This window comes from Thermobia domestica, chromosome 1 (genome assembly GCF_964235325.1).
Source record: "Thermobia domestica chromosome 1, izTheDome1.hap1.1, whole genome shotgun sequence".
Classification (NCBI taxonomy): domain Eukaryota; kingdom Metazoa; phylum Arthropoda; class Insecta; order Zygentoma; family Lepismatidae; genus Thermobia; species Thermobia domestica.
The window spans coordinates 54165477-54309655 of NC_137454.1; positions in this window are offsets into that span (position 1 = coordinate 54165477).

A 144179-nucleotide genomic window follows, 5' to 3' on the forward strand; every position below is an offset into this window, starting at 1 on the left:
GGTCTCATCATTTTATCTTGCAGAGACATATTTTACGACGCTACGAGAGAAGTTATATGTCGTATGTTTACAGATTTTTCTCTTGGTTGAAGAAAAAATGGTACGATATGTTCAGGGAACATACGTGTATTTTACTGGATTTTAAAGTATTGGTGTTTCAGTTATGTATAGAAAAATGTATAAGTGCCTATGGTTGCAGGCATATTCAGGTTTCTAGTTTTCCATCGTAGGAGGCGATTCCATTTTGTGTGTATGTGTATTACACATTCTCCCACCTAAGGTTTTGGTCAATCCATGGCGTAATGACCGTTAGTTTCAGGAATATTTAGACTTGGGAGTCAACTTCTTGATTCAGATCTTCAACGTTTTATTAATAAACATTTTGCAGATAATACCCATAAATTATGGTAACCCTAAAATATTTACATTTTTCGGAAGTAAATAACAACTATTATTCTAGGCCTAAGCTAATAATAATTTTGTTTCAGAAAGATATCGCGTGTTATATTTTGCATTTTTGAATTAAGTCTCTATTTTCACATGGCGAGCAGATGTCAATTTGATCTTATACCATACATACATTTAAACGAAATCAACATTTTATATTTGATATGCAGATTTATGCTTGTTTGTTGGAATCACTTTGAACGTCAGTTTTCACCCTTAAGCTTATTTTTTTATTGTTGGAAAAACGATTTTTAGATCTTTTTCTGTAAACAACACAAAGCACTAAAAAAGGGAGGTACAGTTGAAAACATTATTTTGTTTGTATATGCTTTCTCCCCTCAACAACTCAACGTCAAAACAACGCGGGAGGCATGCCTTAGGAAGAGAAAATTGACTTTTATTTACAAAGATAATAGGAGACAAGGAAACCCAACTGTACCAGTCATTCAAGAAGATCTTGTTACTTCATGGAACACTTGGACTGGACAATGCTCGTGCAGAAACCTCAGCATATTTTCTTGCAGTTAACAACAAGTTATCTCACTATTTTAAATAGCCATTCTTAAAGTGAAAAACCATTGAACGTTTATGCACGTAAGTCTCACACCATATCGCAGTGTTGCCAACTAACGGATTTTAAATTTTGGTGAGAAACGTAGCTTTGTTCCAATCTCATGAAACGGCCAGGGTTTTCAAACTCTCTACTTAGGCACTTGACAAGTCCGTCATCTTTCCGAACACCAATCTATAACCATCACCAGGATATAGAAGCATTTCTTCTGGAAGCTTTGTATATTTTGGAAAGACATTAACGTTTTCGATTTATACTATATTCAGCGACGTCAATAAGTTCTTTTCTCGATATATATTGTTTTCTTCTCAGGCAACAGGACAAAGAAGTCTTTCATCGTCTGTTCGTATATATATTTAAAACATTGCTTTGTGGTGAGAACATTTCAATGAGCAACGAAACTCCTTAGTGTGTGTCCCTGACTTATTAATATGTACAGCATATAATCTACAGTTATTTGGATCTTAATTACGTGCTTTCGTTAATCGTTTATTGAAATGTTGCAGTAGATTAGAGCAGATAAGAGAAGACCAGGTGTCCAAGCATCAAAGCGTCGCCAGCCACATTGCTATACCAGTTTGTTATCTAAACATTCTCACAGTGAAGTTATCGCAATGTCATGTGGGTCGTGGCTAGTACACTAAAATAACTTCAACTCCTTTTATATTCTATTTACATTTCCATACAGGTGATTTAACCTGAGTGCTTTCGAGAATGAACTGAAAACATTGATAAGTGGACCAATGCAGTTCTTATCTCGAACCGCTGAGTTCGGGGAGTGATACTCCATGTTTCGAGGCATCAACCACTCACATCGTATCGAAAATCAAGTATAACGTTGTGCTAAGGGGCACAAGCTAATAGCCGGTGAAGAACGTTTTCTTACGGCTAGCCCCAAACAGTAAACCCCAGGTTCACACTCCTTTTATATATATGGTGACAAAGGGCTAAAGTATAGCGAGAAAGTAAAGTGTGATTTTATCAAGGAAATAATTATGCATATTCACTGTCAGAGTTAAGTGTTGTGATCGTTTTTCTTCGGCATTTTTAAAATAGTATTTTCATAAATAAGCATAGTGTCACCTAATCCAGTGCATTTTTGTTGTGTGTATCAATAATGTTTCTGTGCGTTGTGGTCTGTGTGACCGTCTGATCGTCCGTGAGGTTTTTGAGACGAGACATCCGAGACTGGTGGGCAATTCGGAGAAAATTTAGTAATCCTATTTCGGGGATATCCTTCAACGTGCTATCCACGTAATTACAGGTCTCCGGATCATACTAATTGGATGGAATTCGGAAGACAGACTTCGGAAAGCGGTTACATTTCCTATGGTCATGGCTACGTGGCTCTCGGGAGTTTTCAACATGATGCATATTAGCCCATAACTTACTATGAACTTCAAGAATTCAAAATGTGTTATATGTGTTATTATTTTCAAACTTCGACGTTTTCTTTTCAAAAACCTCACACGAAATAGTATTTCTGAGCACTCGGACATACTTACAATTTTTCTCCCATAGGATCTGAGTGTGAGTAGTGTTTGCTATATGATATAACATAGCTGGGATTAATTCCCACACGTTTCTTTTTGCTAGGAAGCTATTTATATAGAAGTCGTGGGTCATGGGTGTGGCCACGAGAGTCCTTCGGAGCCGGGCCCTCCCAAATGTTTCCTGGACCTCAAAATTATCTGCTTTTTAAAAAATCACCGTAAGATTACCTCGCTTCAGTCACTTAAAAGTAACAAAGTTAACATATAATTAATAATTTACGGTAAATTATTTAGCGATTGTTATCGTTCGATAAATAGTATGATATATATCTTCCGTGTAATGAATGACCAAATGCACAGCTTGCTGCCACAACTTCTACGATCCATATGATCTAGTTCTCCTGCGAGGATCATGTTACGTGAAAATATGAAACATGAAACATGAAACAATATGAAACACGAAACATGAAAATATTTTTTATATGGCTATTGTAAAATAATCTGTAAAAACACGATAATTTGTATCGTTCACAGAAGCATGACCACTTACGTTACTTGGCAACTGTGGATTTTCAGTAATCCACGTCGAAAAGTTTATTTACAGAATCTTGTGCACTGAAAAATGTGAGCATATGTTTAACAAAGTATGCTAAGAAAGCAAGCACGAAAAGCAGCTCAGAAGATAGTACTGTTGTTGTGAGAAGGGAACAAAAATGCAAGATTTTAGAAGTAAAAGAATAACAATAATTTAGAGATGCAGTATCCTAGTGAGATTAGAAAAACCCATACATCCAATAATGTAGTGTTATCACTTTTCAGTTTTCAGTATTCAGTTTTTCAGTTATGAATTCATTAGCTTTTTTTCTATTTGGTATCAAACAGGGAGTGAGATATATCTGTTAATAAAATAATCATGGCGTTTTATAGTCACGAATGATAAACAAATAAATAATTTTCAGAGGAAAGTTTAAAGAAATTAAGTGCAATTTTAAAGAAAATCCATTTTTTATAGATAGAGTCTATGTACAGCGTCTTAAATTGAAATATTTATGCAGAAAGTTATAAAGTTTGGTCCACAACAGTACTTCTTGGTTAAGAATACTTAGTACATAATATTTATGGATAAAAGGAAGCTAAGAAAGATAATTTTTAGTTTCCGGACAAAATCCGAAATTTCAGTTTCTTTCATGCCTCAAAATCACTAGTTGTAACACATTTTTTGGACATTGTAGCAAGTTCTCCGTCACAAACGATGCGGACCTCTACTAGCTAAACCTGCTGGCTACACCCTTGCCTGCTGACAATCCTTACTTATTACTACGAGGAGATGGATTTGGTATTGGTTTGGTTCCCACTTGCTTCCTATGGGAAATTATCTTTTAAGGAAACACTGTTTATCCCTGTCTGTCCGTACAAGGAGATATCATTTTTTACAATATCATATTTACCAACTATGTGCCCCGGGGATTCCAATCCTACTACCGTAAGATAAACCATCTATTATTCAAGGTTCGGTACAAAAATTAAGTCAATGGGAAAATGTATTTTCATTCACCGGGGATTTTTATACTAGAGAAAAATTAACACATTACGTGAAAGAAATAGGAGGGAACAAAACACCATCGTTCGGTCTCGAGTTCGATTCCTCATTTCCGTAAAAAGCCTAGAGATACAAGAGGAACTGTACTACATTATAATTTTGATAACTGCAGAAGAACATTTGTAATTATTGTATCATACTATGCACGTAAAATATAATTTCAACAGCACTTCATTAGCACTGAATATTTCTTACATAGAACAACTATAACGTAAAATATTCAAGTGATTTTTAGAAAAACTCTGAATCACACACACACACACATTCACACAATATATATATATATATATATATATATATATATATATATATATATATATATATATATATATATATATTATTCATTATTTCTTAAACAGAAACAAATGACACTACACTTTAACAATTAAACAAATTGACTCAGAGTTCTTAAAGTGAGGTCCAATTTCGACAGTAGAATATATTCGAAAAACGATACGCGGTAAGAGGAAAAGTTTACGTTCAAGATCACTTACGGGAAGAATTCATTATATCAATGGAATGCAAATCTTCAGGCAGTATGAAGAAAAATATAAAACATAAATTCACTGTTCATAAGCTAGCTTAATATTGTAGTTAGCAACAGACGAAATAACACCCTTTTCCTTGTCTTAAAGATCATAGTTTTACTTGTTTTGTTAAGCTTGCTTACGTCAAGACACGAGTTGTTTCTCGCATCATTTGTGTTGTACCTAGAGAAGATGGAATAATACAATTGCAACATTGAATTTAGTTCTTATGAAATGTTACTAACATGTTAATGGCGTTCCATTTGGCACAAAAATATTATTGTTTATTTCAGCACAACACATATACCTTTTTGGAAATGATATGCCTCCACCAGTATTTTATTTTAGTGATAATATGAAAATTATACAATAAGATTTCAGATCATAGCAAGGTGATACGTATATAACATGATCTGTGGATGACGGGTGATGATTATACAGTAGGAAAATTTGTTTTCAAACTTGGCTTGCTCTTGAGAACAGAATAAAACCCAGGAAGAGAAAGACGTGTTTTGGGTTGGGGTTTAGCAAAATAAAGTAAACTGTTTAACAGAATTAAAAACGATGAATAAAAACTTTTATATAACTGGTCGATCCAGTTATAACGCTAGTACACTTGTAAAAGATTCGATCGGGAAAGTGTTGCGTTTTATACGTTTTCTGAGGTCCATAAAAAATAAAAATAAAATAAACAATAACGGCAAACATTTGAAAAGTTAAGTCGCTTTTAGGTTTCGTTACTCTAGCTTGATTTTCTTTATATTGCTCTCTCTGCAACAGAGTATTGTATTTATTTCTCTTCATGGCATATATATAATTGGTCATCTCTCTGAGGCTACAGGGCACATTCAGGGGAGATAAAACTAGAAACTTGTTTCAATATCAGCCAATTTAACTAGTTCGTTATTATTATTATTTATTAGCATATCTGATTATTTAGTCAATCTGTGAATTTTCACTTGCAAGAATATAATAATTAGTGATTGTGTTCCATTGGCTAAAAACTTCCTACACAGACCATAATTCAATGAGCTGTAAATTTACAAAGTAACAAAATGCTATAAAATTCAGTCTACAGAGTAATTGTACTTATACAATGGAAATGCACAATTTCGAGAATCGTAACAAACGAGAAATGTTTACAATAATTTTCGTCTCGTCTCGATTCTAATCTCTAAAGCGACATGATAATTTGAACTACCCTTATCCAGTCTCGAATGTAAAATGTTAATTCTTATGTTATTTTGTTTGTTTTAGAAACAAGATGAGAAATTTCTCTTCTCGGGGGCAAAATTAAACGAAACAGAAATATTATTGCCAAATGTCACGTTTTTGCTTGTAACGGTATGACCGGAGCGATAATTAGCTCCTAGGTTTTAATCTTCTACGATATAATAATAATAATAATGATTAATATTATTATCCCTGAAGATTTGATAGTTCAAGTATTGAAACATCAGCGTATTCAAATATCTGAATTTAATAAAACGTGTTTCATTGTCGATCTATCGCCATCAAATTCCTAAAGTAAAAAAATGCCCGACACGTATTCGAACCACGAACGTCCAGATTACTGGTGCAGCGCTTTGACCACTCAACCACGATCACTACGCCGTAAATGATTCGTCTTTAGTCTTGTTACGTTAGGTTTCTTTGCCTCCGCTTGCAAAGTTGTGTGTTATATTTCTTCGTTTCAGAACGTCTTTCGTATTTCTTTTATGATGATATAATTCAATAATCTCCGGCGAAGTTTATATTAACAAGTTGAGTTGTTCTTAAACCTTTGGTTCACAAGTTTGTTTTTTTTTCACATAAAACTACAGACATGACAAATTTAATTCTCATATTTTGCATTTGCTTCCAAAGCAGTCACCATTAACTGGTAAAGCAATTTCCTCCGTCACGATTAATGAATTTTGTGACAAAACACGTCAAGAAATGAGTTAAATGAATAATGGGAGAGTCTATATTAAAGTTGAGTACTGTAAGCTAATGAAAAGCATGTAATAACGTCTCGTATTTGAAAATAATGTCAGCTACTTTTAATTCACTAACTGGTATTAAATATGGTTCAAGCTTGAAGATCTAGAATGCACAAACTCAGTATAGCTAAAAGAAACACGCAAACAGAATGGAAGAGACTTGAACGTAGGAAAACCAGTAGAAAACCCGTTCATTAACGCCTCATCTATCAAGTGAACACGTTTCGTAAGTTATAAACTTGCATGCAAATGATACCATTATACGTTTGTGCTATCAATGTTTTGCTCTTTTTCTCTTCAAAAACGTAACATGTATACGATGATTCGTTTCCTTTTCCATTCGAGCTTTTCAAGACATGATTTGTGTTTGAGTATAGGATCTTACTTAAAAAAAGGCAATACATTGATACCGAAAAGGTAGTTAACGAATTCCTCTCCGAAAAAGATCACCTGTACAGTTATTTTTCAAATGGTAATTTATAATTGTACTTACGTTGGTTGAAATTTCTCCATAGTTATGGGGGCGAGACACTGAAACCACCCGTACCAAGTGGTGAAGATGACATGTAAAACACGTCAAATACGAACGATATTAGAATCGAGTTCATGTTCAGATGAATAGTGACACTGTGGAAGCTGCGTAAGTCCAAATTAAGCCTTGGTTGGCATGGAGTTGAGAATGGGAGAGTGACAGGCAAAACGAATCGAAAATATCCTATATTTGTGTCGAATGGAAAGTTTTCTAGATTTTTGACATAACAGGTGATATTTCAGATGTGGATATGTCCAAGGTTGACCCTATTGGCATGAGGTCATAGGGTGAACCAGTGAAGACTTCAGAACAGTTCCTTTTTAGTACGTTTCAATATACTGAGTGTGAAAAGTGATAATGCACAAATACTGATATCACACTCGGAATTATCGAAGATATAACTTCTGGGGAAACATTACTAACTGCTCACTCTCTAAAATTTTCACTGCTTTGCAGAGGCTAAAACAAGGTTTTTTAATTGTATGTTTTAATAAAATGTCTATCATCATCTCTAAAATTAGATATAATTTACAGAAAAGTAGTGATTTCGTGGGGCAAGAGCTCTGGATTGCCAAGACTTGCATTCTGTGTATGTCCCTTCTGTTCTGAATTGTCATAAGCTCTTCTTCAAATGTAAGACGTAAAATGTAAATAGGAACGTATAACATAGAACACAATATATATAGAAAATGTGTTATTATAGGTAAGAAATACAGTAGAAAATAATTATAAAACATAATGTTAAATCACAAGCTTCTTTTCAAAAACAATGATACTTGAATGTAAAATATACATTTAAAACAATTTTCCATTTATCCAAGGCTACAAACTAGTGAGGAGTGCCATCTAGTAGCCACTATTTATCTCTTTGAACCAGAAAACTAAATTTGACACTAATATTTTTCGTATTCTATTACTTTTTTAATAGTAAAACCTTTCCCTCCCTCGAATGGTTTCAGTGTCTTAGCCTCCACAGTAGATTGTTGAGATGGTAGTTTATACCTATAGTAAATTCGTTTGAAATTCCTCCAAGAGTCAATGTTGCATTGAACGTTTTTTTCTGAGTCAAACTGTCTAAATATATATACATACATTAAAGTAAGAACTGAATTTTGTATTAACGCCTGACTGTCGCCATTGTGCAAACATTCATGATGATATGCCGTAGGGAAATGTGTTACATTAGCGTTGTAAGATTTAATATCAAGTTTGAAACATCGCAAGTTAAAGAAGCGCATGTAATAACAAATACCATATTTGAAAATAATTTCGAATTAAACTAGCTGTGACTACATTACTTAAAAATTGAACTTGTGGAATGCACAGTGTGAGCGTAGCTCAAAGAAAATAGTCAATAAGAATGGTCTTGATTCGAAGCTCGGACCATAGCTCGGACCATACACTTACATTAACCAATCACCTAACGGACAATGACGCACAAGGTTTGGCACTACTTTATCAGATAGTTGTATCAAATGTAACCTAATTAACACAATAGTAACAAATTTTACTACCATAAGAAGTGTTCTGAACAAGGAGAAGTTTATTATGCACATTTTAACTAAGTTACAAGAGGTTTATATCCTATCAGAACGGCGCATCCACCAAGTCAACTTTTGGAATATCCCATTAAGTTAGCTTTCAACGTAGCTAAAGGAAACGTATGTGAATGAGTACAGAGTTCTACTAGCAGAATGGATGAAGTCATGGTTCGATAACTACAAGGTTTGAGATTCGAAACGCGTCTCGAAAGCTCTAGGTTTTTTAAATTCTTAATTCTTCAGTTCTCAAGATCTTTCTTTCCTTTCGTAATCATCTGATGCTCTCAAAAGTATTTTCCACCTTAATTCGACAACTGCCTAATGTAATCTTAGCAGTTTGAAACCTTCTCTTCTTCTGTTTCACAAAATCACAATTTTCGTCATAATACGAATCCTGTCCGATAATTTCCCCTCAGTTCTAAATCTGGGTATATAAATCATTCAACTCTGTTTCCATATTTCAATCTCTCTCTCTCTCTCTCTCTCTCTCTCTCTGTCTCTCTGTCTCTCTCATTGTCGCCCAGGAACTCATATCGACTGAGATCAAACCTTCGACACTTGAAACCTAATGTAAGCTCTCTAGCAATGTGCTATTGTAACTCTGTAGGTTTGTTGCTACAAGCAGTGTCATTTTAGATTTTATTCGGTGGGAGAGTATCCGCCGCAAAAAAAAGAGACTTTTTTATTAGTGTATTACTATACATTTGCCCAAACAATATGTATTTATTAAGCTTAAGAGAGGGGAAATACACCCTCCTGTCCTGCCCAAATGACGCTCTTGGAACATTTGCTTGCAATTGTCAGTAGATATTCTCGTGCTCTGTGCGTGCATTACAGACTTTAGGAAGCATAAAACGTACTGCCGTTATTGGCACTTTCCATAGATTTCTTAGGGAGCATCTTACTAGCTTTCAGACTTTAAAGAAGGGAAAGAATGAAACTAAAGGTACTGATGAAGCTATGGGAAGATTGTGCGATTTTTTCAAAAAATAGGCTCTTAAAAGATATCTCAGAACAAATGAATGAAAAGGATTGTTTTAAAGCTATAACACTGTAAACTTGATTCCTGGTTTTATTTTTTTCCCTTTGAATGGAAAGAGAGTACTACGTCACACACAATGCTTTAGACAAAGAGATGGAGGAGGGGAGGAGTTGGAGTTGGAACGTACTAGAATCAACTAATCGATTGAGACATATATTTCTGGATGCGTAAGAAAACGGAGCAAGAGTTTGTTATTAATTTGGACTTAGAATTTTTGTAGCAATTTCTATGCCGCGAACTGCACTGTAACCAATAATCGTGAAAATAAGTGTCTCCTACCATGAAAAATATACGGTTTACCGTTTTTTTCTAAAATAACGGTAGGAGACCGTTTTCCTTTGAGGTGCTTGTGTCGAACATGCGCATTGGAGAGAAAAAGCACATGTTCGAAGCGAGGATTGATGGCGGGTAGGTTCGGATGCGTTGTGCTTTGTTTTGTTTTGTTTCTTTCTTTTGTTTGTTTATTTAGTGTGTGGTTTTCTGGTGTAGGCCTACTACCGTTGAAGATAACCTGGAAATTCAACATTAAGCAAGGTAATGTATGAGCAAGCACCATGTTAATATTTGAACTTTGTTCTGTGACAAACAAATCTTTAGTATGCTATCGTGGCAAGCAGATCGCTCCAAAGTGCAACAATTCGAAACCAAGAAGCTGCTGGATGTATAAACTAAAGTCTTATGATAATGTAACCAACTACGAGTGGTGATGAAGTCAGAATTAGAATCACAATGTTGAAATAATTTTTAAAAAATATGAAAAGTGCTTCGCATTTTACCGTACTTAGTACAACATTACATAAATTGTGTTGCATCAACTGGAATTTTTCATGTTACAGAAATAAAGTATACTGTCACTCATAAGTGCCCGAACGAAGGGTTGGGGTCGCTCCCCTAGTTAATGAAAACGTATTAAATTTCTTAATACAAATAAAAAATATAAAATGTAATAGGGTATATAGTAACCAGGGAGATGAGTCCCCTAGAAATTTTTGATCGGGCGCCCGTGCTGTCATTATTTTTTCTGGATAAATGAATTGTTAGATTTGAAAAATATTTCTGTAAATGTTTTTATCTTTAATTTTATTCTGAGTACCTATAATCTGTTCTGGTGTCTTGTTAATACATTTGAGCGTTTAATAAATATGCAAAAGTTCGATACTCTGGAAGTTTTTTTTTTTTGTTTGTTTTTTTTTTTTTTGTTTTATTTTTTTCATTTGCATGACTATTTTGCATTGTTAAAATTTTGTTCATCGACGCCAAACGCTTTTGGGCCTAGATGCGGCAAAAGATTTAATCCGGCGTGGTCGAACACTAAAAACAAATCAATAATCAGTGTTTGTCCGATTAATATTACATAAATGGTATACGTTATCTCCGTTTTGGATAAAATATGCATGAAGAATGAAATATAGCTTTACGAACACACGTGAGCTGGTTGTATCCTCCTAAGTTGTTTCGCTTTCTAAACAACGATTAAAGGATTATACGAAAATGAGTTAAGTTGTCGAGGACTGGCAGTTTTACCCCAGTAATACAAAACATTTATTTATGGCTGTTCTGCGTAGTTATATTTATACAAAAATAATTACTTGCAAACTATATGCATTTTATTTCCAAGTAAATAGTTGGTGTATATGAAATTCTAAATACTCATCAAGATGCAATAATGTCTCTCAAATATCCACCCAGAAAAATGTACCGGTAAATTCTATTTTCTATTTGGAGCAGGCAGGGGTGCCCACAAGCTGGTTTTAGGGCGTTGGTTGCACCCGTTAGACTTTTTTTTGGGGGGCGGGCATATTTTCTTTGAAAATAATAGAATCGCACTTTTAATTATACTATAATTTTCCTTTTAAGAACGGCAAATGTGAAGGTGAATGAATGTTTCTCTGTGGCTTGAAAGGATAAAATTATGACGGGAGGTGGAAGAAAATACTGTATATAGTGATCCTATTTAGAAAGAATGGACAAGGGCTACTAAGTGATGTAGTCTGCATTGTATTCGACATGAAACCAGTGTGGAAACTCATTGGGGAGGGGTATCTCAGTAAAAATTTAAGCACACTGTTTTGGATGGCGAATAGTATATTCCGGGGGGGAGAAATTGCGACCAAGTAGTTGGAGAGATGGGCTCCCCTCTGCTGAGGGCGGGAGAGGGTTGCAATTCTTATGTGGTTAACTGCTAGCCCAAGATTCAATATTCCCCTCCCCTCTAGAAAATTCGTAAATAAAACACTGACTTAGCCTACAAAATCCCTATTAAACAATGGCAAGCGAAATCACAAGAGAAAACTATAGTTAAAGGGACAAAGAAAAATATTCAAACCAGTTTTGGTATCTTTATGTATCTTTAAAAATGTAGGTACATACAAAACAATTTAATTTAAACGGTTATTTTATGATACTAAATTATGAATATTCTTAACCGGCTTTCGAGGCCAAATACTCCAGTGTGCCTCACAAAACATCAAGAAATTCCACTATTATTTTCTATTTGCTTCTAAAAAATACCTGATGACAAAGACACTAAGACTTCTATCCCAAGTTGGCCAATGAGAAAAAAAAAAGGTAGCCGACCAAAGATACTCCCTGCTTACCTATGGTCGTTTCACAGCAAGTATTATCTTCAGATACAGAAAAATAATCTTTTGTAGAGAACAAAAAATCTACAGTATTTTCGAATTAAAATCTACTTCTCCCTGCTATTTGAAGAATCAGGTGTCTACTTTGATAAAACCTCACTCAATCTCACGCTCAAACTCATTTCGACCTCACGCTCACATCATCAGTCTGACCTAACCTCTCTCAACCTCACGCTCACAAACCTATTTCGACCTCACGCTCACCTCACTGGTTTGACCTCTCGCTCACTCAACCTCACGCCCACAAACTCATTTCGACCTCACGCTCATTTGACCTCACGCTCACATCATTAGTCAGACCTCATGCTCACTCAACCTCACTCTCACATCACCAAGTTTGACCTCACGCTCACACAACCTCACGCTCACAACATCATCCTAACCTCACGCTCACATAACCAGTCTGACGTCACACTCACTCAACCTCACGCTCACTTCGGGAGGTTGAGGTCGAATGAGCGTGAGTTCCAAACTCGTGAGCGTCGACCTCATGAGTTTGGACACCTATGCTCGTAAACGGCTTCACCGAGATCAAGCAAACTTTGCAAGCCATAGTAGATACACAATAGCTTTAAAACGAAATTAAAATCAATTGTCTGCGGTTGCGCGGACAATTCGTTTTAATTTCGCTTTAAAACTATCATGCATCTACTATGGTTTGCAAAGTTTGCTTGAGCCGTTCTTGAGGTATCACGAGAAATGTCATCTTTAATGAATCGACTGTATCTCAGAAACTATAGCTTTCTCGACTAATTCCTCTCAGTTAAATTAGTTTTGGAAGGTGTCCAATTAGTTTAACAAGTTTAATCAAAATCGGTTGTTGTGGCACAGACATCTTATGGATGTGTCACAGGTCCTTTTCTCGGGTTCTGTCCTCAACGCATAATCAGCGAATACACGACGTACATGCATACCAGAAATTAGCACACTACTATTAAATCACTGTGCTTTTATATCGTTGATTTAATTCGCTTTGTACGGTCGATTAGTTACCCGAACATGAGGATAATAATTATTGTATTATCTCATCTTGCAAACAATTTTCTTTTACTTAAATGTTCTAAATAAACTTACTACCACAATTGGCTTCGTGTGGTTATACGTGTAGCATAGATTATTGTTTTTAAAAGAAGTAAAAATTTTGGATGAGTATGTATGTTCGTAGACGCTGATTGTGTTGTACTACTAACAAGTAAACCTTACGTTTGGGTGAATCGAGTTGCTGACTGAGACATATATGAGAAAGTAGTACTAAATGTGGTCAGTATTACAGTGAAGTTATAGGTGCGAAGCTTCAGGGGTTTAGGAGATATAGCTACCAGAACATCACATGGAAGTACAGAATAGTCTTCATACAGTTGGAGGTAAAAGCTCTGTTAGACCTCTTGTAACGACAAAAGATGAATAACAAATATATGGGTACATATTAGGACTAGGGGGAAGTCATATAGTAAGGGTATACCTGACGGCGGCCATCTTGAAATCCGCCATTCTGAATTAAGGTTAAGTTTTTAAAATAGGAATAGGGTCATGTGATACATCATTTAAGGCGCAAATTTAATCAGAAGAACAATGATGACGTTAATTTTGATTTACGCGCAATTGGTAAAAAGTTACAGGGGAATTAAATATTGTTGCAGCATATGTATTAGTCCTTTACCCCACCTTGTAAATTTTGTGTTAGTGATAATAATTAAATAAAAAGCAGATGGATAAATATTAGGTTCTATGGTAAGAGTTGCCTTGATGGCGGTCATGTTCAAATCCGCCATTTTGAATCAGACAAAAATTTTAAACAAAACACATAACAGTGACACCTTATTAATAGCAAATTTTACCATAACTCCAACGGTATAACCATTTTTGCTTTATCATTAACCAGCACAAAATTAAATGGATCGCTCCTTACGACTACTGCTTTGACGGAATTGTTAACGACAAATGTGTCAAGTGTAACTCGATTGCCTTTGTCAGGTGTGCTCACTGTGAGCAGAGCATTTGTGCAAGTCATGCACTCTTTTCTGAACTACATATTGATTGTACTAATTGAGGACTTTTCTGGAAGAAAGACCCAAGTTCGGTTATGACTCAATTCCAATTTGGTCATTTTTCCCTGAACTTGTTTATGCGATAACAAATGCTGGTTAATGATAAAGCAAAAATGGTTATACCGTTGGATTTATGGTAAAATTTGCTATTAATAAGGTGTCACTGTTATGCGTTTTGTTTAAAACTTTTGTCTGACTCAAAATGGTGGATTTGAACATGGCCGCCATCAAGGCAACTCTTACCATAGACCTAATATTTATCCATCTGCTTTTTATTTAATTATTATCATTAACACAAAATTTACAAGGTGGGGTAAAGGACTAATACATATGCAGCAACAATATTTAATTTCCCTGTAACGTTTTACCAATTGCGCGTAAATCAAAATTAATGTCACCATTGTTCTTCTGATTAAATTGGGCCTTAAATCATGTATCACATGACCCTATTCCTATTTTAAAAACTTAACCTTAATTCAGAATGGCGGATTTCAAGATGGCCGCCGTCAGGTATACCCTTACTATATGACTTCCCCCTAGTCCTAATATGTACCCATATATTTGTTATTCACCTTTTGTCGTTACAAGAGGTCTTACAGAGCTTTTACCTCCAACTGTATGAAGACTATTCTGTACTTCCATGTGATGTTCTGGTAGCTGTATCTCGTAAACCCCTGGAGCTTCGCACCTAAAACTTCACTCAAATACTGACCACATTTAGTACTACTTTCTCATGTGTGTCTCAGTCAGCAACTCGATTCACCCAAACGTAAGGTTTACTTGTAAGAAAGGTAAAGCTAGTTATATATTTATATAGCTTAGTAAATTTGGTCGATTAAGTTTATTACTGTCTAATACTTCAGAAATATATGTAAGATATTTTGTTGTATAATATTGCAAATTAGTACATTATAACCTCGTCCTTAGATATTTTGGTATACCCAATTGTTTGACTATAAGCAAATAGACAAATAATCTACTTTTTAAAGAAGCCTTAAATGCTCTTACTTTTTTGATTATTAACAACGCCTTAGACATTTAAAAAAGTGCATCATATTTTTCTATATGCCACTTCCCTACTGAGCAGCGGGGACAGTTTCACCTGAATCCACAGATGACGTACAAACAGGGCAGTCATTGTTTTAAGCGCATGAGTAACAGGCCGTAATTCAGTAGCAAATTTTGACCAACTATAAGCAATCCATGAATGAGAAACACTGCTTTAAGTAATTAGCTAGTTCTGAAGTATTTTAAAGCATATTAAAAAATCAGTGGAAATGTTTATTATAATGCGTTACACAGGTTCACAAAAATGCATCAAACAGACTGTATGATCTCACCTCTTTTAGTATAAAGGCATCGTAAACCGTCAAGTTCACAAATTTTGTAAGAATCTGCAATACAAACAAGGAATTAGTCACATATCAATATTAAATGTAACTAAAATATAGATATGTTATAGTATACAGATACATACAGATAGATAGATGTAGACGTATCGTTAGATATATCTTACTCTCTCTCTCTATACTAAGTAACGGGACTCAAATAATTTCCCAATTCATCGTAGTCTTTTGACTCACACACAATAAGACTGAGTCGTAATTTGGTGATGACGCGGATTTGATCACTCCATCTTTCTGCTGATCGTCCACGTGGTATTTTGCCATTAATTATGGCTTGGAGTACAAGCTTTCCCAAGTGGCCGTTTTTCGTCTTATGACCTAACCAAAGAAATGTAAAATTCGCATTTGCAGAAACGTGTTTTCACAGGTTTCTATTAACAATTTTTTGGTTACAGATTAATTTGTTTTCCTCGCCATCTGTGAGATTCTTACATGAGAACTAGGTGTAGTTGTACACGGAGATCTACATGTCTCCGCAATTTTGAATTTCACGCTTTTGATATTCGATTCATATTTCAGATCTATAACTTGTTTTTTTGTAATTTGTGTCTGCCATGTTGTATTCATCATTTTGATTTGTAAACATTTGATATCAGGCGACGTATTCAGCTATCGTTTAAACTCATATATATCGGGTCTTGCAAAATAAGTGTTACAACTCGGGAGGTGACTCCTGCCACTGAGACAAGAAAAAAGTTATCTTGAACTTTCGGCTATCGGACATAGTTTCGGATCTACAAAGTGCCGAAAGCGTGGGAAAATGACTTTCGGACGCCAATAGTTCGGAAACTATCCAACGTAAAGAGGGCGGGTAAAAAATTCATTGAAGAAGTCATACCTGATGTATTGAAGTTTGCATGTTTCACAATCCTACCGTGCACGCGCAAGGGATTCCCCAAAGAAACGTAGGGAGTCCCGGATAATCTGCCAATTGAAAATTGGTCTAAATGGATATACATTAATAGGGTTACTTCCAGGTAACAATAATTCGTTTGTATTAAGTCGATATCTGGAACAAATACAAAATGACGGACACCGTCATACCCGTTATGTGTGGTTGCATAATGGCCAAGTACGGATGCTGGCCAACAGTGACTTTCTGAGTATTAGGTGCAGCGAATTTGTATTCAAATGCTCTAGGAAGACATCTGGAGTGTCGGTAGAGAACAACATGTAAAGCAGGGTGATTCACTTGTATGGAAACACTTAACGAAAAATGCCCAAAAATGCACCGCATAATCAGCGAATCCACGACGTACATGCATACCAGAAATTAGCACACTACTATTAAATCACTGTGCTTTTATATCGTTGATTTAATTCGCTTTGTACGGTCGATTAGTTACCCGAACATGAGGATAATAATTATTGTATTATCTCATCTTGCAAACAATTTTCTTTTACTTAAATGTTCTAAATAAACTTACTACCACAATTGGCTTCGTGTGGTTATACGTGTAGCATAGATTATTGTTTTTAATAGAAGTAAAAATTTTGGATGAGTATGTATGTTCGTAGACGCTGATTGTGTTGTACTACTAAGAAAGGTAAAGCAGGGTGATTCACTTGAAGAGTTCAAAGTGTCAGAAATGTAAAGATTAGCGTCAATAACATGGAAGTCATTGCCGATTCCCCAATAATATTCCCTCGATCCGATGCAATATGATTTGCCTGTTGCATACCAATAAGGATGCAACAACTGAGGCCAATTTGAAATTCTGCAAGGTGACTCACAAAGAAACTGGGTAAACTAAATGAATGTCACTAGTGGGATCGCATGATCGATATTGAAATGTAGCCAATGTGTGTGTTGATATCAACATTTAGCTAATGGCCAAATGCCAACATATTCCACTACTGCTCAGACATCTTCCGACGTGCGAAAAATAGGAAAATAACTACTCGGGTCTTGAATCTGAGGCCGTGAGCTTCCAGTAGGTTTTGAAACTGCGACCACGCGAGCGAGAGTAAGCGCTCTAGCCCTGAGGCTTCGGGGGAGCCTCACTTTCTCTGTATTCATATCTTTGATGAATACCCACTTTGTTTGGCAAGTGCTCTTGAACAGCCTCCCGACATGCTTGTGTGTTCCATTTTCTTACTCCTACTGCATAGTTGTAAATACAACAGTACGTTGTATATTTGTATATTTTTACTATTTGTAAATACTTATTTTATTACGGCGTGAGATATTTTACACTATGTACTAGGCTGATTATGTAATGCGAAGAAGAAAAGGAAAAAGAAATATGTTCATTATAATATCGATATAAAAAGATATTAATATGTTTTAAATAATATGATTTTGTAATGTCGTTGTCAGGACAACAGAAAAATAAATAAATGGATTTATTGAACGGAGTTGGCATTTTAGTGAAGGCATATTTTTTAGATAGTGAATCGTTAGAAGTATAGTAAAACGAGCACCATTGAGCCCAACGTGCATCTCACTATTTTAAGAAGTGGGAAAATAATAAATCGGTAGATCATGAGTACTGATAGCCAAACTGATCAGAGGGAAAGGAATTATCCGGAGAACCTAATGGATGTGTTAAGAGAGATATTATACCAAATTAAGGACCAAGCTCAACAAATTGAGAAGATAGACCAAAAAATGGATCTACAAGCACAGAAGATAGACCAAAAAATGGAACATCTTGATGAAAAGCTAGAGCACTTACAGCAACGCAATGACGACAAATGGGACCAAATACAGCAGCAGTTGATCCAGATAAATAATGAAGTGGATACAAAAGTTGAGCAATATGATAATAAAATGGAACGAAAGGATCAGCACATGAAACAGGTTGAAATAATCTCACCACAGGTTAATACGAATTTGAAAATGAACCAGAACATTCTAGAGGTGTAAAGAATAGGTACAGACATGACATCTCGCCACCATTAAAACGAATGAGAACTGAACCTAATTTTACCGGTAATATAACCGAACCTAACCTTAGTAGTAACAGTAATAGTGAATGTGTAACTCAACCTAATGTTAGTGTAGTACGACTACGTACACCTAAGAAGCATGTAAGCTTTAGATCTAATTTCGTTCGATGGGGACTACGTAGAAATCTCATAGATGGCGAAAATTCTCAAAGTAAGAAACAAAGAACTCTAGAAGTAAATAACGCACAATACTGCATTTCTGTTTAACTGCAAATGCTACTTAAATGAATTCATTGGTCATGTAAATTAAATTAAAGATACGGCGTCTGAGAAAACCGTACTCAATTGATTTTTGCTTTATTTCACTTGAAATATCATTATGATTTCGTTTGTTGCTCGTATTTTTGTGATGTTAAGAAGACGTTAATTATCATGTTATGTTCTGATTATTATCATATTTGAATCTTAATCTATATTTTGTTTAACTATATCTTATATCCGATCATTTTACGTTCAAAGAACATCTATATGTATATCACAAACATCTTTTTTAAAACCTTCTTCATGATGCCCAAGTAAATAATTATTAAATGGTAACAAGTATTTAATGGACCCGAAAAAAAGAAAAAAGACTTAAATCAAATAACTTGTAAAATTAAATATGATATATATGTATATTTATATGAATTGTAATTTTCAAGTGTACGAGGTGCATTCGAAAACTCGAATGATTAACATGTAAAGCTAAACGGTCCAGAATTCTTTTTCTTTTTATTGAGTAAATAAGTAAAAGGAAAAGGCCGTCGAGCGCCATAATATACAAGAGTACGTTGTATATTTGTATATTTTTACTACTTGTAAATTCATATTTTAATGGGGCGTAAGATATTTTAAAATATGTACTAGGCTGATTATGTAATTCGAAGAAGAAAAAGAAATATGTTAATTATAATATCATATAAAAAGATATTCATATGTTTTATATGTTTTATATAATATGATTTTGGAATGTCGTTGACAGGACAACAGAAAAATAAATAAATGGATTTATTCAACGGAGTTGGCATTTTAATGGCTCAATAATTAATTTAATGAAACAACCGTTTAATAAACAATCAGAGCTTTAAGCCCTTTCTTCCTATTTTTCATGTCGTTTTATTTTCCATATGATGGTGTTCCAGCAGTAGGGTTACATGTGCCAAATTGGTTCATTTTCGTCTTTGTCTTGGCATGTGCACTGTATGTATGATACGAATTTCTGGAGGTATTTTCCTATATTTCGAGTGCGTCATATGTCCCAGTACACTCTTAAAATTTCCTTGCTCAGAAATGAGAAAAATGCATGTTCAAAACAAATTAAGTAATGTTTACTCATATTTGAGGAAAAATGTCTCATTATTTCCAAATGTGTTTTCATTTGTGAGCTCAAGGCAAATTTTCAGGTTTCCATTAATGAGATTTTCTCACTTCTTAAAAATGAGAATGAAATAGTGCGTCATTTTCAATATCATAGATGAATAAAAATTAACAGTAACAATCTTACCGAAATAATATTACTATGTTTTACTAAGGAATAATATTGCTAGGGGTTAATTACTATTCAGGAAACGAGATAAAGGATTTCAGTTGTAGCACAGTGCGAATGGATATGAGTACGCAGTAGGTGATGCTGCTGAGGTGGCGTATGGATATATGTCATGTGACAACGGCGAGGAGCAGCATACATATCAACTTTCGAAGTAAGTTTGGGTGAATTGTAAACATACTACCATAGACCAAAAGGTACTGTAGTACATTCGTTAGGGTGTAGAACGCTGACCCCCTCATACAGGTTATATAGGCTATAGCAGTTAGGTTGGCTCCTTTATGTATCAAAACTCAGTACTCAATTCACATAATAACGAGTGCAGCAATAACAAGTGAAGCCCGGTTAGAGCCCCGTAGGGCACGTTGTTTTCTATATTACAATAGAACGGGGAGGCATGTCAATGTTTTACACCCTTCGCCATTCGTTATAATGTATAAAATTGCTTATGTACGGAAACAAAGAATACATAAGTCATCTGTGTCTAGTTAGAAACAGCGTTACAAAAGTGCGATTTATTATTATGGAATTGTAATACAAAGGTACTTTGTACTGATCTCCTAGCATAGATTAATGACTCCTTTTTTTCACCACCAGTAATCGTTTTACTGACACCGTTTGCAGGTTATTTGTTTCATAGTGCTGTACGCATTTGCTCTTAATTTAACATAGAGGCTGCGGTAGCTCAGTGGTAGAGCGTTTACCTCTGGTGCGATGAGGCCCTTGCTTTGATCCCAGGATTCTCAGCTCGCGGCAAGAGGGCTTTCTGGTGGATAAACACAGTGTGCATGGGTTTTCTCAGGGTTTCCCATTTCTTCTCACTTTCTTCATTCCACTATCTTTTTCATTCTCATCATCATCGTCTCCTTTAGCCTACCCAACACAACTGTGGGAAATAAAACTCAAAGATTTCATATATTTTTTTAATCCAACGTCCCACGCTTGTGCTCCAAGGCTAAGAGTGATAGTGATAGAAATGGACAATAACGGTGTAATGAAAATGTGGACGTAGTTTCTTGGCAGTTTTTGCATGGGTTTGTGACCTTGTTTACAATTTGAATTGAATCCTTAGCAGTAGAGTTTCAGCACATTTATGAGGGGCAGAAACTGTCGCATGCTCCTGTCGTAATGAAGAAGGTGGAAGGTAGGGGTGAGTCCTGGAACTCCGGGCCTTCCTCGAAATCGTTATTTTATGTAAATTTTATCTAATTTTATGGGCAATTTTACATATTTTAATACAATTTGTCCTCGTATTGAACTTGGAGCCCCTCCGAAATAAATTCCTGGGTACGTTTCTTGTAGGAGGAAACTGTAGAATCCTGGAAAAGCCCACGAACACGGTGTTTCTCATGTAGACAACTTTCTTATGGTAGATAAGTAGGCATATTGGACTGCGATGACTCAGTGGTAGAACTAGCCTCCGATACATGGGGTCCCTAGTTTGATTCCACCTGCCTCAAGTGGACAGTGTGAGTAAACATCTTATGTGTGTTTTCTCCGGACTTCCTCACTTTCTGCATTACAGCATTTTCGCTCATTATGATCATAATGTCTCCCTGAGCTTCGTAGCGTAATCGTGAGACGTTACACTCCAGCAGAAATTGTTGCCGTTATTCTGAAGTAGACGGATAATTCTTGAATCTGAATTATCAAGAAGTTGGTATAATGTTGGAGGAAACGGGAGAATCTTGAGTAATCCACGTCGATGAAAAAGAAAAGTCTTGAGAAAGTGGACAGTGATAAAAAGGAAAATGTTTAACTGTCTAATGAAGTCATCGTGGTATTCGTGGAATTTTCTTGAGTTCAAGTGAAGATTTAAATGTTTTATGTTATAAACAATATCTATAACTGTAGGTGTTTATTTAATATAAATTATGGGTGTACTAATAGTTTGATTTATATATATATATATATATATATATATATATATATATATATATATATATATATATATATATATATATATTGATTTTTTTTATCCTTTTTTGTCTTCTCGTATTTGAGAACCTCGTTTCTGTGCACCGTTTCTCTCTTTTGAGGAAGATATTTCTCAAATCTTTTTGAGAAATGTGTTTCTCAAATTTGGGTTTATACGTCTCATGTCCTCAAATGTTACTTTCTTAATTTTAAGAAAAATACATTTTTTCTCAAATATGAGAAAACATTTACACCCTCAGAAATGAGAAGTAATTCCTCGCATTTGAGTCATTATTTCTCAAAATGATTTGAGAAAATCAAAATCTCACTTTTAAGAATGTATTACTCGGTGCACAGGTAAGAAACGGATGTTCTCAAATACGAGGATTTTTTTTCTCGAATTTAAGAAACCATTTTTAACAGTGTAGACGTGAGACATGATACAAGTTTGTTATTTTCACGCTCTATCAGAATTTGAATTATAGATTAAGAGATTTATTTTCATATGTATCGACTGTGGGACAATGTCGCAAACAAAGACATTGATACAATCTTGTTCTAGTTACGTTCTACCGAAAAGTGCTCCAGATGTAATAGCAGAATGTACTACGTTATTTTCCTAGTTTTCGTACTTGGGACAGTGTCCCAGCAATAATGGGACATGTTGATATTTGTCCATTAGATATATGTTGATATGAACACAGACATTGGGCACATTTCAATATCCATCATGCGATCCTACTAGTGACATCCATTTAGTTTACCCAGTTTCTTTGTGAGTCCCCTTGCACAATATCAACTTGGTCTCAGTTGTTGCATCCTTACTGATATGCAACAGTGCACATCATATTGCATCGGATTGAGGGAATGTTATTGGTGAGTCGGCAATGGTTTTCATGTACTTGATGGTATTCCTTACATTTCCGACACTTTGAACTCACGTTTACTTAGTATGAGACCATTTTTCTGGGCATTTTTCGTTACATGTTTCCACCCTGCTTCATCTGTTGTGCTCTACTGACATTCCAGATGTCTTTTTAGAACATTTGAATACAAATTCGCTACAGTTAATACTCAGAACGTCACTTTTAGCCAGCATTCGTACCTGGCCATTATGCAACCACACATAACGGGCATGAAGGTGTCCGTCATTTTGTATTTGTTCCAGATATCGACTTAATACAATCGAATAATTGTTACCTGGTAGAAACCTTATTAATTCATATCCATTTAGACCAATTTTCATTTGGCAGATTATCCGGGATTCCCTACGTTCCTTTGGGGAATCCCTTGCGCGTGCATGGTAGGATTGTGAAACATGCAAAATTCAATACAGCAGGTATGACTTCTTCAGTGAATTTTTTACCCGCCCTCTTTACGTTGGATAGTTTCCGAACTATTGGCGTCCGAAAGTCATTTTCTCACGCTTTCGGCACCTTGTAGATCCGAAACTATGTCCGATAGCCGAAAGTTCAAGAGAACTTTTTCTTGTTTCAGTGGCAGGAGTCACCTTCCAAGAGTTGTAACACTTATTTTGCAACACCCAATATATATATACCACATCTCAAAACAATTACTCTATAACTTCCTACTTTGTGCACGTTTCCTGTAGTTCCGGAGCGTAGCTTGTTCGGATCTTCATGATCGCCAGGCCCCCTATAAAAGCTATTAAAGCTTTGTTTTTCACGTGTAAGGTGTGCGCAGTGTGACCTTTCTAGCGATATATAACACATGCATATCCCCATATGCCATCCATTTACTTCCCGTGTTAGTATCCTCAGTGAACACCACATTTCAAAAGCAATGATCCACTTTCTTCCATTACACAGACAGCTAGAAAGAAAGAAAGAGGCAGGGAGAATACTATATTGTAAGACTTAACTTTACTAGGTGATTACCTGCATAGGAAATGCCTTGAAGTAATGCCTAGAAATGCTGATCCACGCAGACTTAGCTCAAAAATGGAAAGACGTTTTTTTACACTAACTCATACTCGAAACTAGTGAACAGTAGACCACAAACATTCTTGATGTAGAAAGTCCGCGAGATAGGCAACCCAACTAATGCCTGCTCCAAGATTAATTATGCCTGGTAGAGTAGCTAGAACAGCAGCATGAAGTTGTCCCCAACTGTTAAAAGAACAAATCGTAAAGTGTGATTTTGTGTAGGAGTGAGGAGAAACGCTGGCTGACGAAATCACAAAAGGGAGTCTTTGGATACTTGTACTCACAGTAAACAGGAATATACCAGAAACAAACATACGGACACCAGAGGCGCCGATGAGTAGATAACAGTCAGGGGACTTAAATAATCTTGTAACTAATTCAAATAAGGGATTATAAACAAGTCAACTTACTTCAAATGAATATACATATATGTGTATCAAAAAATATACGGATAGATTATGCGATATATGTAGTGCAATATTTTTTAAGGAAACACAAAGCCTTGTGCTGAGTTTTTAAACTATTAACAATAGTCCTACCTGCGAATCAATTAAAATATGGATCGATCATTCGGGGAAGACCTCAGCCTCCAATGAAAATTTTGGAGGTCTAACAGTGCCTGAGCTCCATGGTTCGGAATCCTCTGATTGATACGTAATACTACTTCGAAAGAAGAGTATTGTACTTGTCCGATTTCATTATTCGTTAAGTGACTTGAAAATACTAAATATTGATACGCAGTAATTTATTTGTAAATATTAAAAATGCAAAATTCGATAACTGTGAAACGAGTTGGAGACTTATCAGTAATAACCGTATTTCCCTTTAGGTTACAAATATAACTGAAGGTTCCTGATTTGTACAATATTTGTGAAAATTTACACATTGAAACACAAAGAGTAAAGGGGAGAATATAGTGTCAATTAACAACAATTTAAAAATGCACGAAATTAACGGATAATATCAAATATAGAACCATTAACAGAATTAACTCTGTGATTCGTTTTCTCCATTCATTTTTCTTCCTTTATTTTCATGATTACATCATCACCGAATTTCACCACTGGTGATAATCTTCGTTTAGCACTATCCGATTGGAACTCAGTCTTGTAAATCAAACATATTAAAAATACTAAAAGGATCGGGCGGGAATCGAACCCGGGCCAGGAAAGTGGCAAATCACAACGTTAACCATTCACCTAAAGCGTTACTTACTTTGACTCGCCTACATAAAGAGTATTTTCTGTTCGCTCAAAACAGTAGCTTGTTTATAGTCAAATTGATTGCCAAAGGACAGGAATTTGGAATATGTGGAATCCCTACATTCACTCCCTATGGGAAAGTAAATGGAAATGTACAATATTACAGGAATAATAAAATCAAGTGGAATTATGCCGGTGCAAATACTTTTATACTACCATACAGAATGAAATTAATCAATATTTGAGCTTATTGGGTTGACAATGTTTCCAACCTCGTACAAAGTGGTTGCTAACTTGGTTTTCAAATAACAGTAGACGTCCACACTTTAGCCTATGATTGCTGACATCAAAACATTAATTAATATGGGACACTGTCTTCCAAAGTTTATATGTGGCATAAATGGAAGCTAAGTCAAAAACCTCATCGTCACCACCCGGCGGGAGGTCACGTGGTTCGTTTTTTTTACGGTAATCAATACGTCCACGTCTCATATAGTTTTGCTGTTGAAAGGGACGTTAAACTTCAAATTTCAAATGAACTCAATTCATTAAGAACAATCCTGAGTTAAATATCAACTTGAAAACATACGTTCAAAATGAAAATTATTCATCCTCCTGATATATATATATATATATAGTGTGTCTGAGAGAGAGAGGGAGAAGAATAAATATGGTTGTATTTTTCGTATGGCGGTGGATTAGTGTTAGAGCGTTCACATCTGGTGCATTGGATTCTTGGTTCGATCCCAGATTTGTGGTGGAGAAACACTATGTGCGTGGTTTTTATCGGGGTTCCCCTGTTTCCTCCCACTTTCTTCGTTCCACAATCTTCATTCATTCCTCATCATCACCGTCTCCCCGTCTCCTTTACCTAGCAGACATATGCATGGGGCGTCTAACTTAAAGATTTAATTTCATTTCATTGAAAAATTAGTATCATTCATAACCTGCATCTTTATAAAGCAAATTGAACAATCATATAGATGTATAATGCTTAAAATTCAATTAAATTGCAATTTCAGTAATCTGCAATATCTTGGGTTTCTCATTTATTTACATGAAATGTTTAGTTATTTTATACTTTATAGTAATTAAGATAAAATGGAATCCCACGGTTATGCCGATCCCACGGTTATGTCGGTTAGTCTAAAGGAGACGGTTATTATAAGAAATGAATGAAATGATGGAATGAACAAAGTGTGAGGAAACGGGAGAACCCCGAGGAAATCCACGAGCACGGTGTTTGTTTACCACAAAGTCGATATTAGCTGCTATATAAGACACACTTATCTATACCTTTGGTGTGAGAGGCCCTAGTTCGATTCCGGTGGGAAATCATATGGTTCGGATTCCATGTTAATCACTCCCGTCTCAAATAGCCTCGCTGCTGAAAAGAACGCTAAACTCGAATTCAACTCAACTAAATAATTATCTATACATTGAATTAATTAGTAAATCGGTATTGTTATCATAAGAGCAAGTTTATGAAAATAAAATGTATAATAATCTTTGTATACAAAATAGTTTGCGTAATGTTGTAATGCCCAACTAGGGTTACAATAGTGGAGAGTTCAAGCAGTCAATACCATCATTCTAATTATTTCACTTCAATGTTCATGTTCCTAAAGTTGTGCCCGAAATGCATTGATATACAAGCAAAAGCAAGCAAATAGTCGCTGCTCAGACTGTGAAGAAAGGACTACTAACGAAGCTGTAGACTCCGGGTACGAATGTCGCCGTGGTCATAATTGTTCATAGTCGGAATTTAATTGCTACGAAGCATATTTTTACTTTGCCGAAGCATTTAAATCTCTTCTATTTCTAACGGTAGGTTCTATTCCAATCAGTATGTGCAGTTGGTTGCTCCAACAGCTCATGAAAACTATTTTTTTATTTGCTAACAGCCAGAATCCTTAATATATGTTGTTTGACTTAAAGTGAGCACTGCACAACTGTTTAGTATTTTGTTCCACTTTCCTTCAGGCAATTTTTACACGTTAACAGACAATATTGTACTGACGTTGTAAATGCCTCGCTGCTGAAAGGGACGTTAAACTCTACAATGAAATGTAATCTTTGAGTTCTCCGTCCCACGAATATGTCAGCTAGGCTAAAAGAGACGGTGATGATGGGAAATAAATAAAAAGGTGGAATGAAAAAATTGAGAGAACCCCGACGAAACCAACGCACACGGTATTTGTCAACCACAAAGTTCACTTGGCGCGAGCTGAGATAGAATGCACCAGACGTGAACGCTCTACCACTGAGCCACTATGGCCTGGTTTAATTTCTACATGTCTAACATGTAATACTTCCCAAATGTAACACTCCGATTTTGATAAAATTTAGCAGGTAGGTACTACACATAAACGAATACGTGTTTTTTTTTTAATTTTCTGCGAAAAAAACTGTTTTAGGGGCCAAAAGCTCCCACCCAAAATTTTGAAAGTTGACGTCCGAAAGGCAAGAAGAATTGGACCGAAGTGAATGACCTTGTGGACAGATATTCTAGACGTAAAATGAGGGAAAACGTGCTTCACATTTTCCTGGAAAAAACAGCTGGATCAGGTACGGACCACTCCAAAATTTTGATCACGAAATATCAAAATTGGTAATAACAGTTTGTCAGAAGTGCCTAACGAAAATGAAGAATTGCAAGAAACTTTGTATAGGGACAATACGCAGAAACAAAACAAATACGTTTTGTTTATATTTTGTGTGGGGAAATGGTTTTATGGGCAAAAGCACCCACTCGAAAGTTTGATAGTTGACGCCCGAAAGGCAAGAGTTGACCAAAGTGAGTGAAGTTGTGTACAGATATTGTAGACGTAAGATGAGGGAATAAGTGATTCTAATTTTCCTGAAAATAATAATAATAATAATAATAATAATAATAATAATAATAATAATAATAATAATAATAATAATAATAATAATAATAATAATAATATATTTATTTTAGTGCCATGAACAGCCAGATAGCAAAAATACAGCACTTAGTCATAGAACTAAGGGTTATAACACACATCTTACATTCCTCTTAATTTTAATAATACATTTGTTTCGACGATAGTAGGTCATTGTCTAACTTATAATATATACATAATTTTGTGACTTGTATCTTATCTGGATAAACATAATTACTTCATTATTCATTAAAATAGTTAGTCAATTTTCTTCAAAGTGTCCTTAAAACAAGGATACCGTCAAACATTCAGATATACTATATAAAATATACATACCTTACATAAAATAATAATAATAAATCGGTTGGGTGGACCGAAGAGTTGGGTGACGGAAAGAGTGGATCGAAGCGAATGAAATTGTGTGTAGATATTATATATTTAAAATAAGGCCTATCGTGTTCAACATGTGTCCTCATCCGATTTCTTCAAATTTGGTACATCAACAGTAAGCACAAACAGTGTAGCGTATTTTATAGTATTTCGGGAGGCACCCTTAATCCTTGCAATGTTTCTCCACATAAATAGAAAGACATGTCACTTATTACCTATTTACTGTTGATGAGCCGCATTCGAAGCAAATCGGATGCGGACACTTGGGAAACACGAGATACCTTATTTAACATATGGAATACCTACACACAATTTCATTTGCTTCGGTTCACTCCTTTCTGCGTTACTACTGTAACATTTAGCTTTCTGGGAGGTGCCTTAGCTCCCAAAACAGTATTAGGGCCAAGCGCCCTCCGAATTGCACTTTTTATATTTCGTAATCAACGGTTTAGAAGGTCTGTGTCCCGCCCAACTTTTTTTTAAGGAAATTTCGAAACAGTATTTCCTTATATCACGTCTACAATATATCTGTACAGTTTCATTGACTTTCGATCCACTTCTTATTGCCTTTCCGGCGTCAAATTTCAAAATTTTTGGGTGAGGGCTTTTGCCCCCAAAACCGTTGTTAAGTAGAAAATAAAAAAAATCCGTATTCGTTAAATTTCGTTGCAGTTCTGCATGTCATTTAAGCACTTCTGACATACTATTATTAGCCATTCTGATATTTCATGATGACATTTTTGAAGGGGTCCCTGTCCCAACCAACCGTTTCTCTATAGGAGAATATGAAACACGTATTCCCTCGTTTTAAGTGTGCAATATCTCTGCAAAATTTCATTCACTTCGGTGCACTTCTTCTTGATTTTCGGGCGTTAACTTCCAAAGTTTTGAGTGAGGGCTTTTGCCGCTAAACCCGTTTTTCTGTAGAAAATAAAAAAACACATATTCGTTTATTTTATGTGTAGTATCTACCTGAATGTTTTTGTCAAAATCGGAGTATTACATTAGGGTGCAGCGTTTTACCACTTTTTTTTCGGAACGAAATGTTATACGTGGCAAAAGTGGCCCACTCACGTGGACATTACAGGTATAGATTTTTTTTCAAATCGCATAGTATCTTCTGTGGGAACTATTGCCTCAAAGTTTCAAAATTTCACTGAAAATTAGAAAAAATACCGAAGTTTTTCATAAATTTTAGTTATGTTAAAGTAAACATTTTTTTGGTTAAATACATGTTAGTTGCTTAGAAAACTGACATTCAAGTATAAAAGTTCCAGTTGTGTGCCCTTGGGGGGATAGGGATGCCTCCTCTGGGGCCAGGAAAGGGGGCAAATTCAGTACATTTAAGCGGTTGTGCAGGTCCTCACTCACCTGGCCATATAGCCTGTCCAAGCGTCCCAGAGTCTACCACGTGGAGGTGGCTGCACCCAGGGCTAGTGCGTAAGCCCTGCCCAACCAACCAACCATATATAGGGACGGATGAACTAATCCAATTCGTCACTGTCAGAAAAATTTCACAAATTGCAATTTAGACACAGATTGCATAGAAAGTAAGGTTGACCTCATTATCCCGTCCTTAGCCTTAGTGCCACATACTCGAGAGGCTGCTTCAGTGACTAATTTCACTATCCGTTCTACTGCCACCGTGTGGCATGGATAGACGGTGAAGGACTATTCTGGCACAGTGTTGTCAGAAAGTGAAAGTTTGTCTATGAGCTATTTATTTGATACCGTCCTTAGAACTGGTGGTACAGTTATTGAAACATCGGCGCTTTCCCAAAAGATCATTTCAGTATAATCTTTCGCCTCAAGATTCAGTCTGGGAATGGTGTTATATATAATAGTGTTATGAAGATTCTCTTCTTCGTGTTTTCGAGCACTAAGAATCTTATGTAATGCATCTTGTGGGACAGCAAGTAGACCATCAATCATCATGGCGAAAAGAACATTCTCTGGGAGTGTGAGAAATGCATCCGTCTGAATGGATGAACGGATTACAACCTGGTATTCATTTGAGACCTATGAATAGTCTCAAAAATGTGACTAGGACAATTAGGAATGGAGGACTTGAGATAAGTATATCAGATCTTTACTGAGTTTTCTGAGCTCTTCTGACTATCATGAGGTAAGTCACATTTTATTGGTTTGAATGACACCACTGGAAGCTTTTCACAGTCAGATATTTTTGAACCTATGGGATCTGTGTAAGAATATGGGCTTGAATTAGCGCCAATATGCGTGAAGAGAGCTCGGAAAGGCAGTTCATTAAAATGGAAGAGAAAAATAACATGTTAGTTCCTTTAATTTTCGACGAATACCTTCCTTCCAACCAGTGGTTCATGATGTACTCAAAAATAGCAGTGGTCTTGCCATGGCCAGAGCCAGAGGATGGTGTCACTTCACCAACGTATTGAGAGTTAGGTTCAGCCACAAGTGATAAGTGCTCTTCTCTAACGATGCCTGTGTGTGTGTTAGTGTCTTCTCTTTGACCATCAAAGTATAGGCTTTTAATGGGATCATCATTTCTAGAACTTACTTTTAAATTCCGAGCAACTTTAAGTTTCGCACGACTTATTTTGCTCCTGTCCACAACTAAAGCATAGTTATGTTGCTGATTGTTGAGAGGTTATAATTCCAGCCTTTAAAGGCGCCTAAAGCACAGTTGATGTTATATGTGCCACGGCCCTTTCGTTTACATTGTATCACTGAGCAATCATAGAAGTTACAGTCAAATCTAGCTTCGGTTTAGATGTTCTGTCTCTGGGTTTGATCTCTTCCTCAGAAGACCTTTCCTCTGCTTTCTCTCTAAGGTCTGCTTCATTGTCACTGAAGTCATTTTTGTGATATAATAAATAATATTGACTTTTGTTTAAAAAATACAGAATTTTCTGTGAAAATAGTGTTTAGCAAACTATAATCTGCAACGGTCAATTCATATAAGCTGAAGGCAACAGTAACCAAACATAGCGCTTGAGAACTGGCGCCGAATTTCAAGCGTATCAGGCTCGTTCCTGATAGTGACGCTGAGTTACGCAGATCGAGACAGGAGAAGGGCGTTGCAGTATTGTGAGGTGGAGGGGTGGGAGTGTCAGGGTGAAAAATAACAATGCTCTGCTTCCACTACGAAACACCAGTAGAAGGAAAAGTCAAGCGCGAAAATAGCTGTAGAAACGCTTAATTATACTGAATTTGCCCCTTTGCCGGCCCCAGAGTAGGCACCCCTATTCCACCGCAGGGGCATTTAACTGGCATTTTTTGAGACTTGAATGTCAGTTTTCATAGCATCTGGCATGTATAAATCGAAAAATATGTTTACTTTAACATAACTAAAATTAATGAACAATTTTGGTATTTTTTATAATTCTCAGTGGAAGTTTGAAACTTTGAGGCAATAGTTCTCACAGAAGATATTATCTGATTTGAAAAAAAAAATCTAGACCTGTAATGTGCATGTGAGTGAGCCACTTTTGCCAGGTATTACGTTTGGTTCCGAAAAAAAAAAGTGGCAAAACGACCCACCCTAGTGTTACACTTGGGAAGTATTACCTGTCATACAAAACTAGTCACCACTTGTATTTTCTCCGCTCCTGCTTCTATATTTGACACCAATCACTTCGTTCCATTCACAATGGCTTTTGTCTTTCTAACGTTTCTTTTCATCTTATATACTAGCACGTGTGCTTTTGTTGTACGGCATCTCGAGTTCGATTCCCGCTCGGAGATTTTTAACTGTTTTTAATGATTTTGTGTTTGTATCCCTGTCGTTGATGGTTATTGGAAATAAGTGTAAAATGTGTATACCGAGTAGAAAATAAAGACAAGTTACTGAGATACGTTCGGGGAATCAGTTAACTTAAAGAAAAAAATGTTCTAAAGCGCTTGCGCGTATATCGCTCTTAAAGGTTAGTTCGAGTCCCATAGAAATAAGATTTGTCTCGAAGTTTCTCTTTGTGTTTCTATTGGATTCGAAAAAATAGAACTTCGAATAGAGACGTCATGGAATTCATTTATTGACTAAGCCAGAAATTCTGAAAAAGATAACGACTATGATTTTATTATCAATAAAACTATTATTATTATTATTATTATTATTATTATTATTATTATTATTATTATTATTATTATTATTATTATTATTATTATTATTATTATTATTACGAAGTTTAAAATGAGGCGATGCAGCATTTACGTAAACTAAATGATAATTTATTTGATAATATTCACTAGTCCATCATATATTTGCGAGAGTTTCCTTTGGGAAATGAAGTGTATACAACATTGAATAATAAAAATATTAAAATAAGAATATATTATTAAAAATATTGATTAAGTAATTGCAGTTAAACATGCCTTTCCAGTAAGAATTATATAGAGAGGAAATTTGCTTTAAAGTGCAATCCACACGACAATTCGAGTTTTAATCCGACTAGAAAGCGATAACTTACACGATAATATTTACTGCATTACTTCTATAATTCTTTACTCTTGTACGTATTATAATTCTCTTCAAGTTACGATTTTGCCATTTCAAAACGTGGAACGGCAAATGAATGTAATATTCTATTTGTTAAGAAAACCTTTAAAACAATGGTGACTTCAGGGGTGACCTGAGGGAAAATTTGAGACACTGTCGCCCTAAAAAATTTCCCCCTTCGAAGCCATATCTTCGATCATACTCAAAGTGAACTAATAGCTGTTTTGCGTCCTTCATATACTGACAATCCCCCAGGAAGAGTCTTCTGAAATAACCAATGCCTATAAATAGTTTTTCATTAGAAATCAAAGGATAATAATGAAATATTGAACATAATTTATATTTTGTTTTCAGCTATTTATTTTAGATTTGCAATTCATATAATGTTTCGTTCTAATCGAATTTGAAAGAAAAGTAGTTGCCAAAGACTTATTCAATGAAATGTTCTCAGTCCTCTGGTGTAAATAGGAACACTACAAAAAAAGTACGAATTCTACTTACAAAGTTTGAACACATAAACTTCTGATTGACAGATTATTCACTCAAACTGCTCGCCACACAATGTCTCCCCAATGTCTCGTTTGACTTTTGTATAACGTGGTTTTCTGCCACAAACTTACGATCATATTTATATTCATGAGCATTCTGATAATTTACCAGTTCTATTATCGAACTACTTTACACTTTAGCAATCTTATTTCATCATAATATCTTCGTGATTATTTTTGTCGTTTTCTTTACAAAGGAACATACTCGTAAATTGTTTATATTAGTCCATGTGAACATTTTCAAATTAGCTGAAGTGGTTTGAACACATGCGTTTACATTTAAACCAACAAATGAACAGATGTGGTCTCACAGTAATGCTAACAAACTAGTTATAGGGGCTTATTGCTGAATAAAATAAAATGAAGTTTCTACTTTTATGTTCCACGAGTAGGTAAAAGGAGACGGATAATTAATGAAAGTGAATGATTCTAAAAGAATTGGTGGAATGATCATGTGGGAGGAAACGTCTGAATCGCGAGAGAAACCACGGACAAAATGTTTTCCATCACAAATCCATATGGCTTGAATTCGAACCTGCTACTACTCACACTAGAGGTGAGCACTCCGCTATTTGTCCACTGTGTCTTGATATTTTATGTCGGTGATTTATGTCATGACGAGTAATGAACACAATATTCTGTTACAATGAGTGAAACAATAAAAGAGAAGTCAATCTACTGGACGAAACTTAACAAAGGCTGAATACTTAAAACGTTTTCTTATATATATATATATATATATATATATATATATATATATATATATATATATATATATATCGGGTGTTGCAAAATAAGTGTTACACCTCTTGGGAGGTGAATCCTGCTACTGAGACAAGAAAAAAGTTATCTTGAACTTTCGGCTATCGGACATAGTTTCAGATCTACAAGGTGCCGAAAGCGTGGGAAAATGACTTTCGGACGCCAATAGTTCGGAAACTATCCAACGTAAAGAGGGCGGGTAAAAAATTCACTGAAGAAGTCATACCTGCTGTATTGAATTTTGCATGTTTCACAATCCTACCATGCACGCGCAAGGGATTCCCCAAAGGAACGTAGGGAGTCCCGAATAATCTGCTAAATGCAAATCGGTTCTAAATGGATATGAATTGATAAGGTTTCTACCAGGTAACAATAATTCGTTTGTATTAAGTCGATATTTGGAACAAATACAAGATGGCGGACACTTTGATGCATGTTATGTGTGGTTGCATAATCGCCAGGTACGGATGCTGGCCAACAGTGAAGTTCTGAGTATTAAGTGTAGCGAATTTGTACTCAAATGCTCTAGAAAGACATCTGGAGTGTCGGTAGAGCGCAACACATGGAGCAGAGTGATTCACATGTGTGGAAACACGTAACGAAAAATGCCCAGAAATGCACTCATACTCAGTAACCGTGAGTTCAAAACGTCGGAAATGCAAGGATTAGTGTCAAGAACATGAAAGTCAATTTACCAATAATATTCCCTCAAACCGACGCAATATGATGTACACGGTTGCATACCAATAAGGATGCAACAACTGAGGACAAGTTGAAATTGTGCAAAGGAACTCACTAAGAAACTGGGTAAACTAAATGAATGTCTCTAGTGAGATCACATGATCGATATTGAAATGCGAACAATTTGTGTATTGATATCGATATGTAGCTAGTGGAGAAATATCAACATGTGCCACTACTGCTGGGCACCACGTGGGAAAAATAGGAAAATAACTACTCGGGTCTTGAATCTGAGGCCGTGGGCTCCCAGTCGGATTGGAAACTGCGACCACGCGAGCAAAAGCGAGCGCTCTAGCCCCGGGACTCGACGGAGCCTGAGTTTTTCTGTATACATTTCATTTGTTCGCTTTGTTTGGCAAGCGTTCTTGTACAGCCTCCCGACATGTTTGTGTGTTACATTTTCTTACTACTACTGCACAGTTGTAAACAATCAGAGCTTTAACACGTTTCTTCCTATTTCTCATGTCGTTTTATTTTCCATGTGTATGGTGTTCCAGCTGTAGTGTTACATGTGCCAAATTGGTTCATTTTCGTCTTTGTCTTGGCATATGTACTGTGTGTAAGATACATATTTCTGGAGGTATTTGATATCGAGTACGTCATATGTCCCAGAAGACGTGAGACATGATACAAGTTTGTAATTTTCACGCTCTATCACAATTTGAACCATGGATTAAGAGATTTCTTTTCATGTGTGTCCACTGTGGGACAATGTCCAAAACAAAGTGGGACATTAATACAATCTTGTTCTAGTTACATTCTACCAAAAAGTGCACCAGATGTAATAGCAGAATGTACAAAGTTATTTTCCTAGTTTTCGCATGTGAGACGGTGTCCCAGCAGTGGTGGGACATGTCGACATTTGTCCATTAGCTACATGACGATATCAACACACACATTGGCCACATTTCAATATCGATCATGCGATCCCACTAGAGACATTCATTTAGTTTTCCAAGTTTCTTAGTGAGTCCCTTTGCACAATTTCAACTTGTCCTCAGTTGTTGCATCCTTATTGGTATGCAACCGTGAACATCATATTGCGTCGGTTTGAGGGAATATTATTGGTGAATTAGTTTTCATGTTCCTGACGCTAATCCTTACATTTCCGACGCTTTGAACTCACGATTACTGAGTATGAGTGCATTTCTGGGCATTTTTCATTACGTGCTTCCACAAATGTGAATCACTCTGCTCCATCTGTTGTGCTCTACCGACACTCCAGATGTCTTTCTAGAGCATTTGAGTACAAATTCGCTACACTTAAAACTCAGAACGTCACTGTTGGCCAGCATTCGTACCTGGCGATTATGCAACCACACATAACATGCATCAAAGTGTCCGCCATCTTGTATTTGTTCCAAATATCGACTTAATACAAACGAATTATTGTTACCTGGTAGAAACCTTATCAATTCATATCCATTTAGAACCGATTTGCATTTAGCAGATTATTCGGGACTCCCTACGTTCCTTTGGGGAATCCCTTGCGCGTGCATGGTAGGATTGTGAAACATGCAAAATTCAATACAGCAGGTATGACTTCTTCAGTGAATTTTTTACCCACCCTCTTTACGTTGGATAGTTTCCGAACTATTGGCGTCCGAAAGTTATTTTCCCACGCTTTCGGCACCTTGTAGATCTGAAACTATGTCCGATAGCCGAAAGTTCAAGAGAACTTTTTTTTGTCTCAGTGGCAGGATTCACCTCCCAAGAGTTGTAACACTTATTTTGCAATACCCGATATATATATTTTACTTGTGGACCTCAGAACACAGAACACAATACTTTCACGATATAATATTTTGCAACTCTGCTACCATATACCAAACATTAATCCTCTCAGAGGTGAGGGCAGGCTTGTAGCCACCCCAAACATGTAAGGGGGGCCTGTAGAAGTTAGAGGGGTTAATCCAACAATATTATAGTTCATCACCATATTATGATCTATTTCCAAGCCTACCTTGCAAAGTTTAGGGGGCAGTAAAACATTAGGGGGCAGTCTCCCGAAGATACTGGCCTATCTGAAGGGAAGAAAACATAAATAAACTTATGTTTTTATACTTAGAACACTATTTCGTGTGAGATTACTGAAAAGAAAAAGCTAAAGTTGTTATGTAACAACATACATAACACACAATGAATTTCTGTCAATATTCCTCTTGTTCAGGCTCGAAAAATCCTGGAGGCCAGTTAGTCAAGCTCATTGGAAATAGGAGACTGGCTCATAAAAAAGTTAAATCAAAAATAAAATTATGAAGGCCATATATGAAATGGTATTACTATGGTGCCTAAGTTTGAGAACCGATGCCTAGGTCAGAAGAAAAATTCTCGAGCACTTATATAGTTTTATGATGGTCTTTTGGCAGCCTTAAAGTCTGTCTGCATCTATTCGCTACAGCTTTCTTCAGCTTCAAACCACCGCGGTGACCACAAAAGCATTTCTTTTGTAGAAATATATGAAAGTAAAGCGCTATATAATACGATTCTTGTAGCATAATACGATTAGAATAGTTGTATCAATGGTGTGGGGTGACCGATTGCTAATATGCAGAGTAAATAGTAGAAAAATGAAAGAATGTAATAGAATATCAATATTTATCAAGGAGCTATGAGCTTTTTGGTGCATAAAGTGCTTATTTGTAGCTTTAGAATAATAGCATGGAAATTAACGACAAATTTCAAAATAAAGGCTTAGATATTCTCAATCTGCGCATGAACTGATATAGTGATTAGGCTCTATGGTTTTTGGGGTAATACAATAGTAAAGTAATCCTCCTTAAGTGTATAAGTACCAAAATATTTGTAATGATAGAACATTACAAATTACCATTAATGTACTTCAAGATAGGAAAATAGGTCCTATTAACACTTTACGTTTATATAAAGTAAGTGTATTACTCATTTTCCATTTTTCCTTTCACTATTCTACTGAATTTATTTGTAGTTTGCAGTGAGAAACTGTAACATGAAAAAATTCCCTGAAGTTTCTAATACCACTCACAGAGCGCTTACAGATCTGTGACGTCACACCAAAACCCTTCTCTTTGTTGCCGTGACGTAAGCAGCTCATTTTTCCAATGTTCGAAGCAATATATCTCCGTAACGAAGAAATATTTTTATGAGATTTTTGGTATGTGGTATATTGGAGACTAGTTCTACACGATGGTGACTTTAAATTACAACCTTTGGTCAAAAAGGAAATGACAATTACATACCCCTTTTTGCCAAGGTAATTTGACTATTATCAGGCAACTATTTTGAACGAACTAAAAAGACACTTTATTTAGGCAAGGCAGAACGGGTAACGCTGGAGATGGGTGCTTAGAGTAGTGGTTTCCTAATCTAGTAGTTCGAGTTCGATTCTGATCCTAGATGTTTTCACTTTTTACTATGTTTCATTTACAAGGCTGAACTACAGATGGATGCTGCTAAATGAAAGATAATCTCTAGTGGAGAAATTCAGTGATGATGTAATCCTGAGAATAAAGGAAGAAAAATGTATGGAGAAAACGAGTTACAAAGTTAATTCTGTCAATGGTTCTACATTTGATATTTTTGGTTAATTTCTTGCATTTTTAAATTGTTGTTTATTGGCACTATATTGTTCCTCTTTCTATTTATATCTCAATGTGTAAATGTTTCCAAAAAATTATACAAATCAGGAACCCTTAGTTATATTTGCAACTTAATGGGAAATATGGTAATACAGATAAGTTCTACAACTCGTTTGAGTGTTATTGAATTTTGCACTTTAATATTTACAAATAAATTACTGCATAACTTTATTAAGATTTTTTAAAATTCATTTAACGAATAATGAAATCGGACAATTTCTTCTTTCGAAATATTATTACATATCAATCAGTGGCGCCGGAACCTAGGAGGTCAGGCCCTGTTAAACCCCCAATATTTTCATTGGGAGTTGGGTTCTTTCATCCATATTTTAAATTCATGTGCAGTTAGAACCACTGCTAGTAGTTTCAAAACTCAGCGCAAAGCTTTGAGTTAGTTAAAAAATAACCTACCATATATACCGCATAATCTGTCCGTATATTATTTGATACGCAGATATGTATAGTTATTTGAACTAAGTAAACTTGTTTCTATAGTCCCTCATTTGAGTTATTTACAGTATAAGAATAACTAAGTTCCTCGACTGTAATCTACTCATCGGCGCCTTTGGTATCCGTATTATATTTTTTCAAGTGGCTGTGTATAATTTTACGTGTGTATCATACAAACAAAATTTATTGTGAGTACAAGTATCCAAAAACTCCCTTCTGTTATTTCGTTAGTCAGCGTTTCGCTCCACTTCTGCACAAAAGCACTGTTTAGGATTTGTGCTTTTAACAGTTGGGGGCAACTTCATACTTCTCTGCTGGCTACTACCAGGCGTAATTAATCTAGAAGGAGGCGTTAGTTGGGTTGCCTGTCTCGCGGACTTTGTACATTAGATTTTATATGGCCCACTGTACATACTGACTTGATTCCAGTGCAAAACATTTAAACTATATTGATTTGAGAGAACTTGAGTACTTTCTCTAAATTATATACGAGACGTATTTTTCAGTAAGTACAGTTTTGAAATAATAATAATAATAATAATAATAATAATAATAATAATAATAATAATAATAACTATAACATTTGTATCATTTTTTTTCTTTTTACATGAAAGTCAGTATCTTAATCTACTTTCTTACGTGGTATCTATGAATACTAAGGTAGTTACCGCATCATAAAAGACTCTGAATATCATTCTCATATAAGTCTGCTGTCTGATTTGAATACCACTGCTAACACGGTCGTTTATACCTTATCCCATCGTCGTCCTGGCGTTGATCATAAACATAGTTGTTCTTCAAACGTATGAAAATGTTATATTTACTGGTCGCTAAAGGGTTATCAAGTTTCTCCCAGCCAAATGATGCAATGAGATTTTTGTTTAGAATTGCCGTGTGCGTACGGGCCTTGTCATAAACTAAAATGTTTCCTTACTCAGCAAGGCATATTTTTTTATTCTTTGTTTTTCGATTGCATGGTACAATGTTTATAAGGTCCCACAATATGTCGTAGAATTTATTACGTCACAACGGAGCAAACAAATCCATAAGCAGCACCCTCCCTTCATATCACAAAACACAGTTAACGTGATTTTTCGACCTGAAATTGTTTGCTTGATCTTCACTTCCTTTGGTTCTGATGACACCATTCCACGGACTATGGCTTCTATTCCGCTGTAACGAACGAAACCTATGTTCAACGTCTGTGACAATTTGGCTTTAAAAAACATCACTTGTCTCACTGTTTCTCTCAAAGAAACTCAGTGTACTGGCTAAACGTTTGATTTTTGTGCACCTCAGTCAACATTTTCGGTACAAAGGGTGAGGTTAACTTCTGATAATTTACAATTTCATAAAGAAAACTACTTGAAACTTAAGGAAACTTATCAAATAGCAAGAGGCCACAGTGTCTCAGTGGTAGAACGTCCTCTTCTGGTGCGCAGGGTCCCTGGTTCGATCCCAGCTCGTGCCAAGTGGACTTCATGGTGGACAATGAACGTGTGTGTAGGTTTTCTCGGGGTTCTCCCGTTTCCTCTTGCTTTATTCACTTCTCATCATCAAAGTCTCCTTTAGCCTAGCCGGCATGAAAGTGGGACGTAAAAATTGAAAGATTGCCAGAAATTGAAAGATCAAATAGGAACCAAATAAGAGAGCGTCTGCTCTCTTTCGCTTTATCGCCAACTTCCTGCATCATGTCTTCAGTGATGACAGAAGGTCGCGCACTTCATTCCTCATCGGGAACATTAGTGTGATCATCTTTAAAACCTCTACCTCATTTCCTTAGCATTCCATTGTTCATAGTGTTTCCTTCATACACTTCGCTAATCTGGCAATGAATTTCATCCACCACTCACGAATCACATCACGTATTCCACAGTCGGCGACATTCTCAATTGGCGGAGGCATTCTAACTACTAACACACAAACATGGTAAACACGATGTAATGGCGTTCGTGGCTTGCCAATAGATGTGGATGCACAGCGTTAATGCGTTAATGCTAATCTCAGAGCTACAGCAAGTGAAATTCAAACGTACTTATATATTAATATAAATGTACTGTACACTCTAGGCTTTATATATACCTATGCCCCTAGGTTTTAGCATCACAGAAAACAATATCAGTATAATTGTAATTATGGTTGTGATAACACTGCTGACTGGCTCACTGGCTACTTTCAAGCACTGACTAATTATCCTTTATTTTCCGTCACGTATTAGATTTCAGTCAAAAACCATGAATAATACAACTTGTTCCAGTTGGGAATCGTTAGTGCCATATTATGTTGGTTCACGAGCCATCACACAAAAGCCAAACAATGTCACTGGTAATGGTTGCATTTACATATCACCTTGACAAAGATTCACCTTGTAATACAACACTTCTTGGTTGGAAGAAACGTTCGTTTGCTTGAGGATATATCAAAAAGATTCCGAGAACAGAACGTACAAAAACACGAAGATGGCGAGAAGGGAGTGACACGTGCTACCGTTGCATGGTGAATTGTGATATTCACCTAAATTCTTTCGCAAAGAAGAGCTAAACTTAATATACCTTAATCAACAAATCATGGCAATGTTGATGAATATCCGCAGTCTTAAGAAGCTAAATTTTCCACGATAGTAACAGAAACTCTATTGTCGCATTTCACTACGAAACCTTCCTTCCAAACACACTCTCGTTTCGAACTAATGAACTAAGGTCCCCTTGTCATCCTGGAACAATACAACTGGAAAAGACACATCGCAGAATTACACTGGTGTACTCTTTAAGATCTTTCATTCTCTACGTATTTTCTAAATGTAAGATCTGTAAGATATTGTTTCTAGCTGCTGCGTATTTTAACCTTCATAGTGATCCTTATGGTAATTTAACTGTATAAATATCATTTATTGTAATTACCTGAATATGGATAAACGTGCGGAGTACAATTGCATATCCTTTGAGCTGTTCGCATTCTACATTCCATCACACACAAATTAAAAGTATAAATTCGAAACAAATGTAGTGTTATTTCATTAGAAAAAATACACTTTCTTTGCCAATCAAATAAGCTTTTTACTGCACTTGTGCTGAGTATAGAGAACACCTCAAATCGCATATTAGTCGGTCTAAGCAGATGAAAACTGTAGTATCTTCCTGGAATATCATACGGTGAGTAGATTGTTACCTAGAATAAAATCAAAACTTATAATTATTTTCGCACGGTTAAAACACTCAAAAGTAAGGCAATATGACTAAGATTTATCAACCATTGCATCCAATATAATGCAACAGAGGCAATGTCACAAAAACCTTTTTCGAAAATGTAGTCGTTCTTTATGTATTTCGACCTCCTGAATTCGAAAACGACACTCAAAATATCGTATCACCCACAATTTTGGCACAAATCGTTTACATTTGCAATTGATGACAATGCAATATAAGGATAATATAATACATACGAAAATATCATATGAAGCTCCGAATCGGCACATTCCTTTCAACTGTTCAAAAGTGGCGCCCCTTGCGGACACAGCCAACTGTCGCATTGGAAATGCTTCCTGTTCGTCACTGTGTTGTTTGAGGAAAGAAGTACGTGTTAATTTTAGAGTACAGTGTCCACCCGAGGCAGTGTGAAGTCTCCTAAGAGTTCTTGTTATATTCGTGGTGAGTTTGTGGTTAAAAAAGACCAAAGAAACATTACTGATTTCGTCAAAACGGACTGCCATGCCTATTTTGGACTGAAAGTAGGTGACGTGAAGAAACCATGGGTTCCACAAGTCGTATGTTGTGCCTGTTGAAGATTTACGACGGCGGGCGTCACAAAATAAGAAGTTATTACGAATTGGCATTCCTATGGTCTGGCGGAAGCAACAGAATCATACCGCTACTTCGGCTCTTTTAAGGCTACTGGTTTCAACAAGAAAACAGAAAAAGACTCTTGAGTATCCGAACAACATTCATTTAGCGATTCGTCCTGTCCCACATGGTCCTGATATACCTATACCACAGAATCCGCAGACATTAGAGACGGACGACGGATGATACTGAATTTGAAGAAGGAATAGACGAGATCCCTATTCTGTTTACTCAGACAGATTTAAATAGTTCAGTCCGTGATCTGGGACTGACAATGGACAAAGGAGAACTCCAAGGGTAAAGACTGCGTGAAAGACATTTGTTAGCACCCTTTACGTCCGTTACATTTTACAGACAAAGGGACTTGATATTCACCCAATATTTTGCTCAAAAGACTTGGTAGTGTACTGCAGTGATATACAAGGTTTGATGGTTCAGTTGAACATTCCGTGCGCGCCAGGTGACTGGAGACTTTTTATTGACCCATCTAAAAGAAGTCTGAAGGCAGCTCTTATGTACAATTGTAATATTTATGCCCCAATAGCTGACGGCCGTTCTGTGCACCTGAAGGAAAGATATGGCAACAAGAAGGTGCTTCTTACTACATTATGAAGATCACAATTGTCTGTTGTGTGGTGATTTGAAAGTATTTGGACGACGGATGATACTGAATTCTAGGACAGCAATCGCGATATTCCAAGTATGTGAGTGGGACAGTCGAGCTCATGATAAATATTGGGAGCAAAACCAGTGGTCGCGAAAGTTGGAACTGGTTCCAGAGGACTAGAATATCAGGTGTGACCCTCTAGTGGAAAGAGATAGAAAACTCTTGCAACATCTGTACTCTCTATCAGAAAAGTAAATGTACATCTATTTTTAGAGTCTGGCATTCCTGCGCTCTAACCGGGGAGAATATGAAAATTAAATCAATCAAAAGTGTAGTGAAGGTAAGAAGAAAAGCCTAATGTGATTAAGACATTGCCGAGGGGCACAAGCTGTGAATATGAATAGTGCATAGTGTAAATAAAGGACGACACCGAAAGGGAAGACCAGAAACAGCTGCTAAATGGAGATAAAAGAGTAAAAATTGTCGACGTTGGAACATGAAATACAAATACGAACAAATACACCGACAACTAAATGTTTACTAAGCAATGATCTTGATGTAATGGTTAAGGTGTTAGATTGCCAATGCAAAGGGCGTCAGTTCGAAACCCCTACAAGGAGATTTTTAAAAATGTTTGTTAATAATGCATACAGCTCGTGAGAGATGATAAAAGAGATCGTATTTAGTCTTTGGTAGCAATTATTATTGGTAATATTTAGTACTGGTAACACATTTTGTCTTTGCGCATTGCCTTTATTCTTGTCTTCATTTCGAAAGAGAAGAATATCCGAACAAATGCCACCATAATTCCTCTTTTTATGAACGTAAACGCCATTTTCAATTAGTAAATAATAAAAACTGAACATTACGACGTAGCTGCAGAAAGTAAAAGAAATTATCAGCACTAAACACTAACAATAATAATTGCTACGAAAAACTACAGTTGTGGCCAAACTATTTTAAGAACCACTGTGTTCCCAAAGGACTAAAAAAAACGTGAATATTTATTCTTATTATTAGCGTACTTTTGAATATACACGGCGAAATTACTGTATGATATGTTAATGTTTATGTAATCTCCATGCACTGCACGTTATTTAGTTTAATAATGCACACTTATCTAATTTGTCTCCAAGTCATGGAATAAATGAGTTTCTGCATGCACTTTGGTAGAAATATCATTACAGGAAGAATATTACCCGTTCGCTCCAATTATTAGGGCCGAACCTAGTAATAAGAACTTATTTGGTTTATGATTTCCTGTGAGACAATAGTGTAGGAGTAACATGGTGAACTTCTCAGTAATACAGCTAATCAACATTTTCAAGTTCTTTTCAACTCGAAGATTTTTTTACAAAACGGTCGTGACGAATCGAAGAGTTACTTCTCATACTAAACGAGCAATCCTTAAGAGGATGGAATCACACACCTGTAGCACGGAGATGATTTAGGAGTGTTGGTTGGAAAAGAACATACAACATCTACAGGGATTACCAGTGCTCTTCAAAACTCCACTGATCTCAAGTATCCTCTTTTCATGTTATTGGTCTTAGAAAGAATCACTGCACCATTTGTCGAAAACACATCTAGAAATCGAGTTCGAAAGAGTAATGTGTGGAGTATCGGCATCATCAGGGGCACATTTTAATTTTGAGTAGTCCCGCTCCCTCACTTATTGATACAGATACGCATTTGATTGATTAATGACAGGAGGAAATAAATTTTACAGAAGTGGTTGATGCTATTTGTTATTAGCATCATTGCTGTTTGTATGCTATTTGTTAATATAAAAAGTGGAAAATTTATTTACTTTTTATCGTATATTTTTGGCTTTAAATATTTTTCGAAATTTTTGGGCAGGCCCGTCCCTACCCTCTAAAGCTACCGCTGGGTATCATGGGCTTCCAACTAGAAAATCTCGGTACGATTCCACCCCAGGTAACATCTTTTTTCGCATAAAATAATTACTGACGGAAGGTGAATGATCAAATTTCTTTGCTCAAAGTTCTCCATCTAGAGATGAGATGCAAGAATCATGTATCGTGGCGGATTGTCTGTCTCATAAGTAAATGCATGTTTTGCACGGGACAGTATCTTTTGCCCCTTGAAGCGATGGAAGATATGAGAAAATCAGTTCGCTTAATGTAATTGGCCTTAAAAACTTTTAAAGTTGTGGATCCTGGTAAAAGAACAAAATTATTACGTTTGCAAATGCAATTTTCACAACAAATAACACGAATAGTGTGACAAGCAGGGAAAGCAGAGAAACTGTCATACAGTAAGGCGATAGGAAAGATAAACCATAAACTGAATTTTTAAACTGTATAGCAAGATAACAAACACCTCAGTGTGTGGTTAAAGGAGTAACGTTGTATCCTACCAACCAGCTGATCCATGTTCGAATCTTCGTCATGTGCCTTTTTTATTTTCATGCCATTACTTCTAATATTTACTTTTTTACTTTTCGTCAAAGGAAGAGCAATTACTTGTAGTATTAGAGTTTTATATATGGTGTTAATCTGTTAGATTTTTTCTTATTCTTGTCTAAGGTACTAATATAATGCTGCAAGTATGATTCTACCTAGATAGATCAAAAGTAACGATGTTCTAGATTTCTTTCCAATAATAAAATATAAAAATAAGCTTACATCCGAAACTAAATATACTACGAATTGAAATGAAAGTAGCAGGTTGTTGCAATTTAACCTAAGAGCAGAAAAGCGAACCACTAGGCAAAAGAGCAAAGCAATATAACCTGAGACACTTTCAAGTGGCTTTCTTATCTCTGTCTTAACTATGAACTGAACATACCTTAAAAAAACACATTGTTATCATTGAAATACTGGTCTGTGTGAAAACATAAAAAGAAGAGAAAAGAAACAATATTAGTATATTTTGTTTTATTATTATATGTTTCAGTATGTTCAAAAGAAGAAATCATGTCCACTATTAAATGAGAATATGATCAATAAATTAGTGTTCATACCGAGCGGAATGAGAGTATGTATTCTCGGAGGTCATGTTCTATTTGGGTATACTCACGTGAGAATGAAAAGAATGTAACATTTATGGTATCAACCCTATCAAGAGATTGATTTCTGATGGAAGTTCATTTAGTTAGGAACCCCAAGTTAAGTTGTAGAACCATGTCTCATATAGTCTCGGTGCTGAAACAGATGTTACGCTCCCAGTGAACAATAAAAGTGATGATTTGTGTCCGATTGCCACAGAGGAAAGTGAGGTGAAATTGATGTCCCCCTGAATAATCCTCAAATCTGCCTGCCTCCCAATGTTAAAGACAATTCTCCTCCCTTGATCCTCCACAGCATTGTTTTTCAACTTCATAAATATTTTGAACATCGCTTTTAAAAAATATATGAACGGTCTTACCCCCCCCCCCAAGGTAGAAGACAGATTTGCACCGCAGTCTTGGTTCCTAATACGGGTTCAAAAGACCTGTAAATACACTACCGGAAAATAAAATTGCAACACCAAGAGATTATTTTCCAATCTGAACCACATTTATTGAATATACTGTACGTTGTGCGAATATGAGATGATTACAATATTAGCGCTCCTTCAGTACATGGTTTTATGAACGGCACGGCTATCATCACACTACTAGCACCACTTTAGTGCCGTGTATACCCCTGATATTAAATACTCGGATGTTTCAATATTTGAACCATCACATCTTCAAATATAAACTGTAATATTTTATATTGACCGAAACCAGTGTTTCATTGTTAATAAAATATTGAAATCCTAAACTTGAGCAATTTGCTACATAGACGAGTGTTTCTTGACTCTTACTTAACACAGCAGTGTTAGGGTAGTGGCTTGAGTATTCGTTTCGTAACTTAGGGGTCCGCGGATTGATTCCCTGTGAAGAAACTAAGAAAACTTTATCATTTACAAAGTTTATATTTCTGACGTATATAAATCAATGTCTCTCGTTCTTACAAGTTAGAGTTGAAACGACTTTCTTCACAGAAGGAATACCGACAACATGATGTCACAGTCTGCAATCTCGATTCGTACTACCACAAAACTTAGCATGTTTAGCAAACAATTCATGAATATATAAAGTATGAGTCATAAATATGTCTGAAACATTTTTGTTTAATTGTGGAATTGTTTCTAACTTCTTCCACTCTTACTAGAAATAATAATACTGTTTTCATTTGCCATTTCCAACACGTTCCATATATCTATTAAAAAATTTATAAATAGGAACTATTCTGTTGTATATTTGTAAGCATATTTTGTTAAAATATCAATATAACGCATACATAATACAAAGCTTTTTTACCCAAAGAAAGGGCGTTACTATGTATCGGGATGAAGACAAATTCTACTTGGTTTCTGTTAAGGCATCTGAAGGTTCAATTGTCAAATTGCCCAGACGCTGACACCTTTTTCCCCTTCTTTTCCTTCCAAAGTATCTCTTATAAGGCAATTCATCCTTATAGAAAGTCCAAATCTTGCTTTTCATTTTTCTTAACTTCAGTATGCTTATTTGCATTTTAATAGGACGTAATATTGAGGTCTCAAATATGCAGTAATAATAATAATAATAATAACAATAATAACAATAATAATAATAATAATAATAATAATAATAATAATAATAATAATAATAATAATAATAATAATAATAATAATAATAATGTAGGAGATATATTCAGTATGAGGACTGATTGTATTAAAATGTGTAAAATCGCGCCTACCATTAGGCAAAAGTTACAAAATTGTCGGGATTGGAGAGAAGTGTCAGGATCATCAGAATATACCCTCTACATACGACTCTAAAAATATCTAAATGTTAAACGGAATGTTTCCAGGCAAATTTCATGTAGAAAGTGAGGCTACTAAACTCACATGGTCCCTAAGAATTCTTTTTCAATAATGGGTAGGCCGGCTAAGCTACTGAAGACGTCCACGATGAGAATGAAAGTAATTTTGGAATAAAGAAAGTGGGAGGAAGCGGATCCCGGAGAAAACCTACACACATTGTGTTTGTCCAGCACAATGCCGACTAGGCAGCATCTGGGAGGAACAGAGTGAACCATTAAATTCACAACACTTCAGTAATATTATTATTATTATTATTATTATTATTATTATTAATAATAATAATAATAATAATAATAATAATAATAATAATAATAATAATAATAATAATAATAATAATAATAATAATAATGGTAATAAAAGTTGCAAAGTAGCCATAAAATTTGGAAAAACTTACTTAAAAGTAGAGATTTCGGGGATGGGGTTCCGTACCTATAAGACACATCTCTGCAACTACCCAAATTTTGAACTAAAGCGTTCCACTAAAGTTTCATATGAAAAAGTATACTACTGTATGTTTTAAGGAAAATAACTGCAATGAGAATACTGAATATCACACAACAGTAAGGCATATAATAAACTAATTTTTAGGATATGCAGAGGTAATTATAAAAGCTTTGCTACAAAAATATCTACACAGACCATAATTCAAGGAGCTCTGAAATACAATGTAAGAAAATAGCCTATAAGTTTCCGTCTACAGTACAATTGTCACTTAAAGAATGGAAATACACTATTTCAAGAATCGAGACAAGACGAACATGTCCACGATACTTTTCGTCTCGTCCCGTTTCTCATCTCCAAAGTGAGACGATAATTTGTGTTAGCCTTGTCCCGTCTCGAATGTAAAATCTTAATTCTCATGCTGTTTTGTTTGTTTTAGAAACGAGTTGAGAAATTCCTTCTCTTGAGGGCAACATTGAACACCACCAAAATATTCTTTCCAAATGTCACGTTTCTGCTTGTAATGGTATGACCTAAGTGATAATTAGGTCATAGCTTTTAATCTTCTACGAGATAATAATTATTATTATTAGTTTATTATTAATATGATTATTCCTAAAGATTTGATAATTCAAGTATTGAAACATATATCGAGTATTCATATATCGTAAAGGAAAGAAATGCCTGACGTGGATTCTAAAAAAGAACTTCCAGATTACTAGTCAAGCACCTTGATCACTGAACCACGATCACTTCTCGGTGAACGATTTGTCTTTAGTCTGGTTACGTTAGGTTTCTTTACCTCCGCTTTCAAATTTGTATGTTATATTTCTTCGATCCAAAACATTTTTCGTATTTCTTTTAAGATGATATAAGTGAAGGTTCAATGTCGGCAAAGTTTACATTAATAATTTGAGTTGCCTTTAAACCTTTGGTTCACAAGTTTGTTTCTTCTCCAAACGAAACTACAGATATGACAGATTGAATTTTCATATATTGCATTTGTTTCAAAGCAATCGCCATTACATGGTCAAAGACTTATATCCGCCACGATACATATTAACCGAGAGAAATTCATTTTCAGGAAGCGGAAATTTCACTTTCCTGATCTCCGAAAAATATGGAATTTAGAAAATTCCGGAATTCAGAAAAATCCTGGTATTTGGAAAAACTCCGATTTTTTTCGAATTCCGGAATGTTTTCAAAATCAAAAATTTCTTAATTCCGGATTTTTCCGAATTCCGAATTTTTTCAAAAATCGGATTTTTCCGATTTCCGGAATTTTTGCGAATTCCGGATTTTGTCCGGTTTTACTTTCAGGAGTTCATAAAGTAAAAACTCTGGAATTGGCCTTCCTTAGTTTACACACAAATTTTCAGAACATTAAACTAATAGATATTTACAAACAAACACATAATGCAAAGCATTTATATCCTGCAATTCGTCGTGTATTAAAATCCGACAGCAGTTTCATTATCTAACCAGAAATTCCATGTATCTAGCTACTGGAATTGTATGAAGGTATGAAGAATTGTATTGTGTCCTTATCTTTCAGTAAATTTACAACCCTGCAAACCACTGAATATCTAAATGGCTTTCGTTAAATTCAAGTTGTACTCACAGTACTCACAGTTACATCCATTTGTCTATATGATCGGATTAGTTAAGCACCCTACGGTTAGTAAGTATTTCTCTGCTCTCTCGTAAAGTTGTGATACGAACTATTACAGGATACAGAACGAATTATCAATTTAACCGATGTTGTTGTATTATTACACATCTCATTCCGCCATGTCAACTCTGGTCGATCTCGTTGACGCGACATCTTTGCTCTCTATTCCCCTTTCTTCGTTTAGTGAACTAAACAGTAACTATTCTGAATTATGTTACTGCGCATGCCCAGTAGATAAATATTTCTTTGATGGTGTTTTGTCCAAGCAATATTCCCAGCATGACCCTTTTATTGCATTATATGGAAAGCATGTAGGTCTAAATATCTCATGTATTACATAGCATGTAGGTTTAACTACTACATGTAAGAATATTGTCGACTTCCAGCAAAGAAAGAACATGTGATCATAGTATACAACCCACGGAAGTGATAGCTGTTATTGCAATTGTTATAATCCCTAACGACACAGTGGGTGAGAGGATAAAGCACTAGCTTTTCACGCCGGCCACCCGAGTTCAAATCTATCTTGGCTCGATTTTTTTACCCATTTGAGATAAAGTATTTTTTCTTTTCGCTACAGGTAGTCACTCTATTCGTATTTTTCGTCGTCCTTGACAGTTAAAGTAACTGTCTATTCTTATTCTTTCTACGTATGATGTATCTTCTTTTTGATACCATGTCAAACATGCGCAGGTAGTGAACGACGCTGTTGATATTATTATTATTATTATTATTATTATTATTATTATTATTATTAGCATTACCATACGTAAATTTCGCACAATATAATTTTATATTAATATTTGGAAATAAGTTAGGGGGCTGGCGTAAACTACATATTTTTTCATGCGTTTTATGGGTCCACACTGCCCAACGTTGGTCCCATCATGCTCCTGAAATCAATTATTGTTATTTTGCCTGTAGAGGGCTCTACTGTGGCCCTATGACTCCCCGTGACGATACCCCGGAGGACGCTATTCATTATTATTTGGATTGAAATAGCTTATTTTCACTTATTTAAATTTTAATCGAGTTGCGGGGGGCTAGTGCCCCAATATATGTTTTTTTTCGATGTGCGTTATGAGAGTATAGTGTCCAACGTTGCTCCCATTCTTCTACCACCGCCCGTTCTCTCGACATAAATTATTAATATTTTTCCTGTAATGGAGATATGGCGTTACAATCATTACGTTTGATGAAGAATTGAGGAAGATATGATGTTGCCATAAAAACACCTTTTAGGAATTATTATTATTATTATTATTTCACTTATCACTAATGATGTTTATCACTATTTCCAATCCCATGTGTTACTAAAAAGAAAGCAAATAATACACCTCGCCATTTACGCTCTCGAGCACGAAATACTTGATTTATAGTTCCCTGTGTTAGGGGAAACACATTTATTATACTATTCTTTCAAATAAAACGTTTCACAACTTATTCACTTTCAATTTTTAACTTCACATCATTACTAACTATCGTCTTCTTCCGATAAGAAAATATTCCCCTCTCAAAACCTGAGGCTAGCCGTAGCGAATCGACGTAAACCTTCTTTAAGTGACTAATCGGATCCAATACTTCAACAAAAGAGGATAAATCCCTCCATACAAATATTTCAATAAAAGAGGAAGTCACTTAAACATTGTGAAACCCATGGTGAACATTTTCATCTGATCATTCTGGCTAATGATTCATCAAGTTGTGGCGTTCATAAACATATATATATATATATATATATATATATATATATATATATATATATATAGAGAGAGAGAGAGAGAGAGAGAGAGACAGAGAGAGAGAGAGAGAGACTTTCGATCTGATAATGGTTTTCGTCTCAGAGGGTAATGCTCGGCAGAAGTGCATAGAAATTTTGCGGCATTTCTGACTTAATGGTCTCTGCAATAGGCACAATTTTAAAGGAATTTTCCTATTTTAGTGACTCACATGTGCAAAATCGGGAATATTTCGTTTTTCTGATCACTTCGATCTAATACATACCCCTTATTAGATTGCCTGCTTTCTCGCTTTCATTATTTCACTTCTCTAACAAATGTCAATAAAATTTTTACCTTATTTGCAATCTCTTTCACCACCTCTCATGTGCACGACTCCTACGGAGAAGTAATACTCCAGAAGTATAAAATAAATACAGTATTCTGATTGGTTAGTGTTATTCGTTTCTCGCCATGCAGAATACATATAGCAGAAAGGAAATGCTGGGTCCTGTCGCCCTTTGTAGCCGAGTGTGCTAGTGTTTGGCTATTAATGAATTTCGCTTTTGGCATGGGTTCAAACCCGGCCGTAGGAAACCTTTGTTTTAAATTTTCGTAACATTTTTGTTTCATCTCATACTCTCCGCTCAGGACGGAAGGAGAATTATTATTATTATTATTATTAGTAGTAGTAGTAGTAGTAGTAGTAGTAGTAGTAGTAGTAGTAGTAGTAGTAGTAGTAGTAGTAGTAGTAGTGCACTTTTGAACTTGCACGGCGAAATTACTGTATAATATGATATCATTTCTGTAATTTTACTCCACTCTTTGTTATTCAATGGGCAGAAAATTGTCTCCAGGAATAAATTAACTTCCGCATGCAATCCTGAAATATCATTACAGGAAGAACATTATCGGTTCGCTCCAAACATCAGGGCTAAATATAGTAATAGTTAGCTTATGATGTTGCATGAGAAGATAGTGTTGGTAGAAATGCTGAACTTCTGAGTAATACAGTTAATCAATATAGGTTCAATCTTTTTCAAGTCTTTTTTTTTTTTCTGTAAATTCATCGTGAAGAATCAAACAATGACTTCTTATACTAAATGAGCGATTCTTAAGAAAGTGGACGCAAACACGTCTGTCATGATAGAGATGATTTATGCATGTTAATTGGGAAAGGGAATTATAAGGACATTCGAAACACTTCATTGACCTGCAGTATACACTTTTTTGATTTATCGTTCTAAGGAAAAAGCAATACATCATTTGTTAAACAAACTTTGGATAGCGCAATCGGTGGAGTATGATGGCCTCTGCAATAGGCGTATTTCTGAAGAAGTTTGTCTATTGTAGAGACTCGTATTTGTGAAATTCGGGAAAATGTCGTTTATCCGATCACCGCCCTCTGATACATACCCCTGATTAGATATACCTGCTTCCTCGTTTTCATTGTTTCACTTCCCTAATAAATGTCACTGGAATTTTTACCTCGTTTTCACTTAACATCTCAAACGGGTAATACGCTCTGTTTTACCAACTCTCACGTTCTGTATTCATTATTTAAAAAATTATTCTATTTGGAGTGGATTACGTCGTTTGCATTTATAATCTAGCGTCTTAGCCAATATACCAGAATCATTGCTTAGCAAGTGTTTACTTGTTGACATATTTGATCACATTTGTATTTTATGTTCCCACTTCGACAATTTTTACTCTTGTTTTATCCATTTACCAAATCTTTCAGAATTTCTCTTTTGGTGTCGTCATTTATTTACATCATGCACTGTTTGTACTCATAGTTTGTGTCCCTCAGCAATATCTTATTCAGATTAGGCTTTTCTTCTTACCCTTCACTACAATTTGATTGATGTAATTCTCACATTCTCCACGATTACAGCGCAGGAATGACAGACTCAAAAAAACAGGTCTACATTTACTTTTCTGACAAAGAGTACATCATATTAGGCATAGTGAAGCAGTTTGTCAAGGCATTACCTAAGTGTTGTAACATGTGATTGTGTTAGTTACCTTTTTAAAAATGGCAGTAGCAGCTTTTGATTATATGTAAATTCATTCTATATTGAATCTTTGACAAAATAGTTTTGATTGTCAAATGTTTATTATAGCGCCTCTGGCGCGTTTATTATAATCAAAATGTTTATTATAGCGCGTTTATTATAGAGTCTTTAAATATATACATTTGAATGGGATACAAGCTACATTTTGATTAGTCACACTAGTAACTTCTTATTAATTAATATATACGTAAAAGAACACGATAGTTGTTATTCAAATTGTTTCGAATTATTGTTTCATGGTTAAATTGATTCTTACTGGTACAAAAATTAAATTCGCATTGTTTCGATTCACATGAGAACATGTTTGTAAATCTCTGTAAATGCAGATTGAGTGTTTGTTATAAAGATCAATTTTTTTAATCAAATAACTTATTATTGAACTACGTTAGAATAGCAACCTTCGACTGCTTTTACTACTATTTATAAATGCTGTTGCTATCAATTATAGGAATTCTACATTATGTTTATATTCAATGTAAGTATAATTGTGCCCATTAGAAATATTATTACGTACCACGCCCTATTTAACTTCTATAAATTGGTTCTTAAACGATCGGATCTCCACTAGTGGGAGGGCCGTGTCGAGTAACGACCTCCTTTCTATAAAGGAACGTTACAGTGTGCCAACTTTTTCAAATATCTATATAACAAGTTCCTCAATCTATCAGATGCTAAGTTGACAGAAGGTGTGTTTATTCGCAAACTAATGCTGGATGAAGCTTTCCTTCATACAATGAATGCCGTGGTGCGAGAAGCCTGGACTGCTTTTAAGTGTGTGTTTCAAAACTTCCTGGTAAACAATCGTAGCTCTGATTATATCGACATAGTTGAAAACATGCTGACGAAATTCAAAATGAATTTGAAGTTACATTTTTTAGGTTCGCATCTTGATATTTTACCTTCAAATCTGGGTGCTGTAAGTGAAGAACAGGGTGAAAGATTCCATCAGGATATCAAGGACATGGAACGACGATACCAGGGCAATTCGGATGTGGATAGGCGACTATGTCTAGATGCTTCACCGTGAGGACCCGGAAATGCCACATAAAAGGAAAAGCAGGGGCCACGCCCAGTGTTCGAAGTGGAAAAAAGCAGACACGGTTTGTGATATTATGATTTTGACTCAACATACCATCTATTTAAATATTGTCTTGAACACTGAAAAACCAGAAACGGCATGACTTCATTACTGAAAAACCAGAGGCGGTATGGCATATTAACGCATACCGTCTCACTTCGACCACTGGTCACGCCATAGCCACTAAGAAAACACGGAATGAATTAGCTTAATGCGTGTTTTGTTCCACATTCTCTGTATGTATCTGTTCACTGTTTGCATATTTCAATATTTTGTTGTTTCTAACTTATATTCTATTTCAGGATGATTCATGTTCCGCCACGTATGTAATACTTCAATATGTGTTATCAATATTGGCAAAGTATATGATTTGTGCCCAGTGGCGTATTTACGATTTTGTTACGGGAGGGGCTTTGCTATCTTTCGGGGGGCTATCCCTGGAAATGTGAAAATTCTGCAAGTTATTTCATTTACTTTACTATACTAAGTAAGATTTCGGGGGGGGGTGCTTAAGCCCGGAAACTACCCCCTAAATACGCCACTGTTTGTGCCAAATCAGTTGGAGATAGGATGTTCTGAGTGTCATTTTCGAATTCAGGAAGTCGAAATTCATAAAGAACACCTTCTTTAGCGAAAAAAGTTTTTTCATTGTTGCACTGTGATATGAATGCATTCCACGACGATGAATCAGAGCTGTTCTGCAGGTTAACAGTGGTATCATACTGTATTAGTCATGTAATTTGCATTTTATTGCAGCATTTTAAATATTCTGATAACCATCTACATGTGTTTTACTTGTTGAACAATGAAACTATACAGGGTTAAAACGGCAATAATAAATTATTTGCCTCACGATCCGTAAAGATATGATATGTGTCTAGAACCTTGGTTTGTTCCAAGCATTGGGTGAATATTAGAGAAAGATTTTCTCAGCATTTCAATGTTAAAATTATGTGTTTAAATTTTTTGTACTTCAACGTTATTAAATTCAAGATGTTTCAGCTTGTAGACAATCTCGATTATTTATAATATTTCTGTCCCTCCCCACGTTGCGTGGCTGAATTTGGTTTTAAATGACATCGGAAGTGTCACTGTTCATCATATTGACCCCGGAGGGTACGAATTCGGCACTAATATCGGTTATTTCAGTGATTTTTATGTCAACCTTTCTTCCAAGTTGCGAGAAACGGCATTGGAAGTGTCACTGTTCATCTCAGCGACTTCCAAATTATCGGTTCGACACTGTTATTAGTCCTTTTCGATCATTTTTATATATCTCCGCCCTCCCCTAAGTTGCGGGCTGAATTTAAATTTAAACGGAATCGGAAATGTCACTGTACATCTAACTGACCCAAAAAAACTATGAACTCGACACTAATATTGGTCATTTTATTCATGTTTATGTATCTCCCCCTCTAGCTTCTCCAAGCCTCGGGGCGGAATTGAAATTTAAACGGGATCGAACGTGTCACTATTTATTTCAGCGATCCCGAAAACTATGAATTTGCCATTGATATTGGTCATTTTCCATCACTTTTTTATATATCCCTTCCCTCTCAAAGTTGCGGGGATGAACTTGTGTATAAACGGGATCGGAAGTGTCACTGTACATTTCAGCGATCCCGCAAACTATGAATTGGACACTAATATTCGTCACTTTAATCATTTTTATGTATCTCCGCCTCTCCCTCTCCAACCTGCGGGACACTAATATCAGTCATTATCGATCATTTTTAAATATCTCCACCCCTCCTCAACCCTAATTTGCACCGTCAAAGTGATATGACAAAAGTTATGCAAGGTCCGAACCTCATCTATGTTGAAAATTAGATCGAGATCGGTCGGTGGTTTAAGAGTGATGAAGTCACAAAGACAGTCACTTTCATTTACGTTTTCTATATGTCTCTCTCCCTTCCCCTTCCCCTTCCCCTACAATGCACAACCAAAGTAAAATTATGAAAACCATCCCAAGACCGACCCTTATTTTGAAACTTTGATCGAAATCGATTGCGTGGTCCAAGAGTTATTAAGTTTTATTTATTTTTATAACTCTCCCCCTCACAATCCCACACCCGTCGTAAGTTCCACCGTCAAAGTGAAATGGTAAAAAGGTTCCCAGGCTCGAACCTTATCTATATAGAAAATTTGGCCGCTTGGTTCATGAGTTAATAACTTACCAACGTAATCTCTTTTACTTTTAAGTATATCTAATTTGTGTAACTCCCACTCCTATTCCTCCACTACGTTGCTCCGTCTAAGCGAAATGATAAAAAAACATCTCAGGCACAAATCTCATTCATGTTGAAAATGTGATCGAGATTGGACGTTTGGTACAAGAGTTATTTAGTTTTATTTATTTTTTATATCTGCTTGTCCTCCCCTAAGTTACAACGTGAACAGACAAAAACATTCCCAGCCCGAATCTCATCAATGTTGAAAATTTGATCGAGATCGGTCGAATGGTTCAAGAGATACGCACAGAGAGAATCACAAACATCATCACTTCCAATGATATAATATAGATTATATATTTATATATAAATGTAACCAAGAAATTTCGATCGCGTTTTGTTTGTGATCTGTGTTCCATACGCCCTCACACCGTGAGTTGAATGAGAATGGAGATAAGGCAAAGGTCAGTCGTTGGGTGAGTATATCTAACATACTACATTTTTGCGGCAACTCAGTTACAACGACGACTTGCGTAAGGAGAGAGGGAACATGACACCTTCACAGAGCGTCATAAGGTCTTATGTTGTGTACGCATTCAACTGAGGTCAAACGCCGCTGCAGTGGGGCGGAAGGTGTGACAGGACTTTGGTGAGGGTGTCGTGACAACGCGGACAGAGCAGAAGATCAACACATGTGCAAGATTAAGACCTTCAGGCAGCAATTGAGGTGAACAGTGGACAGACATGTGAGGAACTAGGAGTGTGAGTTTAGAAACCATTCGGCAGCACCTTCATCTACTTGGGAAACACTGCAAGTTGAGTCGATGAATCTTACCTAATTTCACTACGGGTCAGAAGTCAACCCGAGCAAACACCTGTATTTCTTTGCTGTCTTGTCTGAGGAAGGAGCCATTTCTGAAGAGGGTTTTGACATGTGATGAGAAATAGATAATGCACAAAGGTTCACGGTGCGTCGTCCTTGATTAGTATTCCATGTACAGGTTCCAAGACAGCCGAAACAAGCACTGAACAAAAAGAAGGTCCCCTTGTGTGGACTATTCGCTTCTTCGTGCATCGGGAACTGCTACCAGTTGGTCAGAGCATCAATGCAACTGTGTACTGTCAACAGTTGAGCCATGTTCAAGACAAACCCGGAACTCTGGAACCAGCACTACTGAATCGCAAAGAAGTACTCCTGTTACAGGACAACGCTAAGCCCCACGTGGCTCGGATGGTCAGGAATATTATTCTATACTATCGATGGGAAACACTATTGCATCCACCACAGTTCCGGGCATTGCAACATCCGCTTATCACTTGTTCCATTCTTGGACAACCACCTACGGGAACACCAGTTCAAATCCCTAGTAGAGGTGCAAAATGCAGTTGATACATTTTTGCTTCACGCCCACCATGTTCCACCGCGATGGAATCCATGACCTTCCAGAATGTTGGTAGAAGGACGTGGATGCAAATCGGGACTATTTTGGAACTTTCAGATACGTCTTAGGTGACATATTGATGTTCGACGGTGATGGTTGAAAAAGCGAAAGAACTTTCTTGGTAACTTTTTACCTTCTACCTGGCAAACGAAGCGACTTCGTGGATGTACACTCAATGCTCACAGAAATTGACTGCTTGTCCCGTTGTATTGTGATGTCTTGCCACCTATACAAGTCTTCGCGCACATGGTAAATCGCTGGAGGATTTACTATACTCGCAGCTCCTCTCTCAATAGAGATACTAAGTGAGGGAGCTCAGAAGTCTCGAAATAGATTTCCGCAGGTATCGTGAGAATTGGTGCCAGAAAAGCTCTAGATAAAATACTAACCGATACTTCCTACAAATTTTTTGACTTCGTCTGACCCGATAAGAGATTTGTCATCATCGCTTAGACCCAGTATGCCCACAATCATAACAATATGCAGAACGAAACTTTTAAATAGCCATCGCCAATCTCGTGTTTGGGCCCAGAGCCTTTAGAAAGTGATTGATTTCAGAATCAAAATTTGTGATTTTTATTGTACTTGATTGAGCAACTTCGACCGTCTTGTTTTCATTGTGTATGCTGCAAGATATTTTCGTTTCTGTAACTATTTCTTATACGGAATGACTTTTGGTTTACTTCATTGTTCTTGTTTATATGAAGTTTTTCGTTACTGTCCAAACAAATGTTTATGTTCCTTATAACGAGTTCTTCCTTGCACTTTCAATAAGGATAACATTATCACAAGTTGTCATTTTTTGTCACAATGACCCAAGATGGTAAACCTGATTTTAAAAACATCGACTTTTTTTACCACGAATGATCCTCATGTCCAGGGAGGAGAAAATAACCATAGCGTTGGAAGTGCTTGTAAATGTAGAAAATCATCATTTCTCTGGACCTCCTGTTGATGCAGTAAAGCAACTCCACAGTGAAATTTGTACTCAAAATTCAATTATCGCAAGAACGGGAAATTTTGACGTGTGACTAAGAATCGTTTATAGCACTTGTGGTTCTTCATTCTTGGCAACATGAACACCAGTAACAAATTTTGAACGTTCGTTAAGAACATTTTAGTGTAACATTAAGGTATTTAGTAGCGGTCACTAACATAAGATATTATGGAGGAATGCAAATTTTACAGATACAATTATAGAAGGTGAAGTTACGTGTGTAGTAAGAAATGCTGATATTCTGGGAATTATTTGATCTTTATCCTTTTGTATATTCAATTTTGGAATGCATTAGGGGAGATACTAACTTTGATTCAATGAATAGTTGTATGAATACATGATATATGTATGTAGTGAACATGTTGAATACAAGGTTAATTATTCTCGTCAGCAAAATACCAATGACCAACAGTGCCAATCACAAGCTCTCATTAAACACGTCCCTAAATTTGTAAGAAATATAAAATTTAAAACATCCACACAAGGCATATCGAATATAAAATTTAGTGACGAAAACAATATGTTTAGAAAAATAATCCATAGGTTTAGAACAGATAATAAATAAAATACAAACTAATATAACAAAGAAAGGTTATTAAAATCACACTACAAACTATAAAACCGTACAAGACAAAGCTAAAGAAAAACGGCTTAACTGGCATAAACCTTTTCAAACCCTAGAATAAAAGCAGAAGATAAGTAAACCATAATTATTCAGAAGAATCTGAAATTGTAAGTAGTATAGATTCTTTGAGGACTGAGAATTCTGACGATTATACACAAATATGCCAACCACTCAGAGTCAAACATAATCTTCACGCTAAAAATGTGTGAAATGAGAGCGCTCAATACATACACCATATAAAACATATTACTACATATCAGATTTATGTCAATATTTTACGCCATAATCCAGCAAAACATATTGAACATATATTTTACTTTGTATTTTATCTGATGAATAAACTCAGAATGTATAAAATACTTGAATGTATTTATTTTTATCAAAGCATCACTTACCTCACATTCATCTCTACTTTTACTTGTTGAATATTTTCAACTTTTCTTTTTCCAATCATATATATATATATATATATATATATATATATATATATATATATATATATATATATATATATATATATATATACCGAGTCTGCACCTGGGCCCAATTATCGTATTTGGAGCAGTTGATAGAACTATTTGACGTTAAGACCCAATTGAAATAACATTTTAGTAAGAAAGTAGCGAGTTTTGCCAGGTCCGTAGCCAACCCAAAAATGTAAGTGGAGCCCGGTAGAATTTAGGTGGGGGTGATCTAATCATATTATGGTCATCACCATATTATAGATCATTTGTAAGCCTTCAGTAAATTTTTTAGGGAGCCAGTAAAAATGTAGAGATCCCGGCCCACATGCTCCCGTGAATATGGGCCTGACTTCTGGTATAGAAGGAAGTGGGGCCGTTAGAATATTCAATTGAAGGCAACGAAGAAAAATAAACCTTGATATGTAGGCGTCTTACTGTGGTTGTCGTACGTGACATAACATTTGAATTTATTTTAATTAGAAATTAGCAAACGTTTTGAGAATTGCAATGTAACGTAATATTATGATTTTTTGTATCTTGGTTCCCTTCGTTTACTATCATTGTATCTAAAACCGTTCAATGACATCTTATATGTTTATATATACTATTGACTAAGTCTTTTTTTATTTATTTAATGTTCAATTGTGATTCATAACTAGAACTTAAGTTACCTTTTTGGGCACATTTAGTGTATGCGTTGTGTACGAGGCCCTATTCAATATTCTTCCATATGCGAATAAATAATTCTCCTTGTAAGATCTTAACTCGAGCCTCGAATAATTAGAAAGGAAGTTTTCTCCTGAACGATTACTGTAACGATATTATATTATTTTAACAAACTTATATTACTTCCATAAAGATAAATTTTAATTGTACTAATTACATACAGACTGTAATATACATGGACAACATTAATAAATAAACATAACAATCTTTCCAGTGTTACTTCAACGCAACGTTTCAACAATAAGGTAATACAATAACCACCGCAACAACAACAAAGGAATCTACATGAATTGAAAAAACATCCCAATGAACATAGGACTAAATACTGCATGTATATATATCGCCAGACATGAACAATTTTACACACAGAACCCACTTTGTATTAAGTCCGCTGGCAAAACTGCTAAAGATTAAATTTCTTGAACAGTGCACAATTTACATTTTTTCAGAATATCAAAATATAATTATCCACTAATACACGTTATTGTGATAAGGCTCGCACCAGCATCCTCGAACCTTCGCCGAGATTACAGACAAAAGATCTCCTCCAGTTCCTTACCAGAGGGTAGCGTTCCCTTAAACTGATGTAACGTTACCTCTTTGTACTGCCATACTGATGCGTTGCAGTAGAAAGAGGTTGCTCTAGCGCCTCCTGACGATAAATAAATGCGGTGACCAACTTCTTTTATAAAGTTAAGGCCTTCGGAACCCCATGAACCACCCGATTCGAAAGCTATAGCGACAAAATGATAGGCCTATTTGTCGAGTAAATTGCTATACTTCCTGCGGTTTTCTGTTTCCCGGCGAGCAGCCACGTTGCCAGCTTGTGCTGAGGAAGAATGTAGATTTGAAGGGGCGAAGGTGTCGGAACAAGTAAACTCTCATAGAAGTGATTTTCCTTTCTTCCACGGTATTAGGATCATACCATCTGGTCTCTTGCCGTCTGCACGACTGCATCCCAACGGTTCACATATAGACTTCCATAAATATATATTTTTTTCAAGAAACTTACAGTTCTTACTTAAGTATATGAACAAATAAATCTGAATATTTATTCGCGTGTTACTTTGCGGAAACCGCTCAAAATAAATTAGTAATAACTAAAATTGGAGTAAATAGTCTGCAATGTACAATTTTATCTCATGTTTCATTTACGATTATTCAGTTCCAATAGTTGCTAAGACGTACGAGTTATTCACTAATAGAAATATAAATTTTTATTGTTCGATCTTCAGCTCTCAGGCTTTATAATTTGTGACTAATTGTAGTTGATATGTGTATCTTCAATATCAGCGGTAGAGTTCCAAATTGTTTTTTCTTATGAGTTTTACTTTTCTTCTGATAGGTACTACATTATACGTTTTTACTTCCCCAATAAAACGATTTCTACTGGTCTTCGGTTAACGATAGACGAGAAAAAAACATGAAACAAATCGAATTCAAAATTTCAACGAATTTACAAATTTCTTGCCACAACGTCCCGAAAAAGTGATTTCTTAATATCTCTCTATATGTTCGTCTGTTCGAATATCTTTGTCTGTTCTTTCGTCCTGTTTATAAGATTTTATAGTTTTACATTTCTGAATTTTCTTCCTACCCCCAAGAAGAGTACTGAAGTTTACTGAAGTTCAGAAATAAAAAAAAATGAGATTTCTCGAAAACTGTGTAACGATCTTGCTTATACTTCATATATCAATATTTCATTAACATTGAAGAAACCCACATATCTTCATTGACCCAAAAACTCAAGGAATGCTCTATGAAATAAAATCCATCAAACATATTTTAAATCTAGATACCCTTCGTTACTTATATTCCTGGCTTTTGAAGTCTTTACTAGCATATGACATAATCTTCTGTGGAAGTTTCCCCAAACGTAATATGTTGTTCGTGATTTTTTAAAAGCTTTTAAGCTTTTAAGAACTATAATATAGCCCAAAAGGAACGAATCGTGTAGGCCAATATTCAAGGATCTTAAAATATTGCCGTTGCCCTCACTACACATTCTTCGCATATTGCATTGAATTATTTAACACACCATCAACCTATAAATACAATACCAAGCATAAGGATAAAATTTCCAGCAAAAAGCATCGCACAAAGTTATACGAAAGGAATCCAACATTTATGGGTAACATTTAATATAATAAACTTCCTCAATATATTCTAATGACAGAACAAAGAGGAGAATTGAAGAGATTACTGATGACCTATCTGTTACAAAACTGCTTTTATTCCTAGATGTATTAATGAGTTTGATTACTAATAGTATGAAAAGTTTCTATTTTTCTGTTGTTTTTTTTGTATTGTAGATAAAGCCTAGATTTTTTAAAATCAGTACGTATGTCACAACTATGTATGTTTAATCAGTATGTATGTATGTATCGTTATACTTTGACAATCTTATTCATACACACGAATTCGTGTAATGTGTATGATTATAAATACGAAATAAAATAAAATGATGTGAAATGAAACCATATTATGTGGTACAAGCCAAATTTTCTGTGAAACATCTACAAAGGGTAGTGCATTCCTTGAGTGAGTTCTTTTCGGACAATTTTCCTTTAAACAACTAACAATTTGCGTTAATATTTCATAAACAGTTAGTTCATTAATAAGCTGGTATGACGCGTTTGTTCTGAGAAATATATACACGAAAGGTAATTTATTCTTGAGGCCCTTCGAATGATTTTCTACAAAACAGCTCACGTAGTTTTCGTTTTTTTATAAAAAAAGAAATATTTCATTAATAATATAACGAGATTGTAGAATGAATTATACATTAATAGACTTCGAAAAGAAAAGACAAAGTATTCAATACATGTATTCATTCGATTTCGAAAGAATGCTTGTATATTTAGTTTCGTTTCAGTTGAAAATAAAATGAACCCTGGCAGGATCACGCACTAAAAGTTTCAGTTTCGTCAGGTAGATGACATCCGTCTGAGTTGAAAATGTCTCTACCCGGACGCGGTTATGGTGCACCACCTGCGATCTTCACCTTCAGTGGTTACTTACGTAAATCTCTCAAAGTTAATAGAAACAAAGAAAATAAATAGAAACGCTCCATACTTTAATATTCAAGTAGAAAATGCAACAGTCTTTCTCTTATCCCGTATCTAACCGTCATTTCAATTTTACGTTTAAGAACAATTTGCAATCAGCATGTTAATCTTCAAATAAATGTTTGTTTGCAGGTAATATCGAATCTGTATGCTACGGCGAATTTCCGTATTCAAATTAATGGCCATTTATCCTCAATCATTTCGTTACAGCGTGGTTTGCGTCAAGGGTGTTGTTTCAGCACTATATTGTTTGCTTTAGTCTTAGACCCGCTTCTTTACCGTTTGGCAACCTTATCCCCCTCGGGAGCCTCACTTTTTCGCAGCCAAAATATTTTTGGCTTTGCTGATGATTTAACCATTACCGGAGTGGATTTTGAGTCCCTTCAGGACGTTTTTCCTGTTCTGCAGCGCTATTCCCGTTGCGCTGGCCTTCATTATAATGAGAGGAAAACTCATGTGTTAGAATTTAACGATTTTCAGTTACCTGCGAACACTCCTGGTTCCCCAACTTTAACGCATGTCTCTGCCTTAACTATCTTACGCATACCCATTACGTCCCAACCTACTCCCCACTATAATGAGATTTGGGCACCCCTATTAACACAAGTACACCGTTTGTTATATTCCCAGCGTTTTCGTCGACTTCATTTACTACACGTATAGACTTTATCAATATTTATGTTGCACCCAAGCTGTGGTACCGGGCGCGAGTTTTTCCCTTACCGGAGATATACGCCAAACGATTCGAATCTCTGTTCCTCTGCATATCTGGCGCGGATTTTATTTCCGTTTTCCGCGTACTGCACTTTATCTGCCACGTTCTATGGTCGGGTTAGGCTTAGTCAACATTCGCTTAAAATGCCAAACTTTGTTGATGTCAGATTCCTACTCCGCGCTCTCTTCAGCTCGTTCTTTCACTAATCACCGGTTTAGTTGTTTCTGGCCGTATTATGAACATCCTATGAATCCCCCCTCATTCACTTCGCAGCCCAGTGTACAGCATAGGTCCGGACTTACATCTGCTTTGGACGTATTCCGGGGTAATCCTCAACCCGCGGACACACAATGCACGTTCGTTATAACCCCGGTTACCCTAGCAGACGTCTGCTACATTAAATACAAAATGTTAGCAGGGTTGCCAGCAACATACGAAATTTAATACCATACAGTGTTCTACTAATTATTCGATATACACAAACCAAATAGAAACAAACATGGCATACTGCAATAATTATAAATGTATCAATTAAACGGCGATATGTACAACAATGGTCAAAATAAAGGTGAAGATTAAACAACAAAATGAAAAAGTAATTTTGAAAACATGAGCGAAACCACAAATGACCGGTTATTAATCGTAGCAATAATTATCCAATACTAATCTACATAAACACCACTAAAATATAAACCCACTTAGAATGTGGGGACCTCACCATGAAAGACCAAAAATACGAGGTGTTCTTAAAAGTAATTATATGCTCCAAGCTTAAGCTAATTTTCCATTTAAAACCCATGAAACGAAAGTAAAGTTACACAAATCGAAATCCAAGTTACACAATAATGATCTACACCGATACCACTATAATTTATACCCACCTAGAATCTAGGGACGGTACTACAAAACACAGAAAATACGAGGTGTTTTAAAAAATAATTTTGTACTTTCAAGTCCAGCTCCCATACCAATTAAGACACAAAAACCGGAAGTGACCTTATAGAAATCGAAATCGAAGTTATGCAATAATGATCTACATCGACCCCACTATAATTTATACCCACCTAGAATCTAGGGACGGTACTACAAATGACAGAAAATACGAAGTGTTTTAAAAAATAATTTTGTATTTTCAAGTCCAGCTCCCATACAAATTAAGACACAAAAACAGGAAGTGGCCTTATAGAAATCGAAATCCAAGTTATGAAATAATGATCTACATCGATACCACTATAATTTATACCCACCTAGAATCTAGGGACGGTATTACAAATGACAGAAAATACGAGGTGTTTTAAAAAATAATTTTGTACTTTCAAGTCCAGCTCCCATACTAATTAAGACACAAAAACCGGAAGTGACCTTATAGAAATCGAAATCCAAGTTATGAAATAATGATCTACATCGACCCCACTATAATTTATACCCACCTAGAATCTAGGGACGATACTACAAAATACCGAAAATACAAAGTGTTTTAAAAAATAACTTTGAACTTTCAAGTCCAGCTCCCATACCAATTAAGATACAAAAACCGGAAGTTACCTTATAGAAGTCTAAATTTAAGTTATGCAATAATCATCTACATCGATACCACTATAATTTATTTACACCTAGAATCTAGGGACGGTACAACAAAATACCGAAAAAACGAGGTGTTTTAAAAAATAATTTTGTACTTTCAAGTCAGCTCCCATACCAATTAAGACACAAAAACCGGAAGTTACCTTATAGAAATCGAAATACAAGTTATGCAGTAATGATCTACATCCATTCCACTATAATTTATACCCACCTAGAATCTAGGGACGGTATTACAAAATACCGAAAATACGAAGTGTTTTAAAAAATAATTTTGTACCTTCAAGTCCAGCTCCCATACGAATTAAGACACAAAAACCGGAAGTGACATTATAGAAATCGAAATTCAAGTTATGCAATAATGATCTACATAGATATCACTATAATTTATATCCACCTAGAATCTAGGGACGGTAATACAAAAGCCAGAAAATACGAGGTGTTTTAAAAAATAATTTTGTACTTTCAAGTCCAGGTCCCATACCAATTAAGGCACAAAAAACGGAAGTGACCTTATAGAAATCGAAATCGAAGTTATGCAATAATGATCTACATCGATACCACTATAATTTATATCCACCTAGAATCTAGGGACGGTAATACAAAAGACAGAAAATACGAGGTGTTTAAAAAAATAATTTCTTGCTTTTAGATCCAAATTCCATACCAATTAAGACACGAAAACCGGAAGTGACCTTATAGAAATCGAAATCCAAGTTATGCAATAATGATCTTCATCGATTCCACTATAATTTATACCGACCTAGAATCTAGGGACGGTAATACAAAATACCGAAAATAGGACGTGTTTCAAAATATAATTTTGTACTTTCAAGTCCAGCTTCCATACCAATTAAGACACAAAAACCGGAAGTGACCTTATAGAAAACGAAATCCAAGTTATGAAATAATGATCTACACCGATACCACTATAATTTATATCCACCTAGAATCTAGGGACGGTATACAAATGACAAAAAATACGAGGTGTTTTAAAAAATAATTTTGTATTTTCAAGTCCAGCTCCCATACAAATTAAGACACAAAAACAGGAAGTGGCCTTATAGAAATCGAAATCCAAGTTATGAAATAATGATCTACATCGATACCACTATAATTTATACCCACCTAGAATCTAGGGACGGTATTACAAATGACAGAAAATACGAGGTGTTTTAAAAAATAATTTTGTACTTTCAAGTCCAGCTCCCATACTAATTAAGACACAAAAACCGGAAGTGACCTTATAGAAATCGAAATCCAAGTTATGAAATAATGATCTACATCGACCCCACTATAATTTATACCCACCTAGAATCTAGGGACGGTACTACAAAATACCGAAAATACAAAGTGTTTTAAAAAATAACTTTGAACTTTCAAGTCCAGCTCCCATACCAATTAAGATACAAAAACCGGAAGTTACCTTATAGAAGTCTAAATTTAAGTTATGCAATAATCATCTACATCGATACCACTATAATTTATTTACACCTAGAATCTAGGGACGGTACAACAAAATACCGAAAAAACGAGGTGTTTTAAAAAATAATTTTGTACTTTCAAGTCAGCTCCCATACCAATTAAGACACAAAAACCGGAAGTTACCTTATAGAAATCGAAATACAAGTTATGCAGTAATGATCTACATCCATCCCACTATAATTTATACCCACCTAGAATCTAGGGACGGTATTACAAAATACCGAAAATACGAAGTGTTTTAAAAAATAATTTTGTACCTTCAAGTCCAGCTCCCATACGAATTAAGACACAAAAACCGGAAGTGACATTATAGAAATCGAAATTCAAGTTATGCAATAATGATCTACATAGATATCACTATAATTTATATCCACCTAGAATCTAGGGACGGTAATACAAAAGCCAGAAAATACGAGGTGTTTTAAAAAATAATTTTGTACTTTCAAGTCCAGGTCCCATACCAATTAAGGCACAAAAAACGGAAGTGACCTTATAGAAATCGAAATCGAAGTTATGCAATAATGATCTACATCGATACCACTATAATTTATATCCACCTAGAATCTAGGGACGGTAATACAAAAGACAGAAAATACGAGGTGTTTAAAAAAATAATTTCTTGCTTTTAGATCCAAATTCCATACCAATTAAGACACGAAAACCGGAAGTGACCTTATAGAAATCGAAATCCAAGTTATGCAATAATGATCTTCATCGATTCCACTATAATTTATACCGACCTAGAATCTAGGGACGGTAATACAAAATACCGAAAATAGGACGTGTTTCAAAATATAATTTTGTACTTTCAAGTCCAGCTTCCATACCAATTAAGACACAAAAACCGGAAGTGACCTTATAGAAAACGAAATCCAAGTTATGAAATAATGATCTACACCGATACCACTATAATTTATATCCACCTAGAATCTAGGGACGGTATACAAATGACAAAAAATACGAGGTGTTTTAAAAAATAATTTTGTACTTTCAAGTCCAGCTCCCATACAAATTAAGACACAAAAACCGGAAGTGACCTTATAGAAAACGAAATCCAAGTTATGAAATAATGATCTACACTGATACCACTATAATTTATATCCACCTAGAATCTAGGGACGGTACTACAAATGACAGAAAATACGAGGTGTTTTAAAAAATAATTTTGTACTTTCAAGTTCAGCTCCCATACCAATTAAGACACAAAAAACGGAAGTGGCCTTATAGAAATCGAAATCCAAGTTATGAAATAATGATCTACACCGATACCACTATAATTTATAACCACCTAGAATCTAGGGACGGTATACAAATGACAGAAAATACGAGGTGTTTTAAAAAATAATTTTGTACTTTCAAGTCCAGCTCCCATACCAATTAAGACACAAAAACCGGAGGTGACCTTATAGAAATCGAAATCCAAGTTATGAAATAATGTTCTACATCGTCCCAACTATAATTTATACCCACCTAGAATCTAGGGACGGTACTACAAAATAGCGAAAATACGAGGTGTTTTAAAAAATAATTTTGTATTTCAAGTCCAGCTCCCATACCAATTAAGACACAAAAACCGGAAGTGACCTTTTAGAAATCGAAATCCAAGTTATGAAATAATGATCTACACCGATACCACTATAATTTATACCCACCTAGAATCTAGGGTCGGTATACAAATGACAGAAAATACGAGGTGTTTTAAAAAATAATTTTGTACTTTCAAGTCCAGCTCCCATACCAATTAAGACACAAAAACCGGAAGTGACCTTCTAGAAATCGAAATCCAAGTTATGCAATAGTGATCTACACCGACACCACTATAATTTATACCCATCTAGAATCTAGGGACGGTACTACAAATGACAGAAAATACGAGGTGTTTTAAAAAATAATTTTGTGTTTCAAGTCCAGCTCCCATACCAATTAAGACACAAAAACCGGAAGTGACCTTATAGAAAACGAAATCCAAGTTATGAAATAATGATCTACACCGATACCACTATAATTTATATCCACCTAGAATCTAGGGACGGTGCTACAAATGACAGAAAATACGAGGTGTTTTAAAAAATAATTTTGTACTTTCAAGTCCAGCTCCCATACCAATTAAGACACAAAAACCGGAAGTGACCTTATAGAAATCGAAATCCAAGTTATGAAATAATGATCTACACCGATACCACTATAATTTATACCCACCTAGAATCTGGGGACGGTATACAAATGACAGAAAATATGAGGTGTTTTAAAAAATAATTTTGTACTTTCAAGTCCAGCTCCCATACCAATTAAAACACAAAAACCGGAGGTGACCTTATAGAAATCGAAATCCAAGTTATGAAATAATGTTCTACATCGACACCACTATAATTTATACCCACCTAGAATCTAGGGACGGTATACAAATGACAGAAAATATGAGGTGTTTTAAAAAATAATTTTGTACTTTCAAGTCCAGCTCCCATACCAATTAAGACTCAAAAACCAGAAGTGACCTTATAGAAATCGAAATCCAAGTTATGAAATAATGATCTACATCGACCCCACTACAATTTATACCCACCTAGAATCTAGGAACGGTACTACAAAAGACCGAAAATACGAGCTGTTTTAAAAAATAATTTTGTATTTCAAGTCCAGCTCCCATACCAATTAAGACACAAAAACCGGAAGTGACCTTATAGAAATCGAAATTCAAGTTATGCAATAATGATCTACATGGATATCACTATAATTTATATCTACCTAGAATCTAGGGACGGTAATACAAAAGCCAGAAAATACGAGGTGTTTTAAAAAATAATTTTGTATTTCAAGTCCAGCTCCCATGCCAATTAAAGCACAAAAAAAGGAAGTGACCTTCTAGAAATCGAAATCAAAGTTATGCAATAATGATCTATATCGATACCACTATAATTTATATCCACCTAGAATCTAAGGACGGTACTAGAAAAGACCGAAAATACGAGATGTTTTAAAAAAAAATATTTACTTTCAAGTCCAGCTCCCATACCAATTAAGACACAAAAACCGGAAGTGACCTTATAGAAATCGAAATCCAAGTTATGCAATAATGATCTACATCGATTCCACTATAATTTATACCCACCTAGAATCTAGGGACGGTACCACAAAATAGCGAAAATACGAGGTGTTTTAAAAAATAAATTTTTACTTTCAAGTCCAGCTCCCATTCCAATTAAGACACAAAAACCAGAAATGATCTTATAGAAGTCGAAATTTAAGTTATGCAATAATGATCTACATCTATCCCACTATAATTTATACCCACCTAGAATCTAGGGACGGTACTACAAAATACCGAAAATACAAAGTGTTTTAAAAAATAACTTTGAACTTTCAAGTCCATCTCCCATACCAATTAAGATACCAAAACCGGAAGTTACCTTATAGAAGTCTAAATTTAAGTTATGCAATAATCATCTACATGGATACCACTATAATTTATTTACACCTAGAATCTAGGGACGGTACAACAAAATACCGAAAATACGAGGTGTTTTAAAAAATAAATTTTTACTTTCAAGTCCAGCTCCCATACCAATTAAGACACAAAAACCGGAAGTGACCTTAAAGAAATGGAAATCCAAGTTATGAAATAATGATCTACACCGATTCCACTATAATTTATACCCACCTAGAATCTAAAGACGGTACTACAACAGACCAAAAATACGAGGTGTTTTAAAAAAATAAATTTTTACTTTCTAGTCCAGCTCCCATACCAATTAAGACACAAAAACCGGAAGTGACCTTATAGAAATCGAAATCCAAGTTATGAAATAATGATCTACACCGATTCCACTATAATTTATACCCACCTAGAATCTAGGGACGGTATACAAATGACAGAAAATACGAGGTGTTTTAAAAAATAATTTTGTACTTTCATGTCCAGCTCCCATACCAATTAAGACACAAAAACAGGAAGTGGCCTTATAGAAATCGAAATCCAAGTTATGCAATAATGATCTACATGGACACCACTATAATTTATACCCACCTAGAATCTAGGGTCGGTACTACAAATGACAGAAAATACGAGGTGTTTTAAAAAATAATTTTGTACTTTCAAGTCCAGCTCCCATACCAATTAAGACATAAAAACCGGAAGTGACCTTATAGAAATCGAAATCCAAGTTATGCAATAGAGATCTTCATCGATTCCACTATAATTTATACCCACCTAGAATCTAGGGACGGTACTACAAAATACCGAAAGTACGAGGTGTTTTAAAAAATAATTTTGAATTTCAAGTCCAGCTCCCATACCATCTAAGATACAAAAACCGGAAGTGACCTTATAGAAAACAAAATCCAAGTTATGAAATAATGATCTACATCGATACCACTATAATTTATACCCACCTAGAATCTAGGGACCGTACTACAAATGACAGAAAATACGAGGTGTTTTAAAAATAATTTTGTACTTTCAAGTCCAGCTCCCATATCAATTAAGACACAAAAACCGGAAGTGACCTTATAGAAATCGAAATCCAAGTTATGAAATAATGATCTACACCGATACCACTATAATTTATATCCACCTATAATCTAGGGACGGTATACAAATGACAGAAAATACGAGCTGTTTTAAAAAATAATTTTGTACTTTCAAGTCCAGCTCCCATACCAATTAAGACACAAAAACCGGAGGTGACCTTATAGAAATCGAAATCCAAGTTATGAAATAATGATCTACATCCACGCCACTATAATTTATACCCACCTAGAATCTAGGGACGGTACTACAAAATAGCGAAAATACGAGGTGTTTTAAAAAATAATTTTGTATTTCAAGTCCAGCTCCCATACCAATTAAGACACAAAATCCGGAAGTGACCTTCTAGAAATCGAAATCCAAGTTATGCAATAGTGATCTACACCGATACCACTATAATTTATATCCACCTAGAATCTAGGGACGGTACTACAAAAGACCGAAAATACGAGCTGTTTTAAAAAATAATTTTGTATTTCAAGTCCAGCTCCCATACCAATTAAGACACAAAAACCGGAAGTGACCTTATAGAAATCGAAATCCAAGTTATGAAATAATGATCTACATCCACCTTACTATAATTTATACCCACCTAGAATCTAGGGACGGTACTACAAAATACCGAAAATACGATGTGTTTTAAAAAAAATTTTGTATTTCAAGTCCAGCTCCCATACCAATTAAGACACAAAAACCGGAAGTGACCCTCTAGAAATCGAAATCCAAGTTATGAAATAATGATCTACATCGACCCCACTATAATTTATACCCACCTAGAATCTAGGAACGGTACTACAAATGACAGAAAATACGAGGTGTTTTAAAAAATAATTTTGTACTTTCAAGTCCAGCTCCCATACCAATTAAGACACAAAAACCTTAAGTGACCTTATAGAAATCGAAATCCAAGTTATGAAATAATGATCTACATCGACCCCACTATAATTTATACCCACCTAGAATCTAGGAACGGTACTACAAAAGACCGAAAATACGAGCTGTTTTAAAAAATAATTTTGTATTTCAAGTCCAGCTCCCATACCAATTAAGACACAAAAACCGGAAGTGACCTTATAGAAATCCAAATTCAAGTTATGCAATAATGATCTACACGGATATCACTATAATTAATATCCACCTAGAATCTAGGGACGGTAATACAAAAGCCAGAAAATACGAGGTGTTTTAAAAAACAATTTTGTACTTTCAAGTCCAGGTCCCATACCAATTAAGGCACAAAAACCGAAAGTGACCTTATAGAAATCGAAATCCAAGTTATGCAGTAATGATCTACATCCATACCACTATAATTTATACCCGCCTGGAATCTAGGGACGGTACTACAAAATACCGAAAATACGAGGTGTTTTAAAAAATAATTTTGCACTTTCAAGTCCAGCTTCCATACCAATTAATACACTAAAATCGATAGTGACCTTATAGAAATCGAAATCGAAGTTATGCAGTCATAATCTACATCGATGCCACTACAATTTGTACCCACCTAGAATCTAGCGACGGTACTACAAAATACCGAAAAGACGAGTTGTTTTAAAATATAATTTTGTACTTTCAGGTTCAGCTGCCATACCAATTAAGACACAAAAACCGGAAGTGACCTTATAGAAATCGAAATCCAAGTTATGAAATAATGATCTACATCCACCCCACTATAATTTATACCCACCTAGAATCCAGGGACGGTACTACAAAATAGCGAAAATACGAGGTGTTTTAAAAAATAATTTTGTATTTCAAGTCCAGCTCCCATACCAATTAAGACACAAAAATCGGAAGTGACCTTCTAGAAATCGAAATCCAAGTTATGCAATAGTGATCTACGCCGATACCACTATAATTTATACCCACCTAGAATCTAGGGACGGTAACACAAATGACAGAAAATACGAGGTGTTTTAAAAAATAATTTTGTATTTCAAGTCCAGCTCCCATACCAATTAAGACACAAAAACCGGAAGTGACCTTATAGAAATCCAAATTCAAGTTATGCAATAATGATCTACACGAATATCACTATAATTTATATCCACCTAGAATCTAGGGACGGTAATACAAAAGCCACAAAATACGAGGTGTTTTATAAAACAATTTTGTACTTTCAAGTCCAGGTCCCATACCAATTAATGCACAAAAACCGGAAGTGACCTTATAGAAATCGAAATCCAAGTTATGCAGTAATGATCTACATGCATCCCACTATAACTTATACCCGCCTAGAATCTAGGGACGGTACTACAAAATACCGAAAATACGAGGTGTTTTAAAAAATAATTTTGCACTTTCAAGTCCAGCTTCCATACCAATTAATACACTAAAACCGATAGTGACTTTATAGAATCGAAATCGAAGTTATGCAATCATAATCTACGTCGATCCCACTACAATTTATATCCACCTAGAATCTAGGGACGATACAACAAAATACCGAAAAGACGAGTTGTTTTAAAAAATAATTTTGTATTTCAAGTCCAGCTCCCATACCAATTAAGACACAAAAACCGGAAGTGACCTTATAGAAATCCAAATTCAAGTTATGCAATAATGATCTACACGAATATCACTATAATTTATATCCACCTAGAATCTAGGGACGGTAATACAAAAGCCACAAAATACGAGGTGTTTTAAAAAACAATTTTGTACTTTCAAGTCCAGGTCCCATACCAATTAATGCACAAAAACCGGAAGTGACCTTATAGAAATCGAAATCCAAGTTATGCAGTAATGATCTACATGCATCCCACTATAACTTATACCCGCCTAGAATCTAGGGACGGTACTACAAAATACCGAAAATACGAGGTGTTTTAAAAAATAATTTTGCACTTTCAAGTCCAGCTTCCATACCAATTAATACACTAAAACCGATAGTGACTTTATAGAATCGAAATCGAAGTTATGCAATCATAATCTACGTCGATCCCACTACAATTTATATCCACCTAGAATCTAGGGACGATACAACAAAATACCGAAAAGACGAGTTGTTTTAAAAAATAATTTTGCACTTTCAAGTCCAGCTCCCATACCAATTAAGACACAAAAATCGGAAGTGACCTTATAGAAATCCAGATTCAAGTTATGCAATAATGATCTACATGGACATCACTATAATTTATACCCACCTAGAATCTAGGGACGGTACTACAAAATACCGAAAAAACGAGGTGTTTTAAAAAATAATTTTGTATTTCAAGTCCAGCTCCCATACCAATTAAGACACAAAAACCGGAAGTGACCTTATAGAAATCGAAATCCAAGTTATGAAATAATGATCTACACCGATACCACTATAATTTATACCCACCTAGAATCTAGGGACGGTGCTACAAAATACCGAAAATACGAAATGTTTTAAAAAATAATTTTGTACTTTCAAGTCCCGCTCCCATACCAATTAAGACACAAAAACCGGAAGTGACCTTATAGAAATCGAAATACAAGTTATGCAGTAATGATCTACATCCATCCCAATATAATTTATACCCGCCTAGAATCTAGGGACGGTACTACAAAATACCGAAAATACGAAATGTTTTTAAAAAATAATTTTGTACTTTCAAATCCAGCTCCCATACCAATTAAGACACAAAAACCGGAAGTGACCTTATAGAAAACGAAATCGAAGTTATGCAATAATGATCTACATCGATCCACTATAATTTATACCCACCTAGAATCTAGGGACGGTACTACAAAATACCGAAAATACGAGGTGTTTTAAAAAATAATTTTGTATTTCAAGTCCAGCTGCCATACCAATTAAGACACAGAAACCGGAAGTTACCTTATAGAAGTCTAAATTTAAGTTATGCAATAATCATCTACATGGATACCACTATAATTTATTTACTCCTAGAATCTAGGGACGGTACAACAAAATACCGAAAATACGATGTGTTTTAAAAAATAATTTTGTACTTTCAAGTCCCGCTCCCATACCAATTAAGACACAAAAACCGGAAGTGACCTTATAGAAATCGAAATACAAGTTATGCAGTAATGATCTACATCCATCCCAATATAATTTATACCCGCCTAGAATCTAGGGACGGTACTACAAAATACCGAAAATACGAAGTGTTTTAAAAAATAATTTTGTACTTTCAAGTCCAGCTCCCATACCAATTAAGACACAAAAATCGGAAGTGACCTTATAGGAATCCAAATTCAAGTTATGCAATAATGATCTACATGGACATCACTATAATTTATACCCACCTAGAATCTAGGGACGGTAATACAAAAGGCAGATAATACGAGGTTTTTTTAAAAAATAATTTTGTACTTTCAAGTCCAGCTCCCATACCAATTAAGGCACAAAAACCGGAAGTAACCTTATAGAAATCGAAATCCAAGTTATGCAATAATGATCTACATCGATTCCACTATAATTTTTACCCACCTAGAATCTAGGGGCGGTACTACAAAATACCGAAAATACGAGATGTTTTAAAAAATAATTCCTCCTTTTAGATCCAACTCCCATACCAATTAAGACACGAAAACCGGAAGTGACCTTATAGAAATCGAAATTCAAGTTATGCAATAATGATCTTCATAGATCCCACTATAATTTATACCCACCTAGAATCTAGGGACGGTAATACAAAATATCGAAAATACGAGGTGTTTTAAAAAATAATTTTGTATTTCAAGTCCAGCTCCCATACCAATTAAGACACAAAAACCGGAAGTGACCTTATAGAAATCGAAATCCAAGTTATGAAATAATGATCTACACCGATACCACTATAATTTATACCGACCTAGAATCTAGGGACGGTGCTACAAAATACCGAAAATACGAAATGTTTTAAAAAATAATTTTGTACTTTCAAATCCAGCTCCCATACCAATTAAGACACAAAAACCGGAAGTGACCTTATAGAAAACGAAATCGAAGTTATGCAATAATGATCTACATCGATTCCACTATAATTTATACCCACCTAGAATCTAGGGATGGTACCACAAAATACTGAAAATACAAGGTGTTTTAAAAAATAAATTTTTATTTCCAAGTCCAGCTCCCATACCAATTAAGACACAAAAACCGGAAGTGACCTTATAGAAATCGAAATTCAAGTTATGCAATAATGATCTACACGGATAGCACTATAATTTATACCCACCTGGAATCTAGGGACGGTACTACAAATGACAGAAAATACGAGGTGTTTTAAAAAATAATTTTGTACTTTCAAGTCCAGCTCCCATACCAATTAAGACACAAAAACCGGAAGTGACCTTATAGAAATCGAAATCCAAGTTATGAAATAATGATCTACATCGACCCCACTATAATTTATACCCACTTAGAATCTAGGGATGGTACTAAAATATCGAGAATACGAGATGATTTAAAAAATAATTTTGTACTTTCAGGTTCAGCTCCCATACCAATTAAGACACAAAAACCAGAAGTGATCTTATAGAAATCGAAATCCAAGTTAGGTAATAATGATCAACATCGATATCACTGTAATTTATTTGCACCTAGAATCTAGGGACGGTACAACAAAATACCGAAAATGCGAGGTGTTTTAAATAATAATTTTGCACTTTCAGGTTCAGCTGCCATACCAATTAAGGCACAAAAACCGGAAGTGACCTTATAGAAATCGAAATCCAAGTTATGAAATAATGATCTACATCGATACCACTATAATTTATACCCACCTAGAATCAAGGGACCGTTTTACAAAATACCTAAAATACGAGGTGTTTTAACAAAAAAAATGTACTTTCAAGTCTAGCTCCCATACCAATTAAGATACAAAAACCAGAAGTGACCTTATAGAAATCGAAATCCAAGTTATGCAATAATGATATGCATCCATCCCATCATAATTTGTACCCACTTAGAATCTAGGGAAGGTACCAAAAATACCGAGAATACGAGGTGTTTTAAAAAATAATTTTGTACTTTCAGGTTCAGCTCCTATACCAATTAAGACACAAAAACCGGAAGTGATCTTATAGAAATCGAAATGCAAGTTAGGTAATAATGATCAACATCGATATCACTGTAATTTATTTACACCTATAATCTAGGGACGGTACAACAAAATACCGAAAATACGAGGTGTTTTAAAAAATAATTTTGCACTTTCAAGTCCAGCTTCCATACCAATTAATACACTAAACCGATAGTGACCTTATAGAAATCGAAATCCAAGTTATGCAGTCATAATCTACATCCATCCCACTACAATTTGTACCCACCTAGAATCTAGGGACGGTACTACAAAATACCGAAAATAGGACGTTTTTCAAAATATAATTTTGTACTTTCAGATTCAGCTGCCATACCAATTAAGGCACAAAAACCGGATGTGACCTTATAGAATCGAAATCGAAGTTATGCAATCATAATCTACATCGATCCCACTACAATTTATGTCCATTTAGAATCTAGGGACGGTACAACAAAATACCGAAAATACGAGTTGTTTTAAAAAATAATTTTGCACTTTCAAGTGCAGCTCCCATACCAACTAAGACACAAAAACCATAAGTGACCTTATAGAAATCGAAATCCAAGTTATGCAGTCATTATCTACATCGATCGCACTACAATGTATACCCACCTAGAATCTAGGGACGGTACAACAAATGACCGAAAAGACGAGTTGTTTTAAAAAATAATTTTGCACTTTCAAGTCCAGGTCCCATACCAATTAAGACACAAAAACCGGAAGTGACCTTATACAAATCGAAATCCAAGTTATGCAATCATTATCTACATTGATCCCGCTACAATTTATACTCACATCGAATCTAGGGGCGGTGCAAGAAAAGACCAAAAATACGAGGTGTTTTAAAAAGATTGTTACATTTAAGTCCAGCCCTCATACCAATTAAGACACAAAAACCGGAAGTGTCCATATAGAAATTGAAGTGCAAATTGTATATTAGTAATTTACATGTATGACACTTTAATTGACACCTTCTTAGAATTTTGGAACTGTACGAGAAGAGATCAAATTTACGATGCTGTCTTAAAAATAATTTTATACTTTAAGCTTCAGCTTAGAATATAGGGAGTCATTTCAAGAGTATTTAAATTCCAGGCGTTTTTAAAAATAATTTTATACATTCAGTTTTAACTCGTTTATCGTTGAAGACTTTTAAACCAGAAGTGACCTTTCATGAATCATAATACAAATTATCCAGTGTTAATCTTCATAAAGTGTACTCTACTTGACACTCACCTAGAAAGTAGGAACGTCATTAGGATAGGACTAAAATATGAGGCATTCTCAAAGTAAATGTATTCATTCTGTGCAACTCGCTTTCCAATTAACAGTCTCAAACTATAAGTGACCTAACATGAATTGTAGTGCAGATTATGCAGTATTAATCTTCATAAAGCGCACCCAAATCGACATTCACTTAGAATGTGCGGACGTAGTTACAGTAGACTAAAAATACGAGACGTTTCTAAGAATAATTTTATGCGTTTAGCTTCAACTCGTTTATCATTTAAGACTTATAAACCGGAAGTGACCTTCCATGACTCATAATACAAATTATCCAGCATTAATCATTATGAAGCCCACTCTAATTGAAACACACTTAGAATGTAGGGATCATAACAAAAAGTCAAATATTCAAAGAACTTTTAAAAATGATTTTATACATTCAGTTCCAATCCCTTTTGATTGAAGACTTATAAACCGGAAATGACCTTATATGAATCATAATACAAATTATACAATACTAATCATTATAAAGTCCACTATAATTTACAAGCACATAGAATGTAGACATCATTATGAAAGATCAAAAATTCAAGAGATTTAAAAAAATATTTTTTACATTCAGTTTCAACTCATTTATCATTTAAGACATAAACCGGAAGTGATCTCATGTGAATCCTGATACAAAGTATCCAATATGAATCTTCATAAATCCCACTCTAATTGATATCCACTTAGAATTTAAGGACGTCATTACAAAAATATACGAGGCGTTGTCAAAAGTAATCGAAGGACCCTCTGCGATAACAAGGTAAGTCGAGTTACCTTGATTCCTAGTAAAACATAGATAAATAAGGCGTGTGGATTTACCTTCCTTTTCCGTCTTCTCTAGACACTTATGTATCAGGTGGGGAGGATTGCGTGCTACAGTGAAATTTAGAGCTGTGTCGGTGGTAGTTCACTACCAGAAGGGCCACCCATACCGAATTGGTCTAAATGGAGTAGCCAGACGAAAAGTGTTCTGGGAGAAGGCAGCAGTTCTCCAGTAGCCAAGTTGGCGGAAATCATAGTGATTGGTACGGCAAACTGGACATAAGTCCCAGGCGTGGTCAGAGTGACTTTAACGGCTGGGATACTGCGGGGTGGAAGGCAACGGGAAACCACCAATCTATTTTCCCTAGTTTGCTGGCAGTAAAAAGAGAACATGAACAATGATCTTTCGCAGGTCAAAATGTAGTTCCGGAGGTACAATATCCCCCCATACGAATCTCCGGGAGGGGGATGGCTTGGGAAGGACTATTGGACGAGAAAGTAATAATGGGGGAAGACAGACAGAGAAAGAAAGACAAGGAAGAGCAAAAGATTTAGGATAGGGACATGGAACGTACGTACTATGTTACAGCGAGGAAAATTAGAAAATCTTAAAGAAGAAATGAAACAAAATAATTTAGATTTGGAAGGCGTTTGTGAAGTTAGATGGGAAGGTAATGGGGTATTGAACAGCGAAGAATATAGAATGTTTTACTCAGGTAATGAAAAGGGCGGTCATAATGGCGTAGGAATAATTCTTGGAAAGCGCTTAAAGGAGAAGGTAGTGAAAGTAGAATTTATTGATGATAGAGTTATGATGTTAAGACTTAAAGGAAAAACGAAAGATCTAGTGGTGATACAGACATATGCACCGATGACTTCGCATGCAAATGAAGAAGTAGAGGAAAGTTATGATAAAATAGAAGAAATTATAGATAGGGAGAAGAAGGGTGCATGCATAATTCTAATGGGAGATTTCAATGCAGTTGTGGGAGAAAAACAGGAAGTAGTATCGCAGGCAAATATGGTTTATGCGAAAGAAATGAAAGGGAAGAGGGACTGGTGAATTTCTATAGACAGAATTCACTAGTAATTGGGAACACTTGGTTCAATAGAAGAGAAGAACAAGAGAAGAAGATATACATGGAAATCACCAATAGACGGCGGAAGATATCAGATAGACTACGTTATGATTCAGGACAGGTATCGGAATAGCTTAAAGAACGCGAAGACCCTTCCCGGGGCTGATATTTTCTCTGATCATAATCTTGTGCTGGCCGAAGTAGATATTCAACTGAAAAATGTAGGCAGAAGAAAATGTTGAATACTGAAAAGCTGAAAAACGAGGAAATAAGAAATCTTTTCGTTAAAAAATTCAAAGAAAAATGTTCAAACAAGGAAAGAATAGGTGCAGGTAGTAACGCACGGTGGGAACATATTAAACGTTGCTTACAGCAGGCTGCAGAAGAAGCAGTAGGTTACCGCGAACACAAAACTGCTAACAAACCATGGGTTACAGAGCAGATGTTGCAGAAAATGAGGGAGAGGAAGATGTGGAAACAGGTTGATACAGAAGAGGGCAGAAAAATTTACAGAAAGTTAAATAATGAATTACGAAGAGAAACAGACAGAGCGAGGGAAGAGTTTTACAAAAGAAAATGCGAGGACATAGAAGAATTAGAAAGAGTTGGGAAATATGAGGAAATGTACAAGGAGGTGAAATCTATGGAATTTCGGAGGAAACAAGGGGGTATTATGATGGGAGTAGAAAATAAGAATGGGAAGGTAGTCAGCGAGAGAAATGAGGTCATAGGAAGGTAGAAAGAATACGTTGAACACTTATATGAGAGTAGGGATAGACCGTGTAGCCTAAATGTTGAAGTAGAGAATGAAGAAGGCGAGGATGATAAAGGATTTAGTATTCTTAGGGATGAGTTTGAAAAGGCTATATCCGAGAGTAGGAATGGAAAGGCAACCGGAATGAATACCAATCGAATTCATTAAAAATATAGGAGACAAGGGAAAGAAAGAATTGTTCCAACTATGCTATGAAATATATGAAACAGGAGAATGGCCAAAAGACTTTCTGAAAACGATCATGATACCGATGGTTAAGAAATCGAACCCAAAGAGATGTGAGGATTATAGAACTATTAGTCTCATATCTCATGCAGCTAAAATTCTGCTCCGAATACTGAACAGAAGGTTATATGAAAGAACAAATAAAGAAGTTGAGGAGGAGCAAGTCGGATTCAGAAGAGGCAAGGGCACAAGAGATGCAATTGGATTATTAAGGGCGGGCGATTTAAGGAAAAAGGGAAGAGGTGTATGTTATATTTATTGATTTAGAAAAGGCTTTTGACCGCGTGAATTGGGAATTGTTGTTGGGAGTTCTAACGAAGATAGGGTTGGAATGGAAAGATAGAAGACTCATAAGAAACTTATATATGAACCAACAAGTAAGTGTGAGGATAGGGGAAGAACTGACGGAAGAGAGTGCAATTGGAAGGGGAGTTCGACAAGGATGCTGCCTCTTGCCAACACTATTTAATGTCTATCTAGAAGAGATAGTGAAAAAGAGTTTACATGATAATGATGGCATTTCGGTAGGAGGTAGAATGATTAGATGCATAAGATTTGCAGACGATATAGCGCTTGTTGCAGATTCTGAAAAGAAAATCAATAAAATGTTAGAAAAAATGAGAAAGAACTTTGAAGAATATGGGATGAAAATAAATGTTAGAAAGACAAAAGTCATGGTGGTTGGAACGAAGCGGTCTGTGTCAAATATAAAAGTAGGAGGGGAGAAAATAGAACAAGTGAATAGTTTTCGATATCTGGGTAGTATTCTTAGTAATAACGAAGTGCGAACGTGAAATAAAAGCAAGGATAGGAATGGCGAAAGAAGCCTTTAGGAGGAAGAAAAGTCTGTTTTGTGGGACCTTGAATAAAGAGTTGAGAAAAAAAAGACTCATAAAATGCTTCGTGTGGAGTGTTGTACTATATGGGGCGGAAACGTGGACATTACGTAAAGGTGATGAAAATCGACTGGGGGCCATCGAAATGTGGGTGTGGAGAAGAATGGAAAAAATTAGTTTGGTCGAGCGGAAAACGAATGAGAGAGTGTTAGAAATGGTGGGTGAGAAAAGAACACTTTTAGATATTATTAGGAAGAGGAAGGGAAACTGGTTGGGACATTGCCTAAGAAAAAATTGTATCATGAGGGACGTCCTAGAGGGTATGGTGGCGTGAAAGAGAGTGAGGGGGCGAAGGAGACTACAATTAATGGATGATATAAAAACAGAAAGATCATACGCGAAGACCAAGAAGTTAGCGGAGGACCGTGGAGCATGGAAGCTTCTCAGCTGCGACAAGTGACCTGCCATACCTATGATGATGATCCGTCTTCTCTAGTGCGCATACGAGTATACAAAGTACCTGTTGTGAGAACAAAACAATTTGTTTGCATTTTGCATGTTGTACTTTAAGTTTATAACATTTCTACCTCAAAACCTTAATTTCACTTACCTTGTTATTGCAGAAGGCCCTTTAATCTTATACACTCAGTTTCGACTTATTTACCACTTAATACATATAAACCGGAAGTAACCCTACTTGAATCGTAATACAAATTATCTAATATTAATCCTCATGAAGCTCACTTTAATCGACACCCACTTAAAATGTGGGTACGTCATTACAAACGGACAAATAATTTTATACATTTAGTTTGAACTCGTTAATTATTCAAGTCCTATAAAGCGGAAGTGACCTTATATGAATCTTAATCAAAAGTATACAATATGAATCCTCATAAAACCCAAATTTAAGCCCACTTAGAATATATGGACGTCATTACAAAGGACAAAAATACGATGCAATTAATATATATATTCAGTTTCAACTCGTTTGATTAACCCTTTTAGGATTTTTAGTAACTTTTGTCACCATGGCGTAGTATTGTCTTTGGTCGCTTATTTAGGTTCTATAACAAGTATTTAAGCCGTTTTTTATTGATCAAATGATGGATGGACCACAGAATCCCCAAGATGTGTTTTGGAACCGGCTGGTCAACTTGGCGGCGCCAAGTGGGGGCGAAGGCATATTTCAAAAAAAAAATCACGCCTTTAGTTTTCAAGATATCAGATTGAAACTGCATACGGATTGTGTGTACCATTGGATATTTCTCAATTTTTCTTTGGATATCCCTTCCCGAAACGAGCCGGGTCCGAAGGGCGCAAGTGTTAAAAGGAGTTTTTTTTTAAGAAAATTTCGTTTTTCCCGTTTATTTATACGATACGGACACGTAATTGGTTCCGTTGGAAAGGGCTTGTTATACACAGAAAAATGACGTTTGAAGCATGACTGTAGGCCTAATAGTAATGACGCAGTAAATTTTTACTATATATATATATATATATATATATATATATATATATATATATATATATATATATATATATATATATATATATATATGTAGTGGCGGATCCAAGGGGTGGCAATAGTCCCTCCTTCACGCACAGGTATACACTGAATAAAATGGGTTTCAGTCCTGCTTTACACTGGATAAAGCGGTAAACTATGGTTTAGCCCCTCCCTTTATCATATCCTGGATCCGCCAATATATATATATATATATATATATATATATATATATATATATAGGGGTTGATTAATTCGTGTGTCAATTTCATTTGTTCACTGTGCAAGAGTGGTATGAGGTAAAGCCGTGTAATTTGGTATAACTTTAGACGAAGGACATAAGTTTTGTTTCACCATATAAGCATGTCACTTGTACTAAAGATTGAAGAGATATAGGGTCAAAAGTCAAATTTCGATTGTTTTTTTTTTCCTTATGTGATTGCAATAGTAAATTCTGAAAGAGCCTTAAAAAACGTAAATCGAAGTGATAACAAAAAAAAACGTATGATATGATTCTATGTCGCAAGCCGGCCAAATATGCGTCAATCAAGTGTCATGGTTAGAGGTCACTGTCAGATCAAGGTCACAGGTCACCTTGAGAATCCATTTGACATGATGAGGTACGGACATTGCGTTGTTTTCACTGTATTCAAATGGGTTCTCAAGATGACCTATGAGCTTGATCTGACCGTGACACTTGATTGATGCATATTTGGTCGGCTTGCGACATAGAATCATACCATACAGCCTTTTCTTTGTTATCACTTCGATTTACATTTTTTCAGGCTCTTTCAGAATTTACCATTGCAGTTCCAAAAGGAAAAAATCGAAATTTGACCTTTGACCCTATATCTCTTCAATCTTTAGTACGAGTGACATGCTTCTATAGTGAAACAAAACTTATGTCCTTCATCTAAAGTTACACCAAATTGCACGGCTTTACCTCATACCACTTTTGCACAGTGAACAAATGAAATTGACATATATGTCTATTTTTATGCATATAGGGCCTAAATTAAGACTTTCAACAATTTTTCCAATCTTTGTTTTCAGATACAAGATAAATATTTTGCACACGTATTATGTATATACATAAGAACGCATTACTTACAAAAAAAAATCAGATCCCTACGGCAAAGTTTTTTGGTGGGATTTTCAAAAAATATTCCGGCTTTTTCCCGATTTTTCCAGTTGAGGTGTATAATACGGACACGTGTGTGGTACCGTTGAAAAATGCTCGTTATACTAAAGATAATGGCGTTTTTGGCCGCGTGCTCATCTTGTTGGTCACCTGTCTGTCTTGGAAGTTGGTTGCATTGAAGCAATGTTTACCCTATGATAATAATGATAAATTTACCTGCATATCTCGGCCACGCAAAATACCGTTTTGTCATTTTTCGTATTCCCATATGAGAGGCAGATGTTCTGTATTTGTGACTGGAGACGAGGAAGCATGGATTCCCACATTTGTTCTTGGAGGTCAATGGCCAGAACACTACCCTGATAAAGGGGTGGTGGAGGAAAATGTGAACAAGTAAAGGCACGAACAGGAATACAGGAAACGGTTTGCATATTTCTGTACCCTGTATCTTTTGGTAAAACCAATAGCTATATCGGCTCCTTTCATCAGTGAGGGGCTTTAGTAATTCCGGAAAATTCTCAAGGTTAAAGTTAACCATCTCAATTGTCAACTATTGGCACATGGCTTGTCGAAAGTCAGCGGAGGTTTTGACATATGAATTCCCTTAAGATTTATTCAAAACATATTTTGCTCCTAGGGAAACTCTTACAGCTCATTAACAAGAGGTAGTTAAGTACCAAATTATAATGTGGATACATGCCAAAAAAGAAAAAAAAAGACCGTATTTTGCAATAAGAAAAATAGTAACAACTGAAAAAAGTCATATAAACTGCATATATATTTTTCTATGTACTGTATAATTTTGCTTTTCTTGTTTTCAATCTGAATAACTGTTTGCTACAATATGAATTTCAATAAAGTGCGTACGTAAGGTTCTATTTTATGGTTGCTCGTGTTATTGTGTTTTCAGTCCGAATAATTCAGTATACCAGAATATTTTCAGGAAGAGAAAGGTATGTAGGGGAGAGTGGATAAAACGATCCCCTTAAGACAAACTGGCCTCCAGATCTTAGCTTTAATGATCTATATTGTGTTGGTAGGATAAGGTATTATCTCAGGTTTCTAAGATGCAATTTTGAACATTGTCAATAAATATGTTTGATATTATTTTTACACAAATTTCAACCTATTGATAAAGGATCATTTTGCTTTAGGGGTGGGTAAAATGATCCCTCCATTGAAAATAATAGAAAAAATATTGTAAACTTACAAAAATGATATTATTTTTTTAAAAAAAGTGGAGTACAGGGTGTAGTAATACTTGTTAAAACATGTTAGTAATAATAGTATTTACAGTTTTTTAAGGTAGGCTAATATATTGTTCAATATAGAAAACATTTTTTTGAACAGTTAGTTCTGTTATGTTTTTTTGGGAATCAGCTTTCTTGTAGCCTAGGTAGCAGAACACATGTCATATACAAAGAAATCTGCATCTTCATCAACATCAACACACTGATCGTGGACCCATTCTTGGAACTGCTGACACATTATCTAACTGTCACCCCCAACAGGCTTCGAATATGATCATGACAATAGATACACTCGGTATGTGTCATGGATTCATCGTCAAAAGCAGACTATATTTCTTTTATGCGCCTTGCAACTTCTTCATTTTAGAAATCAATGCCTTCTTTTTATATTCCTTTAATTTTGGAACAACAGCTTCCAGAACAGGAGGAAGAGAAAGGTTCGATGGGTTCTGCTGGACACCACTTATAGTAGGCCTATCTCCAAGGATTTCATTATCGTGCTAATCAGGATTAACTTGAGTGAAATAAACAAAAACGGCAAAATAATCCCTAAGAAAATGGAAAATCCTAAGGTAAAATGATCCTGGAATTATTTTGCCTTTTCATATGGCTTCTATTAAATACGTTCTTGTGTGTTAAAACATGGAGACTTCCACCTGCATTGCTAAATGTATAGAGTTAAACACTGATTTTTTCAACAAATAATCTCTCATTTATATTCTAATTCATGCGTAAGTACAAATAAAGTTAAAAAAATAGCACTTACCTTATAGACAATGTTATGGAAATGGTATTTTTTCGTCTGGAAGACTAACAAAACGTTTCTCACCTATAGAGAACTGATGAAAAAGGACAGCTTATTATGTGTGACGTAGCAACTACGCGATACGACAGGTAGCGCCACCAGTTTCCGCTGTAGGGGTAGGGGATCATTTTATCTGCAGGGATCATTTTACCCACCTCTCCCCTAAATATATAAAACATACTGCAGTAATTCTTTTTGGTACTGTATATTGTTATGTTTACTCTATATGCATTATTTAAAAGTAGCTGTCCTGCCATTGCTCATTGAAATTTTATAATCAAGTAATGCTAGAAATCCTATTCTGAAAATACAACAATCACACTTATTTTCTGTAAATTGGAAACATGTCTAAGTTGCCTATTATTCAATAGAACTGATGGTGGACAACATAGCTTTCACTGTACATAAGCATTGTTGCATTTTAGAAATTAAGAAAGAAAAGAATTAACAAAGTACATAGGCTACTACATAAATAAATAATATTATAAATGAAGATATGCAAAACATTTTATAAAATTGCGTAGGTCTTATGAAGAATAATATTGTATAATTTATGTTACATTCATGTAAAGTTAGCTTTTAAATAATAAAAGAGTTGAAACTGAATGTATAAAATTATTATAACAGTTCCTAGCATTTTTGTAATTTCGTGTTGACTTCCCTACATTGTAAGTGGGCGTCAATTATAGTGAAAACTACACAGAATATTACTATAATTTGGATTTCGATTTGTATAAGGTCACTTCCGGTTTATAGGTATTAAATCTTAAAGAAGCTGAACCTTAAAGTATAAAATTATTTTTAATAACGCCTTGCATTTTTGAACTTTCGTGGTAGCGTCCCTAGATTCTAAGTGGGTGTCAATTATAGTGGGGTCTATTAAGATTATCACTTTATAACTTTTATTTCGATTATTATAAGGTCACTTTCCGTTTATAGGTCTAACATGATAAGAGTGTTGAACCTTAACGTATGAACTTATTCTTAAGAATATTTTGTAATTTTCGTCTTTAATAGCACCGTCCCTAGATTCTAAGTGGGTGCCAATTATAGCCGGATCAATCTAGATTATTACTGTATAATTAGGATTTCAATTCGCATAAGGTCACTTCCGGTTTATAGATCTTAGCTGATGAGAGAGATGAAACTTAAGGTATAATATTATTATTATTATGAACGCCTCGTATATTTTGATGTCTTGTGGCACCGTCCCTAGATTGTAAGTGGTTGTCGATTGTAGTCGGATCAATCTAGATTGCCACTGAATAATTACGATTTCGATTTGTATAAGGTCACTTCCGGTTTTTAGGTCTTAAATGATAACGGAGCTGTACCTTAGGTTATAAAATTCTTTTTAAGAACGCCTTATATATATCTGGTCTTTCGTGGCAGCGTCCCTAGATTCTAAGTGGGTGTCAATTATAAAGGAATCTATGTAGAATATTACTGTATAAATTAGATTTCCATTTTTATAAGGTCACTTCCTCTTATTGGGTTTTAAATGATGTGGGTGTTGGACCTAAAGGTTAAAAATTATTTTTTAAAACACCTCGTTTTCTGTCGTTTGTAGTACCGTCCCTAGATTCAAGATGCGTATAAATTATAGTGAGATCGATGTAGATCATTATTTCATAACTTGTATTTCGATTTCTATAAGGTCACTTCCGGTTTTAGTATCTTAATTGGTATGGGAGCTGGACCCAAAATTACAAAATTATTTTTAAGACACCTCGTATTTTCGGTGTTTTGTCGTACCGTCCCTAGATTCTAGGAGGGTATAAGTAATAGTGGTATCGATGTAGATCATTATTGCATAACTTATACTTCGATTTCTATAAGTTCACTTCCGGTTTCTGTGTCTTAATTGGTATGAAAGCTGGACCTAAAAGTAAAAAAATATTTTTTAAAACACCTCGTATTTTCTGTCGTTTGTGGTACCGTCCCTAGATTCTAGATGCGTATAAATTATAGTGAGATCGATGTAGATCATTATTGCATAACTTGAATTTCAATTTCAATAAGGTCACTTCTGGTTTCTGTGACTTAATTGATATGAAGGCTGGACCTAAAAGTAAAAAATTATTTTTTAAAACACCTCGTATTTTCTGTCATTTGTAGTACCGTCCCTAGATTCTAGGTGGGTATAAATTATAGTGGGGTTGATGTAGATCATTATTGCATAACTTGGATTTCGATTTCTATAAGGTCACTTCCGGTTTTTGTATCTTAATTGGTATGGGAGCTGGACCTAAAATTACAAAATTATTTTTAAAACACCTTGTATTTTCGGTGTTTTGTCGTACCGTCCCCGAGATTCTAGGTGGGTATAAGTTATAGTGGTATCGATGTAGATCATTATTGCATAACTTCTATTTCGATTTCTATAAGTTCACTTCCGGTTTCTGTGTCTTAATTGGTATGAAAGCTGGACCTAAAAGTAAAAAATTATTTTTTAAAACACCTCGTATTTTCTGTCGTTTGTGGTACCGTCCCTAGATTCTAGGTGCGTATAAATTATAGTGAGATCGATGTAGATCATTATTGCATAACTTGAATTTCAATTTCAATAAGGTCACTTCCGGTTTCTGTGACTTAATTGATATGAAGGCTGGACCTAAAAGTAAAAACTTATTTTTTAAAACACCTCGTATTTTCTGTCATATTTACTACCGTCCCTAGATTCTAGGTGGATATAAATTATAGTGGGGTCGATGTAGATCATTATTGCATAACGTGGATTTCGATTTCTATAAGGTCACTTCCGGTTTTTGTATCTTAATTGGTATGGGAGCTGGACCTAAAATTACAAAATTATTTTTAAAACACCTTGTATTTTCGGTGTTTTGTCGTACCGTCCCCGAGATTCTAGGTGGGTATAAGTTATAGTGGTATCGATGTAGATCATTATTGCATAACTTCTATTTCGATTTCTATAAGTTCACTTCCGGTTTCTGTGTCTTAATTGGTATGAAAGCTGGACCTAAAAGTAAAAAATTATTTTTTAAAACACCTCGTATTTTCTGTCGTTTGTGGTACCGTCCCTAGATTCTAGGTGCGTATAAATTATAGTGAGATCGATGTAGATCATTATTGCATAACTTGAATTTCAATTTCAATAAGGTCACTCCCGGTTTCTGTGACTTAATTGATATGAAGGCTGGACCTAAAAGTAAAAAAATATTTTTTAAAACACCTCGTATTCTCTGTCGTTTGTGGTACCGTCCCTAGATTCTAAGTGCGTATAAATTATAGTGAGATCGATGTATATCATTATTGCATAACTTGAATTTCAATTTCTATAAGGTCACTTCCGGTTTCTGTGTCTCAATTGGTATGAAGGCTGGACCTAAAAGTAAAAGATTATTTTTTAAAACACCTCGTATTTTCTGTCATTTGTAGTACCGTCCCTAGATTCTAGGTGGGTATAAATTATAGTGGGGTCGATGTAGATCATTATTGCATAACTTGGATTTCGATTTCTATAAGGTCACTTCCGGTTTTTGTATCTTAATTGGTATGGGAACTGGACCTAAAATTACAAAATTATTTTTAAAACACCTTGTATTTTCGGTGTTTTGTCGTACCGTCCCCGAGATTCTAGGTGGGTATAAGTTATAGCGGTATCGATGTAGATCATTATTGCATAACTTCTATTTCGATTTCTATAAAGTCACTTACCGGTTTCTGTGTCTTAATTGGTATGAAAGCTGGACCTAAAATTACAAAATTATTTTTAAGACACCTCGTATTTTCGGTGTTTTGTCGTACCGTCCCTAGATTCTAGGTGGGTATAAGTTATAGCGGTATCGATGTAGATCATTATTGCATGACTTGTACTTCGATTTCTATAAGGTCACTTCCGGTTTCTATGTCTTAATTGGTATGAAAGCTGGACCTAAAAGTAAAAAATTATTTTTTAAAACACCTCGTATTTTCTGTCGTTTGTGGTACCGTCCCTAGATTCTAGGTGCGTACAAATTATAGTGAGATTGATGTAGATCAGTATTGCATGACTTGAATTTCAATTTCTATAAGGTCACTTCCGGTTTCTATCTGTTAATTGGTATGAAGGCTGGACCTAAAAGTAAAAAATTAATTTTTAAAACACCTCGTATTTTTTGTCATTTGTAATACCGTCCCTAGATTCTAGGTGGGTATAAATTATAGTGGGGTTGATGTAGATCATTATTTCATAACTTGGATTTCGATTTCTATAAGGTCACTTCCGGTTTTTGTGCCTTAATTGGTATTGGAGCTGGACTTGAAAGTACAGAATTATTTTTTAAAACACCTCGTATTTTCGGTATTTTGTAGTACCGTCCCTAGATTCTAGGTGGTATAAATTACAGTGGTATCGATGTAGATCATTATTGCATAACTTGGATTTCGATTTCTATAATGTCACTTCCGGTTTTTGTGTTTTAATTGGTACGAAAGCTGGACCTAAAAGTTAAAAATTATTTTTTAAAATACCTCGTATTTTCTGTCGTTTGTAGTACCGTCCCTAGATTCTAGATGTGTATAAATTATAGTGAGATCGATGTAGATCATTATTTCATAACTTGGATTTCGATTTCTATAAGGTCACTTCCGGTTTTTGTATCTTAATTGGTATGGGAGTTAGATCTAAAAGAAAACAAAATATTTTTTAAAAACACCTCGTATTTTCGGTCTTTTGTAGTACCGTCCTCACATTCTAAGTGAGTTTCAATTATAGTGGGATTTATGTAGATGAATATTGTGTAATTACTTGTACGATTCATATGCGTTCATTTCTTTTTCGTTGTTCTCTTTCAAAATGAGTTTTTCATTGCAGCGTTTATCTTCCCTTAGTATTTTGTCCATTGTTGTATTTACCGCCGTATGATAGACACCTTTTTAATGATTTGAATATTCATTCGTTATTTTTGTTTTGTTTGTGTATATCGAATAATGTGAAGAACACTGTATGGTATTAAATTTCAGATGTTGCTGGCAACCCTGTTAAAAATTGGTATTTCACTTAGCAGATGTCTGCTAGGGTAACCGGGGTTCGTTATATTGTGCTCTTGCCACGTTAACTTATCCTGAGACGAAGCTGCGCGTCGTACAGCTTTTTCCACGCGTCGGTTGGCAGCAAGTGTGGGTAATCTTGCGAACTCCGTAATATCTTCGCACATGCAAGTCATCTGGTTTCAGGTTGTACAGCAGCTTATCCCTACACGCGAGCGCTTGTTCGAGATTCAACGCGTTCCTGATGCGTTGTGTGAGAAATGCAACCAAGAGGACACTCTGGCTCATCGCTATAACCAATGTGAGGAACCCCTCCTATTTGGCACGCTTTTCGGGAAATGGTGGGACGTATTACTCGTCGTCCGCCTTCTCAGTTTACGGTGGAGCATATGTTATTCTCTGATTTTCGTTTTCCCCCCCCCCCCCACCACTAAACATCGGGCCGTGCTCTTTCTTCCAGCCAGTACTCTCGCCTATTTCCAGCGCTATGTGCCCTTGTTGGATGCGTGCACTAATTTTGATTTTTTGAGATGCACGTCGCATGCTTTATCCTCCAGAACGCGATCGGCACTATTTCAGCCGGATTTTATACGTTGTTTTGCAATAAACTTTTCGCTTTTTTAAGTTATTGTTCTTATTCTGTATTTTATTTTTATTATTGTTCTTACTTTCTGTTTCTTATGTTTGTTAAGCTGAATACTCACTTTCAAGAGAGCAATAGACCTGGTCTGAAAAATGCAATTAACGGGAAACGTCAGCGTCGTGGTTTTCGTGCTCTGAGGATAACATCTCCCATCCTGGTCATCTCTGAAAGAAATACTGTTCAAAAGCAAATGAATAAGCAAAAAATATTTTTTATTATCGGGGTTACCGAGTCTCAGTCGCATTACCGGGTCACGACGGGTTTGCATTCTCGAAGCAGTGGTGGTTCATAACCTAACCAACATCATCCGACTGACACTATGATCCGTTTGAGCTCTAGCGTGTTCATTCTATCTGTGCAAATTACAATTGTCATGGAGTACAAAAATGTTTACATTATTCATTTATTTTATTTCTGTTACAATTTATTGAAATTAGCATCAAATCTCATATAGCATTAATATTGTAAGGATTCCCATCTTTCATTGCTAACACATGTTATATGCATAGAACGCGTGCTATTACTTACAACCATCAATACAAGCAGACGATACGCAGAAAGTAAACAGGAATACACCAAGCCAGCACCACGAAACCCGAGGAGAAACGAGGCACTTAGAAATTATCCATAAAAGTGGATTCGAAGAGAACAGAAGTATCAGTTAACCACTGATTACATAATCTACATATGCTCCTGAGGTTTGCCGTGGACGAAGGAGTATTACCTTGCACAAAATCCCTGGATGCTGGCATGAGGTAAGGGTATTTCTAACTACAACCTGAATCTCTTTATATTGCCATGAGCTAAGGAGGTTAGCAAAACACCGTATCCAAGTCACTACAGATGCCCTGCAGACTGCCATGAGCTAAAGGGTTCACGTGCATAAGTATCAAATTTTACATCCTTCACTTGTACTTGTAATAAGGAAAGTCTCTGATATAATTCTCTTTGCACATTCAAAAACACTTTGTAATATTTTTTTATAAAATAAAATACGGTGACGGTTAAATCCCGGACTATTATTGTCTTTACCAAATAGACATTACAATCACGTATTACAATATCTGTCTTTAATATACTGATGCAGTATATTGTACATGTGAGAAAATACTTTAATAATCTTATCTCTCAGCAATTTAAAACCCAATAAAGTATTTTTTATTTAAAAAATCGGATTTTTAAACTAAAGTTATCCTGCGAACTTTTAAAATCGGGAAGGTAATGGTTATTTAGCTCCGACATAATTTACTGGTTTGAACTATAAGTGTGGTTCTTTAAATCAGTTAAGGTAAACTCTTGCCTTAATGAGGCTTACAATGTCAAAGTTTTTAATTGGTATCTTATAATCTTCCTCTTTAAATTTTTTGACATTACAACAACATTGTACTTCTCAAGATACTCTTTATTTCACTCTTCAATATTATATTTTCCGAACATATACACATCTCGACCTAAGTACATTCACCTTCTCTTACTTAACTCTGTTTATAACTCTACAACCTTATTCTATCACCAACTTCAACCTTACAATAAAATTTACCACCAACTTAATACTTACAATAACAAAATTATATCTTTCTTATATCTTAATATTCCTCAAACTACCTAGCAACTATTGACACTTCTTCCAACTCTCGCTTTTTCAGTACAGTCCTAACACTAAAATACATTCCACCCTTACTCAAGCCTAGCCTCATTCCATTCCCCATCTCATAACCTTAACAGTAAGTAGTACGGATTACAAAAAACTAAACAGAATGTAGATATATTTTATCAAAATGGAATAACTTGTATGAATTATGTCGAAATGTTATTTTCAAACGCAGAAGGAGGAAAGAAACTTAAAGTCACTCTATTACTCTCGGCAGATTCTTCTGACTGGTAATGGTAAAGATTAGAAAGCAAGAAAATTCTATATTTGTTCTACATCAAAGTCAAAGATATACGCAGTATTATCATCAGAACTCTCTCTATTGATATAGTTGTTAATGCCTTTTATGCACATGATTTCGGCTTCTATTCCTGGTAACAAAGGATTAAAATTTGAACTTATTACGATTATTTCTATTTCACCTCCAACTGTATGACTACTCTCATGTAGGAATATCAATTTTAGTACATTCACGGGCTGTAGCATGAACCAAACATCTTCGTCCTGCTCTGTCACCTAGGGAATGCGATGTGTGATGATAGTAAACCAACTATGTCAAAAACGAAGGCTTATACATAACAACGATAAAGAAGGACCCTAATTGTAAATATGTACCATATCCTAGTTAGTTAAACATCTATAGTGCAAACCAGATTAAGTTAGTGCTAACGAGAAGGGAAATAATTAATGTAATACTTAGTTAGCTTTAGTATATACGGAACTATCAATTGCAATATAACCTACATATGTGATATAACATTTGCTTCACTGGAAACCCTCAATCACAAACATATCAACCATAACATCTTCAACATCTCTAACCTTGATGGTGAAAACCATTACCAAGCTACCAATCTAACAGTGTATGTGCAAACTTGCAATATGGAAATACACGTCATTGTCCTTCGATGGATTGCAACTACAAGGTACACTGTTATTTCTGCAAGTGAAATGAAGGCACTTATCTAGTTTCATTACGATCGGATAATTTTTACGAGAGTTATTGTGTAACAGGACAAACACACAAATGTCGATCAAGGGATGGCACAAGCTTTATTCCACTTGGTTCAATAAAAGATCCGTATATTCCCTCTCAACAGCTACATCAACACTCTATATGTACTTATAAATGAAATTGCAAGAAATGAATTCGACCACCTTAAACAACTTACGGAGTCTATATTAATTCACAACCACACACCTATTGAAAAGAAAGCCTGGCCGCTCAATATACCATATAAATAAGTTTCCATTCTTACAAATGGCTATATATATTAACATACGTTCAAGTATACACACACAATCTCACAACGTAAACATAATAAGCAAACTAAACAATTGTAATCTTATTGTTGAAACTTTAGATCGGCCATGCCTTCTGGATCAGTGTAATTAAACGACATAATGGTTCGTAATTTCCACAAAATGTAATTGTCATGAACAATAAACCTCTGGCAAATTCTTAATTCTTTGTTTGTTTGAATGAGCAGAGCAGCAGGAAACTCAAACTACTGTTACTTTCAAAATTGTAATAAAAAAGTGAACTAAAATAGTACCAATTTATGATTGATAATTTTAATTTTTAAACTAAAGACAATTTTAATTGCAGTGCTGCTGTCAATTCTAATATCGTAGTACTGAGTCCCAAAGACAAAAGAATTGGTAACAAAATATAGTAACTATCCTGTCATTTAGCTTAATGCAATATTACGATATATCTTGAGAGAGTAGGCACTAGTACCAAAATTTAGGACATCATACCTGAAAAACTAAACGTCCTGAAAACAAACTAGAGAAAAACGCAAAATAGAAATGGAATCAAATCATTCATAATACCCTTATGTAGTGGCTAGTCTTTATCTCTTGTTTAGTGATTGAAATATATAGCTTATGCATCATGACATAGTATTACTGCATATCGAAGTCCGTTACATCTTTAGGTTTACTGAAGACTTCATGAATCCTTGGTTCCCTCTTCTGTACTGGGAACTGACCTATAGATCTTATACAATCATTCCAGTTTTGATTAAGTTCTCCGTATCGGGAATGGTGGTGGATATTGAACTGCTTCTTTCACAGTTCTCTTTACCGAGAATTAGATTCTGGATTCTGGCCAGTGTCTTCTGTAATTCCCTCTCCTGTGTTGAAAGTTAACCTGCATTCTTCAAATACTGGGAGTTTCTTTCGAAATTAGTTTGTAATAGTGTCCAAATGTTGACTTCTGTGTGGTAGTTCCAATTATAACAATCTGGTGTGAGCTTAAATCAGAGAAAATCAAATTTCCCAGGCAGTCTTGTTGGTTGACAGAGCTACACAAAATAGATCAATTCGTAAACAAAAATCAAAAATTTGAAACTTCTCCTCTGTTGTAAAATGCAAATATGGTTTCCTGTCGTCGAAAATTCCCTAAAATGTGTTCAAAAACTGATACCTTACTCGATAACAATCAACAATACTTAGAAACTAAATGATCGTAATATACTATAACCTTATATATTGATGCCAAAAATTCTTGCTATGTGTTCGCATAATATAATTACAATATATTACGAGAGGGCGAGCCACGCTACCGCTCTCTATTTCCAACGATGCAAAAGAAAAAAAGAAAAATATCCATTCTCGGACAACTTAGTAACAAGATGACCTAGTATTTCCTTTCTATCAAGAGTTGTCTTTTTTCATTTCCTTGAAACTTGCAGAAATTTTCATCTATTCTAACTTCCTTCTAATTTTCGCATTTATCTTCTAAAAAAATATAAATTACTGCTAGGCTTTCCTAATCATTTAAACAAATTAACTTATTTTATATAAAATTGATCGTATTATGCGAAGGAAATTCTGCCTGAAGAACTACGAGATAGTTACCGAAAGGTATTTATAATGCAAATATTACCATAATATGCTGATTTAAAAAATTAGTTGTAATTCACTGTTTGGAATTTATGAATAAATATCGATGATGTTGATAGTAAATAAACTATTTTACACAGGCGGGGAAGATTCGAGTTCAATTCCTGGCGGGAGTCATGCTGATCGGTCCTCAGGGTTAAACTGTAGGTCCAAATTTCATATAACACCGCTGCTTAAAAACGATTAACTCAATCCAATTCGAGAATTTAAAGCTAACCTAAACCTAATTATCATAATATTACAACCATATTTTGATGTATAAGTAAACTGAAATTTTCACTATAATACCCCGTAAGGCAATGGGGCTAAGGCTTTTTCAGTATATAAATCTAACAGGAAACGAAAATAAATGGCGAAAAATGGGGAAAATAAACGGAAATATGGAGAAATAGGTAAAAGTGAATACTAAAAAGTAATGGTAAATTAAAATATATATCATCTAGTTATGACGTGAAGTCACAGCAGACATTTCAAGTTAAAAGTTGATGAAAATAAACATTTTAGTGCTCAACTATACCTGGTATTTCTAAGAATATCTTCTGAGTTATAAGCGTAACATGAAGCTTCATCAGAAGGAATGAGGGCAAGACGTTCCCAAGATTTCATCTCAAAAACCTCAATATGTACCAAATAATCAATTCTTGATTCATCCACCTAGAAAAAGTAGAAACCTATACTATATACTGAATGATTTGATGACGATAATGAATATTTTCGAAATATACAAGCGATTTTTTAAACACATTGATTTCATTTGGATCTAGAATTTCTTACTGAGGTCCGATTTTCATGCGGTTTCCCGTAAATGATCAAGGAAGGTTGGGAGACGTTTGGAACTATGTTTACTAGTTTAAGTTCCTTACGGGTAATATCAGCCACGCTTCAAGAAAAAAAGCAAATATCCGCTAGTGCACCTTACAATTCGATTGAGGTGCGGTGTGGTGCGCAGGTTTGAGTTTTCTCAGCTAGACCAAGGTCAACAAGAAACTGGGCCGTTGTGTTGGAAATTGTAGTGCAGTATATTTGTGTCCCACTATGTGATTGAGATTATTACAAAGTGAGAATAGTGTACTCTTTGGAGCAAGATGTGTTTATCGTTACTTTTTTCGGAACGGAATCTGTTGTTGCTATGCAAGGGCATTTACAAACAAAGTTGCCTCACATTCTGCCCCAGACAGGAACACAATATTTTCGCTAGTGAATAAATTGAAAAAAAAAAAACAGGATCTCTTCTGAATGAAGCAGGAAAGCGTTGGATCCTGCAGGCGGGTGTTGCGGAAGATGTCAGTTATAGACTCCTTAGGTAATCCAAGATATCTGGGTGTTACAAGTGGCACTTAATTTGTATTCTCACTAGTACTTAATTTGTATTCTGCAATTCCCCTTGAAAAACTCAAAACCTCATTTCAGTTGCAAGGTACACTGCAGAATCGAACTTATTTTTAAAGGAAATTTGAAATAGAGATTTATTCCGCAATTTTCGTCCAAAAGACAATTGGTCCAAAGGACATTTCGTCCAAAAGACAATTGGTCCAAAGGACATTTCGTCCAAAAGACATTTGGTCCAAAGGACATTTCGTCCAAAAGACATTTGGTCCAAGAAACATTTCGTCAAGGAATGTTTAGTTGAAAGCATATTTCGTCCAAATGGCATTTGGTCCGGTAACGCTTGAGGGTCTGGGCTTGTTTCTATTAGAAGAGTAAAAAAGTGATGCCTATAACATTAGGACTCAGTTGCTTGTTATTTCTAAACGAAATTTGAAACGGAGATTTTTTCCGCAATGTTCATATCGATGGAACCAATATATGCTGAGATATTCAGAAAAACGTAAACGCCGGAAAACGAAAATGACCATCTTTCTTTGCTTTCATTAATAATTTTACAAAAATACAGTTGTAGCTTCGCAGAAATATAGTTGCTACGTTGGTTAAGGAATTCACCTCGTCCCGAAATGATAAACAACCCTTTGAAGAGCAAACTCCATCGTTGTCTTCATTTGAGGACAACATTGCCTCCGCACGGTAATGTCAATCTTCTGTTTGGTTTGAGACTTTGCAATGGATATCTTAAATGTACTGTATTGTACCGAGAAATTTAATATGAAAGCCAAAGTATGTATTGTATTTGCAAGAGGAGTAACACTGAAATAAAAATACAAGAAAATTGAACAATTCTAGCTTGTCATATAACTCACTAATTATGTAGAAACATCTGCCGAAGGTACATACTATGAATAGTCTACGAATATAAACCAGACTTGTGGTTAACCTGAAAATATACCTATATTCTACACGAAATGTTCCAACTTTTATCTTATATTTCTCAATCACTTATCAAAATGTTGCAGCCAGGAGTGTGACTGTTTAAGAGTATTATTAACGCTAAAAAAATATGTTTCACGCATGGTATTTTTCTATTCTCACTAGTCAGTATTTATTCAAAGAAACCTAACACATTATTTTTTACTTTTCTAACACAAGAGTGTGAATACCTAATATTTAACTTACTCAAATTTAAACTCCATTAATTTTAGTTACTGGCACTTATTTTAAAACTCTTTCATTTACAACATTAAAATTTTAGATGTCACGTTAGTAGTTATTGGAGCTACATACTTCACACTCCAACCTTTCCCTCACTTCTGATTTTCGGCCATTTTGTTTTCAAGCGTTTACTTTTTTCTGAATATCTCAACATATATTTGTTCTATCGAAATTAAAATTACGGAACAAATCTCTATTTCAAATTTACTTTAAAAATAAGAAGCTACTGAGTCATAATGTTATAGGCACCACTTTTTACTCTTCTAATAGAAACGAAGCCCGGGCCCCCAAGCGTTACCGAACCCGAATGTCCTTTGGACGAAATGTGCTTTGAACTAAACATCCCTGGACGAAATGTCCTTCGACCAATTGTTTTTGGACGAAATGTCCTATGGACCAATTGTCTTTTGGACGAAATGTTCTTTGGACCAATTGTCTTTTGGACGAAAGTTGCGGAAAAAATCTCTATTTCAAATTTCATTTAAAAATAAGAAGCTACTGAGTCATAATGCTATAGGCACAACTTTTTTTACTCTTCTAATAGAAACAAACCCGGAACCCCCAAGCGTTACCGGACTACAATGCCCTTTGGACGAAATATGCTGTGAACTAAACATCCCTCGACGAAATGTCCTTGGACCAATTGTCTTTTGGACGATATGTCATTTGGACCAAATGTCTTTGGACGAAATGTCCTTTGGACTTAATGTCCTTTGGACCAATTGTCTTTTGGACGAAATGTCCTTTGAATCAATTCTCTTTTGGACGAAATGTCGTTTGAATAAATTGTTCTTTTGACCAAATGTCTGTGGACCAAATGTGTTTGTACTAAATATCTCTGGACGAAAGGTCCTTTGGACGAAATATCTTTGGACGAAAAGGGTGGTAACCTTCAATCAGTCATGTAGCCTTTTCCCACTTTTTACCTTATCTCATTCGCGTGGTTAACAATGGCAGGTCTGTCATGTATAGTGTTACATTTGCTCTTCACATTCCTGAACATTCTCAAATGTAGTGAAAATCAACAAAGAGGCAGTCAAATACATGACTTTCTGAAAAAGTCAATAAACGTAAATCGATTCGTGCTGGTACTAATGCCTTTCATTAGAATACTTACTCGTTAACGACAATAGTATTTCTAAAACACGCACTTCTTAATTCAAATATATGACAAACAACATATTTTATATTGAGACAATTTTCTTCAGTGCAAAAGCAAAAGTGTGCGTTACCTAACTTCGGCTTCTGAAAACTTCGGTCTTCTTAGACAAAGTGAGAAATTAACAAAAAAATTCTGCAACTTTGCATAAAAGCTGCTTTAACCCATAACAACTTTTCTGCAAGTTATCTAAATAACATACAAAAAATCCATTCATTACATTGAAACCCGTGTTTTCTTGATTGTGAAGAAACAAGGCTAATCAGTAGCATACACTGAGCTATAAAGGCATACAATTAAGTGCATAGAATTGAAAACATGTAACATGGGGTAGTTAGGCGTAAAGTAGAAACATTTTGTAATTATTGTCACTTATTGAATGAGATTCCAAATTTTTTAAATGAGTGGAAGGTATATTCAAGATGTTTGAGAAGTAGTGGTATTCAAGCGCTTTTTTTTATTTAATTTAGATCCTGAAAATATTCAAAAGCGGTAGTATCATGATCTTAAGACTTCGTTTCTAAAGCAAGTTACTTAGTTAGTTACTTGTAATCGTCTCATAATATTTTCTGATATACATTTATTCAAGCTCTTTTTCTATATTTTTAATGAGAAAGTCATGCAAATTAAACACTTTAAACAACTAAATTGAAATTCTCCTGATTTTAATGCAGAATTCATATTATCACACCATATATATAAGTGACATTATTTCAGAAAACTTAAGTGTTTATTTTCAACTAGCACATAACATTTCCCTTACCTGTCGGATTAATACCGTAAAATTGTTATCTACGTCTGTTAAATCCTCATAAATATGCAGATCGTGGTAAGAAAAGGAAAAGTATGTTTCCCATTGCACAAGGTTTTCGATAGTAGTATCATGCCCCACTTCCACCATACTTCGGAAGAAAAATAAATAATGTTTCATACTTTCTCTTAAGAATAACTCAAAATGTGTGTTTTTTTTTCCTAATAGTATATCAAAGATTCCAAATAATCTAAAGTTCAATTTTAGCACCAAGTTGAGAATAAAAATTAGAATATCTAATCAAAAAGAAAAGAATTCATGCAAAGAAAAATCTTCTAAAATCAGTAACATTATTAAAATACGCATATTTTAACGTTAATTATTTAATTTCAGTAGAACAACTCACAATTAATGCAAGGAAAGTTTAAAACTGGAAATAGTAACTCATATAAAATAAAAAATAAAAGCTATTAAAAAGTTATATTTAGTGTATACGGTACAACGTTCTAACACTTACATGTATTTTATGAAGGCAAAATTCCTTGTCACATTTGTTCACTTTTTGGTTCTTTTTTCTTGAAAGTTCAAAATGTAACTTTTTGATATTTCAGAAATTTTCCTAGGTTAATTATTTTTTCAATGCCATATTAGTAATATAATAATAATAATATTAATAATAATAATAATAATAATAATAATAATAATAATAATAATAATAATAATAATAATAATAATAATAATAATAATAATAATAATAATAACCTTTAAAGCAAGCATTTATCCTTCATATATTAACATAGGAAAATCGTGATTTTTTTCTAGCCTGTGGGACTTCTTTTCTATGGCCCTACTTGAGAAATAATATTTGTTTAATAATGTTAGGAAGATTAGTTGGAAGAAAACAAAAGGACACACTTCTCAACTTGTTAATATATTTTTGCTAGGAAAAGCTAAAGATATTACAATCATTGGCTCATATTCAGATTAATATATGAATAAGAATTGACTCTCGAAAAAAAAATAATAATACGCATGTAACGTACTTTCTTAACTTGGATCTATAAGTAACCTGTAGATAGTCACATCTACAGTATATAAGAACTGGTGCTTCGTGTAACAGGGTGAACAACTGTAGGAAACTCATATTTTATTGCAAATTTCCTTATAAGAGAAAATTACGTATACATTAAATACATTGACAAGTCTGAAGTTAAACAATATAAGGTGTGAAATCAGTATGTGATTACAATTTCCCAATACAACCAATTGCAATTACTTCTTTTCAAGGTTTGTGCATTGTTATAGTTTTAAGGCTAATATGGAAACTTCTTCTTAAGTGAAAAGTTAAGAAGATCGAGAAACTCTTATAGGAAATTAATTTCTCTTAAACTCAAATCAAAAATTCTTTAAAACTTTACTTTTGGACGTTTGTATACTGTACGTTTCCATAATTTTAGAAATAAAATGCAAAATAAAAGTGTAATAATAATAATAATATAATTTGAAAGTGATTTCATCATGACTTGCAACCACCAGTAGCTTCCGAACGTTTAGCTGATTGAAGGACAAAATCCAAAAGGAAAATGGGTTTCCATGTGAAAATCGTCTGGAAAATAACGGTAAATTTAACGCTATTCGAAAACAGATAAGTTTTTTTTTACCCATGACAGAAGTGAGCTCGTAATAGAAAATTTTCACAATGACAGGTTTATATCTCACTAATATGTGTGATAACTTGTACCTTTACTGGAATTGATGTCAGCCAGAAAACTAGGCGACAGTACATGAGGGGAAATTCGAATCCCAAGTACGATTATATTACTCGAACTTGAAGTGTATTTTGCACGAGATGGTAGCTGTGTACGATGGGGATTGTCCATTTTCTAGCATAGTGAATGCAGAAAGAGATTATTTACATGTGCTAAGAAAAACCAATTGGATGACAAAACGAAAGATAGTTTCTCAACGGCTGCACACTCAAGCGTGGTGTATAATTTTAACCGCTAGTGTTTGAAAATAGAGTATGCCTAGTAATCATTTACCTAGGAAGGTAAACATAAGAGAGGGGTTATTTACAAATAGCATGTGCAAGTTGAAACAATGGGTGTGGCAATCACAGATGCCTTACTGTTGCCGGGGGCCGTACTAGATATATTACAAGCATTTAATAATCATATTCAATGGAAAATTTCGTTCTCCGCACATTAAGATCGAAATACTAAAAATCTATTCAAAAGGTAACCAAAATGTTTACTTACTAAGCGAAAGCACAAAATGTACTTTTACTAAATATTTTAGATGAAAACCTCACCCTCTGTTTCCATAACTATTCTGAATAAGTATTACACTGCGCGATCGCGACTTCGAAAAATGTTCAATTCATTGTAAGAATTCACGTAATAAATGCATTTTAAATAATGAGTCGGCAGAAGTCAAACGTTAAAAAGGGTCAGTGAGACCGGCCAGGCTTGCAGGTTGTATGTATTTCATGGCCGATTTATACTATACTACAAAACACAAGATTTTGTACAACCTAGCAAAGTGGCCGCATGGTAGGTTCCCCGCTGTAGAGTTTTTCTTTTGGGTCGGAATATTCGTCCCAGGATTTTATTCTCAAATTTGTAATGTGGGTTCTTATGAACACTGCATGGCGCGTCCTCAGGTTTCTGATGGAGAAGAAGGCCTCAAGGTATAGAGGTTAGCTGTGAAAATATTGAACAAGCAGTCTCGGACAGCTTGGAGTTTGGCGTGGGGCTAACGATCTTATCTTATAAAATAAGGCACTTGTTCAGAAACATTCGCAGAATAAGTGCTCGCTATATTTCATACATTAGGTATTTTTGTGAAAGTTATCTGATGTATTTTCTTGAACTGTATCCCAGGCAATTAATACCGCACACGCCAGGTCTAAATGAAGAGCCCAAAACGGAACGCACATTTCTAGAAATTTTCAATGTTATCGGTAAATATCTTTTAAAGTTGAGGGGAGTGTTCCTTTGAGTTCTGAGTGGCATCATTCTAAGCACTATCGTTAATCCAAAAGTGATACAGAACATATAATATGTGTTTTGCAAAAGCGTTGTAAATCATACGAAGCTACTTGCAAGGAAGAAAAGGGAATAGGAGCTGTTTTCCTATGTTTTGTCTTTAAAGGAGAAGTATTTGCTAACATATTTGGAATGACGTGAGTGTGCCTTTCTTTGTTTCTTGACTTGATACTTTGGCTTATGACCAAGCTATTCATGATCAGGAAGGTCTCTCGATAGGTAAAGAAATGAAAACAATCTCATATTCATTTCAAACTTTGATACTATCGTTGTATTATATTTACGACTCCTTTATGATCTGTAATACTTTTTTATGTTTGAATAAATAGTTGAATGTCTCTCAAATTTAAGGCACATATATGTATGGGAAATATTTCCCTTTAAAATGCTTCAGAATCAGAACATGAATTGATCATCATTTTGCTATGTGGTAATTAGTTCATTTTTCTATAAATAACGAATTACAGCTAGTTACAATAATATTATTTCTTCTTTAACTCATCATTTACATCTTTTCATTAGAGTATATCAGCTTTAAATTATCCAACATATTATATCTTCAATCTTTTAAGGAAGTAATATTTTTTTAAGAAGTCAATACATGTATATCATAAAACTAAGTTTGAGTACATGTTTTAAATTTAGTTAACGATGTCCCAAATGACTGTTCTCTCTGTCTCTCTCTCTCTCTCACACACACACACACACACTCTTTCTTTCTTTCTTTCTTTCTTTCCATCCTTCTCTCTCTCTCTTCAAGTTCTATTGCTCATCGTCATTGCTCGTGAATGATTTCAACCCAAAATTCCTAAATTAAGAAGGAAATGTCTTGCGAGTAAAAGAAAACTGAACTTCCTTTTTCGGAACTTATGTATACCATATTCATAAAGTTAGTATAATCTAATCTCATTTTTCACTAACTTACGGCAATAACAATCGAAGAGTATATCTTGTTGGTAACACTCAAGAGAAGAAAATGTAAGCCATGATTGTACTGAAACTCAAGTAACATTTTAACATTTGTGTTCTTCTTTTTAACAGAGGAAAATTGTTTTGGTTGCTTGTTTGATTTGGAGTGTGTCGCTCCATACGATTTACGGAGTTACAGGTTAAAGTGGGATACGAACCACATGAGCTCTGCCCTGGAATCGAATAGGTCATATACAAATCAAGTAGCTATGAGAAAATTCGGAAAAGAAAGTTTCGTTGCTATATTATGTAAATATAGAAATTCTAGTCTTGTGACCGATTTTACCCTCAAATTAACTCTTATTATAGACTGATTTCAATTCAGAACGAATAAATTTTACAAATATTATCTTGAAAGATAAGTAAATAATTCTCACAAAATATGTAAATATTTCGGGCATGAATTTCATCTATAAAACCTCATCCCTAGGAATGTGTGGAAATGTTGGTTAAGTGATCCAATTTAAAGGTCTTACTTCAAAAGGTATTTTTTCAAAGACGGACAACTGCAGACAATCGGATTTCAGAAGTGCACATATTTCAGCAATTTTCTCCCCAATCCAAGTTACGGTGGGCGGTTGTCAAAGAGATCATCCCATAGACGTTCTTCCAGCTTAGAAATATTCAAATCATTCCACGACTCACCAATACAACACAAAATACTACTTGTACTTCTTCGTATTTCTCTGCAGGCATTTCTCCAAGTTTAAAATAATAATTAACACATATACGCTGTTTCTTTCTATTACCATTTTCACAATCCGACACGAATTTCACAGGACATCGGATGAAAATCAAGTGTTTTTTTTAAAAGTCCCACAACTCGAGTGACTGATAACAGTGTGACGTCATCGTCATGGCTAAATATTTGGTGTGTGTATCCTCGGCGGAGGTGACCCAGGTTCCCGGAGCTCATTAGTTCGTACCCCACCTTAACCTGTAGGATGATCATGCCTCATATATTCTCGGTGCTGAACGTAATACTAAACTCCAAATGTTGCTGAAAAATTTGGACCATAAGTAAAAACTCTTATATATGAATATTAAAATGCAAATATATAAATACACACATTTTCTCGATCTCTTTTTCTTGATCGCGATTTATAACATGGCATACTGCAAATGCTGGAAAAGGCAGCTTTTCATCTCCGTATGTTCTTTTCACAGAAACGTAAGTTGGGTCATTCAGAAATGCCTTCAAAGATGACAAAATAAGGCTGAGACTTGTTAGTAAAGATAGTGCAAACGATAGTCCCCAGAAGATTCTGAAAAGTATATTTATTATCAGTTTGATAGCATTTCAACCTTTGTCATATGCAAAACCAAATTTACTATACGAACATAATTATTCTTCTCAATACCATTTTATAATTTTTCCTTTATTTTATCTACTTTTTCTTTAATTTACAAATTGAAGCATTAAATTATTAATGTTAACGTTACTTTGAATTCAAATTTTATCTCTTTCTCATCTAATTACTTTAGATTCCATCAACATGAACTAATTAAACTTGAATACAATTTGCTAATATTTTTGAAACAAGAAAAGTATTAATATAGTGCAAAGAACAGTATAGAAGCTAAAGTAAAGAACAAATATGTAAGTTAGAGAATACTTATCTCCTTTAAAACATTTTATCATACCCTTGACGTCATTTCACATCAGTAGCAATATTTTTTTTCAGTAAGTTTTCTCCGTCGCTAAGAAAAGCGACGTTTCTACTTCCAATGTCGAAAGGTTAAACAAACACAATAGTAAAAAACAGCTAGTGCTTAAAGTAACAAGTAACAGTAACAAGTTGTACCAGTAGAAATATGATCTTCATACCAGTATGCAAATACACCCACACCGTAATCTGGAACGGAGAAGGCTACGATATATTATAAGAGAACAATACGTTGTGAATTTCATGGTCATTTGAATAGTAATTCGTAACTCGAAGGTAATTCCTAACTCGGAGGCAAGAGTGCTTCAGAGTGTGAATGTTTGGTTGCCTATTTAGAAGGCGATGCAAATCGACTTTGTAAACCGAACTGTATCAATAAACGAGATATAAGTGCATTTAACTAACCGATATTCAACTATAGATCGGTTAGTTAAATGCACTTATCTCTCTATAGTTGAAGATCGTTGCCGAACATTATTTTTTAAAAGATACTGGACAAAATATTCCTGTCACTTGTTCCAAGTAGTTAATTGTGAATAGCATAACTTAAAGTTGATGCTCTCAATCAATAATCGACAATGTGAAATAAAATGCATAACATTAATTTTAAGTTACATAGTTACTTTAAAAATACAAACACCCCACCATTAATTTAAATGTCTTTAGTGTTCTATTTTCATTAATGAAAACAAGTTAACACGGTTTGGGTAGGTTTTTATTTGTACATTTGTTTAATCAAAAGCGTTCTATATTCAACGTGTGTTGCATTCTATATAAATTAAAAAGCTTCGTATTTGAAATAAGAACACATTATTTAAAATACGAAATAAAATACATAAGATACGAACAGTTTACACACTTTTCACTTACTTGTCTATTCTGCTGGAACGTCTGTCAATAATATAATTAATACCATGAAAGGAAGTTATATGCATGTAATCCTTCAACAAATCCATATCTGAAATTCACGCGAATAAATTTATCATAGTGAAATATCAAATGTTTAATTTCAGAAAGGTGAAGTTTTGGTCTTAAGTTTATATCAGATCAATCACAAGGCTAAGTTACAAATCACTAATGATTGAATAAACCAAGAATAATTATCTTTTATTTTTGTAAATGAATGACAGGTAGAAGATAAGATCCACGGTCTACTGTATTATATGGTTTTAAAGCAAGTGTTATTATGTATATATTTGTGGATAATTAATTCAGTCTATTTTCTTTCTTTACCCTCCATATTTTCTTATATAGTGTTTTTTGCGTCTATTATTGCACATCTCCTTCCATTCTTATTAAAGAAATGTTTGCCATTATATCTCACTGAAACAAGTACTACCTCTGAACAGTTAGAACTAAATCACTCCTCTCTAAAAATCGTAGTGCTATATATTTAGACAGAAATTACTAAATTAAATTCTTAACTCTTTCATTACAGTAGTAGATACTAATTTTATGCTGCTAGAAAGAATTCATAATCCTTTTACGATCTTGGCTTTTTTCAGGTAAATTGCAGGTACTGCTTTATTGCTATTTATTACAGGATCATGGTTCATACCTCGTTTCTTTCTTGAAAAGAGAGCAACCTTTCCAACGGTACTATTTGCTTGTCCGTATGATACACCTGAAATAGGAAAATCGGGGAATAATGGGAGTATTTTCGAAAATAAGCTAAGGGCGGGATTTTTTCTGAAAATTGATTCAAAACAAATGTGATGTCACGCCCTCCGCCCCATTTGGCACCATCAAGTTGACCATCTGGTTCCAAAATGCATCTGGGGTGTTTTTGATTCGTGTCTGATATGACGACTTAAATGAGCCTTATTGGACCTAAATAAGCGGTTAAAGACTATGGATCGTAAAAGAGATGCACAATATTTTCCTTGTTTTGCTCTGCGGTTAAAGGTATAATTTAGTAGTATGTTTTCACTTATAATGCTTTAAGATGAGAAGTTAGATAACGGCTTATTCAATATATAAATAGCTACTTCGTATAACGTGTGGTGATCCCGTTTCACTCCTGAGGTTTTTAAACATAGGGACAAAGATCAAAATTCACCAATTAAACATTAAGAATGTTAAACTCGTTTACATCAACCATGTCCAAAATATGGGGTTTCTAAGGAAAACAAGAATTTTACGAACACCAAAATATGGATCAAAAGATTGCGATCTTGGCCAATGATTAGTTTTCATATCAGGGATCACAAAAGCTTCTAGCAGCCCCTAAATCAAGTTTCCGTATTTGCTGCGGAAGAAGCACATCATACTCAGTTAACTGATAGATTTGGGTTTGGCTACTCTATATGAAGCTCTTCAGACATAAGACCTACAAGAAAACTTTTAATTGAAATATATAGGATCTTTCGGAACATTTGGATCGAGATCGAGAAACTTTCTAAACGGGCCCTAAATAAAGATTTTGTGTGTTCTGTGGAATAAGCACATCACACTGAGTTAACTGATAGTTTGGCTTCGGCTACACTATATGTAGTTCTTCCGATATAAGGTCTACAACAAAATTTTTGATTGAAATATATTGGATCCTTTGATCCAAATACATTTTTAATTTTACTAGGCACAATTTATTTTATTGTCAAGGTTTTGTAGATTGGGCTTATTTCATAACACCGAAGGAAAGTAATTTCATATTTTACTTTTATAAAATCAATCTACACCTTAGCTTAATTTCTCATTCTCAACACACTTTCATAAAGACCATTCGTATTTAGCTTAAATTATCGTTAGTTACAATACCTTCTGTACACCTTTAGATGTGCCAGGTTTACCTTTAATTTGTATGGTTAGTTAGGTATGTTCAGAAAAAATAACGTTAAGGAAAAGAAAACTTAAAAATGATGAAATAAGACTATGGATATATAGAGGTAAAATAGGTGTATTCATTGTTATCCAAGAAAAGAATTCGCATATATTGTAACTTCCACATTTTCATTAATAATTCAGTTTTCTATTGCTTCTTTGTCCTTTGATTAAGAAACCAGTGTAGTAATGAATACTTATTTATGGTATTTTAGAACACCCATGCATGTCACCAACTACTGAAGTGCGAAGTTTAAGTCATTGCTACTGAATTTTTTCTAAGTTGGAAAAGTAGTGTATTGGTTGCTGCATTGGGTCTGCTTCATGCTTCTGAGTCGTAGCTAGTTCGGAGCGAGAATCCTTCTAGTCAAGGACAGACGCTTGGATTATATCCTCTCGGTCATCCCACGCTTCACCTTGATTTAACCCTGGCACTGGGAAGGAGACCGGCGGAGACAGGAGAAATTTTCTTACAAGCGATGCCGTATAGACCTAGTCTTAGCTAACCATTTAATAATTCGCAGAATCTCGCTAAATAAACTATCGAACTATACATTTTATTGTATTTGTTTCATCCATTTTCTAATTTTTCTACTTTTCATTTTTCTTGCCTTTTGTTACTAGGACGGTACCGCAAGTTAACTTTTCTCTTTACACTCTTTGTGCTAACTTGGCTCTGTGATGCAAGAGAAACCATTAGGAAGCCAAGAGCACAATTCAACCAACAATGCCCGTTAGCACTGTAGTGTAGCTAATTATTCATTCAAGTAGCACTTTTTACTCTATATCCGTTTCCCTTCCCACGGTGCGCAACAAAATTTGGAAGTTCGTACCTGGTGATATATATATATATATATATATATATATATATATATATATATATATATATATATATATATATATTATACAGAGGGTTGATTAATTCATGTGTCAATTTCATTTCTTCACTGTGCAAAACTGGTATGAGGTAAAGCCGTTCAATTTGGTGTAACCTTAGACGAAGTACATAAGTTTTGTTTCGCCATAGAAGCATGTCACTCGTAATAAAGATTGAAGAGATATAGAGTCAAAGGTCAAATTTCGATTTTTTCCTTATGGGACTGCAATGGTAAATTCTGAAAAATCCTGAAAAAACGTAAATCGAAGTGATAACAAAGAAAAAGCAGTATGGTATGATTCCATGTCGCAAGCCGACCAAATATGCGTGAATCAAGTTTCAAGGTCAGAGGTCACGGTCAGACCAAGCTCATAGGTCATCTTGAGAACATATTTGAATACACTGAAAACAACGCAATGTCCGTACTTCATCATGTCAAATGGAAGACGTTCGCCATATCTCTGAAATTATTCAGTGTAGAACCTTGAAATTTTGCATAAATATTTTTGGACTCTAGGCTGTAACTAAGATAGTATTTGATAAAAATGCGACCCTCTATGTAGGGAGTAGGTATCTTGGAGGATATTCTTTGTTGCTCCCAAGATATCCAAAACTACTAATTATAGAATTAAAATGTTTATAAATATTTCCCATGTAACTTTGACTCAGGACGTAAAACCGTTTCCTGAAATACCGCTCGTATGGGGTAGAAAGGGACCCTGAACACCATCAACTTTTTATAGATACTGACATCTGACATCTCCTGAATAGTACCCTTGAGCCCTACGCCGCCTGTAAAGGTATAGTATTAAAGAAATAAAATGTGATAACTTTTTCTTTAAAGTTTTATCAGATTTTGGGAACTATTGAGCAGAGTACTTGAAATATTTTACTAATTTCCTCATTAGATTTAGGGTTGTAATAGAACGAATTTTTACGAAATGTGAACCTGAGGACCAAAAAGGAACTGTTTACCGCTATTAGCCAGATCCCCCAAACAGCTGAGTGCAGTTAAATACAATTTCAAAATTAATATGCAATGTTTTCCTCTGACTATTGACTACGAATAAGATAGACTTTTCTGATATTCAATATCTAAGAGAAATGGAAAGCGATACTAAATCTATTCTCGGTCTACAATGTTGAATTTTTGTAATATAGAGTTTTCAGTAATTCTACTCCTAGATGTACATACGTTTATTAAAACGTTTTACAACATTATTCCTTATATCTTCTCAAACGTTGAGCACACGGCAATGAAATTTATATAAATATTGTCAGGATCCCCACATCACAACAAAAGCACATGTATAAAAACACGTGCCACTATTTACAAAAGCAGACGATACACTAATGAGGAAGACGCGAAGGAAACCGAAATGAGAGGGACCACACGAAAGGATCCGACGGAGGACGAGCCACCCGAGGAGGACATCTAAAAGAGGAACTACTGAGGAGACTGGCATCAGTCGACAAACTGATCGTAACCTATCCTAAACCCAGGAGGTTGCCATGAAGCTAAGGGATTCTTCTAACCACAACTAAACCTTGGAGGCTGCTATTAATCTAAGGGTTTCACCTTTAAAACTGCCTTACCTCGTGAAAGCTGTTATGAGCTGAAGATTACTAGAATCGAATCCTTGAAAACCCTAGAGTCTGCTGTGATTCTAAAGGGTTACCTGTACAGAATATTATAATCTGTAAACCTCGGTCATTATAGAGAAACTTTGTTATTAGAACTTTTGTAGACAGAAAAGAATTAATTTTATAATAAAATTTGTGAAGGAATAAGTCTCAGTGGCGTACTTATAGGCATAATTGTAGATGGCGTACTTAAAATGATAGGTTACATGCGTAATTCCTGTAGTTTTTGGACGTAACGTACAGAAGATGTATAACTGAAAACGCATGTTCTATAATACTTTCTGTATAAGTGTTCCATCTGTACGTAGTTTTCATATGAAGCAATGTAGGCGGTCAGATTCTCACATAGAAATGGACGTATGTAACATATAGCTGACGAAGGTAACATAAGTATAAGCATGTGATATACGGGAAACTGTTAGATGTCAGACATCCTGCAATGGCATGATGTAACATCTAAGGGCAGTGCCTATGTAGCATACGGATAACGTATGCTTCGTACTAATTTCTATAATAAGCAAGAGGATATCGTATATTTGTTCAATATACTTCTGCCCGGAGAACGGATTTTTCTCTGTCCATGCAAGGTCGAAATAGAATACTTTCTCGTTTCTAACATCGCTTCTTCAATACGAAGTACATGAAACTTATTACGTCTCTCTCCCTTCCTATACAGGATGTTCACAAGATCAGGCTCCTGAGAATATTATACAGAGTGACCAAAAATTTACATTCTCTATTTTTCTCCTTTTAACGAAATATGTTCCAGATTTTAATACCGATAATTCTCGTTTCCTTGGTTCTAATAACAATAATTTATTTCTCATTCACCACAAATGTGTTTCTTTCTCAAAAATAATCTTGCAGATTATTTGTTTCCAATGTGTAAGTGTAAGACGCGAAGGAAACCGAAAGGAGATGGACCAGACGAAAAAATCCAAAGGTAAACAAGCCAACCGAGAAGGGCACATAAAAGAGGGACCACGAAGGGACCTGGCATCAGTCGACCAACTGATCGTAACCTATCCTAAACCCTGGAGGCTGGTATGAAGCTAGGGCGTTTTCCTAACCACAATTAAACCTTGCAGGCTGCTATGAAACTAAGGGTTTCACCTTAAATAGTACCTACCTTGTGAAGGCCTCTGTGAGCTGAGGTCTCCTAGAACCGAATAATTGGAAACCCTGGATTCTGCTATGAAGCTAAGGGGTTACCCGTACAGAACATTATATACTGTAAACCTTGGTCATTGCAGAAAGTTCGTCATTAGAACTTTTATAGACACAAAAGAATTAATTTTATAATAAAATTAGTAAAGGGATAAGACCCGATCCATTATTTGACTCTACCCATAAAATCATTTCAATATGTACGAATATCCCGCAGGAGAAGGCTATTTGGCAAAGTATCGAAACCGGATGATTTTGGAAAATTCAGTTTGAGGGATATAAATTTTGAATAACAATTTCCACGAAATGGAGAAAATCTTATTATTTTGGAAGTAAGAAAGTGATTTCAGTTATTTTCAACTTCGGAAAATTCAATTATAAAATTCTCAATACACACACACACATATATATATATATATATGGAGGTAGACTAAAATCTTAGCTCTCGATTTCCATGGGTTTAAGTGAATCCAATATTTCGGGTGCAAGAGTATGAGTTAATGTTGTGATGCGTTACTTAAGATCAATTTAATGAGCACTTGTGAGCGTAATTTCAGTTAAATGGAACTAACATTAACAAGTATTTTGAAACCAGAAATAATGTTACACAATCATATTTTTAAAATATTTTCCACGACAATTATTTACCCCGTACAAAAAGGGATATATGCTACTATTACAATAAAAGGAATCAAATATTGCAAACGTTTTCCCTATGTAATCTGAAAGAATTTGAAATGAAATTAATAAATTTTCTATTTCTAGCTAGCTATCCCACGATTCTAACACCTAGGTAACAAATTGGATGATGATGATAAGGAATGAAAAAGGTGAATGAAAAAAAGACAGGAAACAATATTTGACCACCATAAAGCATACTTGACACAAGCTGGAATAAATCCAGGACCTAACCCGCCAGATGTGATAGTTCTACAACCGGGTTACCGCGGACTGAATAGAACAAGAATAAGAATAGAATAGAACAATTGGATCATTCAGAAGGAAATTATTTGTAATCGGTGGTATAACTTGATTTCATAGGTTATAGGAATTATTTCGGGATTTTTGGGAAAGAAAATTGAAGAATAACATGTGCAACAAAAAATATAAAGAATCTCACTGGTTAGAATTGGAGCATTATAATATGGTTTAAGGGACATTGTAAAATAAAAATGACATAATGGTATAATATAATAATGATCTATCAAGTTATCAATGGCATTTATATGATTCTGTCTGTGTTGCCCTCACAACACCAAATAAACATTTTGGCTTTACTTTCTCCATTCAAATAGTTTAATTATTATTTTATTTTCTCTACTAGCTGCACCTGCGCTCTCTACACAGTGCATCTGTCACATATTAGCTTTAACCTCCTTGTCATACCTCACAACATATCTACATATCCGTTTACAGACATAAGTTAAAAACGTCTTGATAAAAGACGGCAAGGGATACCATAAAGGGGAGATTTGATTGATTATCTTTTCAATATGAAGCACCATTTGTAAGATTTAAGCCTACTTCCGGTTGGAGTTTCTAATTCATGCATAATCAGTGTTTCCTTTCTTCTTGCATGCAGTATATAATAAGCAAATACACCACTGGTGCATGTGATTTCTGGTTCGATTACAGCTCGGCCCAGTGAACTTTATGATGGACAAACACCGTGTGCGTAAGTTTTCTCGGGGTTCTCCCGTTTCCTCCTACTTTCTTCATTCCACCATTTCATTCATTTCTCATCATCACCGTCTCCTTTAGCCTAACTGGCATATAGGAAGACTGAAAGATTTGTTTTCATTTACTTTACTTCAACCGATAAAGATCTTAGACTACAGAAATGATTATCCTTCGTATTTTATTATCATTTGGCCATGAAACATACGACTGATATATATATATATATATATATATATATATATATATATATATATATATATATATATATATATATATATATATATATATATACTACCGCCATATACATAGATGCCATGTTGGCATCTATAACTCGTAGGATATGATGCTTTACCTTTTAAAAATTTCAACACTTGCAATGTATTCCTAAAAATGTAATGAAAAAATAATGGCCATGGATTTTTAAATACTCATTAGAAGTGAATAATCTACACAAAATTTTGCAATCGGTCAGTGAAAACGACATCTTTCTAGAGTCTATAGTTCCCGAGAACTCACTGTAGAGAGATTTCCCAAAATCATATAAACTTTTGTAGCATTTTAATATAGGTTCTGTTTTTTGACTCTATAAAACGTAGAGTATGAATAAAGGGATATAGTTTGTCATGATTGGTGGTACGTAGTACTGAGAGTTTTGCGAAATCAACAAGAAAATCATTAACCATAGAGAAGTAAAGTTTCAACTATAGGTGACGGAATAAAGCAAAATTATAAAGAAAGATTAGTCCAATACCTATACACTTATAGGAAGATAAGTTCAATAGATATAAAAATAGAAATGAACCAGCGTTTAAAATATATTCGTGCATTACTATAGAAACACTAGAATCACGTAAATACTGAAAAATATTTAATCATTGATAGTAAGTATCACTAAACATTCCTGGACTGTAACTGCATGCTGTTATTGCCGTGTTGGTGATATTACGTATTACACATCTAATAAGTATTATATCTGCTTCTGAAATTGAGAAAAGAAGAATAATACTAGCGAGAAGAATAGGGAGGTCAGCGGTGCAATTTGAATTTTAAATAATTACGAATAACTGTTAACACTTCCTTGAGGAGTTCCTAGGTCAATGTTCTGCCAGATATTTATCAAGGAACTAAACGGGGAAATTTGTAGGGCATATTAAATAGATTGAGATGGGGTAGGAAAATTGAAACCTAACGAAAAACCCACATGTGAATCGCCAAATAAAATTTAAAAAATTGTAAATGGAGTTTCATACCATTATCTGAAATGGAGTTCTTATTTAATGCAAGCGTGACTTAAAATATTTGAGAGAAATGTATAAAAAGCAGAAGTGTATATGTAAACTATGTTACGTCAGAGGTATGCTTTGAAACTTTTTTTAAAAAATGATTATTTAGATGTTGGTTGAATAATTGATTTTACCTTAAATTTCCAAGTTCGGAATATGCTATCATTTATTTGCGAATCTCATACACCGGAGACTGGTATTGTATATATTACTCACTTTACAGATATGTCAGCTTTACGTTACCTATATAGCTTCTGTGGTTAGGGAAATATTGCTAAACGTGTAATACAAGTTGCGTAAATGGATATGTTTTCTATGTTAAAGTGCAAACCTTTTAATTTAAGAAAACTCGTCCTCGAGTTAATGGAAGCAAAACAAAACACTTAACACTCATTATAAAACACAAATGCAAATACAATGCGACATTTCCCATGCCATGCCAAGATTATAATTACGTCTAACATTGTCGACGAACTCATATTCTAAGATAATGTTCCTAGTAAGGATGCCTTAACATATTTATAATAGATGGAAGTAAATAATTTCCGAGTAATAATCAAGATTGTTTTCAACCTTATTAAAACAAGTTATTATAAAAATGTGTGTAGAAATCGCACAGCCCATTTTTCAAGTATTTGTTGATAGCTACATTTACATTTATAACCAAAAATAAATTTCACGGTACATTTTTATAAAAAGCAAACAACCACAGCTATTTTTGGGTTATTCATTGTTATTGTCAATGCACTTGCCTCTTGTTGTTTGTAACATAACATAATAACAAAACTCGGAAACTTTGTTTTGATTAATCACTTTTGTTTGTCGTTTTATGACATATTTCATATTCGTAAAAATGCAATAACTGTTAATATACCGTAACTTAAACAATTTTTCAACTTGAATTCACTCAAGATAGTTATGGTCTTACAAGATTCTATACAGAGTATTAATACTTATTAAGTCAATTCTTATTTTCATTTTTCTTTTCGTGATTCGACCGTCTCTACTATACAAATATATGTAATTTACTTTCTTAATATCCCCACAGTTGGAAATTAAATGGTTTTATATAAAGACATCTATTATATGTATGTGCTCTAGGAACTATATTACAGAATGTTTCAAAACAACACCGACAACGCTTGGGAGCTAATTCGTAAGACAACACGTATACATCAACCTGGGTGCACAAATGCTTCCTTCCGGAGTTGTAGGCTGCCGAAAACATGAAAAACTGATCTTTAAATGTCCATAGCTCCAATACTATAGGATCTACCGTAGTCGGGTCAAGACTTCACTTAGGAAATAATATATGCATTATTGAAAAATGCATGTTTCAGAATCCTGTGCTATTCACGCAACGATTTTTATAGCGGGAGTTTGGCTACCTGCATATTATTTTAGGTACTCAACAACTACCTCCATAGAAATTGAAAAAATGAAATCTTTGAGTTTTACGTCCCACGTTTATGCCGGTTATTCTAAAGGAGACGGTAATGATGAGAAATGAATGAAGTGGTGGAATGAAGGAAATGGAAGGAAACGGGAGAACTCCAAGAAAACCCACGAGCACGGTGTTTGTCCACCACAAAGTTTACACTGCGCGAGCCCCATAAAAACTGTTTCAAAATATGGATATATATGGAAACATGGATGAAAAATGGTACCGAAGGATTAAGAAAACAGGAATATATATGGATAGAGCATATACTAGTTCCTAAGTAAAGACTTGGGCCGATTACGGTAGGTCCCATAGTATTTGAGCTGTGGACCTTTGTACTTTTTGTCTTATTTTGGTTTTAGGAATCATTTTCCAAACGTTGTCGGTGTTGTTCTTAAACACTCTGTATACAGGGAGGTAATACAAATACTGCGGTAAGTGATTTACGTGACTAGTACATGAAAAAGTTCAGATGAACATACATGACAGACCCCTAGTTTTCGAGTAAATTTGGGAAAAGGAGTAACAATGAAAAACACCACGTACGTATTCACCGATTTATTACTAGCGAAACACGAAAATATTGTGAACCTTGTTAATCTATTTAATTCTATCCAAACAAAGAGACAGGAAGGTCAGTTCTATGATCTCTTGCGTTACAAAAAGTGTATGACTATCGTGACACTACCAAAACTCTTCGATAACCACAAAAGACAATATCTTATTAAATCTCTTTATTTTCAATCTATACCTTGACTATGTTCTGAATCTCTACATCATTCATAAATTAATTATCTTATCATATCATTCCAATATGTATCGTATTTCTAACATTTATAATATTCTGAGTAATCTTGAATCACAAGATTAAACCATCTTCAAAATTGTATCTAATATACATTCTATTTGCACAGGTTATCTCTCATTTTTCCTAGTAACAGTCAGTGCCACATTCTTAAGCACTTTGTACCACCATTCTCATATTCCATCAAACCCTTAATGAAAGCACATGTTTTGGCAAATGTCCAGGGTATGTTTCAAACGCAGGTGGTAGTGTCTCCAGAAACTGAAGGAAAGTGTGTCCATTCAGGTTATTGTCTAGGACGATTGGCAACACAACAAGTACTAAGCGCATAGCACGTCGGCTCGAGTACGGATCTCATATGCCAATATGGAGAACATTAGCAGAGGAAGGCTTGCATCCATCTTCAGCTTCAGCATAGCCTTCCTGGTCGGTAACGCAATTTGACCACTTAATCCCGTATATCATGTTCTTCGACAAGGTGACTTTTAAGCGAGATGACATAAATAATAGCCACAATTATCATTATTGGTCTGACGTCAATCCGCATGCCACCAACTCCATAAATTTCCAGCACAGCTTCTCGGTTAATGTGTAGTTTGTTAATGTTTCGGCCAATCGTCCTAGACAATAACCTGAAGGGACAGACTTTTCTTCAGTTTCTGGAGACACTACTACCTGCGTTTGAGGATATACCACTGGCCATTCGTCAAACCATGTACTTTCATTAATGGTACTACTAGCAATAAATCGGTGAATACGTACGTGGTGTTTTTCGTTGTTACTCGTTTTCCTCATTTCACTCAAAAACTAGGTGTTTCGTGGTATATGTTCGTATGAACTTTCTTCATGTACTAGTCACGTACAATCACCAACCACAGCATTTCTATTACCTCCCGTTACAACCTGTATAAACCAACTGTCTTAGCTTCTTATAGTAAATGAATTATTATCTGATTTTAAGCTCTTTGTTATTATTATCTGATATTTAGCTCTTTTGTTAAAGTCAGTTGATATTGATTTTCTACAATAAAATCAAAATACTAAGCGATCAGATTTAGGAACCTGTCCAAATTCTGTAACTCTCCCTTTTTATTAGCATGTATAATGTAAAAGATCAATTGATGGAAACATAATGATACCTTACTCTACTTCTCTAGATTTCGAGGCTTCTCTTTGCTGTCATTTAGAAGTGTAGAATAGCATGTTGATGGTGATTCCCGGTATCTTGTTTCCCAGAAACGAATCATTTGCAAATTACTATATACGTTCTTTTGGACAAAAAAAAATATATTTACATACCTCATCGCAAAATACTCTTTTTTCAGAGTTATCCCATTTTATGAACTGTAACACTATGCTGAGATTTCAATGATACGAATACGAGTTTGAAGAACTTTTGGACCAAGAATAAGGAAAACTCATGTTAAGCAGACCATACATGTTTATCTCTCAGCTCAATCATATTCTGCTTGTTTATAAAGTATTGGGCCTTTTGTGTAAATATAACATTAGTGTCCAAAACTTCAGGATATACGAATCATATCGGGTCAGGCTTAACGTCATTTCACAGCTGATGAATGTTGCCAATTTAAAAGGAAAGTCTACGGGATTAAGCTCTCAAGATAGTGACAAAGAATTTTAACGATTGGTAACTTCTTTGCTGATTTTTAAATTACGAATTGGCGACTCAAATAGAATTCTGGCGACTTTTGTGCTGCGAACTTGTTCTTTTGTAATCAAGACCTTTCAGTTCAAAGAAGTTACGATTCAAATTTATTTTCTCTCTTTCTGTTGACTTTATTGAGAAAAGCGACGAGGAGTTGGACAAGGATATCACATGACCATCCCTTCACAATCCCCACCTGTTTTCTGTTAACTCTAGTAGAGAACAATTAAAACCTTAAGTATCCTTTACTTTGCAGAGTTTAAGTTGAGAGACATAATTAATACAGTATTAACTGTACTACAGTAATCTGATTAGCTGTAGAAGCGTGAGTTGACTGAAGTATATATTTGTATAATATATTCAAAGTACGAAATGCAATCCAGTTAATAGATTGGCAGAAAATTCCCTACGAATAACTTGCAAGAAGTAAATAAAAGTATGACATAAAAAAATAAAAATCAATATACAAGAAACGTAACATTTTGAACAACTGTCGTGTGATTCTATCATTAAAACTTTCTAATTTTATAATTAGATCACTTCTAAAAATAACTTTTTTTTTTTTCCACTCTCGTCAGAGTCGCGGAGAGAAGAGAACAAGAAAAAGAGCAGAATTTGCATCAGAAAAATAACGTATAGTTGGATATTGATGCTCCATCAATTATTGCTCATCTTCATATAATATCAGTGGCGGCGATAAGGGTCTCCAGACCCCGGGGGTGCGGGGAGCCCCTAAAAAGTACGCTCAGCAAGGCACCTTTTACATGTTATTTATAATTTTGATGCACTTTGAAAGCGTTTCTACACGGCCTATAACTAATTCTAACTGTTTCACTAAAATATTGAAGTAACCCTTAAAATTAAATGATAGGGTATGACTTTGAACATGAATAACAGGTTGCTCTTTGTGATTTTCCAAAGATTTTATTTTCCAATGTAACACTTGTATATTATTATGTTAGTCTATTATGTCATATTTTCGTTTTCGTGTATCTTAAACTACAATTACCGTGTATTACAAACAATTATTGTGTTTACGAGAAATATCTACCAAGAAAAGAATTTGAGATATTACAACTTGTTAATTGAAGAAGACAGTTGCTTACTGAGTAGTTTGCCGGACTTGACTACTGCCTCACAGCGTACCTCACACTTCTTGTCACAACTACTGCAGCAGAGAGAAGTTTTCAAAATTAAAAATTGTCAAGAAACATTTACGGAGCACCATGACAGAAAGCAGATGGCTTGCGCTTGCCATTTTGAGCATCGAAGATGAGAAAGGAAAAAAGTGGATAAAATTACAGACAAATTCTGAAGAACTGAAGGTTATTGTGAGAACACTTCTTAAAAATTTTGTGTTCCATTTCGTTCCAAGTGAAATGTAAGGATAATGATGCTTAGAATACATCTTCTTAGTTCTGTCATGTGTGTTTGTGTGTTGCGTGTACCGGTGTAACGACACAAGAAGAATTTCCCTTTCGTTTTATTCTAGGCAATGAGAGTACTGTACGCAATTTACGCGAGTTCACAAAAATATATTACGTTAATTTTTCTCTGTGTGGAAGATAATTACAGTATAATCCCGGATAACCAAAACTCGAATATCCGAAATTGCAAATCCAATAAATATGTACTTTACTGCACGGGAATAATCCAGAGGGCGGGGACGCGCTACACTGTGCCAAATTCATCTGCTATAAAGTATTATAGTACTAACTACATATAGATGTAGGGCGGTGACTCAGTGGTAGAGCGTTCACCTTTGGTGCATAGGGTCCCTGGTTCAATCCCACCTCGCGCCAAGTAAATTTTGTGCTGGACAAACACCATGTGCGTGGGTTTCCTCAGGGTTCTCCCGTTTCCTCCCACTTTCTTCATTCCACCATTTCATTCATTTCTCAACATCACGGTCTCCTTTAACCTACCCGGCATAACGTGGGACGTAAAACTCAAAGATTTCATTTCATTTTTACATATAGATACACTGTAGTCCTAAGAATGTTCATTTAACTTTAAAAAAACTAAAAAAGGAAACCACTCGTGTAACAGACCTTAAGTCCTGAGCCGGCCCCAAGGCCATATGTTAACGACTCTGGGACCTACGACCACCTGAATGACGGAACGGTTGCTAGCCCATTGCGTCACTTTCCCCCAACAGGCGCATCAGTCCCCAGTTTTCCTTACGACACTCGGCAGACGCCAAAGCTTTGGAGTACTCCAGCGGAGGATTGAATCCGGGATCACGTGCATATGAAGCCAACGCTCTAAACACTAGAGTATGGAGCTCTTTAATTTAACTTTAATAACGAACGTAAGTGCAGCCTACAAAGAGATTTAAAGTTATTTGATCTTCAAAATACTTCAGATAAATAAAAAAAAAATGTAGGACAGGCATGGTAATAGATGTCCATTACTTAACAAATGAAATAAGCACCCTATTTCAGTTCGGTTAACCGTGATTATACTGTATTATTATTATTATTGTTATTATTATTATTATTATTATTATTATTATTATTATTATTATTATTATTATTATTATTATTATTATTATTATTATTATTATTGGTAATAGTTGCAATCATAGTGGTAATACTGTTAACATTGTAAAATGGTACATTAGTACGCATATAGAAATTGTAAATGAAGTTCGAGTAACACATGGCCTTTTGTTCAGTTTCTGCTGGGAGCGGGGTCCCGAAGCCGGTATCGCTACTGTATAATATAGTATAGTTGGCTTCGTTATTATAAAAAAGTACAGTGGAAATATGCCATTTATAATAATCAATATGTAATCAGTTTGCAGTCAAAATCAATCACAAGCGGAAATATGCTAGTAGTAACGAAACAAGGATAGACATGGATTAATATGTGCAATTTCGTCATTATGGTATATACTGGAGTATTTTCTTTATTCATCAATTCAGTGGAAGATGTTTCTTCTAAAATTCAACGAAAATCAGTGTAGCTTAATACTAGTGCCGTAACTGGATTAACATTTGTGGTTTCCTTTAATACAATGCTGGAAAATAAATCGCGAATCCGCAACGAGAACTTATAAAAGAGAGGCTAATAATTAAAGAGAGAAAAATAATTAAAGAGATGATATATAATTAAAATGTGAAATAATCAAACTATTCTTGGTGTGTTATGGTTATTGTATTTGTGTACAATCTTTGATAAGTTGCATACATTATTTCAATAATAACACAAGTTTCTATATATTTAGAGAATGTTTATTAATAATAATGTTATATCCTTTATAGCTCCAAGGTAATAATTGCAATATGAAATATTTAGTTAACGGATAAATATTTTGTTGCTACGTTTAGCGTTGTACAGGAACAAGATACTAACTTTTTGGTTACTAGTTTGTACTTGCACAAAAGGGTGTTCTTAGCGTTATAGTGATTATAGTTTCATTACGTCAGCGACCCTACCTCCTCGATCGTAAAAGCCTAAATAATAAATACCCAGAATCGTTATTAACTGCTCGCCCATAACAGGACATGTGGGATATGTGGTTTATCAGTCTTAGAATTGTAGATTCATACAAGAATTGTCGAAAATATACTTATTATTGTTATTACATTTACTCAATGTAAAATAAGATTGATAACACTTTCTATTTTCGGGAAAGAACATCAAATATATTGTCATCCGCACAAACAAGTCCGTATATACCGTAATTTCCACAATTTCATCGGTTTTCTTCATATATTATTCTTTCTTTGTGCTTCCCTTAACGAAGCAGCGTGATAATGAATGAATGTATAATGAATGAATGAATGATAATGAATTTATGATTTTTGAGAAGAAATAAAGTAAAATAACACTATTATAAGCAAACAAACATTTATTATCATGAAACTTAGTAGAGCAAATCATTACGCGAAGAATGTTCCGGTGGAATTAGAAGGGAAAATGACTTGAAACAGTCCATAAGTATTAGGTATGAAGATATATACAAGTCTAAAACAGAGAAAACTACGTATATCTGCAATGCGCATAAATTCACACTTCATGCACAATTCAAATATGCAAAATCAATCAATATCTTCAGTTGAAATTGTCCTCTTTAATTATTAGATAATTTTTTCATCATTTTTTTGTTTATTTAATATATTATGCATTATAGGTTTAAACATACGTCCCGTTAATAAGAATATTACAATAACAATACGAACATTATTTCTTTTTTATAAGCACATCTAAGAATACATAGATTATCTCTAGCCATCATATTTGTTCCAAAATTAACATCGGACAGCTTGACAACAATATCTTTCGGGTCTTTAACGATTTTGAGTAACAAAGTAAAAACTGTAAATAATGTTGCTACCACTCCCAAATTTACTGAAATTGAAATTACTGAAAAGGGAAGAAAATGACTGAAACTCCAAGTGTAACTTGCGATGGAGGAATTCTATTTGCAATATTAGAACGTATTGTCCCATAAGTTGCCTCTGTGATCAAGCGGGTTTAGTAATAATGTCGAAGTTCTAATATTAAATTGCAAACGTTCGAGCCTGACTGTAGAAAGCTTTGTATTTTTCAATATATTTGATTTCTTAAAAATATAAAATTCTTTTTGAAGTACATGAAAAAACAAAATCAGATGAATTGTCACGTTTTCAAATCACGAGGAAACGGTCTCAAGTGTAAACAACCGATTTGGCTGCGGTCCGGATATGTGTTACGGGAGACCAAAGTAGGAGACACGTATTTTGGCGTTTGAGTCCATACGCAGAAATTTCCGAAATACGGGGCCCCAAAGTGCCCCTATATGCTAAAACTTGGAAGCGAATGACGTTGCTTGTACACAACCGATTTGGCTGCGGTCCGGATATGTGTTACAGGAGACCAAATTAGGAGACACGAATTTTGGCGTTTGTGCCCATACGCAGAATTTCCGAAATACGGGGTCCCAAAGTGCCCCTATATGCTAAAACTAGGAAGCGAATGACGTTACTTGTACACAACCGATTTGGCTGGGGTCCGGATATGTGTTATGGGAGACCAAAGTAGGAGACACGTATTTTGGCGTTTGGGCCCATACGCAGAAATTTCCGAAATATGGGGCCCCAAAGTATCTCTATATGCTAAAACTAGGAAGCGAATGACGTTACTGCCGTGGCCGGTCCCAAGCCCCTGCTGAGAAAGGGGGAGGGACCCCCGTGATTTGGCCGCTCTCGTACTGTTTGTCGGGAGCGGTGCCTATGCGGGATAGATAGGGTGACACTGGTACCCTGCTCGCTGCCGGTACTTTAACTGCCATATGGCAGCAAGCGGCACGCGGTATCAACAACCTACTGGTAGAGGTGAGCTTTCGGGGAGCATCCTCTGAAATGGGCGACTAACTCGTGCCATTCGGTCTGGGAGAGTACGTGTGACCCCATCACGTCCTCAGTGGGGTAGGTAGCTTCGGCTGCCGTACCTACCGGCGGGGGTGAGCCCTTGGGTATCCCCCGAAATGTGCAACTAAGTCTTGTCCTTGGGTCCGGGAGGTAAGGCTGCGTTGTACCCCAACACGCTAAAAAGAGTGGGTAGCTGGTGTGCCCTGGGTTGGAGGATCCAGCGAACTACCGGGAGGATGATGTAGGGGTGCCCTCAAAGAGAGTGTAATGCGTTCTCTTGGGTCCGGGATGGGATACCTAGTATCCTAACGCATACTCGTACCTCAGGAGCGCTGAGGAAGTGGGTCCTTCCTTCGTCCCAGTACTGTGAGCTGAGTGCAGGAGCCACGACCCTACCAGGGGAGCCGCCGCTCCCAAATGGCTATTGTATTTAAAGGTAGACAGTCTACATCAGCCATTGGGTCTGGTAATGTACGGTTTACCTCTCCCGTAAGAAGAGGTAGTTCCGTATTGTTTGAACGACCCTACCGAAGGAAGGGTGTGGGTGTTCCTTCTAATGGTGGCTTACACGTACCATTGGGATTCGGACAGGTAGCCTCGCTACAACGTGTACGTGGTATCTAAACACGAAAACGATAGGTAGCCTCGTATTGTTTGGGCGGGCCTACCAGGGGAGACCACGGCTCCCTCGGGAGTCACGGCTCCCAAATGACAATGTCTGCCTAGAGTAAACGGTCTACATCACTCATTGGCTCTGATAATGTACGGTGTGCCTCTACCGTAATTAGAGGAAGTCCCGTATTGTTCGGACGATCCTACCGGGGGGGGAGTGTTGGACTCCTGCCTGCAGGGAGACCAAACTGAGGTGGGGGAGGGGCCAATACCACGAATCTGGGTAACGGTTCTAATCATGAGAAAGGGAGGAAACTCTGTGGGATATGGGCCGACACCAAACTCAAATGGTGACTCAACACGTACCATTTGGTCCGGAATGAGATACGGGAGTATCTCGACGTATGAGTGGTACCTCTACACGACAAGGCGGTTGCCAGTTGAACGATAGAGGTAGGCAGGGCCTGGATTGACAAACAAGCACCCTCGGGCATTGCCTGGGGCCCCAGAATTGGGTTGGACTCTGCCGGGCTGTGGTCATACCGTAGGATTCGGTAGCTTGTGGGAACCAATCCCAGGAATCTGGGTAACGGTGAACACGGGCGGGAGGTGTGCTTGCCTTATAACGTTCGGGCGCCATGCCTGCAGAACATGGTAGGACTGACTCGCTAGCAGTCTGCCTCAAACAGTAGGTTACTGGTAGGCACTCAGGACTTCGGTCTCGCAGCGCAGTGGGCGTATCCCACTCCCTCAGAGAATGGGGTTACATCGCTTCGGCGAGTCAGAATTAGGGGACAAATTCTGACGGTGCACTACGTGTACGAAGATCAATAGCGTATATTAAGAAACTACAAGCGGGGTGCGACACATTTTAGCGGTACCCCTCCATTAAATAGACCGAACGATCGCTGGCATGATCCCCATGCATGCAACTAAGCGTGGCATAGTAGACCACTAGCTCCTAATGTACACAACCGATTAGGCTGCGGTCCGGATATGTGTTACGGGAGAAAAAAGTAGGAAACACGTATTCTGGCGTTTGGGTCCATACGCAGAAATTTCCAAAATACGGGGCCCCAAATTGTCCCTACATGCTATAACTGGAAAGCGAATAACGTTACTTGTACACAACCGATTTGGCTGGGGTCGGGATATGTGTTACGGGAGACCAAATTAGGAAACCCGTATTTTGGTGTTTGGGCCCATACACAGAAATTTCCGAAATACGGGGCCCCAAAGTGCCCCTACATGCTATAACTAGGAGGCGAATGCCGTTACTTGTACACAACCGATTTGGCTGGGGTCCGGATATGTGTTACGGGAGACCAAATTAGGAGACACGTATTTTGGCGTTTGGGCCCATACGCAAAAATTTCCGAAATACGGGGCTCCAAAGTGCCCTTACATGCTATAACTAGGAGGCGAATGACGTTACTTGTACACAACCGATTTGGCTGGGGTCCGGATATGTGTTGCCGGAGACCAAATTAGGAGACACGTATTTTGGCGTTTGGGCCCATACGCAAAAATTTCCGAAATACGGGGCCCCAAAGTGCCCCTACATGCTATAACTAGGAGGCGAATGACGTTACTTGTACACGACCGATTTGGCTGTTGTCCGGATACATGTCACGAGAGACGAAAATAGGAGACATGTATTTTGGTGTTTTGGCCCTTACGCAGAAATTTCCAAAATATGGGGCCCTAAAGTGCCCCCACATGCTATAACTAGGAAGCGAATGACGTTACTTGTACACAACCGATTTGACTGGGGCCCGGATATGTGTTACGGGAGACCAAAGTAGGAGTCACGTATTTTGGCTTTTTTGTCCATACGCAGAAATTTCCGAAATACGGGGCCCCAAAGTTGCCCATCATGCTATAACTAGGAATGACGTTGCTGGTACGGAATGTTGGCTTGGCTTGTAATAAGATGTTAATATATATGCAAAAGTATGTGACTTGTGTTTGTTGTTAGGTCGCACAAAAAAGGAATGTCGAATATACATTGTCCCATAGTGCTAGATTTTCAATAAGAATATGAAGTTGCCATATGTGGTACCTATGCAATTCTGAACAAATGTTCAGCTGGTTGGAGCCGTCGAGGGTGGATCTGCTGACCACGAGGGTGTCAACGGAGCAAAAGAATGTTTCCGATTTTTGCCTGTATTTCTATGGATAGGATGTGTGGAAACTGGGCGGAACACTTTTGTGCTAGAGACTGAACATTTATATTTAATCGATACGGCGTGTTGTTGTCAGGAAACCGGGCAGAGTGGCGGAAGTAAAGTTTGCGGGCTGTCAGGTTAGGTCGAAAAAAAAAACTACATCTGTTCGACTTGGCCTTATAATAGCCATATTCGGACCCCACCCAAATCGGTTGTATACAAGTAACGTCATTCGCTTCCTAGTTATAGCATGTAGGGGCACTTTGGGGTCCCGTATTTCGGAAATTTCTGCGTATGGGCCCAAACGCCAAAATACGTATCTCCTCCTTTGGTCTTCCGTAACACATATCCGGACCCCAGCCAAATCGGTTGTGTACAAGTAACGTCATTCGCTTCCTAGTTACAACATGTAGGGACACTTTGGGGCCCCGTATTTCGGAAATATTTGCGTATGAGCCCAAACACCAAAATCCGTGTCTCCTACTTTGGCCTCCCGTAACAGATATCCGGACCCCAGCCAAATCGGTTGTGTACAAGTAACGTCATTCGCTTACTAGTTATAGCATATAGGAGCATTTTGTGGCTCCGTATTTCGGAAATTTCTGCGTATGGGCCCAAACTCCAAAATACGGGTTTCCTAGTTTGGTCTCCCGTAACACATATCCGGACCCCAGCCAAATCGGTTGTATACAAGTAACGTCATGCGCTTCCTAGTTTTAGCATGTAGGAGCACTTTAGGGCCCCGTATTTCGGAAATTTCTGCGAATGTCCCCAAACGCCAAAATACGTGTTTCCTATTTTGGTCTCCCGTAACACATATCCGGAACCCAGCCAAATCGCTTGTGTACAAGTAACGTCATTCGCTTCATAGTTATAGCATGTAGGGGCTCTTTGGGGCCCCGTATCTCGGAAATTTCTGCGTATGGGCCAAAACGCCAAAATATGTTTCTCCTAATTTGGTCTCCCGTAACACATATCCGGACCCCAGCCAAATCGCTTGTGTACAAGTAACGTCATTCGCCTCCTAGTTATAGCATGTAGGGGCACTTTGGGGCTCCGTATTTCGGAAATATCTGCTTATGGGCTCAAACGCCAAAATACATGTCTCCTACTTTGGTCTCCCGTAACACATATCCGGACCCCAGCCAAATCGGTTGTGTACAAGTAACGTCATTCGCTTCCTAGTTATAGCATGTAGGGGCATTTTTGGGGCCCCGTATTTCGGAAATTTCTGCCCATGGGCCGAAACGCCAGAATATGTGTCTCCTACTTTGGTCTCCCGTAACACATATACGGACCCCAGCTAAATCGGTTGTTTACACTTGAGACCTTTTCCTCGTCAGTCTTTCTTTTCAACATGCATCACTTATACATGAATACGCTAAAGTAAAGAACTTTGGCACTGTTATAATGGGAACAGATTTTTGAGTTGAATACCAAATGTGAAACCTCATGGCCAAACTGATTCTTATTCATTTTTCTGATACTTATTCCTGGATATAGGTATCTATTCATCATATATATATATATATATATATATATATATATATATATATATATATATATACAGGGTTAGCCTAAAAGAAATAGACAAGTTGAACTATATTAAATGTTATATATTTTTTGAGCAAAACGTTTTTACCTGTGATACATGCGTACATACTTGAAGTTTTGCGGCTGACAGTTTTTATTTTGTTTCAGTGATGGGTGTGTGACCCAGGCGGCCTTGCCCTCGAACTTGACCTTGACGTGGCTTGGAGGAATATAGCGAGTCAAGTTAAGAAGGCGTTCTGTGTTCTGGAATATGCCAAGACAAGTTCAGTTACTGTAGTGCAACTTCATTTTAGGACAAAGTATGGGAAACAACCACCCACACGGCCGTCCATTTATCACTGGGTGCAAAAATTAGAAGAAACAGGTTGTCTGTGTATGAAGAAATCCACAGGAAGACCTACAGTGTCAAATAAAACAGTTGAGCGCGTTCGTGGACTACAGACTAGATCATTCACGTGTAACCAAAGGATCACACATAGAACATCTGTGGTTGTACTACAAAAACTTTCAGATGTACCCTACAACTTATGTAAGTTATGTCACATTGTCATTAAAAGTCTTCATTTTTGAGACTACTGAAGTTAACTTGAAGATTTCTTTTAGGCTAATATATATATGGATTCTAGAAATAACAGGATTTGTACACTCATGTAATTGAAAATGGGCGGTGGCTTGATTTGACAGATGTTCAGATGAATTAATATAATATTAATAATTATTTTTGCTTATGTTTGTGGGATTCAGATAAAGCTTTAGGATGTAGAGGACATTTCAAAAATCTGCATATTATTGGAAATGATTCTATTGACGTTTGTAATCAACTTATTAAATCAGATCAGTATTATAATATATTGTTAGTTGAAATTGAAGCTTACCGATTGTCATTGTAATTTTAAAATATTTATATACTTTTAGGTTTTGTATATGTATTCGAGACTATCTAATATTATTGTTCTGTTTTCTGAAGGAGAGTTGTATTTAAAGGCAAAAATGAATTTATTGATGTGAAATGAAATAGTTCTTGCATCACTGACTTTGAGATTGCGTCCGACAAGGAACCCCACTTGTGAGTGCAGGTGCGTTTTCTGTCAATAGATTATTTTTAATTTTCGAAAACATTCGAATCATTCCAAATTAATAGGTTGCGTTTCCGACAATTGAATGAGGGCGCGCTACAATTGTTGTGGATTATATCAATGCTGTTAAGTGTAATCTTCCTTTGATTGCCAATGATCTCCCATCTACTTATAAAACATACAAACCAATCAATGTTCAGTTTCAACAAAGAAGATTAGTCATCCAACCTGTCTATTAGTAGTTAATTCTTTCTTGAGGCATAATTGCTTACTTCTTACTTACTTATTCCCTAGCCAGTAGTATGCTGATTATTACCTTTCAGAAGATGTTAAAATGAAGCTCACAGTTTTAGTAAACTTACTATTTGCAACCACAAACTGACGTAAATGATATTGTAATATAGGCATTGTGCATATTATGAAAGCGGAAATTTGCTTTCTATTACTTTTCAGCTTCGAAGTTATACGGGAAATGGCTCATCCATTTTAAAGTAGAGTCTGAACCACAGTAATAAATTCAAATTTAATGCTCTCCCTAAAATCGATCTGTGACATCGTGCACAAAGATGTACAAGCTATATAATAAATCAGTAAAGAGAGAAAAGTAGGTTCAATTATTTGATAAGAAAGGCAACCTCGTTTAATGATAAACATGTATAAAGTAATATAATAATGGCTAACTCTAGTAAAATTCATTCGTATAAATAGAAGAAAAAAATTCTGGAAGTCATAAAGAGACAGGTTTGACAATTCCATAACATTGAGTTTTATATCTTCACCTTGCAACTTCATTTGAATCATTAATTAGAAAGAAAGCGTGCAATTTCGTTTGAATATCAATCATAAGGATAACCTTCTGTCAGGGACTCTTTTATTAGCAAAGCAATTACCGAAGTTAGAATTATTTACCTTGATAAATTTAGCTGCCAAATCAGTCAGAAGATCCTTTGAGTTTTGTCCATTCTGTCACTTTTTTTGCCTGCGAGTTATCTTTTAACATGACACATTAGTTACCTACAACAATTATCCAAATTCGGTTTTCTTTCTGTCACTCCAGAAATAATGCCTTGAAGACTACATTGCCGATTACGACAAAGTCGTTTTACAAACACAATAAAGAATATCATTAGTCTAAACGAATATACTCCTCTGCCCTTTCATTTCATAACTTGTCATTTATGTTTCTAAATGGTATTATTTGAATGTTATGCTTGGTGGTAATTGTGGAAACAGCACTTATGGTATGTTAACGTGAGCCTTACTGTAACTATAATGAACGGTTTTACAATATAACATAAAACAGACATCCGCCATAATAATAAAAGACCGTATGTAATCGTGCATGATATGTGAACACGTAAGTAAGTTTAGTTTACAATCCTAAGGCGTTAAACGGATTAAAGGTGGTTTGTAATTTTAAACAGTGCTTCTTAATTACAATTTGCATGTACTTAACCTGAATATTGTTATAGTTTCGATTTTGATACTGTATAGTGTTCCACAAAAAAGTCAGTGTACTTTGTAATAAACAAGACAACATGTCTGTCTACTAACTGGACAATCTGGATCTGACAAAATTTCTTATGTTAACAATAATAGTATTGCAGAATTTTCAAGTAATTAATTATTAGTAATATATGTGAGTGTGAATGTTACCGTTAGAATAAGACAAACAAAAATAGACCTAATACGTTAGTTAACATTATACAGGGTGTAACAAAAGGGCACGGCAAAATTTCAGGAGTGGATTCCTTATGGGTAAACGAGCAAAAAAAAAAAAAAAAAAGTTCATATGACCATATGTCGGGAAATGCATCGTTACAGAGTTACGGACATTGAGCCGCCTAATGGTGTGAAATAGTCACATTCTGGTCGCTCTCTAATATGACTCAATTTAAACCTCAATGATTCAGACCCTAATTATGCTAAAAAGCAGTGTGTTTCGCCGATATGAATTTTATGAGTGTACCCCCAAGAGGGAAGGAAGGCCATCCCCAAAATCCTGATGGAAAAAAACAAATAACACGTAGTTACCCTCCCAGGTCCATCGTGGTACCCTCACATACGTAAAATACATATCGGCGGAAAGTATCGTCCTTCAGAAATACATAGACTCCAAAATTTTCTTTTTTAGCTTAATTGGGGCATGAGTTATTGAGGTTTAAATTTCGTCACATTAAGGAGCAACCAGAATGTGACTATTTCACACCATTACGCGGCTCAATGGCCGTAACTCTGTAACGATGCATTTCCCGACATATTGTCATATGAACTTTTTTGCTTCTCTACCCATAAGGGATCCACTCCTGAAATTTTGCCGTGCCTTTTTGTAACACCCTGTATATTTACACATAGAATACATAAATATATAAACTGTACTTGGTCGCAGTATGAAAGCTCTTAATTAATTGGTTAACAAACACCTTTTTAGAGTCATAAAATGTTTTATTCTCAAATTTAACAATACCATTTTATTGAAATCTTCACTGATATAATATCAAATTAGGGCATTTTTTCATTTAAATGGAAAATGCAGTTTATGATAATTATAATTTGGCACTACTGTCACATCACTACAGCGCCGTAATGCCGAGTTTAATATTATACTTTAGTGCTAGTATCGCCTTAAGAGGTAGAATGGTTCTCGTAGCGCATATAATTTTAAGCTTAGAAACAATTCGTTATTAATTTATTTATTTATTTATTTATTTATTTGATTTTTACCGAAAAGCACACACTAACAAAATTTATTGAATGATACAAGGACAGGCTAAAGTCACATTTAAAAAAAAAAACACACACACACAAAACGTACTGTAATAAATTTTGGAGCATAAGAACAGTTTCCTCTATCACCAGAACATCTACCACAGCATTGTGAACACACAGCAAAAATTATTCGTACTAGCCTATGGAGAAAAAAAGTACTAGGTCTGAGGGAAAGTACTAAAATTATATCTACTACCGCTTCAATCCTATTTATGATATTTTAGGATATTAATATCTTATTAGAAGGTTCCCGCAGCTCCTTGTCCCCTGAGGGTGGAGAAATGATCCCCACGTTCTTGAAAGAACCCTCAACTTTAATTTTTTATAATCAAAATACGATACAAACCGTGCCCTCCCAATTTTAACTTCACACCCCCAAACTAAAATGTAAATATTTCACAAATTATACAACATGATATCCAGAGTTTACGATACGCCTAATTTTTTCTGACCTCAAAGTTGTTGGCACTTAGTTGATGACAGAACAATTCTGCGAGAGAGAAAAAGAAATAAGGCATCTTATTTTAAGATATTTCTGTCCTGCCCATAGCGTTTTATAAGTCTATGGTATTCCCTCTTCTCTTCCGGCCCAAGGACCATCTACAGATGGTACGTTCCGTTTCTTTGTATTGTTGTTGCCGGCAACATCTCGCCTTTCTAGATTGTAAATAGTGCCATATGGCTCATTTTACTACCCCCACCTTAACACTTGCCCAAAAGCATTTGCCGCGATTCATAAAGAAGCACTAGGTCTATCATCTCGTTTCCCTAATACAATGAATTATCAAGTGAGATACAACTAACCACTTCCAGAATCCCTTCTTCTTGGAGGAAGCGACCGGGTGGCACCTATGTCTCACTTCCGCTCTTGTAAATACCACTGTTGAAAAAAAAGAAAAGCAAGCAGAAAAAATTACCAGGAACAGTGAAATTTTCGTACATTGCTAAATTTTCATGAGAATTCTTTTTCCTTTCCCAAATGTATTTATGAGAAAAGAAGAGAAGGAAAAAGGTACTAGATTTATTGGTGAACGTAGTAGAACGCTAAAATATTATAAAATGTTACTAGATCTAGTACGAAAGTACTAGCGGTGGTCACACTGCACCTCAGTCTGTTGGCAGTTGGGTGAAGCTCTGACTTATGTGGCATATTTCCTATTTACAGATTTGCTCATTTAGAACACTAGTTTCTGCATCTAACGCTTTATTTCAAAATGGTGCCTTATGCTTTGAAAATGGCCTTACCTTTAAGACATCGACGTAACTCTCTCTAGTTTCAATATTGTTTCCTGTCAAATGCTGACGTTATTTTTAAAATCTACCAGTGGCGGTTAACGTTAGTGTTGCAATAACCAAAGTATTTCAAGAAATAGAAATATTATGAGCAGTAGTAGTAAAGAACATTAAAAATTACTTTCTAATACTTCTATATACTTTAAATAACATATATTTTTTTTTTACTTATATCATTACTGTAAAATCCATTAATCCCTTTTAAAAATGATAAACAACCCGTCATAGAGTCTCTAATTTATAATGCGTTGCAGCGAACATACAACGTTCAGATTTCTACAGCACGGCAATTGGAGCGAATGTTAAATCTCCTTTCCAGTATCTTAGAAATTAAAGGCTCTGGTCGTTGCAGTGCTTCTGCAACAACGCGATACGGTTTCCAGTGAACCATGAGGTTTTTCGAGCTAAATAAGATTTCTGAATTTTGCTTCACTAATAGTTACAAATGCAATTTACTTTTATGCATTCATATTTTTAAATTACGGGTCCACACTCAAGCAAACCAATATGATGACAAATAAGAAAAGTGATTGCAGAATTACAAAGTAAGAAAGAAAATATGTAGTAGAGCAGAAAACAAATGAAAGTAAACAAGCATTTACTAGTTATTTCTTAGCCTATATAGATAATGAAAGCTTCTTATACAGCAATTTGTGAACCAAATATTAGTAAGTCAATATGTAGAACCCCCCTTTGTGAGTAGTATTTTAGTATATACATAGGCCTATTTGTTTTATAAAATAAATGTATTTTATACTCTTGATAACTTTCCATATAAAAATGAATGATGGGAAACGCTAAATTGAAGTTTTGACTATTTAGAAATGTTCAGGGGCGCAGCCATGAGGGAAAGGTCCACGGGGTCCGGACCTTCCAAAAATGTCCAAACTCCACTAAAATTTGTAGACTTTCTTAACACAGAAATGATTGATGTACACTAAATATTTTACTTTACGCCTCATCATGCACTCTTTCTTTTCTTATAATAATAATTGTTCTATTGTTTTTCTTTTATAAAAATATAGGTGACAGCAATTAACTAATTATAGTCTTTTCGGGTGCAGAATAAGACAGGTTCGATATTACATAGACGTATTGGACCCCCTAAAATACTTTGTACCCCTCCCAGCAAACTTTTCTGAGTGTACAATTGGCAATGCTTTTTATTTTTACGTTCTCTGATTTTTGGCTTCTGTTACATGCTGATCCTACATCTGGCAGGTTTTAAAGTTTGCTTTTCAGAATGTATCACATTAGTAAGCATTGTTTCGCCTCATTTGGAAGTATATTGTGTTCATTGTGCATTGCTTACATCCGGATTGCTTACAGACGGATGATTTGGAATGTAGTTTTTTTTTTTTTTTTTTTTACGCACGTATATGAGTTGCTGTATATGTGGCATTCATATACCTCTTCTGTATCAGATGTCTTTCAGAATCAGTTGTTTGGGTTTTTATTTATTAGAGTTATTTGAGTTGTTTGTGCTCTAATACTGTAAGTAACCTACAAATTCTGAATGAATTCTATTCATGACTTCTGTAAATAACTTACAAAAAAGCAATTTGTCCAGCTTTCCACTGAGAAAAAACTTCCAAAAAAGCTTAGACAAAACAAGCAAAGGGCAATTCAGAAAAGTGCTCAAAAAATCCAATTTAAATTCGCAGGAGAATTTTCGAAGCAACGCTGTAATCCGGTAGCTATAGAATTTCTGTCGTTTCTGGTCAAGAAGTTGTCAAACGTGGTTTTCATAAGTCTCTTCTGAAATAACACCATTTAGGAAGCTTTGCAGAAACCAACATTAATAAGTATAGCGGTCCCAGGTCCGGGCTATACACGAAGTTCTTCTAGCAGTTCTGATAGTTCGTTAGCATTGTATGGGTCTGGGTTTGTCAGTGTGATATACGACATCCTTTCTGGTAATCACTTCTGGCCGTTATTTTTAAATTCCTATGTGCACCAGCAGTGCAGCTGTCGTCAGTCCGGTACAAGTCTATCGTTTTTCCCGACGACAGCACGTCGTGATGCATGATGTTTCAAGCTTACTAAACACACATTACCTTCGTTTGCGTCAGCGTGGGTTTTGTCACAGAATGTGGAGCTTCTAGTCGCTTCAACAATGATCTCTTTTGCACAAGTTTACCGTAGGTCATCCACTTATCATACTTATGATCAATCGATTCAGAGTTCGTTTCGTTTCAGTACAGATCCACAGATAAAAGTTCGATCCAGTGAAAGTTTATGAATTAGAACGTGTGCCACTCAAACTTTGAACTTTCTTTTGTATCCAGCTTTCTTCGAATTGTTTAATACTTTAAATGATGTAAACAGTCATTGGATGTGTAGGATGTTTAGGTCATTGGCGACTACTTAGATGCCAAATTTGCTCGCATTTTGCCAGAATTACAAGGAACATTTTGGAGATCTAAATTTGCAGAACAAACGTGACTAAACCAACTTCTGGTTGTTGAATATGATAACGTATCTTGCCCATAAACAGCACAATTTCTTCAAGGACTTGCGTAACATTTGAGCTTTTATCGAAACAAAACTTTAAAATATGGCGACGTTTTACAGGAAGTTTACTCATTTTCACGCCGTAATGCGTGGTTATAAGAATTCAAATGTTTTTATCACATCTACTAGCTTCAGCTCTTAAGTGTCAAAGGCGTTAGGTCTGACTCACTGTAACTACAAAACCCCTGAAATTTGGGACAATAACAGATTTACACACAGAAAAGATTCGCAACTTTTTAGACTACCTAATACATACATATACATATACATACACAGACACACACACACATACACCCATATAGATAGATAGATAGACAGATAGATAGATAGATAGATAGATAGATAGATAGATAGATAGATAGATAGATGTTAGTACGATTTCTTTAATACAGGATATGATCAAAAAGTACGGTAAATGTAGTTGCAAAGTGCCATCTATCGATGTTTCATCCATTTCAAGTAATACGCCCGGTAGCCGAAACCTTTGATGCAGTTCGAGATTGAACGAGTTGTGACACGTTAGTTAGCTTCCAACCCCAGAAAAGTGAGGACGTGTAAAGAGTGTCTGTTGCGCACCAACATTAAGTTTTTGTTCTAAGCTGCAGAAAAATGAAAAAGATCCTCACGAAATATAAAAAGCAGTGTATGGCGATAAAGCGGTGACATTGAAGACTGTTTACAATTGGTATAAGCCATTCCAAAGCTGAAAGTCAGTTAAGGACAAAGAACATTCAGGACGTCTTTCGACGTCAAAATGAGTAGGGGTGGGGTGGGGATTCTGCGCCACTTCATCATTTCCAATAACAATCTAGCACACCATCAATAATAATAGCGCACCCCTAATAACAATAGCGCATCCCCTACCTTCAAATAACTTCTAAACTACCCCTAATAATTTCTACCGCACTCCCTATTTCCCAAATAACTTCTATCACCATATCAAATAACTTCTATCTTACTCATAATAACTTCTAATGCATTCTATCACTAAATCTAGTTACAAAAAATCACTAAATCTAGATACAAAAAATCATTAAATCAAGTTACAAAAGCAAAAAAATCACTAAATCTAGTTATAAAAATCACTAAATTTAGTAAAATAAAATTACAAAACACTTTTATGATTTTACCATAAAAGTTAACTAAATTCTACATAATTACATAATACTTACAAATTAGTATATTAATAGTTACAAGTTCGGATACTGATAATGGAATCTTCTGCTAACCTCGTTCTCTATAGGAAACAATGACTTCTTAAACTCTGTCCACTGATCATAATTCAAACTGAATAGACAGCCGTTAATATCAAAAACAACTTGAACTTCGGTTTGCACATTTTTCACAATTACATTGAAGTTATTAGTAAGTATAAATTTCTTTTGAGGATCCATTCTATTCACTCCATTTTTACTTCTGACAACATATTTTTGATCATTTTTATTATTTTTTGGATTCACATACAGAACTCAACAGTTGGATAGTTATCTTTTAAACCAGTGTATTTGATTTTTATTCCATCTTTAACGATCTCATCAATCATTTTATCTGTTAAGTGTTTTGTAAATCTAGGTGGAAGAAATACCTTAAACTCTTCACATTCAACTAAAATGCTCTTTCCAAACTTAGTTTTAATCTTTTCCATTTTCACAATCTTATATTCTGTATTTAATTCTAATTCTCTTAATCCAATAACCTGTTTTTGTTCAGGACTTCCAAGTTTATTTAAAAGTTCAATATGACTCGCCATCGTATTTATTATATTAAAACTTTTTAAAAATCAGTTTCTAATAGCCTCGAATTTCGTTAAGTATGTCATTGATTCTGTTAACAATATCTCTTACATTTTCATCTGTTAATTCACCATTCATGAGCTTAATTACATTAAGCTCATCTTTAAACAGTCCAATTCGATTCACCATATTTTTATAATATTCTTTCTTTGAAGCTATACTAAACCGTGTAGATAAACCAGTTATAACAGCAGAAACCGAAGCAAATGCAGTTGTAATAATTGAATACACTGTAACAGGAATAAATACATTCATGAACCCTGTAGAAGCTGATAATAGAATTGATAACGTAATAAGAGTAATATAAACACATTTTATTCTCTTGAACTTCCTTTTGTTTTTCATTAATAACTTCTCAAGATTTAATATAGTATATTCAATTAACACAATTAAATTCTCACGTGGAATGTTATCTGGAATAGTCATTTTATTAAATAAGTTTTTATGATAATATCATAAAAACACTTACAAACTAAACTAATCTAATAAACATATAATTGGTTTATATCTTCTCAATTATTTTTTCTTTCTCAACATCATACTCTAAATTTTTCTTACCAATCATAACAACATAGCAAATTGTTTTATCTGGTACATCGCTTTCAAAATTAACAGTCAGTTTCAAATTAGTTCTATCACTTAGAGTTACTGATTTATGCTTGCTTGTGTTAATTACGAACATCGGCCTATTTTCTAAAAATTCTTTAGGATAATAAAACATCTCAGTATTTCCAATTGTAGCTCGCTTATATACCGTATACATTTCATAAACTTTCAAATACTTATGTTTTGCAAAATCTTAAGTTTAAAGATTCTAATGGGAAAGATTCATTTCTAGAATTACGAAAATGGATATTCTGAACTGATCAAAATAGCTTGAATCTCTCTCTTGATTATCAGTTCTATCAGTTTGGAAAAAGGCAATCACAAAATTAGGCATATCAAATTCACTTGAGTTAAATTGTGTGGTTAAATCGAATTCTAAATATTTACCACTAACTGGTTTCTGTAAACATTGATACGTGTTAAATGAAATAGGAATCTTACCTTCTTTTAACATATTAGATCTTAACAAGGTGGCATAGTTAGGTTCATAATTAACAATAGGCATTCTTAACTCCATATTTGTAATCTTAATTTTACCTGGATGCGGTTGATCATTCTCATATGTTCCATCCTGCTTTTTTGTTTTCCAAATAGCAAATGCATTATCATCAGAACCACTTCTTTTAAATGTATATTTCAATCCTCCTTTCCACATAATATCTTTAAATCTGAACAAAATCCTGGCAAAAGTCTTAGCAAAAACACTATTTCTTCATCTGTTCTTGCCCACGTAATTCCTTCCCATCCACATTCATCATAGTGATTTGCCTCTGGTTTTGAAATCGTACATGTGTTTACAGCTGTTGAAGTTAAACCAGGATAATCAATAATATCCAATATCTGTCCATGCTTACTAATTTGAATTTGAGAAAACAAATGTGGGAAGAAATTATTAATAAGTCTAATATTTTGACCAGTAGTATATTCTCCATCACCATCTCTACCTCTAATTTCAAAAGTTACATAAATATCGGCATAATAAGGATGTATAAAGCCATCACCCACGTCAATATCAAATTCAATAGACCTGTTTGGCTTATTTAAATTCTCGATTGTTTTTGATTAGGTTTAAAGGATTGTAATTCATATGATTCTATCTTATCCATATTTATTATTAAAAAATATTTGTAATCGTTATATGAATTAAACCCATAAAAACTTAAATATAACTTCTCCAAATATCCTTATTCCTATTCACCTGACTAATAATTTCTGAAAAACTATACCCATCTGTAAACATTTTTAACACTGTAATGCATAAATGTCCACAAATTACCTCGTTAAAATGTTGTATACGGCTGCTATTGTACTCTATATTATGACCAAGATATTTTACGAGTGTTTTTTGTGGATTACCTCCAAATGAATCAAACACATACTTTCTATTTCCTTTTTTCCAATAACAAATCCAATGCGTTCCTATATTTTAGACGCATCAAAATTAACAATACCACACTCATTCTTCCTTGGTTGTTTAGGCAATTCATTACTCATAAATACACCTCTAAAGCTTCTTATCTTAAGTTTTTTAACAAGTTGTATTAGGTCTAAATTACTTAAAGGTTTAATTTCTTCTTTTTCTTTACTGTTTTGGAGTTTACGTTTTTTGAAAGCTTATCACCTTGTTTTTCTTCCATTGCTAAGTTATGTCGCTTTTGTTCTTCTAATTCCATTTTATTCTTTTTTGCATCATCTACAGTCTTAGCAATAGCAG